Source organism: Juglans regia, chromosome 14 (genome assembly GCF_001411555.2).
Source record: "Juglans regia cultivar Chandler chromosome 14, Walnut 2.0, whole genome shotgun sequence".
In the NCBI taxonomy this organism is placed as follows: domain Eukaryota; kingdom Viridiplantae; phylum Streptophyta; class Magnoliopsida; order Fagales; family Juglandaceae; genus Juglans; species Juglans regia.
Window position 1 is genome coordinate 3809876 of NC_049914.1, and position 123581 is coordinate 3933456.

At 34.4% G+C, this 123581-nt stretch overlaps 15 protein-coding genes across 22 annotated transcripts; 9 read left to right on the plus strand and 6 right to left on the minus strand.

Moving 5' to 3' along the window:
* Window positions 1-3011: 3011 nt before the first annotated feature.
* Window positions 3012-6278, plus strand: LOC109002164 (protein SMAX1-LIKE 3-like). Its single transcript, XM_018979801.2, has 3 exons — window positions 3012-4384; window positions 4489-4738; window positions 4830-6278. The coding sequence occupies exons 1-3, from the start codon at window positions 3180-3182 to the stop codon at window positions 5970-5972; spliced, it is 2598 nt and encodes an 865-aa protein (XP_018835346.2). The 5' UTR covers window positions 3012-3179; the 3' UTR covers window positions 5973-6278.
* Window positions 6279-13354: 7076 nt separating this feature from the next.
* LOC109002166 lies at window positions 13355-17655 on the minus strand. Its single transcript, XM_018979803.2, has 7 exons — window positions 17417-17655; window positions 17149-17248; window positions 16824-16907; window positions 16563-16602; window positions 15741-15809; window positions 15527-15636; window positions 13355-13902 (listed from the first exon to the last, which is right to left on the minus strand). The coding sequence occupies exons 1-7, from the start codon at window positions 17433-17435 to the stop codon at window positions 13767-13769; spliced, it is 558 nt and encodes a 185-aa protein (XP_018835348.2). The 5' UTR covers window positions 17436-17655; the 3' UTR covers window positions 13355-13766.
* Window positions 17656-19649: 1994 nt separating this feature from the next.
* On the plus strand, window positions 19650-33330 carry LOC109002167 (exocyst complex component EXO70A1-like). The gene is made up of 12 exons (XM_018979804.2): window positions 19650-20056; window positions 20374-20469; window positions 22237-22442; window positions 23419-23676; window positions 24021-24159; window positions 24232-24444; window positions 29361-29566; window positions 30165-30365; window positions 30449-30548; window positions 32095-32204; window positions 32297-32443; window positions 32851-33330. The coding sequence occupies exons 1-12, from the start codon at window positions 19898-19900 to the stop codon at window positions 32966-32968; spliced, it is 1953 nt and encodes a 650-aa protein (XP_018835349.1). The 5' UTR covers window positions 19650-19897; the 3' UTR covers window positions 32969-33330.
* A 3015-nt stretch (window positions 33331-36345) lies between these two features.
* LOC109002168 (nudix hydrolase 26, chloroplastic-like) lies at window positions 36346-40065 on the plus strand. Its single transcript, XM_018979805.2, has 6 exons — window positions 36346-36595; window positions 36697-36747; window positions 38164-38256; window positions 38649-38743; window positions 39477-39591; window positions 39702-40065. Exons 1-6 carry the CDS (start codon window positions 36392-36394, stop codon window positions 39765-39767), a joined length of 624 nt encoding a protein of 207 aa, XP_018835350.1. The 5' UTR covers window positions 36346-36391; the 3' UTR covers window positions 39768-40065.
* A 331-nt stretch (window positions 40066-40396) lies between these two features.
* On the minus strand, window positions 40397-42967 carry LOC109002169. The gene has a single exon (XM_018979806.2). The coding sequence runs from the start codon at window positions 42314-42316 to the stop codon at window positions 40814-40816; it is 1503 nt and encodes a 500-aa protein (XP_018835351.1). The 5' UTR covers window positions 42317-42967; the 3' UTR covers window positions 40397-40813.
* Window positions 42968-43340: 373 nt separating this feature from the next.
* Window positions 43341-49861, minus strand: LOC109002171 (uricase-2 isozyme 2). Its single transcript, XM_018979809.2, has 8 exons — window positions 49279-49861; window positions 48145-48237; window positions 47051-47126; window positions 45864-45973; window positions 45367-45458; window positions 44893-45066; window positions 44497-44590; window positions 43341-43767 (listed from the first exon to the last, which is right to left on the minus strand). The coding sequence occupies exons 1-8, from the start codon at window positions 49480-49482 to the stop codon at window positions 43684-43686; spliced, it is 927 nt and encodes a 308-aa protein (XP_018835354.1). The 5' UTR covers window positions 49483-49861; the 3' UTR covers window positions 43341-43683.
* A 1250-nt stretch (window positions 49862-51111) lies between these two features.
* Window positions 51112-55524, plus strand: LOC109002170 (ferroptosis suppressor protein 1-like). 2 transcript variants are annotated; one of them, XM_018979807.2, is made up of 5 exons: window positions 51112-51514; window positions 51966-52090; window positions 52670-52926; window positions 53302-53747; window positions 55055-55524. In XM_018979807.2, the coding sequence occupies exons 1-5, from the start codon at window positions 51455-51457 to the stop codon at window positions 55310-55312; spliced, it is 1146 nt and encodes a 381-aa protein (XP_018835352.1). In that variant the 5' UTR covers window positions 51112-51454; the 3' UTR covers window positions 55313-55524. The 2 variants fall into 2 exon arrangements, with proteins under 2 accessions (XP_018835352.1, XP_035541322.1); XM_035685429.1 differs by lacking the exon at window positions 51112-51514 and adding an exon at window positions 51565-51688.
* Window positions 55525-66189: 10665 nt separating this feature from the next.
* On the plus strand, window positions 66190-70448 carry LOC109005600 (vacuolar protein sorting-associated protein 60.2-like). 2 transcript variants are annotated; one of them, XM_018984609.2, is made up of 7 exons: window positions 66190-66482; window positions 67564-67715; window positions 68189-68282; window positions 69139-69210; window positions 69307-69418; window positions 69596-69698; window positions 69842-69929. In XM_018984609.2, exons 1-6 carry the CDS (start codon window positions 66414-66416, stop codon window positions 69688-69690), a joined length of 594 nt encoding a protein of 197 aa, XP_018840154.1. In that variant the 5' UTR covers window positions 66190-66413; the 3' UTR covers window positions 69691-69698; window positions 69842-69929. The 2 variants fall into 2 exon arrangements, with proteins under 2 accessions (XP_018840154.1, XP_018840153.1); XM_018984608.2 differs by lacking the exon at window positions 69596-69698 and adding an exon at window positions 70248-70448 and having other exon boundaries at window positions 66197-66482; window positions 69842-69999.
* A 906-nt stretch (window positions 70449-71354) lies between these two features.
* LOC109005599 (cinnamoyl-CoA reductase 1-like) lies at window positions 71355-75290 on the minus strand. Of its 2 annotated transcripts, none has more exons than XM_018984607.2 (6): window positions 75101-75290; window positions 74052-74221; window positions 73420-73611; window positions 72936-73098; window positions 71857-72043; window positions 71355-71594 (listed from the first exon to the last, which is right to left on the minus strand). In XM_018984607.2, exons 1-6 carry the CDS (start codon window positions 75219-75221, stop codon window positions 71453-71455), a joined length of 975 nt encoding a protein of 324 aa, XP_018840152.1. In that variant the 5' UTR covers window positions 75222-75290; the 3' UTR covers window positions 71355-71452. The 2 variants fall into 2 exon arrangements, with proteins under 2 accessions (XP_018840152.1, XP_035541105.1); XM_035685212.1 differs by having other exon boundaries at window positions 74052-74274; window positions 75101-75190.
* Window positions 75291-84410: 9120 nt separating this feature from the next.
* Window positions 84411-90046, minus strand: LOC108982964 (basic leucine zipper 61). 2 transcript variants are annotated; one of them, XM_035685416.1, is made up of 5 exons: window positions 89815-90046; window positions 88202-88891; window positions 86768-86843; window positions 86101-86227; window positions 84411-84814 (listed from the first exon to the last, which is right to left on the minus strand). In XM_035685416.1, the coding sequence occupies exons 2-5, from the start codon at window positions 88753-88755 to the stop codon at window positions 84648-84650; spliced, it is 924 nt and encodes a 307-aa protein (XP_035541309.1). In that variant the 5' UTR covers window positions 88756-88891; window positions 89815-90046; the 3' UTR covers window positions 84411-84647. The 2 variants fall into 2 exon arrangements, with proteins under 2 accessions (XP_035541309.1, XP_018810004.2); XM_018954459.2 differs by having other exon boundaries at window positions 88202-88909.
* A 5344-nt stretch (window positions 90047-95390) lies between these two features.
* Window positions 95391-96661, plus strand: LOC109018350 (cytosolic sulfotransferase 5-like). The gene has a single exon (XM_019000501.2). It carries the CDS (start codon window positions 95437-95439, stop codon window positions 96427-96429), a length of 993 nt encoding a protein of 330 aa, XP_018856046.2. The 5' UTR covers window positions 95391-95436; the 3' UTR covers window positions 96430-96661.
* A 1390-nt stretch (window positions 96662-98051) lies between these two features.
* Window positions 98052-102076, minus strand: LOC108982963 (glycosyltransferase BC10-like). The gene is made up of 2 exons (XM_018954458.2): window positions 100621-102076; window positions 98052-98390 (listed from the first exon to the last, which is right to left on the minus strand). The coding sequence occupies exon 1, from the start codon at window positions 101714-101716 to the stop codon at window positions 100631-100633; it is 1086 nt and encodes a 361-aa protein (XP_018810003.1). The 5' UTR covers window positions 101717-102076; the 3' UTR covers window positions 98052-98390; window positions 100621-100630.
* Window positions 102077-107746: 5670 nt separating this feature from the next.
* On the plus strand, window positions 107747-111313 carry LOC108982261 (dnaJ protein homolog). 3 transcript variants are annotated; one of them, XM_035685418.1, is made up of 7 exons: window positions 107747-107883; window positions 108006-108167; window positions 108906-109071; window positions 109156-109297; window positions 109384-109660; window positions 109822-110020; window positions 110690-111313. In XM_035685418.1, the coding sequence occupies exons 2-7, from the start codon at window positions 108018-108020 to the stop codon at window positions 111007-111009; spliced, it is 1254 nt and encodes a 417-aa protein (XP_035541311.1). In that variant the 5' UTR covers window positions 107747-107883; window positions 108006-108017; the 3' UTR covers window positions 111010-111313. The 3 variants fall into 3 exon arrangements, with proteins under 3 accessions (XP_035541311.1, XP_018809125.1, XP_035541310.1); XM_018953580.2 differs by having other exon boundaries at window positions 107776-107908; XM_035685417.1 differs by having other exon boundaries at window positions 107830-107883; window positions 107973-108167.
* LOC108979498 (dnaJ protein homolog) lies at window positions 107830-117678 on the plus strand. 2 transcript variants are annotated; one of them, XM_018950187.2, is made up of 7 exons: window positions 107830-107908; window positions 114293-114454; window positions 115220-115385; window positions 115471-115612; window positions 115700-115976; window positions 116132-116330; window positions 117042-117665. In XM_018950187.2, exons 2-7 carry the CDS (start codon window positions 114305-114307, stop codon window positions 117362-117364), a joined length of 1257 nt encoding a protein of 418 aa, XP_018805732.1. In that variant the 5' UTR covers window positions 107830-107908; window positions 114293-114304; the 3' UTR covers window positions 117365-117665. The 2 variants fall into 2 exon arrangements, with proteins under 2 accessions (XP_018805732.1, XP_018805731.1); XM_018950186.2 differs by lacking the exon at window positions 107830-107908 and adding an exon at window positions 113985-114195 and having other exon boundaries at window positions 117042-117678.
* Window positions 117679-120044: 2366 nt separating this feature from the next.
* On the plus strand, window positions 120045-120590 carry LOC109016064 (RING-H2 finger protein ATL70-like). Its single transcript, XM_018950185.1, has one exon. The coding sequence runs from the start codon at window positions 120045-120047 to the stop codon at window positions 120588-120590; it is 546 nt and encodes a 181-aa protein (XP_018805730.1).
* The last annotated feature ends 2991 nt before the right edge of the window (window positions 120591-123581 follow it).

Here is a 123581-nt window from a genome sequence, read left to right on the forward strand (position 1 = left end):
ACTTGTTTAGTTGAAATTTTATCCAGTATTATTTGGGTACATTTGGGTAGTGAAAAATATTGAGAATATTTGTGAATAATAGTAAAAATGTAATGAAAAAGTAATAATAAAATATTAAATAGTAATAAAAAGTAAGTGAAAAATAATGAATAGCAAAAAAGTAGGTAAAAAGTAATAATAAAGTAAATAATAGTAGTGAGAGTACCTCAAGTACTCTCCCTTGCCAAACATAGCTTAGAGTTGGGCAATTCTACCGCTAGAGTAACCCGCTCAAGTTCACCGCTTGTTATTTTTTTAATTTTTTTTTAATTTTTTTTCACATTTTTTAATATATTTAAATATTTAAAAAAATTAAAAAAAAATATTAATACACTTAAAATCACTTTCTTAATTACTAAATAAAATAAAAATTATCAAATGATTAAATTGAGCAGTACAATTGAGAGTCAAAGTAATTTTTTTCTTACTCTTAGAGCACTCTCATTGGATTAGCCAAAGTTAAATGACTGTTTTGATGAATGTAAGAGAAATTTGATTTTTAACTATTCCATTCACATAAATCTTCACATTGGAATAACTATTTTTTAATTATATAATAATAAAATAATATAAGATGAATTTGATTTTAGTTATTCACATCAAATCTCTACATTAGATTATATATTTATTCATTATATGGTAATGAATAACTAATAATTTTAAAAATATTTAATTTATTTAATTATTAATTTATTTAATTTTATCATATTTTACCATTCTACTTATTATATGTTAATTACTAATCATGTTATTATTAAATTAATATATCACTAAGTTAAATTAATATATTAATTGTGATAAAATATGTGATAGAAAGAAAGGGAGAGATAAATAATTAATAAAATATATATTTGATGTATGTACAATAACCTTCAAATTTAGAAAAACTTTTGAAAGTCACTGTAGTCAAATTCTAAATATTTAGAATTTGACTAATCTAATGTGAGCATATTTTATTCTTTAATAATTAAATACTCATTAAATTTAACTTTTAGTTAATCCAATAAGAATGTTCTTAAGATATCATCAACAGTACTATGCACATGATGGGAGGTTCTGAAATAATGTCAAAGGGGGAAAACTATGCAGGGGAGGTTCTGAAATAATGTCAAACACTATGCAAATTGGATATTATCTCATGCATGCAAGTACTGGATGTGGATGTCATCATGTGATGATACAGAGCATCAAAGCTGGTCAAATCTCAAAAATGAGCAGTCAGAATGTTGAAAGAAAATCAAAATCTTCAAAAACATGGCAGAAAATTCAACCCAAAAGTGAAGGAAGAACAGAGAATATGGAGGAAATATAGTGCAGATCATGAATCAAGAAGACCCGGTCATATTGTCACAACAGCCTGCGGCAACATCCTAATTTCATTTCTGGTTAAAGTATAAAGTTAATATTCGAACACAAAATTTCTGTTCTGATATCATGTAAAATTACATTTGTTTTAAAATTTTAAAAAGATTAATTATTTGTATTATATTTTTAACAAGTTTACATTGTAACAAATTTAAAAAGATTATATGAACGAAAGTAAATCATAACAATGGGATCCCATTTTTTAGATCCCAAACGGTCAGTCTGCCACGGTCCCGTTAAAATGCTAAGAAAAATAACACCGAATCACATTTTGTGAGAGTTGATGCTTTTTCTGATTTCTCCAACAGTCCTACTTGTTCATGAGTTTTCCTTTTCATTTTTCGACCTGAGCCTCAAGCCCACAGAATGTCATTCTCGGCCCACGGTGAAGCCCAACAATGACCAAAGATGAGACCCCAATACCATTGTCAGTTTGTCACGGTCCGGGCTGCGTCGAACTGCTAAAAAAAAATAACACCGTGTGTGAGTTCTCGTTTGGTTCGACAGTTTGATATGAGATGAGATGTTTTATTAAAAATTAAATAAAATATTATTTTTATTTTAAAATTTAAAAAAATTAAATTATTTATTATATTTTATGTGAGAGTTTAAAAAAATTATAATGATAAGATGAGATGAGATGAGATTTTTTATAAAAAAGTAGACTATTAAAAAAATATATTTTTTTACATTTTTTATGGTGTGGGATTTTTTTTACAAAGAATCTGCGCAAGACTTGTATTCTTGAGATTTGTACAAATAATTACTCTAATTCATATACTTAATTTTTTCATAGAACAATCACTAGATCACTAATTATCTCTTCCTTCATCTCCACATTCATTTTTTCGAATTAAGAAGATTTTAAAGTAGAAAACAAAAATATTTATGATCATGCAAATACTTATAAAAACTATATATATTGAGATAAAAATTGAATTTGCAAATTGTTCATGCAAGATTGTGGCAAACAGAACCCAGGATTTAAAAGGGTACCTCAAAGCCATCTTTAGTTTAGTTTTTTTTTGTTTTTTGGATTGAAGAGAGGGAAGATGTTTTATTTCTCATTTAATTATCATCAAAGGCATTATTCCTCTCAGGCCTCTTGAAGAGCAGAGGTTTGAAAAAGAAGAAAGAAGAAGAAATGGGAAGCACAGTTTCCTGTTCCTCCAAACAGACAGACAGCCAGTCCTCCCTCCTATCTTTTTCTCAGGTCTGGTTAATGGTGGACGACCCAGCTCCCTTTTTTTGCTTTCTCTTTTTCCACCTTTTCTCTTTCTCTTTTTCATCATCTAGTTTTGAGCTTATTCTTAACAAAAGTGATTATTTCATTCCTAGTGTTTAAAGTTGAGTGCTTTAAGATATATTTTATAGTCTGCACAATATTGTGAGACCAGCTTTTAATCATCTACATTCCTTTATGTCTAGAGAGAGAGAGAGAGAGAGAGAGAGAGAGGCAAAGTTGCATCACATGCAGTCCACTTTCACATGCAAAGCACACAAGGACAAAATTTCCCTCACTAACAAGAAAAGCATAAACCCACATCCCATAATATCTGACACAGAGCCTGATCTTCAGTCTCCTCAACCGAAATATAAACCAGATAACAAGTTCTTCATTAGTCGCCTAGCTCCCTCAACAATGGTTTAAAGCATTTTTTTCTCTCTATCCAAATTAAACCCATTAAGCCAAAACCCTTTATAAGAGTCTCTAGTGTCCTTTCTTTATATAGAGAGAGGATTGTAGCTGTGAATATTCAGTAAAAATTAAGAAGATGAGATCCAGCCTTTGCAGTATACAGCACGGTCTAACTGCTGAGGCAACAAACATAGTGAAACAAGCGGTTAGCCTTGCTAAACGCCGAGGTCATGCTCAAGTGACTCCTCTCCATGTTGCTAATGCCATGCTTTCATCCTCCACTGGTCTTCTGAAAAGGGCCTGCCTTCAATCCCATTCTCACCCCCTCCAATGCAAGGCTCTAGAGCTTTGCTTCAATGTTGCGCTCAACCGCCTCCCTGCCTCCTCTGCAAGCCCTCTACTAGGCCCTCGCTACTTGACCCCTTCCCTCTCCAATGCCTTGGTTGCAGCCTTCAAAAGGGCGCAGGCTCACCAACGCCGTGGCTCTATTGAAAACCAGCAACAGCCTATATTAGCTCTAAAAATAGAGTTAGAACAGCTCATAATATCTATTTTAGATGACCCAAGTGTTAGTCGAGTCATGAGAGAGGCTGGTTTTTCGAGCACCCAAGTGAAAAATAGGGTAGAACAAGCTGTTTCCTTGGAGATTTGTTCTCAAAATAGAAGTCCTTCTATGAGTAGCCAGTCCAAGCTGGAAAGCACCAAGGCTCTGGTTCTAGGTACTAATATGCATCTTTCTCCACATTTTAGTCAGTTCAAAGTGTCACAAGGTAAATCCTTGGATCAATTCAGGAGTGAAGATGTAATGAGTGTGTTGAATGAACTCTCGAACAAAAGAAAAAGAAACACTGTTATTGTGGGAGAGTGTCTGGCAAGCGCTGAGGGCGTGTTTAGGGGAGTGATGGAAAAATTTGAAAGAGGAGATGTTCCCGGGGAGTTGAGGTATATGAAATTTATTAGTCTTCCTCTCTTCTCTCTGAGGAACTCCTCCAAGGAGGATGTTGAGCAGAAGCTGACGGAACTTGGGTGCCTAGTGAAATCTTATATTACAGGAGGGGTTGTCTTGTATCTTGGTGATCTCAAATGTACTTCTGAGTTTTGGTCAGCTTATGGCGAAGAAAGGAGAAAGTACTACTGTCCCGTGGAGCACATAATCATGGGGCTTAAAGGATTGATGTGTGGAATTGGTGAAGCTGGATCAAGATTTTGGCTCTTTGGGATTGCCACTTTTCAGACTTACATGAAATGCAAAACAGGCTACCCTTCTCTTGAGACTATTTGGGATCTTCACCCTCTTACTATACCGGTTGGCAGCTTGAGCCTAACTCTCAATCTTGAAAGGTAAATTTCGTGTAGTAAATTTGACACTCATGATCCGCTTCTGTTTCTTTTTTTTTTTTTTTTTTATTTGGGTTTTTTAAATTAACTCTTTGTTGATTTCCCAGTAATTTGCAAGCTCAAGTCAGAAGCAAGGTATCCGACACAGTGCCTGCTTTGCAACTACTTGAAACTGGATTTGATGAGCGCCTAACTTGCTGCAACGATTGCATGGCCAAGTTCAACAGAGAAGTTCAAAACATTGCTAGTGACAGCTTTTGTAACAAAGAGACAGCCGCCATTTCCACTACCTCAAGCTTGCCTTCATGGCTCCGACAGTCGAAGGAAGACAGCAGAAAAGAGTCTTTGAGTGATCAGGTTTCAGTCTTATTCATTCATTTTCACCATCAAAACTATTTTCTCGATAAAATTTCTACTCTAACTTGCTTTCGTATCTGTATTAACGCAGGAATTTACTACTGTCAGGGATCTCCGCAAGAAATGGAACTCATTCTGCAGTTCAGGCCATAAGCACCCTAATATCCCTCACAAAACCTTCATTTTCACTTCGCCCTCTCCTTCCTCCACATCAGTCTCTTCATACGAGCGCAACTCCGACTTGCGTCAGACCCACTTCAGTTGGCCTATCACCTTCGAACCCAAACAGACTCCAAGTGAACCGCAGTTTTGGATGTCTGAAACTAATGATGAAGGCTATGAAAGCAATTTGAGAGAGTTCATTCCAGAGAGAAATGGCCCTAAACCAGACCTTTTGTCGAATCCAAATTCTAGCCCTAACTCGGCTTCTTCAAGTGAGGTAATGGAGGATATGGTTGGCCTTCAGATGTTTAGAGAGCTTAATGCTGAGAACTTGAAGATACTATGTGATGCATTAGAGAAAAAGGTTTCCTGGCAGAAAGAGATTATTCCTGAGATTGCGACAGCTATCCTTCAGTGCAGGTCTGGGAAAAGCATAAGGAAATGCAATTTGAAAGACAGAGAAAGCAAAGAAGAAACTTGGATGTTCTTCTTAGGTGTTGATAATGATGGCAAGGAAAAGATTGCAAGGGAGCTTGGTAAACTTGTTTTTGGCTCTCAAAGCAACTTTGTTTCGGTTTGTTTGAGCAGTTTCTCAGATTCAACTGCGGAATCCAAAAACAAAAGAACGAGATCAGGTGAACTCGGTTCCAGCTATCTTGATAAATTTGGCGAAGCAGTGAATGAGAATCCTCATCGTGTGTTCTTCATGGAAGACGTAGATCAACTTGATTACTGTTCTCAAAAGGCTATCAAGCAAGCAATTAAAAGTGGAAGAGTAATTCTTCCCGGAGGTGATACTGTCTCTCTTATGGATGCCATTATCATTTTCAGTTGCGAAAGTTCCAGCTCAGTGTCCAGAGCCTGCTCTTCCCCAAAAAAGCAAAAACATGCAGCTGAGAATGATCAAAAAACCAATATTGAGGATGACTTGGTTGAGAAAAGCCCATCCCTCTCACTAGATTTGAATATTTCGATCGTAGAAGACAATGGAGATAAAAAATATTCAGTTGGTGTCATTGGGATTCTGGAATCTGTGGATATGCAAGTTGCCTTCAAAGTTCAAGAGTTGTGATTTTGTAACAGGAGGAATATGGATTGATCTTCTAACAGGGCAGATACTTTTTGTTGTTGTTGTTTTTTTTTTAATCTTTTTAATACAGGCTTTTGGTGAGGGATAAACGAAAAAGACGGGAAAATACAGGCCGTTCACGAGGATTTTCCTGTGTTAGTAGTGGTAGGATTTGGCCATGCAGAGCTATGTATATTGGTTTATCTTTGACGTTCTTATTGCTGCATGTAACAGGTTGCACGCTGCACTGCGAAATATTTTTTTCCTTTTCTTTGGGATTTATGATTTCAGATTGCAGCCGTTTATTAAGTTATCAGCTTTCTTCCTCTTTTTTTTTTTTGTTCTCAATTTTCAATCTTCAAAGTATGATTTCTGGTTCGAAACTCCTGCATAACAGCATATTGATCAAGCGGCCAGGCCTAGCTCCTGTTTTCTGAAATCTATTATTTTCGTGGCTGCTTCGTTAGTCCTGTTTGTAAACTGAAAGGCAATCATGATTCAATGGATGCAAAACAAATAAATTATATGGGAAGTGATATTGCAGAAAGCATTTGATCAGCACATCCCATGCTGCAATATTAGTTTATTATTGGATTTGAAAAGCATTGGACAATGATTGCACAATGTTCTAAAGGAGACTGGATAATTCTTATTCTCTCATTTCCAACCTGTGTTTTGAGAGAAACTGAGACAAAGTGATCATTCCATATTTTGAACATAAAAAGTCATAAACCCAACTTCAAATTCTGCATCACATGTTGATCTTATTCATACATGCAGCAGAAACTCCTTACGTAGTAAAGCATCTCTCTCTCTCTCTCTCTCTCTCTCTCTTTGAGGAGCAGCTAGCAAAGCAAAATAAAGAAGAAACTCAAACACCCTTAATTGTTATCATCATGTAAAGGTAAGGCTACTTTATAAAGAGAATAGAAAAATCTTCCACAAGCCTAATTAAAAGCATATATCACTTTTCCTAGATGTAGAGATGAATTTCATTTTTTATTTTTTTTTTAAAAAAAAGATATGCGGTTGGTATTAAGACCTAACATTCTCGATCATCTTGGAAAAGTCATGTCTGCGCTGAAGAAGATCAATATAAAGACAAAGAGAAGCATCTAATCTGCAGACCATATTGCTTTAGAATCACTAAAGGAACATCATCATCATCATCATCACAAATTTGAAATCAGCCATATATAGAATCAAAAGTATAAATATGTATTCAAGGAACTTACAAGTACAACAATCACTCGAGTATTGATGTCTTTTTTTTTTTTTTTTTTCTTTTTGAAATATTACAGAGTGGGACCTTATGAGTTGCTCACCTGATCACTTATGCATACTTTCTTTACTTTTATTTTGTTCTCTTCTTTACTTTGTTGAGAATGTCTATTTTTTTATGTCATTGTTAAATCTTATGATGTTTTGACAGATAGATGAGTACTGTCGATCTTTCAACATCTTCTTTAGTGGTTTCAAGTACGCTTAATTATTTGATGATTGCACATTTGTTTTGGATGCAGATCTAGTTAATCTTCTCCAATAAACATGTTAATTTGTGCTTCTCTCAAGTTCAAGATTCTTTTAAGTACCATACTTTTCAGTAATATACAGGGCATTGGACCCTCCAATATAAAACATGACAAATGGCCATCGGACAGAGCTCCTACTTTATGGTCACGCTATATTTTGAACTTGGTAGTGTGTATATATATACAACTTGACACCTGAGGATTATACATATTCAAAACTAACTAGCTAGAAAACCAAACCCAGGCATCCAAACTACCTAAACACTATACCGTACATTAGAACAAAATCAGCAAACTAATCAAAGCCTCCAAAACAGCAAATGATAAAGATAAACCAAAATAAAATAAAAGGCCAGTAAGAGAACGTGTAGACTAGTTTTATCCATACGAACAATTCACAGAATGTCTTTCGGTAGGCTGCGAGTAGACTCAAAAAAAGCAACCTTCCCACTAGATGAACTTGGTAGTATATACGTTGGAACAAAACTACTCATTGTTTTGTTGGTTGTTTGACACGAACTTGACATGAAATAAGTAGATTAATATCGAGAGGGTTGATTAATTTGTTTAATCAGATGATTAAGATTAAGATAGACTTGATACATGAATTCGAACTTAACACGATGATACGAATTATCAATCCTAATTCTGAATGTTAATCCTGCAAATTGACACGATAAGCCTAATAAGATATGAGAAGATATTGTGTATATATATGATGCCAAATCCGGCCTAACATGAAAATTATATAAGAAAACAAAGACTAATCTTGATATGGGTATTGATTGTTCTTGCTCAAAGCAAAGGAAAAACCGAAAAAAATAGTGGTTTTAGGGGGAACATATCATCTTAAAAGTATAAAAGAAAAAAAGGGAAAATCAGCAAAAAAAAAAAAGGGAAAAAAATCGATATTAGCTTTGAGAAATTTGGTCGGATTAAAGTTGTATACCTTCCCCTGCGTACAAGAAATCATGAGTGGCCTCGCATAGCAAGCAAAGTTGAAACCTTAATCGAGGTTTTTCTCTTTAAGTAGTCATGGTGATCACCTCTGACTCTTATTGAGATAATTGCCCAAAAAGAATATAAAATCAATTGTTTTTACATGAAATTCTCAGAAATGATAATCACAAGATGTACCCAAAAAGGAAATGCCATTTCATTAATTTAGTGGTGAAAAAGTAACAGTGTGGAAGGTCAAAAGATTTATATACAAATGTCGCGTCCATAAGATAAAAGTGAAATGATAGTATGATATTTACAATTTTCGGGAGTTATATCCTCCTAGATTATCACTTGTTCAGGATGGCCAGCGACAATCGCCTATACTGTTGCTGTGTGAGAGCCTATTATTGTTCATTTACTTAGTTAATTTTCTTGCATTTTTTGTTTATGTTAATTCGCTGTTTTTCTTATATGAAATCCTTGATGACTTTATTAGGAAACTTGATAAAAAAAAAAGGGGGCATCTTCTTGGAAATGTACCTCCAAATGCATGATATTCTACTGACTATAAAATTACTCATATCTATCGTGAATGTAATGTTGAGGCTGATTTTCTTGCTAAGCAGGGTGCTGTGGGTTTAAATACAGACTGGATTGATTATAGAAATACTTTATCTAGTCAGTTAAGAGGTTTTCTTCGCATGGACAAAATTGGTTTTCCTTATTTGAGGTTATCAAAGTAAGGTACTTGAATTTTACTTCTCGTCTCTTTTTTATTTTCTTATATGTGTGATTTCTTGCAGGTTGGTTTCTTAATGTTGTTCTTTTTATTTAGTTTGTAATTTTTTGGTTTTCTTAGTTTATGGTTGGGTATTTTGGTTTTTGATACCTGTGTTTAGATCTTTATGCTTATTTGTAATCTCCATATATCTGGTTGTAATCACGGGTTTCTTCTACTAAAAGTGAGAGCTATCAATAAAATTAAGATACCGTTATCTTCTTTAAAAGAAAAAAATGCATCATATTCCATATTTTTCTTAACTGAGCAGCACTGTATAAAACAACAGAAGGTGCGTGGCGACAGAAAACATTTTTTTTTTCCTTTCTTCGTTCTCTCTCTCAGGAGAAGAATATATAAGGCATGAAGGGTTGAAATTAAGGTGCTTGATCAATATAGTTGTAGTGAGTGGGGGAAACTGAATTAAACTAGGTGGATTGGAAGGCAAAATTAAGGCTGAAATCACTGGTTTTGCAAGCTTGCTTGAGCCGCTACTCTATATATCATTATGACTTGATCCGATGATAAAGTCTTTACAAGAAGGTGGATCTGAAATGTAGAGAAAATTCTAAACTAAAACTTTGGCTCCATCTTTCTCCATTAGAAGTGTCATTGCATGCATGAGGGGAACATGCAAACACCTTCTTGAAGAGTTAGCTGTTTGGCCCGTTTCCTACTCTGCAATGTCCAAGATGGGGGATTATTCAAAGTTCAAACTGTAAACTAGGACCCAGAAAAAAGGACAGTTGATTTGTTTGTTGCACGGAAACATAAATTGGTTCAGAATATATCATTAGAACTACTGTAGTTATCGTTCTTATGGAAATCTATCATCGAGCTACTTACTCATCCCAATGGCATAAAGCCATAAAGGTTCTTTAATTATAAAGAAGATCATCCCAATGGCATAAAGCCATAAAGGCTCTTTAATTATAAAGAAGATCTTGCTCAAGACCCGATTTCGACATATGCTCTCAGAACGTAATCTAGAAATCACTGCAGTTTAAAAAAAAAAAAAAAAAAATTACAGAGGGAAAGGAAAAGAGAATTTGAAGATCATGAAGCCACTGATCTTATTCTTTTAAGAACTTATACTTTAAAGTAGTCAAAATGTATGTACTTTTGAGGCAACATGTCTACTTTTGAATTGAAACAAACACTACCACCCAAGACAAGCTTCCACACCATTAAACTTCAGAGAGAGAGAGAGAGAGAGAGTGAGAGAGGTGGCCATGTCCACTGCACAAAAGGATTGGTGTAGAGACAAAGTTTCATTAGCTTGAGCTTTGGGCAGTCTTTAGGGAAAGAAAGCAGGCGACGGCTGTTTTCCATAAGACCTCCAACTTTTTAAAGCTCCTCTTTCTATCGTAAGTGAATTTTACATGAAAGTAAGGGACGCCTTGGATCTCCAACTCCCAATAATAGTCAAAGACTCAAAGTGGAACGGAATCATCTTCTCTCTCTGGAGCCTCACATGAATATCAGACTGCTTTTGGGTCTTCTGTGATCAACAAGTTCATATCATATCTGATAAACATGATTAGTTAGATGCATAAAGCACTTAGTGTATGTGGGAGAGAGAGACAAAGAGCTGGCTAAGCTTCGTGTGGGGCAGTGTCACATACAAGGATGCGGGCAGGAGATTGATGAGTAAAAAAGGGTGGCAAGGCATGAAAAAGAAGTTAACTTGGAGTATGTTACAAGATATTATTTTCTTGTTGAAGAGAGATTACAATCCTTATATTGTAAAAAGAAGTAGACCTACTACAACTTTTTTCCTTTATCAATGCGTATGGGAATTTGAAAAAATTCACAACGTGGTAACTTCCTTTTGGCTGGACATCTCACTTTCCACATTTGCCAACATTTTGTAAATATTTCATCATTGAGAAATCCATGTATCAATATGATGAACGTGATAATTGAATGCCTAAAATTCTTGTAACCCAGATGATCATTTACAATGTAAAACTAGCATGCCTGCTTTATCTATTCTAAGTAAGTAGGAAAAATTTAATTGTAAACGATTATGTGTACTAATACGCGCACTCATTCAATATGATTGGTCAGAAAGTAGATTTTATTGAAAATAGTGCTAATTTAAATTTAGAACATGAAGGCAACAACATTAGTACGCAGATTGATATGCAAATTTGTTTGTACATACCAAAACTCTTCTAAGTATGCCTTTAATCTCTTTAAGGATGCTCTGATCCTCCAAGAATTCCTTCGTATTGTCGTATATATGCTCCTTGTTTTGCCAACCAGTCTGCCGCTTGGTTATCTCCCTATGTACATGCTATATATACAGTATACTGATCAAAAGAAGGCTTCTGCCAATGGATTTATCTGGTGCCAAATCTCCCTGGCCTACTGCCCAATGGACCTCCCCGGCCGGAACTATGCCAACAGTTGACACTCACTTCTGCAGATAAACCATTACCAACACCATTCATAAGAGTGTAAAAGGAGGGTATGATTAGGGTGCTCAGTCTTTGTATTTCTTGCTTTTCACTCTGCAGTGTTACTAAAGGGACCTGGATTATTGCAGTACACGATCAAATCCTCGCTGGTCGAGAAGATTTGTTTCAGCAGGTATTGTTATTAGTTAATATATATATATATTAGAAATGATAGTTGCAATAGTGAGTACGCAAGTGCAGTACAATTATTTTAAAAAAAGTGAATAAATACGAGACCCACATAAAAAAAAATAATTTTTTAATAGTGGATCTCATTCTTTTTCAAAGCTACTGCACGACGCTTGCCCACTCCACAACTGCATATGGCATTATATTATATATATATGTTTGTATAGATGCTAGCAATTGGAACATAATCTAGAGATCATTACAAATGGAAAAAGGCAAAGGAAAAAAGAGAATTGGAAAAGCATATGATCCCACTAATTGTATTCTTTTTAGGGGTCATTAATGCTTTAAAGTATTCAAAATGTACATACTTTTAAAGGCAACGTAACTTTCCCTCTTCACTTGTGAAAGGATCGTTAATGGAGACAAAGTTTCCACAGCTTGAGCTTTTGCAGCCTTTAGGAAAAGAAACAAGGCAATGGCCGTTCTCTATAAAGGCACCAACTTTTTTAAAGCCCTTCTGTTACAAGTGAGTTTTACAGGAAAGTAAAGGAACTTCTTGGATCTCCAACTCGCAATAATCAGTGAATAATTGAAGAAAACTGGTATGGGATCCCGTACTGAGCACCACTTCCACATGTAATTTGATAAACACAAGTAGATTGATTGATAAAAGTAAAGAGAACATGGTCTAACACCCTAGGTGCTTTGGGATTTTATGATCTTAATTGGTTTTCAATGTTTGAGATCAACATCCAAATTTCCAACTTGTTTAAACCAAATACTTCCGGATCTATTTTCTATCATCAAATAAATCACCAAAATCATATAAGATTAACTATGATCATGGAACTGGCCATGGAGCCATGGACCACCAAACTCTGTGGAGGTGGCCATGGAAGTTGACCTGACGTTTATGTCCTGTGAGAATCAGAATATAAAATGTAGATTTACTTGAAGTATTTGCTTCCAAATAAAAGAATGTCGAATATCTCATTGAAATTCCCAGGATTCAGATCAGAATCCTTGCTGCATTGTAAATGCCACCTTTGTTGCTATGAGTTATCAATATGCATCAAATTGTATATTTTTTATGAAGATCCAAAAAATGAAGAGGAAATCATTTGCATATTATCACCACCTTCGATCCATAAAAAGGCTACCATTTACAAATTATTCTAACAATCCCTCATAATGACACAAAATCATTATTAGTTTTTTTATGCATACGTGCATTCAATTTTGTTCCCTGCACCAGTTTTATGCACAAGTGCGTTCCATGTAGATCGATTAACAAAAACTGCTTTCAAAATGCAATGAAACAGGATTTCATAGTTTTCATAGTTCCCACTTTGACAAAGTTGTATGATATGCAGCTGGTCTCATGATATATAAGAAATGCTTCAATGATTTTTAAAACTGCTTAATTCAAGAATAGAGGTGGGTTTAATTCAGGATGTGACTGTTTTTAAAGGGGAAAGAAATTTTAGGGAGAGTAGCCACCTATTCTTCTGAATCAATGCATCGCAACCACTCTGTAAGTTAGACTACGTTATTGAATACTTGCTAATAATATAAGCAGGTGCAGATCATTCCCAACGATTCTGCCAAAATGGACACCACGACAAAGCTACCCTCATGGTGGATAAATATAAATATGTTAAATGTATTTTCATTGTGTTTGTTGTGTGAAGACAAAGATAGTTGTCTGTTCTTTGGAAACAAGTTCCTACATGCAGCAAACTGCAGTAGAGTGAAAACCGTTGCAACATGTGATTGTTGGCTTGGCTGTTGAATTACTGAAGGAATCTGTCACCAAGCAGATAAAACTCAACTAAACTCGCCTAAAGCCTGATTAGTTACCTAGACAAAGCCCATACTGCGTGCACAATGAATGGCACAACAATTATGCACAAGCAGGAGCAGAACATAATCCATGGATGGTTTCAAGAGTTCACACAGTTGGATCCTTCCCAAACCTCATCATTGCATGAGTTGCCAGCATTGAACCCCTGCGAGTCATTTCAACAAGTCGACCAAAGAGTGGCAGCTTTACTGTCTCCTTGCTCAAAAGAGGCTTCTTGTTCCACCTATACACATATTATGCAGAATCTCACATCACTATCTGGCTAATATGAACACAAAAACATATCTGAAAACGTTGGATAGTTTGAGATGTGATGAGAATAGATACCAAACACACTACTTACCAGACTCTACAACCCAGGCACAAGTAAGTTTAGAAGTACAAGCCTTCTTGCGCACTTAAACTTGTATTCTAGAAATTAGACTAAAAAAATATAGGTAAAAATATCTCTCTTCTAGGTAAATTATATTTTGAACAATTGAATATGTGAAAAGTTAAGTGCTAACAATTGAATATACGGTTTCTGATTCTTATGTCCTTATCAGATCAAACCAAAAATTAATTAATTTTTCTGGTAGACAACCGGGTTTGGAATATCATAATAATGGTAGAAATTGAGTTACTACTGTTTTGGTATTCTTTTCTTCTATACAAAACTCCATAATTTACAAGTGTAATTTATTAATTCCTTTCCATTTGTATCTGTTCTGCTTGTTGCAAATTACCGTTTGAGTATACAACTCTCTCTTGATTCCTCTGTTCATACGGATTTCATACATTACATATATGGTTTATGGTCAGGTTAAGCATTCCTAAATCTATCTGTGCTCCCCATATAATTAGGCTCAACTAAAAGGTTAATATTTATCGGCCTATTGTTAACTATAGTCCATCTCTGAACCTTCGAATCTCTTTGCCCCACTAAGCATCTTTTCAGTCATCTCCCAGTCTGGCATCAGGCTCAACACAATACTGTATAAACTAGACCTACAGCTCATTTCTAGTTTTATATATATGTTCTGACAGGTACATTTCAAGTAGGAATTTATGCTTTTGTTTAAGCTAAGTTAATTTGTACAACTTTGAATCATAAAGCCAAACTGCCTAATTTCAAAAACATGTCAACAACATTGGGTTTTCAAAATTTCTTAGAAAAAGCCAGTCAGGGTAGTATGTAGTACTCGGTTTAAGAATTCAGAAAAGCATTAACACAATTTTAAGAGACATTGAGATGGCAGAAAATAGTTCCATACACCAAACAGAGAAATAGTAAGTGGACTAACTCTCAGACAACCCAACTTCATGGGTGGGAAAACTGCTCTGAAAATTGAATAGTTTGGTAGGAAATTATATAACCACTGTCTTCCATACCACAGCAAAAAAAAAAAGGAAAAAAAAAAGAAGAGGAAAAAGTGGCTCCAATACAATTCCCCACATGCTGAGTTTTGATTTGCATTGAATTACATAGCAAGTACCCTCCAATTAAGTCTAATAAAGATAACACTAAATACCCTAATTGATGGGTTCCTTAACGGTACCAAATTCTGAGAGTTCCACAAACATTATTCAAAACATATAGTATGTCCTTTATTTGCTGTAAAGTGATTATAACTTCAAAACTTACTAAGCACATTTTAAGTTCATGAATAACATGAAAAATTCATTAGAAGAGGATATATTTTACAACACAACTGGAAAAAATTATAACAGGGAAAAGTACTGGTTGTAAAAGACAGTGCTTTCAAAATACAGCAAATGTCTCCATGTATCATGGTGTTCTTCTCCGAAGCCAAGATATACTAATGATCGGATGGAACACAGTAAAAAGAAAGAGCTTTAGAGCATACCAATCTTCATGACGAACAACTTTGCCATCCACAATATACAACTTGATGAGTGATATCACATCTATGTCTTTCCCCAAGAACTTGTAGTGCTGCTTGTTGTCAATCAATATCTGTATTTGAATGCAGAGATTAAAAAAGAATCAACCCAAGCTAATTATTTAAAATAAGGAAAAAAACTTAAACTTGATGACAGTAGCAAATTATAGTTTTAAACCTCTTGCTTTCCTGGTGAAATTACATTTTCTTCAATGCTATATTCGACAATTCTTGATTCACTAAAGACCTGGAGATCATGGGGGAGAGTAGCCAAGTCTGTCAGACAATACTGAAGAATAAATGGACTACCTAGAACTCAATAAGACTCAGTTCAAAGCAACTATTTAAGGAACATCTCACTTCTATTGCATCCAAGCAACCAGTTTAAACTTCAACTAAAATGAGATTTGATATCAGTTTCCTTTGTATATGTAACATTTAGCTTTTGCAAATTCTGTTGCATGATGATATTCTCCATATGAGTCAGATAAACTCCACACTCAATTTTCATAAAAAATTACTACAATAGTTGTGGCCCTGTATACGTGCAAGCACTGGGGTATCCACTGAGCATCATCCCAAATTCTACTCTGCTTGGATACCAAACAGTTTCATGAAGCCGTATTGTCATAGTATCGAACTAACAGCTTCAGTAAACTTTCAATGCATTTCAAGTATGATTGTATATAATGTCAGCCATTAGCATTCCTGCATTTTGCATGAATATGTTAGACATGGCCGCGGGGCAAAGGGCTAATTCCAATTTTGACCAAAGGATGGAAGTCCAGAGCAAAACCAACAGTACGTTTCAACCAAAATGTGTATTGGTACAGTACACTTTACAATCTCATAATTCCTCGTTAGTTTCCCCATAAAAATCGCTACAATTATCAGAAAACTTCCACAAATAGAACGTGCAGATTAAGTTTAAGACATAGGCCTCCAAAAAATGATGTTTGACAAGAAGCAAAGTGATAACCAACAAAGAAATAAGACAAACCTTGGAAAGTGAATAGAATGCAGACTTTATCTGCTTCACCCTGAACATTCAACCATATAAATCATGTAAAACAGTGTTTCATAATAAGTAAATACCAAATTAATCAATGATACCAAGAAATAACTTGTGGCTATTTTGATAAGGTTAAAAAGAATTTTGATGAATCCATTGCAAGAGACTATCCATTCAATTGTAAAGTTTTGTATGTATCATCGAGCTCGTATTTCTTCTCAATACAGACTAAATAAAACCAACACCCACCCTTTAGCACACATGAGCGGATCCTCAAAAGAAGCATCTGGAGCATAAATTTCAAAGTCGCGAGCTGTTGCACAAGATCCATATCTGAAACAATCAGTGACATTAACTCTTATGAGAACTGTGCAAAAATTAGTGTGGATTTTTTTTTTAATTAGACGGAGGACCACACATAAAAAGAAAGAGATAGAGAGATCTAAAACAAATAGATAGATGTCCCGGTTGAGAATGATTTAGAAAACTAAAGGAAACCTTATATATGCCGTGCCAAGAACAAGGGCTATAAGAGTTTGCATGGAAGGAAGGGGGGAGAGAGAGAGAGACTCACAGGTGCAGAATATGAGGAATGATATCATTGAAATTGAATTTTCTGGGACTATATTCGCACGCTTCTTTGCAACACAATTCCCGCAACTGATCACGTTTGGCTTCAAGACCCCACAGAGCATACCAACAGTCAGAACCATATTTACAAGCATAAAACCGGCTAGTCTCATATTTACAATCTTGATCGTTACACCTACCCCCCAAACAATATCTCGATCGTAATCAATACCAACAGTTAATTTAAGAAGAGAATAACAGTTACGACGTACCTTGTGAGACTTTGGCCATGGCGGATTCTGGGACTTCTTTGGCTTCCAGATAGGTCGTGATCTGATTGAGAAAGCAACGAGAGAATGAGGCGCTCAGAACGAGAGAAGGAAGCAGAAGAAGAAGCAACGGCCAACGGTAAAGAAGGTCTCATGGCTTCATGGCACGCAACGTGGCGACATTTCTACCATTTGTCGTTCTTGGTCCGGCGTTTCACTTCGCCACTTGGACTTTTCTTTTTTCTATTTCTGGCCTTTATTTTATTTATATAATTTGTTGATAATTACAGCACCAGTAATTTCTAAAGAGTATTGCTTCCTCGATAAATAAATAAATGAATAATGAGTATTGATTTTTTTTTTTATGAGTAACTTCTTTTTTATTTTATTTTATTATATAAGATATATCATATTTATTATCATTGAATGATCAAGATGATCATTGATAAAAGTAGTGCTACTCTGCCGCCTGCAAGTATCCACTCAATGTGCCGTCCAGTACAAATTATATTTTTCTTTTTACGTTTTATTTCAAAATTTTTTTAAACGTGTTTAAAAATTTTTAAAAAATAAAAAAATATAAATACACTAATAGTCAATTTCTTAACCATTAAGAATAAAAATTAAATACATGAGCAGTCAAAATGATGGGATAAATTGAGGAGACTTAATAGCATGATTCATAATGATAAATATGTAACATCTTACATAATATGACGGGAGTGAGAGATGATAGTGTGATGTGTAATTTTTTTTATTTATTTATTGTATTATGAAATGTTAAGAAAATATATATAATTGAGTAATGCTACATACAGTCGTGGAATGCGCAAACACCGTGCAGTCGCTTTGAAAAAGAGTGGGGTCCACTATTAAAAAATTAATTTCTTTTTAGGTGGGTCCCTTATTTATTCACTTTTTTCAAAGCGACTGCACGACGACTGCACGCTCACGACTGCAAGTATCATTTCTCTATATAATTTATGCAAGAGAATGCCTATGGTCCGACTCGTTAGATGGTAGCAATAAAATATTCTCTTTGCAAATGATATAATAGTGCAAAAATTCTACGTGAAAGTCTTATATTATATATTTTTACTTAATTAATATGTAATTTATCATTTTTACCTGATGTATAAGACCTATTTATAGCATTCTTATTATAGTAATGTTAGTAAGAGCTCATCATTATTAATGCTCATTGGCTTATTTATTTATTTCCTTAATTTCACTCACTCTAATTATAGACATTAGTAAGGTTAAATAAATATTTTTCTCAAGAATAAATATACCAAGTCTAATTCTCTACTCAACGCATCTCTCTTGATTTCATCTAAGTAATTAAGTACATCTGTCAATTTTTTGTTAAAAAGGTAATGTTTTTTCTCTAGGTAATTAAAAAAGTAATAGAAGAGCAAGTTTGTTTGGAAATATATCTCATTCCAATATTTTTATTTCATCTTATTCTATTTCATTTTTAAATATAATTAAATTAATCATTACAACTTTTTTAAACTTTCAAATAAATTTTTTAATAAAAAAATCAACTTTTTCAAATACTAACAAAAAGATAATATTATAAAACTATATTTTAATAATATTTTAACTTTATAATTTTTTTTATTTAACTTGTTTTCTCATTTCTCAAAATCTAAAAAATACTCAACTCAAATTATTCACAAATTATCTTACTATTATTTATTAAATTTTAAACTCATCTCACTCTCCAAACGAAATTTATTGGAAATCAATCTTTAATTGATTGATATCAAGTATAAGCCATTAGTCAATTAAATATTAATATATTATATTCCGTTAATTTTCTAACAAAAATTTGATAGAATTATTTAATTATGTATTGTTTTAAAAGTTTTGATATTAATTTTATGAAAATTTAAAAACGAGACTTTCAAAATGATATCAACGTGAATGGTAAAGACTAAGAAGAGGTTTGGATTCAAAATCCACTTTAATTCATTTCAATTAATTTCATCATTATAATTTTTTTAAATTTTCATGTAAAATATAATAAATAATTTAATTTTTATTCTATTATTTATAAATTATCTCAATTTATTTTAATTTATCTCTAAATTCAAACATTTTCTAAAGAGTATTGGTTTTAGATAGGCCAATGGAGTACAGCATTTAAAGTTAAGAAACTCCAGAGAGGGCTTAGGGGCAGGAGATGTCGGACCATATAAAATAACAGTCCAATTATATGGCTGATTTCTGTAGGCCCAAAACCTCCAGGCCGTGACTCCGTCGTGCAGAAGTAAGACTAGAGCAGACGACAGGGGGACCAAGTCACCAAACTCAAAACTCAAAAGCAAGCAAGCAAACGCCGGAGAAATCTCAAATTCTTTACAGTGATCTGCTCCATGTCCACCCTCTCCTTCTTTTGACTTTTTACAAAGAATCTCTCTTCTCGATCTTTCAAACAAAGGAACAGAACAGGATTAAGGACACGAGGAGAAGAAGGGGATGGGGGTAGCAGTGGGCATGGATTCACTGACCGAGAGAGCCGCTATGATGAGAGAGTCGCTGCAAAAGAGCCAGACCATCACCGACAAAGTCGTCTCCATCCTCGGCTCCTTTGACCACCGCCTCTCTGCCCTCGAGACTGCCATGCGTCCTACTCAGGTCCCACCGCTTCTTTCTCCCCTTACCCCATCTTTACTTTACGTTTGGATTCCCCGGAAATATACTCGAGGAAAATACCCACAAAATATCTGTATAAAAGAACTGCCCTTGTTTGCGGTTGGATCCGAACCAATTTGACTTCCATTTTACTTTGGAAGTCCAAGAGAAAGAAAGAGCAAGACCCGTGATTTTGTTTTTGTTTTTTTTTTGTCCCCTTTTATCGGGTATCAAACAGCGATCGGGGGTTTTTCCTTTAGAGCCATTTTGTGATTTTCTTTTCTGACTGCTTGATAGTGGGAATAATTTTGTATTTACAGATTAGAACACATTCTATTAGGAAAGCTCACGAGAATATCGACAAGACTTTGAAGGTTGCTGAGGTTTTACTGGCGCAATTCGATGTTTCTCGTCAGGTTGGTTTCAAAGATTTTCTACTCTTCCTGTTATTTGTTAGATCGCCCAGAATAGTTTCTTGTTCTTTTTTCTTCACTCTAAATTTAATGGTAGGAATTTCCCGGACACTTGGTGGCAATAAAAAAAAATGTGATGGTAGGGATTGGTAACTTGAATTACAATCTTAGTTAGGCCGCACTCACCTATCTAGGACCAAATTCATTGATTTTTATTTTTTTTCCTTTCAATTAAATTTTTTGCCCCTCTGATGTTGAGCTACTGATTATTTCACTCAAGGGAATAAGATACAGATCTGTAATGATAAACTTCTATTTGTATTCTTAAGATTCAAAACACCATGAGAGCTATTCGAGGTAGCCTCTGCCTCCAATACATTCCAGACTTAAGAAATTTCCAGATGAAAAACTCTCTGACTTTCCTCCCCCTATATAACAGAAAGATTTTTTTTTTTTAAGTAAAAATATTGTATATATCAAAAGGAGAAACCAATTATACTGAATGTATACAAGAAAACACCTTGCCCAAAATGACCCAAAAAGCCCATAAAAAACCAACCCAAAGTATATAACAGAAAGATGCTCACCACCCCATAACAGAAGGCGTGTAAATCTAACTTAACAGCTACAAATGAAAATGAGGCTCACAGCCATCAAAACTAACCATTTAACACTACTGACTTACTAACTCAAAACGCACGTTCAGGACAGGACCAAACGCAGCGTTCCATTTATTCCAACAACAAGGATTAACGGACATCGCTTTGGCTTCCAGCTTGCACTTCTCCTCTTCAACTCGCAATGGCTCCGTTTCAGAGCCCCTTTACTTCATGAACTCCCCCTCACTTCACTTCAGTTCTCTTCATGCCTTCAAGCCCTTCATCCTCTTCATGTCCTCGAACCCTAGGGCCCCTAACATCTGATGAGCTTTCTCTTAAGTCCTGCTTGAGGGCTGTTCAGGGTGCAATTCAAATGTCCATCGAACTGACATCATCAGTGAGGTTAGATGGCTTGTTGGCTTACAAAGCGAGAGTTAATGAGTTACCTGTTTTGTTGAGGAGATCGAGAGAGGGATTGATCGAGAAATGCCCACCTCCAAAGCAGGTCTCTTGTCATTAAAAAATACTGGGCTTCTTGTGGAGAGAGTGAACAAATATTGGGGGAGGATGAGGTTGGCAACTAGGGTTGGGTATAGTCACATATCTTTAATTCCACCACCCGAGTTGATGAAGTTTGCAGACTCTATTGCCATGTATGCTTGACACTTGGCATTGTTCATGTACTTGATTGCCAATTTGCCATGTACACTTGCTTCTTGGCATTGTTTCTTCCTCTCTAGAAATTCTATTTAGATAATCTGGGGCTGGTAATTCTGACGACGGGACCAAAGAACCGCCCGTACATCAGATGTATGTAGCCTATGAATGCATTTATATATTTTCCGAGACAGTGCAACTGCAACATGTCTTTTATTGGTTAAACTCCGAACCCATATAACGTGTCCCCATTGCACCGATTAGGTAAATCATCAGTTTTTGACCGATGAGATGTTGCCTCTAGAAATTGTTTACACTAAGGGTACAAGAATTCAATTTTCTATTATTTAGTGGTGTTGGTTGGAAAATGGGTGGACAGTAGTATGATTTTAGTTTCTGACCTTGTAGTGTTTGAGGTATATGTGTAGTTTACTTTCTGTCCATGATTGTTCCCTTATGATGTTCTACTCTTTTACTTGTATGACTGTTGATATATTTTCATGTAAATAAATAGGCAGAGACAAAAATACATAGAGGGCCACATGAGGACTTGGAGAGTTATCTAGAAGCAATCGGTCAACTAAGAGGCAACATTCAGTTTTTTAGAAGCAAAAAAGGCTTTAAAAGTAATGATGGGGTCCTCAACAATGCAAACAATCTACTTGCAAAGGCTATTTCAAACCTAGAAGACGAGTTCAAGAAGCTCTTATTGTCTTACAGGTTTGTATTTTCATGTTCATTGATTCTTTGGCATTGCATAGCTGGTTCTTATGCACGGGTACTGTTAATTCTTTTGCTCCTATAATCACCAAATACCCATATGTCACTATTAGATAATTTGACAGTGCCAGTTCTGCGCCCTGACAGTGACATTTATGCTCATGGAATTAATAATTCTTATGTTTGAAAGGAAGCTAAGCCCTGTGGGCCTGTGGAACAGTCAATTGCTCCAGCTTCATCTCACAGCTAACATAAATCATCTCTAGGGCAAGATAAAAAAAAAAAGTTTATTTGAAGTTTATTAAGCAACAATTGAGTTGGAGTCCATAGTGGCTAGTTTTTTTTTTTTTTATCGGTAATCAAGAAATTTTATTCATAATAATAGGCAAAGCCCAAGTACACAGGTAGTATACATGAGAAGTACCTAACTAGAGTTTACAACTGAAAGTAGAAAGTCATGGACATTTAGTCCATTACAAACAATGGTCCCCGCCCAAGAAAATAATGTTTTAAAGAAAAAAGCTTTCAGCTCCTCCATTGTTCTCTCGTGGTTTTCGAAGCTTCTATCATTTCGCTCCTGCCAAATACATCAACACATACATATGGAGACCATTTTCCAGATTGCTGCAACTTGTGAATTTCCTCGGAGACCTCTCCAGCATGCTAGAAAATCCACCAATCTACGGGGCATGACCCATGATAATCCAAGTCCTATAAAAAAATCAGCCCACATGGTCCTGGCCACCTCACAATGTAGAAACAAATGGTCAACTGATTCACCATCTCCATACTGGCTAGTTACCAAGATGATTTGCCTTTATGAGAATCATATGCACTCTTTATATGCATAATGCATTTTTTATTGCTGCCGATGACATCGGCATAAGAAACATGGTCATGTCATGAATCACTCTTTATAAGCTCCAGGTATGTTGTTTAATTCTGAATTTTTTGGGGTGGGATTTGGAAATTTCAGTAAACCTGTGGAGCCTGATCGTCTTTTCGATGGCCTTCCAAACTCATTGAGACCATCTTCAGAATCTCCTGGGCACCAGGGCGACTCTAATGGCAAGAATCCTTCCAATAACCACTCTGAGCACCAGAAAAGCAACTTAGAAAATGCTGTTTACACTCCTCCAACTCTTATACCACCACGGATCCTACCACTGCTCCATGATTTGGCTCAGCAAATGGTTCAAGCTGGTCACCAACAGCAGTTACTCTTAATTTACAGGTAAGAAGCTCAAACTCTGGTAGGTAAGATGCATTACTTGTCTTTCTTTGTATTGTCATCTCATCAAACTGTCCTCATGAGAAGAGATTTACTATTTTGAATCTTGTTTGTGCAAATCTCATTGCAGTTTAGTGTGCTCATGCAAATTTTGTTGCAGTTTTGTTTTGATGTAGAATATTCTTTCATGGTAAAGGTTCCACATACATAACTACTATGCAGACATATTTATATGTACATGTATATAAACAACATACATATATACACATCTGTGTGCTTGTGTATAACTTTTTTGAAGTTTACATATTAAGATGTTTAACAATATACCACTATTTTATTTGGTTTAGGGATACCCGCTCTTCTGTTTTGGAAGAAAGCCTTCAAAAATTGGGAGTTGAAAAGCTTAGCAAAGAAGATGTTCAGAAGATGCAATGGGAGGTCTTAGAGGCCAAAATTGGGAATTGGATTCACTTCATGCGTATTGCTGTAAGTATCTGTCTGGAATCTGAGCAAATTCTGCACATCTATTGTTCTGAATATATGGTAATGGTTGAACAGGTCAAACTGCTTTTTGCTGGAGAGCGTATAGTTTGTGATCAAATATTCGAAGGCTTCGATTCTCTCACGGATCAGTGTTTTTCTGAGGTTACTTCAAGTAGTGTTTCAGTGCTACTTAGCTTTGGGGATGCGATTGCCAAAAGCAAGAGATCCCCTGAGAAGTTATTTGTACTTTTGGACATGTATGAGATAATGCGGGAGCTTCATTCAGAGGTATAGTTAATTTCTCATCTACAAAGGCATGCACTAAGTATTCATTTTAATTTGATTTGTGGGCTGAAACTTTGAGGGATCTTTTTGGGGGCTGAGAGAGAGAGGAGAGAGAAACACTCGTGAGAAAACACCCGTGTGAGAGATACTATCTCGTCGCTGCCTTGGCCGGCGAGTGGTTGCTCACCACCGGCTCAGACATCATCGCCAAGCCCTGGCGATCTCACGGAGGGTTTTTCGGAGCTGGTCATCCCGCCGGCGAGAGATACACTTGTGCGTAAGGTGTATTACTTGTAAGAGAGAAATCCATTTCGCCGTAAGCTAGGCTGGCGAGTGGCTCCCTGCGGCACAGAATAGACCGACGGACCCTCGACGTCTACGCCAAGGATCGTCCGGCATTGGTCACCCCTCCGGTGACCTAGTTTTCTTCTAGATCCATTTCTGGGATCTATTTCTGGCGGCCGTTCTGCCGCCACCCACCCTTACCAGAGAGAGACACAGCACGGTCGTCACAGATAAAGCCGACGGACCCAGGCGACCTCGCTGAGGGCTGTCCAGCGTCGGTCCACCCTCCGACTACCTAGATCTCGTTGTGTCGTCTTTCAGAGCACTTCGGTGAACCTCCTGACGACTCTATTGGTCTTGCTGTCGACACAGACCGAGTCGACGCTCTCTGGCGAGTCTTCAGGGAGTACTCCGGCGTCAAGCTTTGAGTTTGAAGCCGTTGGTCTTCAGCAGTGGTCCTTAGTCGTGTATTTGTGTAGCAGATTTCTGATCTGGTCTCCATGTGATGATGAATGACTGTTGAAGGAGGAATGTTGGTCAGTACGGGTTCTTCTATGGTGTTAGTCATAGAATCCAAATCCTTCACTTTGGTGAAGGAGGGGCATATGTTGGCCATTACTGAAAGGGGTCGAAGGGTGATTTCTAAGTTGGTTTTGGGTTCAACAATAGTGCAGTGGCTAGCTAAGGCCATGGAAGTGTGCACAAAGGATGAAAAACAAGATTTTTTCTCCACTACCCTAGAAGGTAGACGCAGTTTCACGGCACACCGTTGCTCAAATGCTCGAGGACGTTATATGGCAGTAAAAGAGTATGGTGGTGGTGGGAGAAGGAATTTTATTTTCATTCCTAAGGAGGGGGGCAATGGTTGGAGAAGGATGGGGGAGGCGTTGCGTGGTTTGGAAGGACAAGGTGCTGCAGGACGTGGCACTGCTAGGGAGTCGCGTAGCAGACATGTTGGTGGCGTGTTAGCGAAGGAAAACTTTGAGGTGCACAAAGATCCTAGTACATCCTCAGTGGTGAGGCGATCGTATGCGGTAGCTCTAAAGACGGGTCATGCTTCGGGAGTTCAGAGTGAAAGGGATCCGCAAATCACGTCTCAAGACCAGCTTGTTGAGATGCACAATTCCTTAAAGGAGATGGAAACCCAACTTGTCGAGCTGAAGGCAACAGTAGCTTTCTTGTCTTCGAAAATAGACCGGCTTTCAGTTGGAGGCAACAGGTTGTAAGAAACAAGATAGGCCCGAATCATTTAAACCGAGTTAAAAGGAAAAAGGAAGATCGGATTCGGCTTTGTCCCTATTTCTAGATCCAGGAGAGTATGGCGGGTCAAAAAGAAATCCGGGTTGTTTGAAGCAGGGTCTACATCGGGTATCGGCATAGAGACATCAGTAATGGAATGTCATTCGCCTCATGTAACACAGGATAGACCGATAGTCGGCACTACACCCTTGGTCCCCGAAGCTCCCTCGTCAGAGTTGAAGGAAAATAGTGTACCAAGGTCTGAAGGAGATGTAGGAATCCCAGATGTGAAGGGACTTGTCGTCACCTCAGAATCTCCAATGGGGGACCATGATACCATTGGAGCGAACCAATGGAGTTGCTGGAGAACCAAAGGGTTTGACATTGGTGCCTCATGTAGATGAATGTCTAGAGTCCAGAGTGCAATTGGATATTGTGTCTGGGGATAATGATGCTCCCCTGGTGTCTCTTCCACCAATAGTGGACTGGATTTTGCCTAAAGTTAACAAGATTCAGCAGTTTGTGGGAATTTCACATGGAGGATATGAAGACCAATTCAATGAACTAATCACTGCGATTGAGGCAAACCACACGCTTGAAACCAAAAGTTTCAAGAAAAGCAGGGAGTTACAGTGTCTTTCTTGGGTAATCAACTACGACGCTAAGGGCGGTAGCTCAACTAGAGTGAAGTCTAAAGGGAGGACATCGTGAAGACGGGGGAATCAAGGGTTTGGGGTTGGGTGTTCGGGTAGAGTTTTAGTTCTACGAGAAACAAGGGTTGGGGACCGGTTTGGTGTATTTTGGATTGTTCTTTTCACGGGCTTTCTGGGTCATTTTGGGCAATGTGTTTTCTTGTATACATTCAGTGTACTTAGTTTCTCCTTTGATATATAATATTTTTTACTTATAAAAAAAAAAAAAGTAGTCACCATGGATAACTAGGTTACCAAGTATACATGGTCCAATCGAAATTGTCTGCTACTTTTGTCGAGGAACTCATCTGGATAGTTTTCGGTATAAATTAATTTGATTATTTAGGCAGTGTCAGGTTTAAGTATGATTTTTTAAATCACCCGCACCCCTTTCCTTCCAACTTGTTGATGTTCCATATGTCGAACATATACAAATGGATTTGCTTGTAAGAGCATTAGCATTGGATTATGCAAATGCAAATGTAAAATTTGCATAATATTTGCATAATATGACATGATTTTGCATTTGGCTATTTCACTCAAAATTAATTCTCACATTAGATTATCCATCTATTAGCCAAAATAATAATAAAATCTTATTAGTTTAATATTTTTGTTATTTTTTTACCTAATTTATTTTAATCATATTTTGCAATTCTACAGTCCATATCTTAATTAATAATCAAATTATTATTAAATTATTTAATCTAATTGCACCAATTCAAGCAAAACATATGACCTCTATTTTAAGAATCCGAAACAGAGCACCCTAACCGTTCTCTCCCACACCGTGAAGCTCCACCCTGCACAGCCATGCACCACTAGTAAAACCACCGTATGTCAACTCTACAGTAAGGACTTCATAGCTACTTGACTTTAAAGGAAACTGGTGAGCTAACCTTTCATCACTAGGAACACTAATCACCTCTTTTTTATCTCATCACTTCAACTTATGCAGAAATCAAAATCCAAGAACCAACCTTTAGACGGTGACACCCATTGTTGATGTTGCATTGTGCGAAGACTTGCTGCATTCCTAGGATTCTAACCATAATTTGCACCAAATGATACCCAAAAACTACCAACTACATCTTAATGTTCACACGTGAAATTTTCAAAACACCCAACATCAATAGTACTTGTTTTCACATGAACCGACTCTTAGCATGAATGAATATTTGTTTTAAAGAGAGAATCCATCAATACGTTACCCTTATGTAACCAATAACCTATAACAAGCTAACTCAAAGTGATTGATGAAGTAAATTAAAATGCGCTAGTAACTTTCAATTAGTAAAACCCATAAGTTATTTTTTCAACCAAAACCATATACTAGAAAAGAAAATGCAGATCTACATCAAGTTTCAATATAAAAATGGTCAAACAACGAGTTTCAACCTAACATAACAGATCCAACAGCAATTTTCATGTCAGAAATGAAATTCCTTCAAAACCCAGAATTCATATTTGCCTAAAAACCACAAATAGGCTGAAGAACTAATGAGATTACGATAGCAGAAAAAAAAAAGACCATGAATACCGAAAGCATATAGAAGGTTAAACAAAAGTAGTGATTGCATGCACTAACTCTTGATAAGCAGAGAGTATGAAAACAGAGGCGAAGAGAACTCTCTCAAGAAACGAAGCGAAAGCCATCGGAGAAAGAGAGAGAGGAAATCTAGGTAAAGGCCTGAAGTCTTCTCTGTCTCTCATGTGGCCACCGCATCCTGTCTGAAGAGGGACGGATGGGCAGAAATTGGAGAGAAGTGGGAAAGATATGGGGGACTATGTGCAGAAATTGGAGGGAAACGGAGAGAAGAGGGAGAGAAAGAGGGGGCTTGGGAATACGAGGGAAAGGGGAGAGAGGGGAGTTAGAGTTTGGACCATATTTTTTTAATAAAATATTCATTTGATCTATCTACAGTGCTGATCCAAATATGACCGGTGGGAGGAGATTACTGTAGCTCAAAGTCATAATATTATGCATTTGGCTAATCCAATGCTGACATTTTAAAGATAAATTATGCAAATATTTGCAAACACTAGCATTTGGATAATCCAATGCCAGTGCTCCAATGAAGTGCGCCTATATGTTTTCTTTGAGCTGCTGCTTTTTGTTGATACTAGTGATTGTATAAAACTATTGCTCGTTTCTAAATTGAAGAAAGAAATTGAATGGATTTTGAGGGGCAGGAGAAGAATAGAAATTTGAATCTGTTTCTGTTTTAGTTTTCCTGTTTTCTAGAGTGTAGTAGGTATTTCCTTTGTATACTTCCTGTATGCTTGGGTTATGCCTATTCATGATAATAAAATTCTTATTAATTATAAAAAATAATAGAAATTCTGTGGGTAGCTACGTTCTCAGCTTGATTTATTCTTTGATGCTTTATATAAATCCTTAGAGATCTAAATTTTAATGTTCTTTGATTTTGAAATCCCGTACACAAGTTTCTCTTTTGTTTTCCTCCAATTTAGAGGAGGTTTGGTTTTTATTTTTTACTATTTTTTGTGCATGTGATGATATTTAATGGAGATATTTCAATAATTTTGATTCTCATTTTTTTCTTACATCTGTAATGCCTCACTTCTTTTAAAGATTTCAAGGTTTTCGTAGGTTCTTGTGCTTATTAGCAATTATCCTTTCAGCTGAGTAATATTTCAATGATGCTACAATATCAATTTAAGAACTGAATTTATTTGCAGATTGAATTGAAATTCAAAGGTAAAGCTTGCACTGAAATAAGAGAAGCAGCCTTTGGTTTGACAAAACGGCTTGCACAGACAGCTCAGGAGACTTTTGGGGATTTTGAAGAAGCTGTTGAAAAAGATGCAACTAAAACTGCTGTATTGGATGGAACTGTCCATCCTTTGACAAGTTATGTCATTAACTATGTGAAGTTTTTGTTTGAGTAAGTTCAGCTAACCTTGGATCAGGATAAAATATAGTTTCATACATGATAGTATATTCTAGTTGCTGATGATTGAGATATTAAAGCCAGAGATTTAAAATCTTCAATGGTCACTTTGTTTATTTTCTTTTATTATTTCATTATATGTTTTTCCCTTTTTCTTATAGTTTCAGCTTAACGATTCTGTTATATCTATTTTAACTAAACTTGTTAGGGCACTGAGTTTCCATGGCATCACTAAATCATTGGTTTTCATGACATGTTTAAAACATGAAGCTCCGTTTCTGATTTATAAAAAAAATGTTTAAAACATGAAGCTCTGTTTCTCTTCTCTTGTATTTATCTGTTTACGTTACTGAATTAGCAATTGAGGAATTAATCAATGAACTGTAAAATATTTCTCATTAAATTGGCACATATTTTATGATGTTCATCTTAATTCTAGTATGTCAAGATATATAAATGTGTGTTACTTTCTGAGATTCATTTATTTTTTCAGTAGTCTTTACTCGCGGTCTTTTACTCGCAGTAAACTTTTGCTGATTTAATACTGCAGTTTTCTAAGATTAACTTGAAGATGTTGACCAAACTTTTACAGCTACCAGTCAACCTTGAAGCAACTTTTCCAAGAATTTGATAACAAAGATGGAACAGGTTCACAGTTGGCCTCTGTAACAATGAGAATAATGCAGGCCCTTCAAACCAATTTGGATGGAAAATCCAAGCAGTATAGAGATCTTGCTTTGACCCATTTATTTCTCATGAATAATATTCACTATATGGTCAGATCTGTACGCAGGTATGTCATGTATATGTATTTTTTTGAGTTTTTACAAGCTTTTCTTGCCTGTGAATACGATGCTTGTTTACATTTGTTTTCAGATCAGAGGCCAAGGATTTGTTAGGGGATGATTGGGTGCAAAGACACAGGAGGATAGTGCAGCAGCATGCAAATCAATACAAAAGGAATGGTTGGGCAAAGGTAGTGTTCTACTGACCCTATTGAACTGAACCACAATATCTGAACCATTTATTGATCTGGAGCTTTGGCTGATATTGCTTGGATCTGTTTTGGGTAACAACATTCTATCATTTTATCTACTAAAACGTATCAAATTGTTTAAAAACCTGTCAAAAAATTTTATGTACTAAAACACAGTTCTGTAACTCTGTTAACGATTCAGCTGTAGAGCCTCTTTTTCCTCTTTTATTGAATAGACACAAGCATATCTGTACACATACACTCAAGCTAGTGCCACTTAATAATGTATTGATTCTTATTGATGCCATCTTGCTTAATATGTGTGTGTGTGTGTGTGTGTGTGTGTATTTATGAGCATAGGACCACGGCTTTTATCGTTGTTGCCTTGGTCTCTGGACATGGAAAGCTTGAATGTTTGTAGGTAGCTCACAGATCTTACGGACTCAAAGGAAATGCCTTCTTTACCAAAGTTTTCCGTCAATAGATAATTACTAATTCTATTATCATATAACCAGGGTTTACAATGTGAATACTACAGTGCACATGCAGGGATTGATGACTAAAATTCTTTTTGACAAGTAATGATGACTAAAGTTCTAAAAAAGAAAAGGTGATATTGGGATTAATGTATGCGTCATAATAACTTCATGCCAATGTGCCTTCTTGACCCAAGTTTTACAAATCAAATGATGCTATTTTCTGATGCAGCAATATAATTCAGTTATGCTTGGATGGCGTAAGTGTTTGAATCCACTGATTTATTTTATTTTATTTCTTCAACAAAATAAATGGTGTCTACACTTTTTTTTTTTTTTAAATTTTGGGGAACCTCTCCGAGGCAAGGCCTTTCGGACCCACCCCTGGAGAGTAAATCCCGGTCCCGTGCACCGCACCCTCGGAAGTTTCCCTACATGGAACTGGTATAGTGTATACACATATTACTTGTAAAAAACATACTTTTACCGTTTTGAAGCAACATTACTGTGAGAGGAGTATCCGTGTTGCTTCTTACCTGGATGGAGCTTTCACCTGACGTACCCATGTCAACGTTACTTGACATGAGTATATGGCTATCAGACAATCAGAAGTGGAAATTCTTTAAAAATAAGCAAACCTGGCATTTAGCATACCCCAGCCACATGCTGGTAAACTGGAAATCCTGTAAAGAATGATTGTTAAAAGTGATGGGAAATAAGTATTGCATATGTTGACGTGCAGATATGCTTTGATGCTATAGAAAAAGAGTGCTGGGTATGCACTTTGATTTTCTATAATTATATGCACAAAATATATTTAAAATTCCTCCTTTTGTTGTACCGATAAAATAATCCTTGTTTTGCTGTATTTTTATCACAGTTAATTTCAGTTCTTTACTCTGGAGTTTGTTTTGTCATGCTGTACTATGGCTGAAAATCAGAACACCCTTGTGAAAATAACCTGTCTTAACTTTATTTAATGCCTCTCAAGTGCTTATGTCATTTAAGATATTTATCTGGAAAGGAACTGGGTTTTTCCTTGCTAAATGCCAGGTCCTTTTCCTTTGCAGATTCTTCAGTGCCTCTCCATCCAAGGCCTAGCCTCGTCTGGGGGTGGGAGTTCGGTGGGTGTCGATGGAGGAAATAGTAGTGGAGCTTCAAGAGCGTTGGTCAAAGAGAGGTTGATGAGAAGTTACATCTTATGGACATTCCATTGTGGTATTTTTGTCCTCAACGTTTTGACCTAATGAGAGAACTGTGTTCTGTTATCAGGTTCAAGACATTCAATATGCAATTTGAGGAACTTCATCAAAAGCAATCTCAGTGGGCAGTTCCTGACACCGAGTTACGAGAGTCTCTCAGGCTTGCCGTTGCAGAAGTCTTGTTGCCGGCTTACAGATCTTTTGTAAAACGTTTTGGGTATGTTTTCTCATTTTTAAAGCAACTTACAAACATGTGTCCATACATGCAAGCATATGTGGTTGTGTGCGCATGTACTAAAGAAGACATATTTCATGATGTGTTATATTGCGAAATCAACAAGATATATTCTGAAGACTTTGTTCATCAGTAATTGATAACGATACACCTGAATATTGTGATTCTGTAAATGATTAAAAGAATCATATTTAACATGCTAGAAAAGCCTTTATAGAAAAAAAAAAAAAATGCTAGAAAAGCTCTTTGTAAGAGCTACAAATGACTCGGCACTGTTGCAAAACTATGTAAAATGAATATGATGCATTTTGTTTCCATTAAATGTCTAATGTAAAGGTTAATATAGTGTCATACTTTTTTGTTTACATGTGGTTTTTCATGTGTTACAGGCCTCTCGTTGAGAATGGAAAGAACCCTCAAAAGTACATCAAGTACTCGGCAGAGGATCTTGAACGAATGCTGGGTGAATTTTTTGAGGGAAAGAACTTGAACGAACCCAGGCGGTAGATTTGAACCATTTCTCATCGTGTTTCTGATAAGGCTGACCATTGAGCTTTGGTATGGTGGTACATATGTCACTCTCCTTTACTGGAGAGTCGTGGTTCAGTTATGGTGGTCACATGTATGTGCCTCTGAGTGCTGGTGAAAAAAAAAATAAAGAAATCAGATTATAATGTTTGCATTTGCTTTGTAAAATTCTGAATAATGGGGTGTCTCAGTGTCTGTTTCCATTCTCTCCTACGAGCAGCTTGTGTAGTTTGGTGTGGCATTGTTCGAGGCGTGTACGTGCAAACAGATATTTCGGTTCCAAAGTATACATATTTCCTTCCAACTTCTGTTTTTCAAATGTTATTACCATTGTTGTGGAATTTCATTTCTTAAGCAACAAATGAATTTGGATTCTTGTGCTGAAGGAAAACTAGCAATGGTTATTTTAAGATTACAACCTTAAATTATAAGAAAAATTCTACTCACACCACACATAATTTTTTTTTTCTCTTACTAAATATGTAATCTATACATGATGAGTAGATGAAATCAATTAGTTTATGAAGAATACAACCAAAAATAATTTTAAGAAAATTAAAAAATAAATAAATAAAAAGTGTGGTGTGTAGTGTGGGAGGATGATGAGTAGCAAAACTCAAATTATAAATAGGCACTAAATGATTTTTTCCAGATTATTAGATTGTAATTAGGTGTATCACTTTGCCTAGTTTCAATCTATTTAATAAAGTTTCTTACATATAAAAAAAAATGATTACTTCCAATTGTAATGTGAGGGATTCGTTTTGTCTTCTTACTTTGTTATTGATGCATGCACGATTTTTTTAATTATATTTTTTACAATCATGTTTAAAATTAAGATATTTATGTAAAATGATGTTATTTTTATGAGTTATTTTACAAATATACTCATTTAAAACATAATTTATAAAATATTATAAAAATGATTGAATGTCTATCATTTTATTTTTGTGTTATTTTTTTTGTTAAATTGCAACACATTTCATAACTTCAAAATAGTCATATACAAAGCATTTCAGAAACAACCAAGTCCTCTATCACAAAGGACCCTCTTCTACCCAAATTTTACAACCAACCATAAATAAAGCTTGCTTAGCTAACAAATGTAACATCCTCTAGCACTTGCCCATACCTACGAATAAAAGAGGCTTTCCAATATAACATAAGTTTGAAAAACTGCTTAACATCCTCTAGCACTTGTCCATACCAGGTCTAAAGTTCTTCATCTTTGTTTACTGCATTCACAATCACTAAAGCATCTCCTTCAAATTGCACCTTATTAAGGCATAAATCATAACATAATTGCACAGCTTTCCTCAAAGCTAAGCTCTTAGTCATTGCAGAATCTGATACTAATTGCACTTGATCACTACAAGCTGCCACAATCTAGCCTTTCCAGTCTCTGATGATTATTCCCAGTCCAACAAGCTTCTTTTGAGCATCAATAGCAGCATAAAAATTTGCTATGAAAATCCCTTCTGCTGGCTTCCTCTGCTTCTGTAGGTCTATTCTTTCTCCTCCTTCAGCAACTAATCTCCCACCATTCTTTTCTTGAGCTTTTTTATATTCATTTAGCTATAATAAAGTACCTTTGAATACCTATGAAGGATTAAGAATCAGGTTATAAAAAAGATACTTATTCATTCGATGCCAAATACCCCTCAAAATTGAAGAAGTTTCCTCCAACTTTTCTTTGTCTAGATGGAAGCACAACTTGTCCTATAGAATCAGAAAATTATTTCCAATGACTGTCCATTTCTGTAGAACACTACCAGATTCAGTCCAAATATCATTAGTTGCAGGACATTGCCATAACACATGCATAATAGTCTCTTCAGCATTACCGCATATTGAACACTTAAGAGTCTTCACAAATTTGCCTCCTACATAATGATGCTTTAGTAGGCAAAGCATTAGTGTTTGCTTTCCACAAAAACTGCTTTAGTACATTTGGGACATGCAAATTTCATATTTTTCTCCCATTTTCATCAAAATTTTTCCTATTTGAACACTCTCTCTTGTTTCTCATTTTTCTCTCTTGCAACATATAATAAGCACTTCTAACAGAAAATTTCTCCTCCTTACTCCAATTCTAGATCTGTTTGTCTTCCTCCCCTCTGATACTAATACAGATCATTGCAGCCTCTTCTTCATGAAAATGAGCTCGAATAATCTCTTCCTTCCATTGATGAACCTCTTCATCAATAAGATTAAAAACCTTTGCCTCAGTTCCAAGAGATGAAGTTGGAGATTGAACACTGAAACTTGAGGGCTTTGGTAACCACTTGTGTCCCTATATGCTAATCTGTTTACCATTACCAACACGCCAAATTAATCCTTATTGCAACACATCTCTAGCCATCTGAATACTTCTCCAAATGTATGATGAGGAGTTACCTAACTTTGCATAAGTTATTCTCTTTTCTAAAATATTTATTTTTAAAGACCTTGGCAACTAAAGAATCTAGATTCTGCAAAAACCTTCAACTATTTTTAGCAAGTTGTGCTAAATTGAAATCTTTTAAATCTCTAAATCCCATCCCACCCCAATTTTTAGCGTGCCCATAAAACTCCAACTTTTCCAATGCACCAATCTCCTACCTTTTTTCCCCCGCCAAAAATTAGCCAATAGGACAGAAATTTTGTGACAAAGCCTCTTAGAGCATTAGCGTTAGATTCATCATTTTCATCTTTAAAATTTGATTAAAAATACATATTTTTCATAAATTTAAAAGCTCCATATCCATAATTTCACATTGGATTAACCATTAAATTTATCAAAATAATAATATAATATTATCTTTTTCATATTTTACAATTACACTAACTATATGTTAATTAATAATTTAATTTGATACTTAAATTATTGTTTCCTAACTTAAATATATTGTTGCTCAAAATTGAGAAATAATAATTTAAGTAAATAAAATAATGGTTATAGAGTATCAATAGTGAGTCTTCAAATTTGAAGCTGAATTGGAATGCACTGTAGCTCAAAGTTTCAGATTTTAGTATTTGGTGAATCTAATGTAATGATTTTAAACATAAATTCATTAAATTTTAAGGATTGAACTCATTTTATAAATCTAATGCCAATGCTCTTAGAAAGTTTAAAAACATTCATTGTATAAGTTGGTATAAGTTGAAATACTTAACAAACACAAAACATTAATGAATCGATTCATGGGACCTCCCTCATGAGATGTACAAATAATATTAAACTTGCAAAATCATCAACAATTTTGACATTTTCATTTTTTAGGAATTGTAACGTCGGTTTTCTGACATTTCCAACGCAACTACCTAATGGTCGTTAATCACGTAAAGTAGTCTATAACGGCGAATAGTTTTGTCGTAAGATCAGTACCATTAGAGGCTTCGAGAGGACGCAAGTGTAGTGAAATGGGTTTGTGCCGACTCGCCGCCATCTTTCATTCTCCACCTCTTCCTCCTCTGCTGAAGCTCTCTTCCAAGTTTCCTGCTCTATTCTTCCCAAGTTCGTCTCCTATATCCGCTAAATTCTCATCTTTATCTTCATCCATGGAATCTCCTCCCGAAGGTTATAGGAGAAACGTTGGCGTCTGTCTCATCAATCCTGATAAAAAGGTATACATGTATGATGTATATATGGATATTTGTGTGTGCGCTTTTGTATGTGTATTTATATGTTTGTATGTATGTAAAATTATTTTTCTTTTTTTTGGCAGATATTTTCTGCTTCCAGGCTTGATATACCCAGTGCTTGGCAAATGCCGCAGGTAAAATTTTGAACGGGGGTAAACAAATTTGATTGCTTTTGATCAAGGGCTGCGTTTGGCTGCTGCAAAAAGCTAGGAAAGTAGCATAATATAAGAAATTGACCGGCACCCTTTTGTATTTGAACTGCTACAGCCACAAATGGATTACTTTGAGTAATCCCACGAACTGACGACGTGGTTTCATATGATCTATTAAATTTACTTTACAATAAAAATAACTTTATAATATGATGAATCACATAAGTAAGATTATTTTTGTGTAATCTATTTATGGTAAAGTATTTCTCTTCTTTTTAAGTAATTGCTTGTTCCAAATGTTTTCATTGAAACGAAAGCCTCTATTTGAAACCTTCATTGTGGCTTCAAATCACAAATCTTCCCCCTGAATGTGAGGAATTGACGATTTGAGCGAGACAATAATGATCTGCAAGGAGAGGTTCTAAGGACAATGCAAGCGTTATCTTTTGAGGATGGGTATCCTATTAGGCTTACAGTTGAAATAGCATGCCATGTGTCTCAGTTGATTTCAAAGTACAATTTTAGGTGCCAACGACAGTGTTTGGAACTGGAAGCTGAGGCTATGATGGTTGTTGTCTGTAGAAAGTTAATGTTTGGTCGTTGAATGTAACTTCTTAAGGGGAAAAAAAAAGAAAAGAGGAAAAGTTTGATCTTAAGATGTCAGTGCAGCATTTTCAATTTGAATGCAAATTAAATGTGTAGTGTGGATTCCTATATTACTGGTACCGACTGTACCTTTATGTGTGTCCATGGTAATTTCTTTGTCCTTCACATACCGGTACCGACTGTTGTACCTTATTTGACTTACCAAAGTAAAAAATCTGGGAATTGAAAATGAAGGGTGTTCTGATGACAGAAAATGCAAAGTCGTAAAAGGGATATGAAATTTTGAATGAGTTTGCCTAAACATTCAATGTACATGTCCAAGAATATTCAGGGGTCCCCAGTCTTGGCATGTTGCTTGATCCTGTGGTCTTATTCGAAGACAAAAAAGTACTTAGTATCCCTCTAGCATACTAACTAGAGAACGACATCGGTTTTACTCTAAAGGGGTACCAATAGTGTGGAGTACTCATCGACTATTGTATAGCACTTGATTGAGGTCTCATTCAATACCAAAATGCAATTTAAGAAGACATGTTCATCAAGTCTAACATAAAATCATCATGGCAGTCTGTTTAAAAAAGTTAAAAAGCATCTGCAATTTGTATGCTAATTGAGATCTTTGCGAAAGTTGATGTGTTCATCTTTGGTAAATGCTTGATTTGAAGGACTTATAAAAAAAAAAAATGCTTGATTTGAAGGTATAATCCGGTTTGCTAAATTTAGTGTAGTGAAATTATGTGGAGGCCATTCCTATTGTGTTATTTTATTTTAATTGGCATTTTACTTCAATAGGGTGGTATCGATGAGGGCGAAGATCCTAGAACTGCAGTCATCAGGGAATTAAGAGAGGAAACAGGAGTTAATTCGGCAGAAATTATTGCAGAGGTATGAATTTTGGACCTTTTCTTCTGTCAAATTACAATCTGTTGTGGGCCCTCTCCTTTCCTCCCTTCACTTTTTCGAAGCTCAGTACCCTCCAATCTGCCAATCAGTACCCATTCAATCTTGTTCGTGAATGGTTTTATTCAATGTCTACATGGCATTCGAGCGTTTGGGTTGCATGTAGACCAATTCAAACGAGAGAGAGGTTTATTTGGTTTTAGTCATTTACCTTGAAAAAAAGAAGTTTTAATTTTTTTTATTTGGTTTTGACATGGCATGCCATGTCATGCTGTCCATTTGATGCATCAGTTATTCAAGTCATGCAATCTCTAATTTGATGTCATGTGCTCTCTCCTTAGCGATATGTTCACACCTGTGTTGGATTTCTCATGCAGGCACCTTATTGGTTGACATATGACTTCCCACCTGAAGTCAGAGAAAAGCTTAAACAGCAGTGGGGATCAGACTGGAAGGGCCAAGCACAGAAGTGGTGAGCACCTGAACTTGGACATACATTGCTAGATGCAGTATGTACTGTGTGGAGCTACTTAGTCTAGATTAGGTCAGATTCAGTTGAAGTAAGGAATCTAAACTGAGGATCAGTGCATGACCTGTCTGTCTTGTAAACGTTGGATACAGTTGAACTAAAATAAGCTGACCCAGGGCACAAAATTTCAGATGGTTTTGGGTTGGGGCATGCAGAGTTAAACTTGGATAGACAAGTAATTTACAAATACCAACATGCCCATGTGCATGGATTGGTACTCCAGGTTGTAGTATTCGAAAAGTACATCCAAATAGGGGGGATGTACTTTTGAGATGAGAGAGGGTAAGTTCCCTTCTCTCATCTCACTCCATCCAAATGTATCCACATGTATCTCACTCCAAAAGTATCTCACTCCATCCAAATGTATCCAAAAGTATATATGTATGTATATGACAAACCCACCCTAGAATGGCAATGTTGAATTTCTTCATCCTTGTTTTCCTCAAATTGGAGGAATTTGAAGGGAGAGAGGATTTCAACTTCTGTGCAGTTTTCTATTTATTGCTAATAATTTTTTACAAATTCAACATTGCCTAAACAAACTCTTGCCCTGTTCTCTTTTTAACATAATGCACTGCCTTTTTCTCCCCTTCCCACCCTACATCTATGCAAAAGGAGGCATACCTATTCTCTTATTTTCCCCTATTATTTCTTAACAAACTTGCTACACTTTCAGGTTTCTTCTTAAATTCAATGGGAAGGATGAAGAAATCAATCTTTTGGGTGATGGGACAGAGAAAGCTGAATTTGGCGAGTGGTCATGGACGTCTCCAGAACAAATAGTTGAGCTTGTGGGTAGACCTTAAACTCGTACTATTCTTTACTGGTTCAAGAACAGCTGGAATTGGCATTTTGGTCCGGTTGGTTTATTTACATGGTCTTTTTTCACCATTCTGTGCAGGCAGTGGATTTTAAGAAGCCTGTTTACAAGGAAGTTATGACTGCTTTTGCTCCATATCTTCAGTAATATTACTCTGGAATGAATGATCATTTTGTTGCTTCCAAACAAGAAAACTAATGAGCTACTTCAACAAGAAAATAAGTTCAATGACAGATGCCCATGTTGATTCTCAGGTTATCAGCTTGTAGCACTAAATAATTGTAAGAATGAAATTCATCTTTCTTTGATCAGAGTGCAATATTTCTTGTAATGACATGTAATGTTCCTATGATTATCGAGAAATATGAACTAATACTCGCTGGACCTATATTTGGCAATATAGTCAATCCTATTCGTGAGAATGTCTCTTCGGTCTTGACAGGCATGGACACGATTTTGTGCTGGAATAACAATCAAACGACTGTATATTTTACTACCCCAAAGACTTTTGGAATAAGTTTCATTTTATCAGTATGAATAAATATAATCATAAGCCCATTAATATGATTTTATCTGTGTCATTGCAGTCAATGCCAAGGTAGTAATTTACTTTTGGAATCTCATATGGGATTTTGATTGTTAAAATCAATAATACGCAAGATCTGCCAGATCAGTTCTTATGAAAACCACTGACCAATTCTTGGGCAAATCGATCGTCTTTTCCTACATGCAATTTTATTATGCCTGTGGCTCAGTGATTTTCCTTCAGTTTGCGATGGAATTGAGGTCCTGTGCATCTCTTGCAAATCTGTTTTCATAGTGCCATACGAAATAGTGCATTAACACAACAAATGATAAACTGCTGCTTAGTCCATATTCCTCAGACGCACTGACGGAGAACAAGAAGATGGGTGTTTATTTTGAGATATAATATAGCCAGATTATTTGTATCAAGAACCTCAAGCTTCATAGAAGATGAGATTCGTCAATCACTACTGAAGTACATACTCTTCATATTGCTAAGCTAAGCTGCATATTGAAAATTGGGCTTGCTATATTGTCGACCAACTCCTTCAGCAGCCCGACAAAGTCATCTTGATTTCAAAATTCTAGCTCAATTGACAAACAAACCATGGTCAAGCAAGAAAGTGAAATATACCATGGCATCTCCAACCTAAAGAAATGCACCTCTTTTAACTCATCTTCTGAAGTATATTTTGTATATGATCAGTAACAATCTCTGCCACTATTTCAGGAGAGAACCTTCTTATCATGTCCTTCCTTGCCTGCCTGCCTTTGTCCTTGGCATCCTCAACATTATTCATCACATGTCTCATAAGAACTTGAAGCTTATCAACAGAAGGTTCCGCCCACAGATGCCCTTTGAATGGCCCTTCCATAACCTGACTCATTCTATCCACTGACAATGGATAGCTATTCTCCTCTGACAAATACTCTGTTGGCCCAGACCAATTTGTCCCAATCACCGGCAATGACATAGCCATGGCTTCCACAAGAGGCCTCCCCCACCCTTCCCCTCTTGATGGAAGGACAAATGCGTCAGCTGCCTTGTATAGTCGCGGCAAATCAATTTGAGCAATGTGGGTATCTATCACATAAACTGGAGCCCAACCTGCTACTGGTTTTTCTATATCAGTGTCCTCCACAAACTCTATGATCTTGTTCCCAAAATCTCTATCAGAATGGTATGGATTCGTTAGCAAGTACAAAGCAACCCCATCAACCCTAGAGAATTCCTTCAAGTATGATTTCAACAATACATCCCAACCTTTCCTGTACTCCCACTTGAAAATACTCAAAAATATGAACTCCTTTTTTGAATTCAAATTCTGGGTTGTTGAACCCAAGACCAATGTCCCTAGGGAGGAAAGGTCTAATGGCTTATACATGAGGGGATCAAAGAACTTCACATCAATAGGCTGAATGATTTTCACCACCTTAGAAGGATCAACCCCGCTTTCGATAAATGTAGACACATGAAATTCAGTGGGAACCCAAACATAGTCCATTTGATTACAGCGCTTCACGTGGTCGGCATTCACCCTATCAGTCTCAAACATGGTCCGTCCAATCACAGACTTGAAATTTTGATAAGCACCTGGTGGGCATGGGAAGGTTTCAAACAATGGAGGGTACCAAGCCCCAGGCTCACTGTGACAAATCACAATGGTCTCATTCATCCTACATTCTGTTTGATGGAGCTCCAAGGCCAAGTTCTTGGTATATTTCGGCAAGCCCTCCCAGAATTCAATGGATTCTTCATCACCATGATGCTCAATAGCCACCTTGAATATTGGGTTTTTCATGTGTTCATGGAGAGCCAAGATATATGACCAACTTTCGGAACTGTACCCACCACCTGAAAGAAAAGGAGCCATCCAAAGCACACAGCTGGGTGAAAGGGAAATGGGATTCATTGCATTGGTTATTTGGGGTTTTGGGTTTGGGTGAAGGAAGCCTACAAGGGTTTGAAGAAAAGTGGGGTGTGATGAGAAAGAGTATTTCAGGTGTTGTGTTTTGTAAAAGCTTGTTTTGGAGAAACCCAGTATGATTGCTAGTAAAAGAACCACAACGGATGATAAGTAGAATACAAGTGGTTTCTTGGCTACAGTCGGGGGAAAAGTGTGATTAGGTTGTAATTGGTTAATAGGCTCTTGGCTCCCATGAGATTCCATGGCAAAGGATTGAGAGAAGTGACTTCAAAATGTAAGCAGCATCCGAAAAATAAAAATCACTCGCAAGCTTGGAAATTGAAATCAGTGAGATCAAAACTGAAGCATAAGAGGGACAACCTGAATGCCCACTGTCACTGACTGCACCGCGAAGCGCAAGAGAATGTCTGCACGGCTGCTGCACGACTTAGTTCAGTGGCCGCATCAAACCTTCCGGGCGAAAGCATTCTACTTCCTCTCTCGTCTCTCCCTCGGAGGAGGATTCTGTAATGTTGTTTCTATAAAACCACAGAGAACGTGGATCATAACATCTCCCTTTGAACTGATTATTGACTTTCCTCCTGGTGTTGCCCTCTACCTCGCGTGCGCGTCGACACCAGGCAGTTGTTTTTTTATCCTGATCGGCCGTTCCAAAAATAATCAGTGAGATTCTCTTACGAAGAGAAACGCTTCTGACCGGCATTCAGGTTTTCTTTACCTCGCATGCATCTGTCTTGTACGAATGTATTTTAATAGTAAATGGGTTTGGGCGAGGGAAAAGAGACGTGGTAGAGAACCGAATTGCAGAAGAATGAGCACGTTGTGCATGTTGTTGCCTCAACTTTGTAATTTGAGTTGGGAAATGAATGTGAGGAACGATAAGAGAAGAAAAAGTAAAGCAAAATTATAATTAATCACGACACAAGGTTTATGTGATTCAACAACGTGTCTACATCCACGAATTTGTAGAAGATTTTATTCACATGACAATCAAACCGGACCGCCACAAACACAACCACTCCACACATAGAAGCCCTACAATGAAGAGGGACCCAAAAAACATTCAAAGATTGGTGGAGAAAAAGGAAAATATACATATAACTCCCACGTATTAGTCAGTACATTGCAGCCCATATTTCTGAAAATTTCATTTCTAAACCATACATTTACTGAAATTAGAGCATGAAACCATCAAACTAAGAACCTACTATATCGCACATCAGAAAAACTTATCCAAGAATGGGCTTGTGCAACTGGAACGCCCTCAAAACTGCAAAGTATCTTGTATGCCTTTCTGGGCAAATTGAAAAAAAAAACAAAAAAAAAAGTGAAAAATTCAGTCTAGTATTACCTAAATCATAAGTAACATGGTTGCAGGAATCTTCTCTCGATCCTTCTCTCAATTTATTATGACAATGATCCTGTCAAACTTGTTTGGTTATAATAATGACCCACTGGGCTTGCACTCCAAAGAAAAGGCAAAATGTTGAGGAAGATTTTATTTAGTGCATTGGTAAGCAAAAGAGATTTATTACAAGGGAGATAACGGGCAACAGTACAACAAACATCTGAGCCTTTATTTATGCAAGAGCTCAAACAACATGCAACTTCTACATCTTTGACCAGAAGCGGCTCAAGCTAGCTTCAATTGATCCATGTGGTTCGTCCGTTGGTAAATACACATCATCATTAAACTGCAGAAGAACCCCATTAGTCAGTTTCATTTTATGGCTAAGAGATCAATCTCAGCTTAAAGTTCAATCAGGGATAAGAGGGGACGCTAACAATAATAAAAGAGAGGTATATATGCCCTGCAGAAAGTGAAATGCCTAGAAATTACTCTATTTAAGGCTTTAAATTGGTAACTGGCCAGCTGTGGCTCTGAAGATACTAAGACGGGTAACAAAAGCAAGTAAACATGTATGTTTTTAACACCAATAAAATTTTGAATGATCCCCACCCATGAGTGGTCTCAATCGTTCAATCCCCAAATACCACCTTCCCTCCTTCCTCTTTTCAAGGAGATAGGACATGGGAGGCTAATTTAATACCATGCAGTTCCCGGTTCATCCGGATATAAGTACTTAAACGACTAGAATTTGAACTTCAGTTTTTATCTGTTTACTAAACTCATTGATAGGTTTCAACTTTATGAATATGTGGATCAGAAATGTTTAGGTATAATATGCCATTTCATATACACAAGACCAGTGTTTTTGTTGGAGAAAAATCTTGAAGGCTGAATTCCATCTTGCATTGCTAAAATTCCTATCAAGCGATTGTTCTTCGAACACAATGACTTCAAATCCTCAAATCTAAATATATCCTAAGCGATTGTTAATGTGCTATTATATTAAACGATTAGCTACTTCAGTATTTTCCCAATACTTCTGGCAGACATCACTGGTAAAGAGAATTCCTACCTTTACAATAGTTTCATCATCCTTGTTTTTCAGATTAACAGGTAGGAAATGGATATTTGGCATCTTCAATTGGACAGATGAGATGTCAAGAAACCTGGAAGCATGACAAAAAGAAAGAAGAAAGAATTGATCTCAACAAAATCAAACCATTCTGTGCCAACAAGTGGACGAGTGCAAGGAAGTTGGTTCATCCATGCACCTGCGCTTGCATACAAGTATGAGCATACACATGAATGCATGTCTCTGTTTATGCCTGAATGTGTGTGTGGCCATGCAGTGTATGCCTGCTAGTGGGTGTGGAAGTGGGAGGTGGACATGTGTGCGTGCGTGCGTGTTTGTGCATGTGCGTGCGTGTGTGTGTGTGTGTGTGAGAGAGAGAGAGAGAGAGAGAGAGACCTGTTCAGTACACTTTTTGCCATGTGATGGAGCGTATTCTGAACAGATGGACTGTATACTCCCTGTTTTGGAGGACCATAGAAAGTTTCAACCAGAACTTTTTTCACATCCAGGTATCTGTCTGTGAAGTAATATGGCTTTTGAGGGATGCTAGAGAGAGATTCATATGAATACCTGCATCCAAGTTTACCCCAGAAACATGACTGCATTTTAAAGACTCAGAAAATCAAAATGGAATCAACATAACCATCACTCAATATAGAATCAAGACGGCAAGACAAAATGTTTAATTCCTTATTTCACTGGATACCCCTTGTATAAGTTTGATTATGGAAGGAACATAAATATTGGGAACTCAATTCATAAGAACGAAGTGGGCAGCCCAAATATATTATTATTGTTATTATTATTTTTATTATTTTCGCTTGATTCCCCTTGCATATAATTGATTAAATTGAAAGATCATATCCATACCTCCATGATGCTGTGACCTCTGTCGCCAGAATTCTCTCTCGTGTTTCAGGAAGAACCGTGTATTTATCCCTAATAAATCCCTCAAAACCTGACTGCTCAAAACATAAAATCCAACGAAATCAATCATCAGAGAAACCAGGATGTGCCACATTACAGTACATTGAAATTAGCAGAGGAATTTTTTGAAACAATTATTGTTTTGCAACATTTATCAAGCACTCTGAAGTGTGCTAGTAATTCTCAATTCAAGATCCACTGCTGTGGCACAGCAAAGATGTTAAATCATGTTTGCAAATCTGAAGCCAACATACTTCTCCCTCAAAACATAGAACACATACCAGTAACAGACAATAAACACAGCATCAATCAGTTTCATGTTAGCATATTTAGTGCATATAAAAGCATAAACATACAAGCATCACAGGCTTTCTTGCCTTGTCAAGCAAAGAAGATCTTGAAGTACATCTGGAGTTAAGGTAAAAGAGAAATGAGGTTACCATGGTTGTCTTCAGTAAAGCCAACCCTTCAATACCAGAAGTCACCTGTAATGCACCAGACTTCTTTACAAATACTTCTGTTGTATGCTTCTCAGATCCAAGTTTAAAACCTACAATAAAGACGTTAGTGACAGCACCCAAATCTAAAAGCTGAAAATAATAAAAAATGGAGATCGTTTATTTGGCAGTTCAAGCCAATGAAAATGCGTTTATTTGGTCAAAACTCCAAGCCAAGAAACGATCTCCAGTAGTTTTGGTGAAGTTCATTTCTACTAACTATTAGAAGCTTGCAATTTAAATTTATAAGGAAATAATTGTACTATTGGTACATATCCCACCCTTCCCCACTTTATACAAGAGGCCAAAATAAAGAACTTATCCCAAATAAAAAAAGGGGCTAGAGCTCTATGCCAGAACAATGTCAGATACGGTACTAAAGGTTCATGGATTGTTTGTTGCAATTGAAATTTTATTCAATCTCTGATCAATAAATTTTTATTTTACTAGTAAAAGAAAAAAAAAATCAATCTCTAAAAGTGGTGAAATTCACGTACACACAAAGTATACAAGAACAAGAAATTCACCTAAACGTTAAAGGAAAGAGAAGAAGAAAATCCTGAAAACTATAAAAATTATCACTAGATAAAGGTAAAAACTACAACCAAAAGATAAGGTTTTGAGGGAAGTAAGCTCTCCCACTGGTTTCTCATGATCTTCAGAACTTTGATGGTTTCTTTCTTTACATAGACACCACATTAAGCAAACCCGAATCAATTTCAACATAACTTATCAATGATGGCAACAACACTGTCCCTTCCATGGATTTGTTACTCAACAATGGTTAATTCCTTTTGCCAGTGTAATTACTCACCAAGAGAGTTATAATAGTATTTTGGCCATATACCCATTCTTATTTATTGATTAATATTATTCTTTTTGCTTTACAACGATTCCAACAAATGTTTCAGTGGTGGTGCCAATTGAACCTCGTTTACTTCCAACACATTTTTGGAGTTAAACAACATCAAAGAAAACCAAAAGAAAAAAAGAAAGGGCACAATTCATACCATGAAACAACCTGGGAATTCATCCCAATAAACAATTCGGTAGATGTTTATTTTTTTGGTTACAGAAATCAGTATAAATCATATGTGCACTCTCTCCTTCAAAAGATTGAAAATACTAACCGTGTTCATGCTCTTGACCATCTATATATACACGCTCCCATGGCTTTTCCACTATCTTTATTATGGCACCAGTAACCTAAGCAAGTGAAGAGCGTGGATTAGATTGACTACAAATGGTATGAGAAGAGTTAAACATATGATTTTTTAAAAGAAATTAGTACTGATAAACAAAAATAAAGGAATTACTGATAGATGAAACATGGATATCTTTTGAGTTCAATACACACACAACAAAAGAAGAAAAAAGAAAGAAAGAAAAGGAAAGCACTCTTTTGACTGCATACTAACATATAATTCTAATTGGATAGGTGATATACTAACATATAAATAAACTTACAAGAACAAACTTTGATAAAATTAAACTATTGTTTTTTTTTTTTTTTTTTTTTTAAGTAGATGAATTGAAGTATTCTTACTTAAATCTATATGCAGTTACAAGTTCAATCAATTAGGTATTGTTTGGATGATAAACTAGAATCTAAATGTGCAAAAACTATACTGCATAGAACTGCACAGATTGCTAACGTACTGACATGTACCAAACCTTGCTTTGGAATCTCAATGGAGCTTCAGATTTTACATAATTATGGAAAAATAAAATCCTCACCACCTTCAGTTCTCACCCCCAACTTTTCCATGTAATGTAATGAAAATTCCATTACATCTATATGCCTTCCCCACCTGACTTTCATTACTTGTTCCATTATATCAAATTCATAATGTTACAACCTTTACACACGCCTTCTTATTCTTCCTTATGGCAACATTACAGGAAGTATCACTAGCTCTTTTCAAAAGGGCATGCCTGACCTTGAAATTCCAAAACACCAATCAGGCATTCAATAAGGATGACTCACAACTGCATCTATTAAGGAAAGACTAAACTTGCTTGCTATCTATACAGACAGATTGCTGGTATATGCCAAAAGCAACTGCCTTTGCCTTCTACTTTTTCCTTCATACAAATTTTTGTTATAGGTGTAATCGATTTTATTTCCTTCATACAAAGTTAAAGGAACCAAAAATAGAAATATGATCAAATCTCATCCATATTATGAATTTAAAGTACACAACTAAATCTACATAGTATTTACCTGGCGGTAAAATGATGTAAAGTGCTTAGCAAGTAGAATTGCAAAGTCCTCCATTGAAATTTGTTCTGAGCATTCCTTTGCTTTCACATATACCTGTATTGCAACTAAGCTAAATTTTAACATGAATGCATGGCAGTAAAATTTCTGGAAATTATAACAGAGAGCATAATGTGATAGCTAATGGAAATATATTTTTCTTTCCTTACCATCTCATTAGCTAATGACAATATTACTCATAAAAAATATGTGATGAGAATGATAAATCATCAAGCTAAATAGATTTCACTTCAAATCGCTTTTACCATTTTCCCATTTTCCAGGGTGCATATCTTGTGCTCCAAACTTTAATACCTAGCCCTGAGTACCACTTTATATTTAAGAACCACATTCATTGATGGACCTGAATTAATTGTTAGTGTTTCGGCTGCATGCATGTGACTGCTTCAGAGTCTATACCATCAAGTATGTGTATCAATTACCATTACCTGACTGTTCTTCCATCCTTCAAATACAAATATATGCCCCATACATAGGATTTGAAGAGACTAAATAGGTTTATTAAACAGCGACGGCACTTCTAACCAGATTTTGTGCAGAGTACTAAGTTCATTTGTGTGAGGTGTTTTGATTTTGAACTCGGAGAGCATTAACATCACATTACTTCACAGTTCACACACTCATAAGCAAGTAAACTAAAGTAAGCGTACCAGCCTCTAGAGGTGCTAAAAAGCAACCAAATTTAAGATCAAAATTACTGGATTATAATCATTTCTCACCAGAAAAAGAAAAATACAAACATATTCAGTGAACTGAGCCTAACACAACTACTTCACCCAGTTTCTCCGTGATCAAACAGGGCTAGAACATCAAAGACCTTTTTTTTTTACTTCGGGAACAAACGAACGTCACGTCAGCACAAAGTGAGTAGAAACTAAATATAATATCTTCGCATATTTGAGGAAAAATATGATTTTCAAACTTTCTTTTCAGATAACAAGTAGAACAAGAAAAACAAAATGAAATTAAAATTCCTATTTTCTCTTCCTTCTCCTCAGTTCTCTCGACAACTACACAGAACCTGACAGTAAAAAATCCAATGCGTAAGAAAGTGATTGAAGAAGAAAAAAAAGTTACGGTGTTCTTCATGGTGTCAGTGGCGACGATGTCGGAGTTGTCGTCTAGGAGATAGGCGGGGAGGCAATCGGAGAGGAGGCTGATGCTGACATTCCACTCCACGAAGAAATAGCGGCCGTCTTTGTTTCTCCAAACCCTACCCACCCTCACCCGATCCTTCCCGTGCCTGTGTTCGAACTTGAAATTCTCTATTTCCCTCGTCATGCTTGGCTTTGGGTTGGATTCACCGAGAGCTAAAAGGCGTCCAAGGAATGAAAACTGTGGTTTTCAGTAAAGCAGAAAGACTGTTTGTCTGTGTGCGGGTGGGTTTTATGGGCAATGCTACTCGTCACCTTAATTTTCGGGTTTTATATGGGGTTGGCGTCGTCGGAGTATAAAATCTTTTTTGAGTATTTTGACGGAAAAAGTCGCTTTCTTAGGTGTCCCACTTGCAGCGCATACCTCTCTTTCGTGCATTATTCAAAACAAGACGAACACGGAACAGCGCACACTGACGACTGAGCTTCCAGAAACCATATCCACGATAAACTTCTCGTCTGGGTTTTCCTTTCCCACCTCATTAACCAAAGAAAAATGTATCGGTGGTGACAGCCTTTTTAAAATAATTAATAAATATAAAATTAACGTAAAAAAAATTAATTTTTACGTAACTCTTGAGATGCACGGCTTTACCATCTATATGCATCTGGCAAGCAATTAGAGTAATCTCTTTAGATTAATTAAAGTTAAAAGGATAATTTTGATAAATATAAAAAAATTTTGATTTTTAAATATTTCATTCACATAAATCTCTACATTAGAATATTTATTTTTTTATTATATAATAATAAAATAATATAAAATAAATTTAATTTTAATTATTCATATCAAATCTCTACATTAGATTATATATTTATTCATTATATGGTAATGAATAACTAATAATCTCAAAAATATTTAATTTTTTTAATTATTAATTTATTTAATTTTATCATATTTTATTATTATATTTATTATGTGTTAATTAATAATTATGTTCTTATTAAATGAATATATCACTAAGTCAAATTAATATATTAATTGTGATAAAATATGTGACAGAAAGAAAAGGAGAGAGAAATAATTAATAAAATATGTATTTGATGTATGTACAATAACCTTCAAATTTGAAAAAATTTTTGAAAGTTACTGTAAATAAATTTCAAATATTTAGAATTTGACTAATCCAATGTGAGCATATTTTACTCTTTAATAGTTAAATACTCATTAGATTAGAAAAAAATTTATATAAAAAAAAACTTAAAAAAAAACACATACAAATATTTTTAAAAAATAAAATAAATTTAGAACATTATTAAAAATACTTTCTTAATCAAGAAGTAAAAAAAAATTATTAAAAAATACTTCCTTAACTACGAAATAAAATAAAAAATTATAAAAAAATATTTTATATTTTACTTCATGATTAAAAAAATATTATTTAATAATATTATGAATTTTTTTTATTTTTTAAAAATATTTAAAATTATTAAAAATATCTATATAAAAAATATACATAATAAAATACACTAAAATTCCAGCGGAGCCCCAACAGGAGCTCCAGTATTTTCTATTGAAAAGTGAAAACCCAGCAAAAAATCTCTCTTTTTTATTTATTTTTAATGACAAATTGCCTTACGCGTCCCTAATTATTATAGATAAATGATAATTGTAATTATGAATATATAAATATCGTATAATTATTTTTAAAAAATAAATAAATAAATATAAAATTTATATATAAAATATTTTAAATAATAAATCTCATTCTTTTTTAATATAATTATATAATATTTATCCACTTCACCGCTGAATACAGATTACTCTATCTCTGATTACGACGTTTCTTCCTCATAACTCCTCTCGGTCAATGTGCGAATCATCTTCCATATCTACCCACGTTAGACTCCTCTAGGTCAATGGGCTTCCGTTTCCCACCTCTCTATTCAAAACTCGCAAGAATCTCTCTTTTTCTCTCTTTCTTTATTGGCAAATTGCGTTTCTCTTCTCTAATTATGACCGTTTCCTCCGGCTGCGGATTAAATTATTGAACTTTCAGATCCAGATTCGAATCAACTTAAAATATGACGATTGACACAAAAATGTCAGGTCTTAACCGAGATAATAAATCATTGAAATTCGATCATTTATGGTGTAAATGAACAGTTTTGACAATCTCGAGGACAAATCGGAAAACAGTTACAATTCTGCGGGCGAGGTATAATTTCCTTCTTTTTGTTTTTCTCCTTTGCTCAAACAAAAAGGGTTACTGGGGTTTGTGAAAGAAAGGTACCAGATGAATGGTGTGGAAACTGTATGAATGAATGATCACAAGTCACAGTATTATTGGCAATTCGAGGAGCCAATATTCATCTAAGAATGTAGAATTAAGGTTAAATATAGTGATTGCTTCGCTTGTTCATTCATCTAAAACTACGTTAAATATTCTTCCAAAAAAAACAAAAACCAAGTCAAATGCAAAAAAAATAGCTGCTTTACAACTTACACCAGCACACATAATAAACGTATCACACGTTGACAACACATGACCATGCAGGGAAAACGCGTACTTGGAGATGATTCCTGAAACTGGACCTCTGGCCACTCTTTAAAAAAGACTTCTGACATAACGGGATTCTTTGCATTTTAATTTTGGGATTTTCTTGCAGAGTCCGATGGCACGAGCAGAAAAGGAGGGGGCGAAGAAGAGGGTGGTGGTCGTTGGTGGGGGTGTTGGTGGCTCTGTTCTTGCCCACTCTCTCCAGTCTGTTGTAGATGTTGTCCTCATCGATCAGTAAGTCTACCTTTTTTAGCTTCCCTGATTTCTTTTTCTACTTGAGATTATGAAAGTTTATGAAATGGTGGATTTGGGATTTTCGGGAAGTTTTTCCGTTGAACGGATCATTAATGAAAAGTTTGGAACTTTGCTTTGTTTTGATTAACATCACAAGATGCGAAGATGTAAGAATGTTTTAATAGGAGAAAAATTCCAAATTTTCGATTAGATTTGTAGTCACGATATGAAACTTGAAGTTGATTAACCTTAGATTAGTTTTTTTATTTCTTTCAAAAATTATTTCTTAGTAATTGTCAAACAAAACTATGTACGGAGCCTGGGAGATCGAAGTTACTAAAGTGATAATTACATGTTTACGCAATCAGCATCAGATTACAACCAACATAGATCACAACTTGAACGTTTTTCTTTGTGGGATTAACAAGGAAGCCCGCTTGTTGGATACCTGCTGAGACCCCAATATATTTTTAACATAGATATTGGCAAAGATCCCAAAAAAAAAAAAAATTCCATGTAATTGTGTTGAGTGAGAAAGTAATATTCGAAAAAATTGATACGCGGGGTAAATGACATCAGGAAGGAATACTACGAAATCCCATGGGCAAGCTTGAGGTCAATGGTGGAACCATCATTTGCTGAAAGATCAGTGATTAATCACTCCGATTACCTTCCCAGTGTTCAGATTATTACATCTGCAGCAACTAACATCACAGACGAGGAAGTCATAACAGCAGGAGGGAATACGGTTGCGTATGATTATCTTGTTATTGCAACAGGACACTCAGAACCTCTTCCCAGATCTAGAGAAGAGAGATTGAATGAGTACCGGGCAGGTAAGTACAAACAGATCCGTAAGTAGGAAAATTTTGTTCCCATTTGTTTGCGTGGAGTCATGGACTGCTTGCTTAATATCCTTCTCAAGCATGCTGGAATCTAAATACAAAATATCACCCTCCCCTCCACACACACACACACACACACACACGAAAAAAAACACCAGAAAAGAAGTTGAAAGAAAGAGGTTAATTCTGACTGTCTACTCTCATCAACAAAATTTGCGCCTTGAAGCTATACATTCCACTTCTGTTGACCTGCCCACAAACGTTCTGAATGCTTTACTTGTGCAATGCATTCTTTTTTAATTTGAACAAAATGTCATCTATGCTTTACCATGCATCAAATCTCACTCCATTCTCTCTGTGTTACAGATTTTGAAAAGATAAAGTCTGCTAATTCAGTTTTGATTGTTGGAGGGGGGCCCACTGGTGTTGAACTTGCTGGTGAAATTGCTGTTGACTTTCCTGGTAAGAAGGTGATTCTGGTGCATCGGGGGACAAGATTGCTGGAATTTATTGGCCCCAAGGCTTCCCGGAGGGCACTGGATTGGTTGGTTGCAAAGAAAGTTGAAGTGATCTTGAATCAATCTGTCAACTTGAACTTTTCATCAGATGGCATTTTCCAAACATCTGCTGGAGAAACTATCACAGCTGATTGCCATTTCGTCTGTACGGGTAAACCAGTGGGTTCATCTTGGATTAAAGAGACTATTTTAAGAGACAGCCTAGATATACATGAAAGGTTGATGGTTGATAAGCACTTAAGGGTCAGAGGTCGTAACAATATCTTTGCAATAGGAGATATCACTGATGTTAAAGTAAGCCCATCCAATCTTTTCTCTATGGTCTTGTTTGGTTGCAATTACTAAATTTTTTGTTAGTAAACCTGACACGAATTAAGCAACTCAGTCATGAAAGAGTGGAGGGTGTAAGTTTTACATCTTTTGCATGGCAATATTAATTATTGATCCTAACCCGTAAAATTTCCCAAAGTGATGACGATTGTAATAAGAAGCTGTCAATTCTTCTCACCTCCAATGAGAATGAATCGTATAATGCATGTTCTTGCCGACTAGCAGGCTGCAAGAGTTTGTATTTGTTCCTTTTTTTAGCGTGCGTGTTTGCTTTTAATCTCACGTCCATCAGGCGATTCCATGAGCATGGAAATGTAATGGTGCCTTTAAAGGTTTGAAATAGACTTGCATTTAAATCCATTACTCTTTTATAATTGATTTGACAAGACAAGAAAAGTACTTATAAAAAAAAAAAACAAGACAAGAAAAGTGACATTTTTTTTCTCTTCAACTAATTTATAACTGCATATTAGAGACGTCTTTCAATGTGAGCTGCCCTTCTTTTTCTTTCACATAGGACTTTATTTAAGATAACTTTGTTCTATACTCTATACTCTGCTTGAGTTAATTTATTCAGAAGTCACTGCCTTTATTTGTTGTGTCATTGGATCATGGTGAGCTGAGACTCTGACTGAGAGACTCTTTCAATTCAGTTGAGAGAGCTACCAAAAGAGTAAGGAAAAATAATATGAAAAAAATAAAAGGAAAACAATAGTGGGATTGATACAGATGTAATTTCGGTCTCTTTAGAGCTATGGGAAGGAGCATGAATCTCTCAAGGGTAGATTGGTTCAGCTGAGAAATACACCTCTTGTGTTTGTTTTGGTTGGAGGAGAATTCAATTATGTGAAGGAGTTGAAAGCAAACCATCAATCTTCTTTACTCCTTTCAATAGCTTGAGCTACTGGCAAACTTTGTAATTCCTTCTGAACCCTTTGCCGTGCATCAGTAAGAAACTCTTGCCTACTTGGAGATGCTTGTTATTCTCCTGGCTACCTGGAACCAGCCTTCCTTACATGATAGGGTAGCACTGAACTAGGTTTGATTGCAGTTCAATTATCAGTACCCTGCCCTGTTGTAGGTAACAATCAAGGTCATTTTCACTAGAACAAACAGCCTTCCATGATTTTGTGTTTAAAAGGTTGGGTAGGAAGCGCCACCGTGCTTGCTGGTGTATTACTTTATTTTATATAATATCCATGAATTTTCATATTTTATAAAATAGAAATATCTGTTCTGAACTGTCTGATGCATTATGATTTATTATTCAGGAAATCAAACAAGGATATCTGGTACAGAGCCATGCTCAAGTGACTGCCAAGAATATAAAGAAGTTGATTATGGGAGCAAGCGAGAGCAAACTGGCTGCTTATAAGACTGGTTCTGACATGGCACTTGTTTCACTTGGAAGGAAACAGGGAGTGGCACAATTTCCAATAATGACAATTAGTGGATGCATTCCCGGCTTGATAAAATCTGGGGACTTGTTTGTGGGGAAGACAAGGAAACAACTTGGGCTAAAACCTTGATTTGACTAAAACATGAGCTGAACTTGTTATTTCTTTATGTTAATCAATTTATATTATTTTCGTTTGGAAATATTTGCTTTTCATTGAACAAAACAAACGCAAGCTTGTGGTTATAAGTCGTGGTATAGACATGTTGTATTTGATTAAATTCTCAATAACAGCAAGCAACTTTGATTGGAGTTGGGTTTCCACCATCTCCTTTTGGCTTCAAATTTGTGTGTATGATAGTACTTTTCTGCAGGCAGCAGCATATTTAGGTACTGTGTATGTGGTCATCAGATTCTCATAACCATGGCAAGAAGATAGAGGTGCTCTGGATTTCGACTTTAAGAATGATCCTCACAAAGATGAGCCGTTTAGTCACAAAGATGATCCTCATAAAAGCTGCTAAATTCATATCTTCCAAATGCAGCAAGGAAGATGCTATTGCAATATGATGTTATGGAAACCCTGCATAAAAAAAATATATAGGTCTCTCTACACAAGCTTTCATCAATGGATTCGTAATCTCATTATTCTTTGTTCGCTATATAAGATGACTTAGAAAACAAGTTGAAAACAGAAAACAAAATAACACAGTGAAGGATACAAGGAAGTTTGGATAAGGATTTTTACTTGGGTATGAATCACATGCCCATGAAAAGTTGATTAGCAAAGCACTTAAAACCACAAGGCCTGACAAGAGGCAACCAAATTTTCTCACCTCAAAACATTACCTAAAAGAATTAACGATTGGTTCTAAATCAATGTCAGATACAAATATGATTGTAAATTAACCATTTAATCAAAAATAGTAATTAATTCATACCAAAAATTAGCTCTGCAATATCTAGAAGATCGAAAATTAACAAAACTGGCAGAGAGTAGAAAATTACAAGACAATGAAGCCAAGATCATAGCTCTAACTACAAATTTTAAAAAAATGATCATAAATGAACCATCTAATAAAAAATATCATAATTTTCTCACCTTGAAAATGATATATTGATAATTTCTTAATTTCAAATGAAGGTAATTATGCAAAATCAAAATTATTTTTAATAAAATAAATAATTATTTGATTATAAAATAAGTTGGCAATTTGTTGCAAGCACTTTCCACTCGGCTAGGAATTTCAAAACTTAAAAAGCCCGTTGAGAAATATATTAACGGCTACAATATTCAAAATGAAGGATGTATAGGGGTTGGAATTCTCATTTCCGCCTCGTTTTGTTTTTTGTTTTACAATATTCCTCTATATTTGCAAACCCAGTGTCTGTAGAGAGAAAGAAACACAACAACTCAGAGAGAGAGATTGTGGTATTTAGGTTGGACGAGCTGGTGACGACTCACCGCAGGCGCGCAACAGTTGTCTCCAAATGTTCCTGTCGTCGACTCGTCGCTGCCGTTGAGCTATGGAGGCGTTGCTTGCTAGAACTCTCAATGAAAACAATAAGAGATGGCCACAGGAGATGTTGTCCCCCAGCAATAGCAAGAGGTAATTCATATTCCTTTTTTGAGATCTCAATTCATCTATGTTTGTTTACTTTTTGATCTGTTAGTTTTATGTGAAATATGTATTGATTTTGATGTCTTTCCCATCAATGGATTGAATATGCAATCAGATTTTATTTTATGATATGATTTAGTTTGTTTAAGCTATTAGCTAGAGAATTCCTGAGAAATTCTATCTCGCGGGTGAGATAGAGAAAAGGTGTCCATTTCTTATACACATGTAATTACGTTATATACGAAGCCTATTTTAAAGCTCTGTATGTTAGCTCTTTGGTCGTGGTCGTTTCTCACTGAGCCCGTCTCAAGCTCTCCTTTTTCTTGGGAGCTTTTGAAGTGGTCTACAACTTCTCTCCGAGTCTCCACCACGTTTATAGAGTAGTTGGAACATTCTCCATGATCAACTGAAGCTGTGGAACACTTGGCACATAGCCACCGAAAGCTTGATGGAAGTTTGCTATAAATACTTTGGTTTGGTCTCCAAACTCAATCATTCAATCCCCTTCAGTCTTACACAATTTAAATAGAGTGAGTAGACTTTTGGAAGTGCCAAAACGAGAGAGAAACAGTGAGAGAGTCTGAGTGAGCATCAATGGCCGGAGGTACGATTTCTTGGATATTTTAGTTTTTGATTCTTTATAAGTGTTTAATTCCTCATTTTTAGAATGGTTATTAATCTATCATTTGGTATGAAAGTGCATGTTTTATCTCTGTCTTGATATTTATACAAATGTTCTGTGTTTGTCTCTGATTTGGCCGAAAATTCTTGGACAATTAGGTTTTGACTTTTGGTCGATTTTGACTCAAAACAAGATTAGAAATCATGTGGAAACTGTTTTTCTAAGTTTTCTGTGATTAAAAACATAGTTTTTGGCATAAAAAACATCGTTTTTTAGTCGGGTTTGAAATGGGTCGAACTGACCCTACTAGAGATTGAAGATGAGCAAAAGTTGAAAAATATCATTTTTCTACAGTTTTTTAGAAAAATGCCATTTTTTTAAGAATTTTCTGAATTTAGGCATTTATTTGGAAATATGTCTAATTTTTGCTCAATTTTTTATGCATATAATATTTATTTGGTTTAATTATATGCAATTTGAATAATTAAATTGTGCAAACTTATTAACTATGCAAATATTTAGTTTGCATGAATTGATTATTTCTGCTCTAAATTAATACATGCAATTTTTGGATGAGTAAATAGTTAAAAGCATGAAATTAAATATTATGCATAATATTATAATTTTAATTATGCAATATTTATGCTTAAATTATGAGAACATTTTGTGCATAATAATAACATGTTAGTTTTAGTTAAAATTATGCAATTTATAATTATTCTCATATTAAGTTAATCTTTATGCATGAAAATAATTGTATTGCATAATATTATAATTAAATTATGCAATTTCTTAGTTTAATTATGAGAATTATTAACTGTATAAATATAACATAATATACATTCTAATTGTGATTAAATTATGCAATATTAGAATATTTTCATAAAACTTAAATTTTATGCATAAAATAAATAATGTCTAGTGATCCATATAATTGTTAATTAATTAGAAAATAGCCACAACATCTTTAATTAAATAAAATTATATATTAGAATTTATTAGGATCACGTAAAGAATATTTAGACATTAATTGTAATTAATTATACTTAATATAATAAATTTTATATCACAAGAATTTTTATTATATTTATATAATTAATTAGGATAAAATATCAAATTATTCATAACTTACCCACATGAACTATGAATTAATTAAATAATTTGATAGTTTTATCATAAAGTTTAATCTAAGATAGAATTTATATCAAATTATAATCATAATATATCCTTTAGAATTATGAATTAAGTAAATAATTTGATAAATTTTATCATAAAGAATAATTGAATTTGCTTGAATTAAAAACTTAGTCCACATACAATTTTTATGTTATTAGATTTAATTTTAAGTATGATTTACATTGGTAAAGCATTAAATTTTATTTAGGCCTCTATTTTAACATAAGCATGTAATATTTAATTTTATGCAATTGTACAACTTATAAATTTCTTTGATATTCGTTGTGATATCACTAAACTTAAGGAATATAGCTATAAGGTCTAGAAGGAGATAGTTCTCCTTCATTTATGATAGATGAACATAGACTATGTTATTAGGAAAGACGAACCGCCAACACTCACTGATACCAACACTGTAACAGACATCATGCTTTATGAACGATGGGAGATATCTAATCGCTTCAGTGTGATGTTCATTAAGACTAAAACTTCAGTTAGTATTCGTGGTTCTGTTGACCAGCATGGAAAGGTCTGAGAGTTGCTGAAATTCATTGATGATCAGTTCGTCACTTTAGACAAGGCACTAGCAAGCACCTTAATCATGAAGTTCTCATCTCTAAGGCTCACTAGTGTGAAATGTGTGCGCGAGCACATCATGCAAATGAGGGACAATGTGGCTCAATTGAAGAAACTCGATATTAAAATGTCGGAGTCATTCCTAATGCACTACATCCTGAACATCATTCTGCACCAATACGGACCCTTAAAAATCTTATACAACACACATAAGGATAAATTATCAATTAATGAAGTCATGACCACGTGTGTTCACGAGAAAATGAGACTGGTGATGGAATTGGGAGAAAATGCAATGCTAGCAACGCGTGAAAATGGCAAATGTCAAGCCAACTAGAAAGGGAAGGTAAAATACCTCCACAAGCTGATATTAAGAAAGATTTTAAGTGTTTCTTCTGTAAAAAGAATTGACACATGAAAAAGAAATGAGCCAAATTTCAAAAATAGCTTGTGGACAAAGGTAATCCAACTTCCTTTATTTGTTATGAATCTAATATGGTTAATGTTAATATTAACACATAGTGAATTGATTATGGATCAACAATCCACATTTCGAATTCCTTACAGGGTTTGCAAAACCTAAGGAAGCCAGTGGAAAGTGAACAAAACATTTTATCAGGAAATAAGATAGGCTCGCATGTGAAAGTCATAGGAATATGTTATTTAACTTTAAGTAGTGGTTTTGTTTTAGAGTTAGAAAAGACCTTTTATGTTCCGAATTTTTCTAAAAACTTTATTTCAATTTCAAGGCTTATACCTTTTGGATATTCTTTTAATTTTTCATAAACATCTTTCAGTTTATTTTTATAAATCTGATTGTGTTGGGAACAGTACTTTGTTTGATAGTTACTGCATTAATTTACAAAACAATGTCACTTATGATTCAATGCATATTCACACTGCACTAAAGGATGTGTTATTAATGAGGATTCCTCTAAATTATGGCACCAAAGATTAGGTCATATCTCCATAGAAAAAATTAAAAGATTAGTAAATGAATGTGTATTAAGGGATACTTAATACTCTAAATTTTATTGATTTTGAGACTAGTGTGGACTGCATAAAAGGAAAGCAAACCAACAAGTCAAAGAAAGATGCTAATAGGAGTTCAGACATATTAGAGATCACGATATATGTATCTCTACATATTTCATAACAAAAACGAAGCATTAGATGCCTTTAAGATATTTAAGGCTGAAATAGAGAAACAAGGCGGCAAACAAATTAAGATCGTGAGATCATATAGAATTAATCTTTTAATAACTAATCTTTTAATCCATAATTTAGAAAAATTCTCATTAATAACATATATTTTAGTGCCAGTGTGAATATGCATTGAATCATAAATGATATTGTTTTGTAAATTAATACAGTAAAGATCATCGGACAAAGTATCATTCCCAATACAATCATATTTATAAAATAAACTAAAAAACGTTTTTGAAAAATTAAATGAATATCCAAAAGGTACAAGTCTTGAAACCGAAATCAAGTTTCTAGAAAAACTCAGAACATAAAGAACATAAAATGTATTTTCTAACTCTAAAACAAAACCACTACTTAAAGTTAAATATCATGTTCCTATAACTTCCACATGCGAGCCCATTTTGTTTCCTGATAAAATGTTTTGCTCACTTCCTACTGGCTTCCTTAGGTTTTGCAAACCCTGTAAGGAATTCGAAATGTGGATTGTTAATCCAGAATCAATCCACCATGTGTTAATATTGACACTAACTAAATTAATTCATAACATACAAATGAGATTGAATTACCTTTGTCCAAGCCATTTTTTAAATTTGGTGCATTCATTCTTCATGTGTCCATTCTTTTTACAAGAGAAACACTTAAAATCTTTATTGATATTAGCTTGGGGAGATATTTTACCTTTCCCATTCTAATTGGCTTGAGATTTGCATTTTTCGCGCATTGTCAACATTGCACTTTCTCCTAATTTCATCACCAGTCTCTCTTCCTCTTAAACATATATGATCATGAGTTTATTAATTGATCATTTATCCTTATATGTATTGTATGAAAATTTTAAGGATCCGTATTAGTGCAGAAGGGTGTTTAGGATGTAATGCACCAAGAATGACTCTAACATTTCCCTCATTTGCATGATGTGCGCGAACCTTTCAGACTAGTGTGCTTTAGGGATGAGAACTTCATGACTAGGGTGCTTGCTAGTGCCTTATCTGAAGTGACGAATTGATCATCAATGGCTTTCAGCAAGTCTCATACCTTTTCATACTGGTCAACAGAACCACGTATACTAGCAAAAATTTTAATCTTAATGAACATAGATCGCTCTCATCATTCATAAAAGCGTAATGTCCGTTGCAGTGTTGGTATCAGCAAGTACTGACGGTTCGTCTTTCCTAATAGACTATCCTAATAGCATAGTCTATGTCCATCCACCCTAAATGAAGGAGAGAGTTCTCCTTCCAAACCTTATAGTTATCTCCTTTAAGTTCAGAAATATCACAACGAATATTGGAGAAATTTGCAAGTTGTACAATTGCATAAAATTAAAGATTACATGTTTATGTTAAAATTAAGACCTAAATAAAATTACATGTTTTACCAATGTAAATCATGCTTAAAATTGAATCTAATGACATAAAATTTGTTTGTGGGCTAAATTTTTAATTCAAACAAATTCAATTCTTCTTTATGATAGAATTTATCAAATTATTTACTTAATTCATAATTCTAAAGGGTATATTATGATTAAATAATTTCTAATTCATAATTCTTAGATTAAACTTTATGATAAAACTATTAAATTATTTAATTAATTCATAATTCCTTTGGGTAAGTTATGAGTAATTTGATATTTTATCCTAATTAATTATACAAATATAATAAAATTTATTATATTATTATATTGTGGGATAAAATTTATTATATTATGTATAATTAATTACAATTAATGTCTAAATATTCTTTATGTGATCCTAATCAATCATAATATCTAATTTTATCTAATTAAAGATGTTGTAGTTATTCTCTAATTAATTAAAAATTATATGAATCAATAGATATTATTTTTTTATGCATAAAATTTAAGTTTTATGAGAATATTCCAATATTGCATAATTTAATCACAATTAGAATGTATATTGCGTTATATTTATGCACTTAGTAATTCTCATAATTAAACTAAGAAATTGCATAATTTAATCATAATATTATGCAAAACAATTATTTTCATGCATAAAGATTAACTTAATATGAGAATAATTATAAATTGCATAATTTTAACTAAAACTAACATGTTAATATTATGCACAAAATATCATAATTTAAGCATAAATATTACATAATTAAAGCTATAATATTATATGCATAACATTTAATTTCATGCTTTTAACTATATATACTCATCCAAAAATTGCATGTATTAATTTATAGCAGAAATAATCAATTCATGCAAACTAAATATAAGCATAGTTAATAAATTTGCACAATTTAATTATCCAAATTGCCTATAATTAGACCAAAATAAATATTATAGGCATAAAAAAATTTAGCAAAAATTGGACATAAATTCATAAATTTCTAAAAAAAAATGGCATTTTCAAAAAAACTGTAGAAAAGTGATATTTTTCAAGTTTTGCTCGTCTTCAACCTCCAGGCGGGTCAAACACTCCCGTTTCAGACTCGCCAAAAACATTTTCCACATGATTTCTAATCTTGTTTTGAGTCAAAATCAACCAAAAATCAAAACTTAATTGTCCAAAAATTTTCGGCCACATCAGAGACAAATAGAACATATGTATATAAATACCAAAGCAGAGATAAAACGGGCGCTCTAATACCTAATGATAGTGACCCAACCATTGATCCAAAAGTCATAACATTGTTGGATACGGAAACTAACACTATACAACAAGTTAAATTTACGTATAAAACAAAGTCTACAAGTTTTATTTGCTCATTCCATTGTCTATGTGAGAGATTTTTTAAAATTGTTTTGTTTTGGCTGTCAGAGTCCCGACTCTATAACGAGGAGAGAGAGCACTTAGACCTCATTTGGTTACACATATGAGATGTGATCAAATGAGATAAAAGTTAAAAATTTGAATAAAATATTGTTAGAATAGATTTTTTAATATTATTTTTATTTTGAGATTTGAAAAAGTTAAATTATTTATTATATTTTGTGTGAGAGTTTAAGAAAATTGTAATAATTATATGAGATGAGATAATTTGATTTGTTCTTCATTCTTCTCAACTCTTTTATTTCATCCCAATAACTTCTATAAAAGTTCTCGTAATTAATTATTATTCTGCCACCTTCCCTCCCTTTGTGATAATGCTTTTCTAGTTTATGATCAAAATTATCAAATTTCCCTTCAATTTTGTACATATTTTTTTTGCTAATTCAATAGGATTGTTCTCATTAATGTAGTGGCATTTTATCATTGTTTTTATTTGTTTGTTTGGATTTTTTCTTTTTGCACAAAAAAAAGGATACACGCACGTGATTTGTATTTGTTTCGATGCTTTTCTAAATAGTTGTTTTTTCTATTTTGAATCAATGGGAAGCATGACGCTAAAATAGATATACGAGTAAAAGTCGAAAATGGTCGATGCTATGTAGTAAATTTAACTTTCATTTTCATTTCTTTCAAATGTTCCACAACTCCTGAGGATTTTTTTTTATAGGGAAATCAATTAATTTTTTAGAGTGTTTGAGGTTTTCATTTGCTATAGTCATGAATGTTGAACAAAATCCTTCTATAATACAGGGAAATCGAGTAATATTTATTAATTGTTTGTTTTTGTTATAATCCTTCTATTGGTAAATATTTATATTACAAACATACAAGTCTAAAATTTTTCTTTAATTTTTCTCATCTTCTCTGATTCTAAAAAATTCTTCTAAATTAAAAAAACTATACATTGGCAAAAAATTTCTTAACTCAAGCAAATTCACTTATGCCACACTTACTTCACATTTCTCTTATAATACTCTCACATGACATCTATTCTAATTGTCACAACCATCAAATATCTGAAAACAAAAATGCTGGTGAGTCCATCTACTCAATAAACAACGAATTTATACTAATGTGTAAATATGAACCAGTTACATAATACAAAAACAAGCAGTTATAAACAATATAAGTAATACTTTCAAAAGCATTTTATTAATAATAATATATACAAAATACCTTATGCACAAGTATAATTGAAACAACATAACAAAGACCATGTTTATCCTCGTGACATGATTGTGCATATATGTATATAGCCAAGTAGAAACATAGATCAATTTGCCAACAAAATGAGTGCATGAAAAACAAAAGTCATGTTTATCCCTGTGGCAAACAAAACATAAACCACTACGTCACTAAAATGTGATTGCACTCAGAATAGATGCCACGATCTTACCCCTATGGCAGAGCTGCGCATTCTGCAAATAGCCAAGGAGAATTGCACTCAAAACAGAGGCCGCCATTTTACACCAGTGGCAAGGTAAAAAATCAGAGGTCACAATTTTACACTCGTAACAAAGTCAGAAATCATATGTAATAGTTTTACACTTGTAGTATGGTTAGAAATTGGAGGCCACAATTAAAACTCGTAGCAAGGCCCATATTCAAAGAATATCAGAGTCTTTTGCCTCATGGTCTTCAGATACAATACAATAACAAAATAGTGTACTAATCAGATATATCATATAATCGGATAAAATACTTCTGACTGCATGTTTACAATTTATACAATAGATAAATAGAGTACATAAATCTGTTCACATCTACACCATTTATGATAAAATATCATATTTCAAAATTCGGATATAGAAACTAGTGTAGAAAATGACCGAAACTATTTTCATCACGAAATATGTAAGTTGTTCACAAAATCACCTCAGTCAGTTTTAGGCAAAGTCCATCATAAGAGCACCACTTACATGAGCTTTTTAACATCTCTAGATTTCCTCGCAACAGTACCAAACAAATATCAATTGTCATCTAAACATAATTACCATGATCTTGAGTAAATAGAGTTTAACGTTGTTTTTAAGAAATAAATAAGATCATACACAAACTCCAATCAAATCTCAGTGACCCATAATACATTAAATACACTTAAAAAGGCCAAAATTCATCTATGACACAAATTTAGTAAAAACCATTTATCCACTTCTATTTCATCCGTGTCTTCACTTAACCCAAACGTAACGTACTAACCATTGTAAAAACAAAACCTCTCCTTATATTACACCTAAGTGAGTTCTTTAATCTAAATCATGTAACCAATTCATTAAAAAAGTAATTAATTATAACTATATTTGTGATGTTATTAGTTACTAACCGTGGGATATTAGAGTATGCATCTTTGTATATAATATATTAATTAATTGATAATTTGATAGCATGTTAGTAATTGTATATTTAATATTTTATATTATCAATGATTTTAAATTGATAAAAATGACATAATTAACTTATACAATTATTATATAAAATAATATATATTAATATTTAAAAATATATAATTATATTCGGTCTGTCTGATCCAAGGTGAAAAAATCTAATTTCAAGATATACTGACCAATTTCTCTACCGATTTGGTCCAGACCGACTGAAATTGTTCAGTCTGGTTGAATTTTTCCAAAAATCTTACAATTATACTCATCATTCTCACATTACATATAAATTTTTATTTTTTTATTTTATTAAATGTGTGGTATATAGATGATAAGTAAAATAGTTCAATTAATTTAAGTAGAATAAAACTAAAAAAATTTAAAAAAATTAAAAAATAAATATGATATATATGAATGATAAATAACAAAATTGATCTAACAAAATTGATTTGACAATAATTATTTTTTTTAAAATAATCATTTAAAAAATATATAATTTTATTTTTTTATTTTTATATTTTATATTTTATGAAATACAAAGATAAAAGAATAAATTTATATATTTTTAAATATTGTATAAGATTGTGAGGTTTATATATTAATTTTTCTCTCTTTATTGCCCAGCAGCACTGTCTTTTAAAAGAGGCGAGAGCAGAAAGTCCAAGCTGTCAACCACTAGCAGCACTCTCTCTCTCTCCAGTCTCCAACCAATCAAGTTCCAAAACCACCTTTCAACGTTGCCTACACGAAGAAGAACCCACAAACTTCTCCCAATCGCTTCCTTCGTTTTTGTCAACAAAAATCCTCCATCCCTCCCTCTGGTTTTTCCATAGTAGTAGAAGAAGATTTGACGAAGATGAAGAAGATCTTCGGCGTCAAGAAAGATAAAGAGCCCCCTCCTTCCATTAATGACGCCACCGATAGGGTTCCTACTCTCTCTCTCACACACACACTATGTTTTCTTTGTTGTTGTTTATTATTATTATTATTATCATGGTTAACTGGACAAGCTTTGTGCTTTTATTTGTTCAATTATCGATCTCATTCCCGTTTGGTTACGGAGTAATGGTCGGAAATTAGGGTAAAGAAACTCCGGGTTCTGATTTGTTATTTCTTTTCCAGGATTTTTCTAGTTGAGTTTTTCCTTTTCGTCTATTTTTTCCCCGGGGAGGGGGAGACTTAAAACTGGGGAGCATGATAAGACTTGATTTTTATGCTGCATTGGCTTTTCCTTGTGATTTCAGCTACCGAATATACGACTTTTTGTACTTTTTTTAATCCTCGAGTGCTGGATCGGTGTAAGGACTAGTCTTGGAACTTGTTTCTGATTTCAAAACACTTTATTACTCAAGCTTGCCGATGCATTACTAATATATTGTTGCGGGGTGATAATGTTCCTACTTCTGAGTTTACGCAAAGGGCGTTTTTGGCGAATGTGGTATGAAACTGCTAATGATTGGGTAATTGCACAAGTTTTGTATTAACGGAATTGGTAGTCAGGTTGTTTTGTCGTCTTTAGTGGATCTGGTTTCTTCCTGCAGTAGGATGCATGCTCAAATTGAGTTAAACTTATGGGTGCTAACAAATCACGACTGTGTAGTGGAAATTTATGGGAAGGTTAAATAGTTTAAGTATCAAAGATGGCTAATTCTAAAGCCAGTTTCCCTTCTCCTGCTATTTATGTCTTCAAGATTGATAATAATAATATGGTGGTCACCTTACAGTATGGCAAGTTGGTGTGACAGTTTCAACGCACTTCGAGAAAAAATAGTACATGTTTTAGATATTCTGTAAGAAATTCATATTATGGTGGTAATACTTTTATTTTCCGAACACCTGTTTGGCTGCTGGGAGGTTTATTTATATGCTTAACTTTATCGCTTGCTTTGGATTATGTTTGCTGGAAATTTCTTGCCTGGTAATTTCCTTCTTAGATATTCAATCTTTCTGGTCTTTCTAAGTGGGTGTTTCACTTGGACTAATGCCTAAATCTCATTCTTTCACAGATCAGTAAAAGGGGTGAAACGGTGGATGAAAAGATAAAAAAGCTTGATGCTGAACTTAGTAGATACAAAGAACAGATTAAAAAAACAAGACCTGGTCCTGCTCAAGAAGCTATTAAAGCTCGAGCCATGAGGGTTCTCAAGCAAAAGCGAATGTTGGTGCCTCTTCTGATGTTTTTACCTCTTTATTGCAGTTTTATTGGTAGAGATAGCATTATGTGTGCTATTATTTATATGCAGCAGTTCCTCAAGAAAGATATATGTAATAGAGTGGCAGAATACTAACCAATTTCTTTTTTCATCCTCTCTTTTTGTGTCTTTTACTGATATTAATTGCAGTGTGCGGTACCCTCTTCAATTCTAAAGCTTCCCACTTCTTGCAGAGTTCGTATTAGAATATCTTATTGGTTAAAGACATTATTGCATAAAAAGTCAGTCCTTATGGTTTTGATTAATTTATGAATGGGTAAAGTCGGTATTGATATAGTTAGGGTGAAGACAGATCGTTTTGGTATAAAAGTAATTTACTTGATTGAGTATGAATACTATGTGGATACTACACACTTGGCTACTACCCTACCCTGTATTTACCTCCATAGTTTATCCAATCGACTAAGTTTGTGGACAGGTATGAAGGACAACGGGATATGCTGTACAATCAGACATTCAATCTTGATCAAGTTGCCTTTGCTGCCGAGGGAATTAAAGATGCTCAGCAAACTGTATGTTCTAAGGAGCTTTCATTCTTTTCTTTTTATTATACAAATTGACCTTAACGAACCCTTTTACAATACCCATCTGTTGGGCTTGACTGAACCACTGGTTATGGGTGATTGTTCAGTAGAAAGTATCTTATGCATTTGAATGGCTTTTTGAGAATGTACTTAAAACTTTAGAATTTCGTAGGGCTGACTTGAGCTTAAGATTTGTGAATGGTAAAATTGCACATCATCATTTGCCTAAAAAAAGGCAACTGGATGTTAGGATCGTTATCTGTTAATTTGCAACTATGTTTGATCCATTGCCCATACTAGTGCAACACATTGTGCCATGGAACGGGATACATTGGATATTGAATGTGTTCTATATATGCTGTGGTGCAATTTGTACTGTTAGATGCATGTAAAATGTTTCTTAGCTTCTCTGTTTATGACATGGGTTTAGAGAATAATCAACTTAAACTAGCTTTCTAGTATCAGTTTGCTACGTTTGTTGAAGTAGAAGATTCAATGTATATGCTGCGTCCAGTTTGGTTGTGCTGGGGTTGTGTTATATTCACCTTCAAACATTTGTTTTCTTGGTAGCGCCCCAAGGGGCAAGGTTCAAGTCAGTTCAGGCGGAGCTTAATCTGTAACCTGATTGGAACCTGCTGCCTACCTCATGAGAGGTAGGGGAAGAACCATTTATCATTAGGGAGGGATTCTTCAAAAATATATGAGTTATCTAAGCTCTTGACTTTGACACTCTTTCCTTATCCATTCAGATTATAAGAAATGCCCCAGGGCATGTTTGGAAACCAGATTGCAATGTTAATTATGTATTTTGTTACAATTTGTTCCTTTTTTCCTTTCTCTCCAGATGTCAGCTTTGAAATCTGCAAACCAGGAGTTGAAAGGAATGATGAAAACAGTGAAGATCCAAGAAATTGATGTATGAAATCTTATGATATCTTCTTTCCCTATTCAGTTTCTATTTACTGCCTTTGTGAATTTCTGGTGCTGAACATATCCTTTTTATAATCTACAGAATTTGCAAGATGAGATGATGGACCTAATGGATGTGAGTAATGAAATTCAAGAGACCCTGGGTAGAAGCTATAATGTGCCGGATGACATTGATGAGGAAGACCTTATGGGTGGTAAGCTTTTATGCTATTTAATGGCTCAAACATCGAGGGCAATATTCTTTAGGATTGTTTTTGGATGTTATAGACTTTCTGATATCAATTTGCACATTGACTATATTATTAGTTGTTGGAACTTGGAAGTACTAAATTCTGGTAGTGTCGAAAGCTTTCTGAATAATGTGTCCACAGGACGGAGTGTAGGTATTCTGATCATTCATTGGCAGCCTTATGTGGTATGTCTGACCAATACTGCAGTGGAAACAATATGCAGTCTCATTCAATAAATAGATTGGTACATTGCTATTCCTCACCATGTTTTCTATGGAAAACCTCCCTATATATAAGAGAAAAGGAGAGGAGGGTGAGGATCAGCAGGCGTAATACTTCCCTGCATTTTGTGTATCTATTCAATTCTAACTAATTTTGTTGGTGCAGAGCTTGATGCTTTGGAAGCGGACATGGGAATGGAAACCGAAGCTGATGGGGTGCCCTCTTATCTTCAACCCGATAAAGAACCTGATTTGGATGCAGAGCTCAACTTGCCTTCAGCACCCTCTGGACAAGCTGTGCCAGCTGGCAGATCCAATGTCCAGGTAAAATCCACTGAAAATGAAAAAAAAAATAATAATAATCTTCACATTTTTCGATGGCACTTGGACACTTGATTACTGCATCTACATATGTCAGAAAAGCTAGACTCTTATATGTTTTCAAATTTCCATTTTCTTCCCATCAAGAAAACTCACGGTGGCAACAAGAACTTTGCACAGTTGATTGTATTTGTTGCATGTTAAACGGATTCTGTCGCATTAATTCTTCTTTCAAACCTTGGTTCTGACAGGCGCATGACGAACTGGGTTTACCTGCTGTCCCTCGTGCCTCCATTCGTGGTTAGGAATTATTTCTGTCTATCCGAGACTCTCTCTCTGTTGGGTGTAGATTTATTTTTTTGATAGAAGCTGGATAGAACAAGCTCTCCTCCGTTAACATTGTGCAGAACTGAAACTTTTCATTGATATAGTGCTTTATCTTTTGTGGCCTTTTCCCGCGGATTGGATGGATTTTCATTATAAACACGAAGTAATTTATCTTGTAAAGAGGAGGGAGAAGAAGAAGAGGGAAGGAAACGAGGTGTTCAATACATATATAAGCGATATTGCTGAAGTCACAAAGTAATTCTTTTTTTCAACTTATGTATATTTTGATGCTGCAATTAAAGATTCATAAATGCCACTGAATTTTAAAAGAAGATAAAAGAGAAAAATGAGTATGAGAGAGTGAAGAGATAAGATTAACCTCTTTACTTGATGACGTTGCAGAGAAAAAATGTGTTTACAAACATTGGTATCTCATTTTTTTTTTTTTTTTTTTGGGGTTTGGAAGATGGAATTAAATGAATATAGAACTTTTTATACATCTAAAGCAATTTGAAGATTTTAAATAAAACATTTCAAAATCAAAAAATTTGTATACTATATATATAATTCCTATACAAAATTTCATACCACCAACTCAAGACAACTGAGAAGATTAAGGTCTAATTTGAGTATTGAGAATAATTCATTATTATTTATTTTATTATTATTTTTCACATTCTATTTAATATTTTTTCATTACTATTTACAGAATATTTAAAAATATCTCACTATCTAAATACAACCCAACTTAGAAGATTAAAGCCCGTTTGGATACAGAGGTAAGATGATAACCTCACCTCATCTAATCTAATCTAATTTTAATTAATAATCTTACTATTATTCACAAACCATCTCAATTCATCTCATCTCAATATCCATATTTTATTTAAGTTTCTTTTTACTGTATGGTAGGCTAATTTTGTTATATAGGGTATTTTAATTTAAAAACCCATATATATATATATATATATATTATATAGAAGGCTAATGTTCATACGTGGCACTACTTGGACAAGTTTGTGAAGCACCACTTAAGTGAATCAACACAATAGCATCAATAATTAAAATTGAAGGCCAGGCAAAGTTTATTTATAATTATTTGGTTGAGGCTGAGGCTGAGTTGCCGCTATCAGGTACTCAAGTTCTTCCCCCTCAAGCTTTCAACGGTGTCCCTAAACGTCTCCTCCACAGGAGTAAAGTTAAGGCCTAAACTTTTTGCTCTCTCCTTGGACACCATGTAGATCGGCTCAAAAGGCTTCTCATCTTCACATCTGCAATGTATGAAGCAAAAATCAGATGTGTTTTAACTCGGCTACAAAAGAAAAGAGACCATCCAATTTACAGTTCCGGATTCAAACCGAGCATCTTTTCATCGAGGTGATCAATATACTTAGAAAATTATAATTCACCTGTTTGTTTCTTAAGCATGAATGTATACAGTAGTAGATCTTCAAAGGCAAAACCAGTGTGAATGAAAATTTGACAAGTTGATGCTGCTAGTAAAGGTAATGCTTGTATGGACATCTAGCTTACTTTTCAGGAAGGTTCATATCCGGGAATAGTTCACGCAAGATCTTAACAGACTCTGAACAGTGGATAACCGTTCCAACTAAACAATATCTTCCACTGGCTGATGGATTCTCAAAGGCTAGTATATGTGCAGTAGCAACATCTCTAACATCAACCCATCTGTGGGTCACATTTGGAAATCTGTCCTGCCCTGCAAAAGATAAAATTGTCAACTGCTTGCATCATCACAATTGCATCTTTTAGAAGAGGGAATTAGGAAACACCACTTGAAGTTTAGCTCCCATATTTTCTGGCCAGGCTGTGGGGTGAGCGCAAGGTTTTTGTGGTGTCTTTACCTTGAAGTTTCATCTGAAGCACCACAAGATTTTGCTAGTGATCCTATTTCAATATAATCTAATACAGAGCCTTAAACAGCACAATACACTAATTCTAATGAAAAATGGAAATAACGTTTTATGGCCGACATATGGAAATCATTTAAAAGAGAAAATTGATGGATAAATGAATGATAACATGATAAGGATTATACACTGGACTACTGAGAATTCAGGAAATAACATGGATTGGAGCACTAGCACACTCCTTTATTCAAAATTATAGTTCTTCTGACAGATCAAAACCTGTTTTCATTTGGTAAACAGTTCCTGAGAGTTGCAGACTTGGAAGTGACTTGAGTAAGAAATATAATTGGAGTATTCATACAACTAATGTGGCCAAAAATGTTTTGCACATAACATTCACTCATCCTGCTATTTAAAAGATTCATTTTACTGCTCCCACTCAATTGCCTAGGATATTTTTCACGTGCTATATTTTTTATAAACAAACAAAGTGAAAGCAAAACAATATGCAAGGGTTCGATCATTTTTCTTTCTGAGGTTTCCGCAGCAAGAGGTCCCAACTTCAATAGGTTGAGCCGGTTGAACCGACACCTTCCACTTGTTGTTTATATGGGGAGGACATGTCATCTGGTACAAGGACCCTCAGCAGGTCCTTCAACAGAGTTTATTTCTTTAATAAATGCAAATATTTGTCAATATTCAAATTAAAAGTAAACAATAATCACACTGGCTGAAGAGTACCATTTACAAGTTTGAAAACCAGCTCCACACTCGTATTAAGAGTTGGCTGTAAGAGAGGGCCAATCACCCACCCTGGATTCATTGCCACCATATCAATACCATTTTCTTTCGCAAATTTCCAAGCAGCCTCCTCCGCTAGGGTCTTTGAAAGCATGTACCAAAGCTGATGAAAACAAATATTTTTAACAGACGTAGTGTAAAAGTAATGGGGGCAGAATATCTTGAGTATATACCACTATGATACTGTTATCCTTGTTTCCCTCAATCAACTTGTCAGGAAGCCAGGCCAGGATCTTAATTCGATATTTGAATTAAGATCCTGGCCTGGCCAACACCAAATGCTTATATCCAGGTGAGGGAGAAACTTATTTAAAATGCATGGTAGCAACAAAGAAAAATAAATCTTAAAATACATTTATAATGGTGTATAAAAAGAGGTTTATGAAAGGTATGTAGAATGTAATATGAAAGCAGAATATTGCACCTTTGATTTCTCACAAAAAGCAGGATCTGAAAACCATGTCTCATCAATTACTACATCAGGACCAAGAGGCTTTCCATTGAATGCTACTGCTGCCATTGAGGATGTTAGGACAACTCTTTTCACAGATGAAACTTTAGCACATGATCTAAGAACATTAAGTGTTCCCTTCAATGCTGGGTCAATTAGTTCTGCCTGAAAGAAATATAAACAAATATATGCACTAGTGAATTTAAATATAGACTCTAGCATAGTATCTGGACAGATTATGGTATTTTGTTCCCTTTTAGTTTTGGATCAGTTCAAAGTGATGCTAACAAAGACTTGCATGTAAACAGTGAAGAAAATCCATAGATAATATCAATGGGAGATACGAACAGCAGCCAATGAACATCAACAAAAGTTTAAACAAGAGAAATAAGAAGAGGGTAATCTCATCTAACTAAACCCATAAAAGAATAAACTTAGAAAAGTAAATCATGGAAATTTGATATGAATAGCATATGTACTTTAAACCACAAGGGGACAAGAGAAATTCATTCACTTTTGTTAAACACCCGAGCATTACACAAAATTGGTCATTCTTTGGCATACATGACTTTGCATTGATCCAATTAATACGAAACAAAATGTACCTGTGGATCCGTGGGATCCATATAAACAGGACAAGCTGTATGAAAAACGCCCTCACATCCATCAACCAAAGAATCAAAAGATCCTTCTTCCAGTAAGTCTGCTTTGAACAGATGAAGTCTTTCCTTAGCTCCATCTAGCGTAAGTAAGTGCTCTGTCTTCTTTGGGTCATCTGCGGCACCCATTTAAAGCAGAACCCATAAATCCCTAAATCAGATCATTTTCCTGCTAAATTGGCTCAAAATGTCATATAATCAATTTAAGGAAAATAAATTTCAGATATTCACATCATTGTTCCGGAATTTCTGATGACTAAGCAGAACACAAAGTAGCCTTTTATCACAAATTAAATCCATTGCAGATGTTTTAGGTCCTATCTGTACTCAAAATTGCTTTTTTTTTTTTTTAATTTTCAAGAATTGCAGCAGAGCACCTTCAATTCCTCTTCAGTTAGAGAGAGAGAGAGAGTTTTGACAGTGAGAGAGGTAAAGAGAGAGAGAGAGAGCAAGGGGAACAGAAAAAGGTGGACTGTCGATTTTATTCACGGTAATTTGATGTTTGGAAGTTAATGGGTGCTACAATTTTTCTTTGAGATACCATTCCCCTGAAGTTTATGAGATCCTAGAGAAGTATTCAAGAATCTGATTTCTCTGTGAACATTCAAGTTTCCGATCTCAAAAAAAAAAAAAAATACACTCCGTCTAGTGATTACTAGGAAGTTCGGAGCAATGTAAAATAGTAGATGATCGAACCCAGTTAACTAGGTGGGATCATCCTAAACGCAAACAATCAGCATGATCGTTAAATTGGATCCAGAAAGGACTAGGGTTTCAACACAATTCTTAAAGTTCATGGCTTTGGACAAATTCAAACATAATAATTTTATTTAAATAACTCAAACAAGATTATCACAACCAGTTAAAGGGGGATGAAAAATTAGTAAGCTTACTACATGAGTTTAGCAATGAATCATCGTATTACTACATGAGCTTAAAAAGTGTAATTTGCGAATAAAATCAAAAGCTGTGAAAGGACACTTGGGAGTACTGACTTGGATCACGAACTGAGGCTTTGACAGTGTAGCCGCGTTGGAGCAAGAGCTTCACCAGCCATGACGCTATGTAACCGGACCCTCCAGTTACACACACCACCTTCTCTGTTCCACAACTCATTGTCTCTTTACCTTCTGTGCTCTGCTGCTGAATTGTCTGTTAAAACCGACCTTAGTATTGTAGGAAAGAGTAAAGCAACACAGCTGCCTCTCCATTTTATCTACCACCCCCACGAATTTTGACATCTTTTTTTCTTTTTTTTTTGAAAAAATATTTGTATCAACCTACTATTTATCACACACTCAACACACTTAATGTATTGAATTAAAAAAAAAAAATTAAATACATGATGTGTGGAGAATATAAACTAATGCATAGAATTACTTTTTTTTTTCCCCTGACATTTTCCCCGGCCCCCCGTGTTGGCACCTACCATCCCAGTCACAATAATGTCCCGAGGCCACAATTAAAATAAATTATAAGGCGAAAATATATATAAAATTGATGAAGGGGGCATGGATTTTGACTACAATTCAGATTGCTCGCAATCATTATATTGTCGGTCCACATAAATCCCAATTTTTTAGATCCCAAGAGTGTTTTGATAATCTTGAATTTCAAGAGAAATATGTTCAGAATTTTATTAATAAAATCAGACACTTAATGTTAGGTAAAAGAGGTGGTGAAGCACTTAGTGACAACTTTGAGAGAATAAGTACGATTAATGATGATTTTGTTTCAGTCATGGACGTGAATGACGAGTGCAGAGTCAGAAATATGTTCTGGACTGATGCACGAAATCGAGCGGCATATGAATAGTTCGGAAATGTTGTCACATTCGATACTATGTATTTAACAAATAGGTACGACATGTCTTTTGCTCTTTTGTTGGTGTAAACCGTCATGAACAGTCCATATTACTAGAGGTGACTTGATTTCAAGCGAATATGCAAATACTTTTGTCTAGTTATTTCGAGCATAGCTGAAGTGCACGAATGGATAGGCTCCCAAAGCCATCCAAATACTTTTGTATTCCCAGACAGTCGCCATAAATATTGTCTCTGGCATATCATGCGGAAACTGCCAAAAAAATTGGGATCTCACTCCAAATTCAATGTAGGGTTGAAGACTGTCATTCAGAGTGCTTTATATGATTCACAAAGTTGCATGGAATTTGAGGACAAGTGGGAGAAACTACTTCAGAAGTATGACCTTGATGAGAATGTATGATTGAAGGGTTGTACAACGAGAGAGAGTTTTGGGTACCAATATATTTTAATGGTTTATTTTATGAAAATATGAGAACTACACAGCAATTTGAAAGCATGAATGCTTTTTTCGACAGGTTTGTGCATTCTGGTACGATATTGAATGAATTTGTCGATCAATTTGACAATGCTCTGAGGAAGAAGGTGGAGGTTGAAGCAATTGCTGATTTCAATTCCTGCAACCAAACAATCCCATGTGTATCACTATTCCACATTGAAAAGCAGTTTCAAGCGTTGTATACAAATGCTTAATTTAAGGAGATCCAAAGAGAGGTGTCGTGGATGATTTTGTGTAATTGCATATTGGTCCACATGCAGGGTTGCATTTCCACCTTCGATGTTTTAGATAAAATTTCCATGGATGACTATGTAAAAAATGTGTAGTACTCAGTTTATTATAATGAAGACAAATGCGACGTGAAATGCACATGTGCCTTATTTGAGATGAGAGAGATTATTTGTAGGCATGCATTTAAAGTCTGTAAAACAAAAAACATTAATGTATTGTCAGACAAGTATGTCTTGGATCGATGGCGAAAAGACTTAAAGAGAAGATATACACTAGTCAAAAATAGTTATGATGACCTGAAGAACAATGCCGGCGCACGGAGGTATGAGTTTGTGGTTAAGAGATGTTTGAAATTTTTTACGCGTGTATCCCTCAGTGATGAGCATGTAAATGTGTTTCTGCGGTTGTTAGATGAGTTTGAGTTGCAATGTATAGGCTTAACAATCGATGATGGTTTAATCAAGTTGAGAAAGAACATGGTCCCATAAAAGGGTAAGAAAGTATTAAGGCCCCACGTTGTTAGGGGGAAAGGGAGACCCCAACGAAAAGAAAGGTAGGCGTTGTGGAGAACGTTGTCACAAAGAAAAAGAAGAAACATGTAGTACGTTTTTTTCATTAATAGTTTTTTGTATTAATATTATGTTTATTGGACTGTTATGAGATGCCACCTTTGTAATTATTGTTTATGTTTTTGTTCTGTAATTTAGACATGCAGGAAAATATTCAATGACGAAGAATAATTGCATGCAGGCTCGGAATCTGCAAGGGTTGCTACTGTGAACAATTTTGTTGTTGGAACCCAATGTAGTTTTGTCACACAGCCAATACTATCGAGCAATGAGGAGGTATGAGATTGTCAAAATTCTAATTACAAAATATGATTTTAATTATAATACAAATATCCTATTCTTATGTTTAATCCATACGCATTTATATATGGTAACCGCAGTCGTTGAAGTACTAGAGCTTTTAAATATGCAAGCATAAGTATACTTGCGAATTTGTACAATTATGGAGAATATTCACAAAGGAAGAAGTATAATTACTTAATTTGGACATGATTAGATTGGAATTCTAGTCATTTTTTTTAAAAAAAAATCTAAAATAAAAGAGCATTTTTAAATATCCTTAAATTACTACTCTTTAAAGATAAAAATTAGAATAACATGACAAATTGAAAAATTAGATAAATCTAAAAAATCTGTTATAATATTAATCCACTTGGATTTCTTCTCTTACCATTTAACATGAATCATAACAAAAGCCAACTATTTGTTCTTTATTTAGATCTAAAAAATCTAGTTATAATATTAATCCCCTTGGTGTGCTATTATATTGTGTTATTAATTGATGATTATATTGTGTTGTTTACAGCGATGTGCTGGTACTGATCATATATAATTGAAGACATGAATTCAAGCTTATGGTGTCATTACATGGAGGATGTGTAGCAGTACTGGTTTTGGAGTATTTTTTTTTTGTTGGGGAGTTTGTACCAATATTTTGGTTGTGTAGTTCCGGAAGAGTTGGTACCATTATTAAATTTTTTGGTTGTTGGAGATTTTGTACCCCTATGTTTGGCTGTGAATATTTGGTGTGTTGTGGGAAAAAAAAGTCTCGAAGATTGATTTGTGTAGATGATTATTTATTGTGAATGGAAGGGGATGAACTTTGTATAATCTGTTAGTGTATAGTTTATGTATTGGGTCTTTACAATAGATAAAGATCCAATACAGACACAACAATATATGTGCACATATATTCTCTACGATTCATTTTTGAAGTTCGCCCTCTTGCTTGTGAAGCTCAATCTTTCTCTCTATTAGTTTATCTTTTTATTTTTGAGCTTCATACTTGCACAAGAATACATCATTCTCCCTCTTCCAAACTGCATTTTCTACCAATTGAAGTATGTATGCCCATATTAAAAATTGACATCTTGTTTCTCCCTGCATTGAGGTCAAAAATTTCATAGTTAAACATGACACATTTAAATACAATTCAAAAAGCACAAAAATATGAAAAATACAGCCTATGAAAATATATATTCAATTCTCAAGCAAGAATGATCCATGACACACCCAAAAGTGAAACTATTTTTTTATTTTTTATTTCTACTGTAAAGGTAGATCACATGTGCTATTGGGACCACTTTCTCAATTACATCCATTGCAATGTGTTTCTTATGAAAAGTGAGCAATTATTCTTAGTCCCAATGTTCTGTACCTCTTCTACACTCACATATTGACTATAAACTACAAAATTTTTAACATATGCCATTCAACAAAGGATGAGTAGTTGAGTTATACGGAAGGATCATGGATGCACAGAAAATCCATCCCCAAGTAATTCCAAAACGCATAGGCCATGAGATTATAAATGGGCAAACTTAAAAAACTGATGAAAAAGAAGGAAGAGCACAAACACTGCAAAAAAGCACAATAAAATAAAGTAGTCTCAGAATTTAGACATATGTTATAACATTTTGTGTTAGAATGAGTACCAATTCATCCATCATCTGAGATTACTTGAATAGTTTTTTTGAAAGAAACTAGTTGAATGGTTTACTGTTTACTGCCCTGAACCCAAAGAACGGTAGGTAGAAAATTATTTAAAAAAAAAAAATCATAGTTATTTAATTGTCCAAACACTTAACCCCAATAAATCACAAACCACATAAATTTTATTGATCATAATATTAAAAAAAACACCCAAAAAATAATGCACTACCATACATTGATTTCTATATCAATTCAGAAAATTAGTGTTCAAATAACACAAAAAAATTAGGATTAACCCTAGACAAATCGTGGTACCATTGCCTAAAAATATAGTAAAATAAAAATAAGTCATTATAGGGTACCGAATGGAAGCATGCTTACCAACTTTGAAGGAAGACGCACAGGCAGGGAGAGGGGCTAGATGAGCGGCCCACAGGGGAGAGGAGATCCAAAAGTTCATGAGGGCGTACGTAAGACAATCACATGAACCTACGTCTATTTCTGTAATTATTTTTATCTAATCTCTTTACGTGTTAACAATTAAAGTTTTACAAACTAAATTGAGAAATGATAGTTGCAATCATGGGTACGCAAGTGTCGTGTAATTATTTTCAAAAAATTGAATAAATACGGAATCCACATGAAATGAAATTAATTTTTTAATAATATACTCTATTTTTTTTTAAAGCGACTACACATTACTTGCACATTCCATGACTATATGTAATATTACTCAACTAAATTACAGCTGCATGTCTTTCTCCTATACATGGGAACCAATGACTACACAATATTCTGTAATTATGTACGATTGAGAGGATCATGACATTTCATTTGCATATGGGTAATGATAAAGTTACTACTATTTTACCGGTAGTGATAGAGTTACTACCTTTTTACCACTCATTTATTACTTATAGTGTATTTATTTTTTTATCATTTTATTTTAAGTATTTTTTTAACATCTTTAATTATTAAGAAAAATTAAATATATATATATAATTTTACTAATAGTCACTTTCTTAACCATTAAGTGAAATAAAAAATTAAATATAAAAAAATAGTAAATGCGTAGTAAGAGGGTAGTAATCCTCTCATTTTCCATTGCGGATAGGAAAAGTCTTCTTGCAAGCGATTTCAAGCACCAATGTTAAATGTAAGACATTCGTGAGTGGTGCTACTAGGGCTTGTTTGGATTCACAAGTCATTTCAGCTCATCTCAACTAGGGCTGAGCAAAAATCCGACAATCCGACTCCGAATCCGACTCTGCTCCGGCTCCGCTCCGACTTCGCTCCGACTCTGACAAGTCGGAGTAGGAGTTGAAGTTTTTTTCCTCTTGAAAGTCGGAGTCGGAGTCGGAGTCGGAGTCATTGATGAACCGACTCCGGCTCCGCTCCGATCCGACTCCGACTCCGACCCTCCGCCTCCGCCTCCGACGTGACCCTCCGACTCCGCCTCCGCCTCCGATTTTATACATATTTTATAAAAATATGTGTTTTTCTATATATTAATTATTTAAATTTTATACAACTATATCTTATATAGTTAGTTAAACTCAATAATATACTAGTTAAATAATATATTTATACTATAATATATAGACTAAATTTACTAATAATAGTTTAGTATATGACTATATGTAAATATCATACTATTAAAAATTTACAATATTACTACCATGTTGTTCTAAATTACTAATGTATAAATATAATAGCATGTAATACTAATGTATATATAATATACTATAAACACTAAGATGCATAATAACATCAACATGTAATATTGTAATACATATACTAATGGATAAACACTAATCTATAAATTTATAATAACATATAATACTAATGTATAATAACTAAAGTATTATTCATATCAATTTTATATAACAATATCTTGTATTAATTATATTTTTTGACCTAATAAATTCTCAACATATTCATTTTGATAAATATATTAGTAATTCTAATATACATTAGTATAATAATTAGATTTATGGCCTAATACTAATACTATGAGTAAACCACTTTAAGCCTATATATAAATTACTATATAAAGCACTATAGTATTAATTACTAATACTATATTACTATGTGATACTATTAACTATAGTGATATATTAGTATTAGACATTAGTATACTAATACTATCAGTGATATAGTTAGTGTAATATAATAATATTTATACTAATACTATTATATAGTTATACTAAATTAAAATCACTATAGCAAATATTAATATATAGTTATGCTAATCACTATAACTAATACTAATACTAATATAGACTATAGTTATAACTTATAGTATTATAACTTATACTAATATATTATATAGTTATACTAAATCACTATAACTAATACTAATATAGTTATATTAATCACTATAATAGTGATATAGTATTAATATCACTATTAGTATAATACTATAATATATAGTATTAATATCACTATTAGTATAATACTATAATATATAGTATTAATAATAACTAATACTATTATATAGTTATACTAAATTAAAATCACTATAGCAAATATTAATATATAGTTATGCTAATCACTATAACTAATATTAATACTAATATAGACTATAGTTATAACTTATAGTATTATAACTTATACTAATATATTATATAGTTATACTAAATCACTATAACTAATACTAATATAGTTATACTAATCACTATAATTATATATAGTATTAATATATAATACTATAATATATAGTGTTAATAATAACTAATACTAATATAAGTATTAGTATAACTAATATTTATATATATTAATATATATATCAAGTATAAGAGATTAGAGATTTAATAAATATATATCAAGTATATTAGTTTATTATTAATATTTCGTATACGGTACCTTTTTTTTAATATTCATATATAATAATATATATCATATATATTTTTTTTATAAATTTTCATATATATATATATAATATAAAATAGATTTATATTAGTTAGTATACTACTATACAATACGGCGCCGTTTCTATTGCAATAGGACTTTCTTTTTTATTTTTGAATGCATGTTAGTATGTTACTTGTTTTATTTAGTTGTATTTTTTGTTATAATCAAAAGTTTAATTAATTTAGATTGTAATGTTGAGAAAATTGAAATTTGAAAGCTCACAATTTTTTTTTTTTTAAAAAAAGTGGGTCAAATATTAAATTAAAAAAGATAAAAAAAATAATAAAAAAATCCGACTCCGCTCCGACAAGTCGGAGTCGGAGTCGGAGCGGATTTTGTAGGTCTCGGAGTCGGAGTTGGAGGTCGGATTCGACCTCCGACAAAGTCGGAGTCGGAGTCGGAGGTTGGGCCCTCCGACTCCGAAAGTGTCGGTGCTCAGCCCTAATCTCAACTCATCTCACTACTATTCAGTAACTTTAACTCACAAATTTCACTACTATTCACAACTCATCTCATTACTATTCACAATCCATCTCAACTCATCTCAGCTCATCTCAAGTCATCTTCGAATCCAAACATCTCCGGCGGCAGAGTAGCACCGCTCTTCATGGAAAGTAGATGACACAATTTAAATAATATGATGAAAAGATACAAGCAGCCATTACAAATATCCCCGCGCTCTAAAAAAACGCTCTTCCTTTTCTCTAAATCTTCGCTATAGATCCGGCTAGAGAGGGTGGGAGCTTCGGCTCCCTTCCCCCCTCCCTCCCTCTCTCTCTCTCTCCCCCTCTGTGCATTGTTCCATTTAGTGTTGTGTTTTTTTGTATTTTTTCAGGTCAAATAAGGGATAATCGTAGATCTAGAACCTTCGGCGTCTATAGACCCACACGCGCCCTTCCACGATATTGCCCAGCAGCCGATCTTCAAGTCCATCAAATGTGGCGCCAAATGGAGCTGCGAGTGGCCCGCACACGCATGACGAAAATCTCGGAGACGTTCAGCGCATGTCTCTCACGCACCACCGAAAAGCCCTCTGTCAACGACACGCGCTGCGCTTCTGGGGCCTTTGAGTCCGGGACTTCCAAGATTGACCGTCGATTTTCCTCACAAAGTGGAGCGTGTATTGCACGCGCCACAACAACTTCTTGGAGCATTGTTTTTCCATTTTCACAGTGTTATTGTATTTTATTTCATGTCTTGTATTTACTTTTTAGAAAAATAAAAATCTAAAAAATAGTGTCTTCGGAAATTAGTCCGAATGGAGTGGTCCTCCACTCCACTTAGGCGATGCTTATGGTGGGGTTGGTGCACCCTACTCCGCTTAATTGGGATATGAGATTTTGTCACCTGGTTACCGTTAACTCTGTCATGAACAAAGTTATGCGATCTCTTAGACTTAAGTCTTTAGAAATCTGCCGTCTAAACTAGACCATGTCAATCACAGAAGTGTATTGATAAACTATTAACGTTTGTAACTGTCTTGTTTTTAAGTCAATTTTATATGTTCTCTTTAATGAATGGAATTTGATTCGTTATTATAAAAAAAAAAATGACATTATGTGATAAAATAAAAAGTTTTGATGTTGGATTCGAAACTCACATCAACTCATCTCATCTCATCATTACAATTTTCTTAAATTCTCACACAAAATATAATAAATAATTCAACTTTTTCAAATTTCAAAACAATAATAATATTAAAAAATAATATTTTAATAATATTTTATTTAACTCTAAAATCATCACAACTCATCTCTGAATCCAAATGTAGTCAGTATCCATATTTTTAAAGGCATTATCTACCAATTACTCATCTTTTCTTTTCAACCACCTTGCAAAACATTGTTTGCTTTAAACTAAATGGATAGACTTTGAAGTGAAGAAAGATCTTTGTCCCAACTATCTGGCTCTTCTTTTCTGCTGGGGAAGCAACTGTACATGCAAGTGGAAGTTTTCTGGTGAAACCAGAGTTCACAAAACCTGGGTTTTGTATCAGTAAGTAAAAGAATATCCACGTAGTTAATCAATGAGCGAAATGGGTACAGGTTCCAGTGATGCTGGCTGGCTTAATCAGAAAGCACTAATCAATGCATTCAACAATTAGGAATAATAAAATTCTTGTTTGCCTAACAAGAAAATAATTATTGGGAACAGATTATGGTACAAGACTTTCAAACCCTGTTCTTGATAGCACAATGATGCCCTGAGCACTCAAGGAAGACGCCTCTCAGAAGAGGATGATTTTAGTCATGAAGATCGAGAAAATGTAAAACATCACGGCATTACGAGATTCCTTGAACGCTCCAATGTATTCTCTAGCTTTGTACGAGTCCAAAGATAAATCTATAAAAGATCGTCTTACTTTCAATTTACATGATAAAGATTAGTTGCCAGAACATCAAGTACCACATGTCATCTGAAGACTACAGTTTAGGAGTGAGACTGAAAGAAATGGCTCTAAAAAGAACATGTTGTAGCTTTGGATGGATCCGCTTCGAACATGTTGGGGATGAAGCAAAGGGCAATATCTTACAGAGTGCACAAATATAAAAGTCATGATTCAGTATTTTTAGATTCAACTAATGTTAAGTTTTCCCATATCTAACATCTCCCACGCAGCCTCTGATCTAGATCCCTCAGCAGCAGGACTGGACCCAAAATATGAGCTGACCTTGCTATTTGGAGATTTTGCAAAACCAATTTTAACTCTCTCCAGTTCTTTCTTCAGAGACTGATATTGACCTGTAACAATAAAGATAGGCATACCATTCAAAAAAAAAAGAAACACAGACAATATCATTACAAAGATGCATCCCATAATTTTGGTCAACTAAGAAATATATTAGATGCTCAATAACAAAGTGACATCAACTTGGCCAAAGGCCTGTAACCTGATTGGCATAAACCCCCAGCCTCCAGAATGGAGGTCTGGGGTTCGAAACCCCCCCTCCCCAAATGTATAAAAAAAAAACTTGACCATTATCAGCATCTTTTGGAAGGTGTTGAGATGAAATCCAAGCTTATAAATACCAAATGAAATCCAAAATCCTGGAGGTGGTAAATCTGATAGTTTCTCATGCTGTTTAAGTGATATCATCTTCCAAGCCATATTACCCCAATGCCTAACAAAACCCTATTCCAACAAGCCATGTGACCCATTTAAACCCATCATCCAAAAACCATGCCTTGGGAACAAAATTAGAGCAAATGAAATTTCAGAGTAAAAGTGATCCAAAAACTAATGACTTTCCATCTAACTCCAGTATATTTTTCTGAATAATTTGAATTCAAGCAACAATTTTGTCCAATACAATTCTCTCGTTGCATAAAAATAATTGCTTCTTGCTAGATTATGTACTGTTAAAGATCAAAGCTAATGAAGTTCTTAACGTTGTTCTATAGAAACACTTTTTTTCCACAAGAGTTGATTGGAACTAATGATGACCGCACCTAAAAAACATTTTGAAACCCTTTCAAAAGAGAAATAACACCAGATATATGTCTATTTACATATATATTTACAAAAATAAGAAGCTAAAAAGATTCTAATACAATATCATTCTACCAAACTTCGAACCAGGAAGTCCAAAAGCACTACCACGAACCAATTCATACTTCTTAGACAGCAGACTCTGTCAAACCCACTTTCAACTTAATGACAGTGTTCATTTAGTCAACTTTCTTTTTCAAGAAAACATTCATCAGTCATGAACTAGTTCATGCGTCTTACAACCTATCATCCTCACTTGAGATCAGATTTTTTGAGATGTTTTGGAAACCTTTGCTAATTCTGTAAAGTAAATTCTAAGAGTATTGTGAATGACTAATTTAGTTATTCCTCTATCACATAAATGATGCAGCTATGAGCCTATGATATTGGTTTTGTAGGACTAAAGCTTAAGCTGAAAGGTCGGATACACTCTTATTATCATTTAAAATAATAAAGGTTCACATTATATTGGGTTTTTTTTAGGCCATCCTTTAGTTTCCGACTTGCCCTTAGGAATGAGTGAAAAGATATAACTTACGTTCCATGATTAATTTGTCTTGCCGCAATCTGGCCACCTGCTGCTTTAATTTGTAGTTTTCCATGGACAGAGCAGCACGCTGCTGAAGAAGAGCAGCAACTCTGACTCCCAAATCTAATTCCAAAGTCTGGACAATGAGGCAAAACATATTAACTTCCAATAGCTTCCATGAAGACAGAATTCATCAAAAAGGATACAAAAAAGGAAAATAAATTCTAAGCATGATGTACATGATGCATGGGAAGCATAATTAATAACAGAAAAAAATGGATCAATCCCATGTAGTCAATTGGTTGAAATGTCACATAGCAATATGCCACAAGATTCACAATGAAAATTTGTGGACATGTGCAAAGCTTTAGAATGCAGAATAATCAAATATTGATGAGCGAGGGCAACATAATAACAACTGTGAAAGAGGTGAGGAGAATACGTATAGAGATATATACTTTTTGCGACTTTTGGCTAAAAGACACCAACATATATATTATCCAGTGTGGCATAATTTACCAGAGAGGTTCAGGTAAGCTTGGTTACATATATCATTGATTTTTTTAATAATGAGAGAACCTTTTCCATGCTACCCCCAACAAAGAAAGATCCGATCATATCTTGATGAAGCAGCAGATAGTTCAATATCATCTCATATTTATGTCCCAATGATTACCTGCAAAACATCTACAGTTCTTTCCAGTTCAGCAATATACTGGAGTTTACGAACCCTTGAACGCTGCCCAGAGTGCCTGTAAGATGTCATCCAACGAAATTTAAAAAGGAGCACTAATACATTAGCAAATGAATGGCCATAGGCTCATATATAAAGATATCTTAGTTTGAATGTCAAGATTCTTGGATTTTGTAATCCAACTATATGGGAACTGTTGGGGAAATTTAACTGTAAATTGACAGGCACATAATATAATGTGACAGTAGCACATGTTTACACTGGCAGTATAGAAACTCCCTAAATATACACATTTAGTAGGAATGATTTCGTCCCTAAATCAACATTCCAAAATCCCGGATATTTCATAAAGAAAAAATCTACACAACCTCCCATCCTCCACACACCACACATTTTTTAAATTTTATTATTTTTTTCTTTCATCAAATTTTTAATATATGAATAATGAATAGATAAATAAAATTATTTTAAAAAGAATAAACTCAAAAAAAAATTTTAAAAAAATATTAAAAAATATAAAGATTTAAAAAAAAAGGTGGTGTGTGGAGGTTGGGGAGGTTGTGTAGCATTGCTCTTTCATAAATACATCCGTAGAAACTTTCTCCAAGGAAAAGAACAAAGTTCATTCTGGCAGGGCATTTTGATGCTGCCATGCTAGTAATTGAAGATCAAAACCATTATAGGGATATAGTAAATAAAATTACAAAGTGTCATATGCACATATAAATATGAACAGTAAAACCACAGCAAGGCATCACCCCTGCGAATACACAAAAAATAAACATGTACAAACTTGCCTAATTAACATTGTTTAAGAAAACATAGGTATGTCTCTATATCATCGTATAGTTGATTTTTTTTTTTTTATAAAAAAAAAAAAAATTATCGCCTATTTGAGCCATTTTTCCCCTACTTCAGATAACTTTGTCAAATAGAGTGCAACTTTTGTTCTTTTTTCCTTAGAAACTCTATTCCCAATTTAGAGCACTGGCACCTGAGTTATTACAAGAAAGGACATATTTGATCATGGAGACACGTGAAGGCCTTAGAATCTTTCATAGCATTGTTCTCTTAGCATTTGGACCATTTAACTTGTTTTTTGTTTCTTTGGTTTATACTTGGAAAGACAAAAAAGGTGCAGGAAGGTTATCCGTTGGCTGCACACCATGCATTTCAACAGAATTTAAGCAAGTTAATATAAGCAAGATGTTGAAAATAACTACAACTACCAGAAGTGTCCAGATCATCACAACGACGCGCACATACACAACAAACAATTCTATTAACACAAATTTGCCCATGACAATAACATACTAATTAAACCAAATATAGTAAACCACTTCCTTGTGAATTTTGAAGAATATATGCTTAAGACATGCCTATGATGGAATTCAACAAGCGGGTTCGAGTTCTAACCGTTTTGAATCCTTTTTCTCTGTGTTCAGCCCGACGATTGAATGATAATCATCTCCTTTCAAATCAGAGTGAGCACTTGCAGAATTGTGAAGATTCCCATCTACATAATGCATAGAATCCTGGGAATCATATTCTGACAATGCTGAAACTAAGGCATTCTCTACAGAGGTTAAATTGCTTTTACGACGAGGGGAATTAGGACCATAGGTACAAGCTGACTCCAAAACATTACAAGTCTCATTAACAACCGAGTTCTCAGCATCTTTACTAGGGGTCAGACTTGGAAATGCGTCTGCAAGAGCATCCAAAAGTGCAATAGAGTCGCTAACTGATCGGCGATGTGACATTCCTTTGGAGTTTGAGTCTGCCTCACTTAACAAGTCATCAAGCCATGCTGGCTGCTCTTCTAGGATGGAGCTTTGGGAGGAAGACTTATGGTGCAGCGAGTATGATTCAGTGATGTGCAAGGGTTGAAAGACAGAGTCATGAAGTGGGCCAGCAATGGGTTTCTTTTGAATTGGGCAGCGTGGAGGGAGGTGAGCTTGCCTTGACATAGTGAAGACTCACAGGGTGCACGTCGGCTACTAATTATTTACCATGATTAAGCTTCTTTCTGTCTCTTTTATGACCAAAACAGGAGACAACATTTTCCTCCCCCTATGAGCTTAATCCCATGTTTCTGCCACCAATCTAACCTTAACTTGAAAACTTTACAAGAGGAAAAAAGATCATAAACTTGGAGAAAAAAAAACAAAACAAAAGGGACAGAACCAATAAACTGAAGGGAAAAAATGTTTATAGAATAACCTTAAAAAAACAATAAATTTTTCCTCAAGATTAAACGTACAGAAAATGTTCTCCAGAACTTTCAATCAGAGTACCCACTTGAAGTTTCTTATCCCCCTTTCCTTTTTTCTTTTTTTTCCCCCTCTTTTCCTGTTGTTGGCAATTAAAAACATGTTCAAAAGTTTTCTCTTTTCATTCTTTGATTCTTTGGCCATTGGTTTTCCTTTGTTCCCACAATCAAACCTCTCATGAACACTCAAAACTCTCGATTCTTTTCCTTTGATTCACTTTATTAGCAATCAAACATAAGTTTAAGATATACTTCATAAATTCTGCTAAGAAAAAAGAGTATCGTGATACCATAGTACAGGGGAGAGAATCCACATTGAACATATAATAGAAAAATTAAGGATAAATAATTTAACTTTAAAATCAATGCAACAGTTACACTATTCAATGGGAATCAAATCCACCAGAGACTAAACGGAAGGGAAAAAAAAAAAAACACGCACACGCACAAAAGATCCAAATTTTAGAGGGAAAAGGAAAACTTTAAGAAGAACTCTGCAGTATGAAATCCAGACCAAGAAGCTCCACCAGAGACTAAACGGAAGGGGAAAAAAAAAACACGCACACGCACAAAAATCCAAATTTTAGAGGGAAGAGGAAAACTTTAAGAAGAACTCTGCAGTATGAAATCCAGACCAAGAAGCTCCAAACCAAAAACCCACAACCAAATCAACTCTTTAAACCAAGAAAAGGAAGCAACAAATTCTCAAATCCACTGTTTCGGAGTCTTTATGTTCTTCCGAGGAACTTTGGCTTACCTTTCCTTTCCTCTTTATTTCTTCAGTTTTACAAAGAGGGAGAGATATGACAACGAAGGAGTAGGTGGAGGACAATAACTGATCCTTGGGAAAATGAATCCTGGGTCTGCGTCTCTCTCTCCCTCTCTCCGAGAGTATCATGTACAGAGACGCTCCCACTTGCTGGGTTACAGAAGGATGTAAGTGTACGGATAGTGGTGGGTTGGCATTGGGTTTGGTTCAAGTTTTTAGCACTTGTCAGCCTTCACATTCTGTCGTAAAAGTACTGACAATAATTAAAGTAAAGTAATGTACATTATGCAGTTCATAATCTTTTCTCCTAATATTCTAATTCATTTAATCTCTTTTTTTCCAAATTTGTGTGTATATATATAAGTAAAGATATGGACGATTGAGGTACCAAATCTAATTTGTTTGGTGTAATAAACATTAAACAACTCTGTGCTTATGATATCTCTGATTTTCTGTCTTCCCTTTTCTTTTTTCTGAGCTGTCTTTCTTCAAAAGAAAAGTTCTGTGAACAGAGAACCAAACAAAGGAGTATAGAAAGCCACTTAACTTTGCTAGAATTCTCTTTTGATTTTTTAAAATTTTAAAATAATAATATTAAAAAATAATATTTTATTTAATTTTAAACTTTCATCACATCTCGTCTTATTAAACGGGATCTCATTATTTTCCAGCATAACAAAGATTTTAGGAAAAAAAAAATGGTCAAAATAATCTAACTTTCAATTCAATTATCAAAACATTTTACATCAACTTTTGTAACAAATAAAAAAAAATCACGAAATTAAAAAAGATTTAACAAAAATTCCTTCCCAAACATATTTTAACGGAGATCTCACCACTTTTTCAAGAGTAATAAAACCAATTCGTAAAAAAATTTCAATTTTTTTAAGTCTTACTTTAATAATTTCGTAAAATGCCCCGATACCACCATGGATAAATGATCCCATTTCTGAAAGTAAATGGGATCATAGTTATGCCAAAAACAAAACTATCAACTTGCATAAAAAGAAGGCAACTTTCATGCTGTAAAGAGCGTAAAGATCATTAATGTTCTTGATTCCAAAATTATAATTTCTGAAAAATTAAAGTTTTCGTGTTCTTACTTTCAAAATGTCATGTTAGAACTATTGTTCAAGATACGGTATTTAGAATATCTCAAATTATTTATAAATAATATAATATATAAATATTAATAAATCATTTATAAATAATAATAAATTATGCCAAACACTGTTTAAACTTTAAATCTCAGATGATCATCATTTTTAAAGGATTATTGTCCAGGTGTCCCTCGCCATTTCTTAAACTTATGATTGGCAACGACATCTAAAAGTCCACATATCTTATTATATAAGATTTCATTATCAAACTTTTGGGGGGGGGTTTGGTGTGTGCTACAAGTTGCCAAGTGGTACTACCTTTTTACAAGTTGGTTAAAAGTTGAAACACCTTCTTATTAATTATTTTAAATTTATTTATTTTATTTTAAAAATTTCTATACATCATATTATCATTAGTTTTATTTTATTAAATATAATGTGACATATTTATTATTATTAAATAATTATTTATTATATATTTTTTTATTATCTAATAATAATAAATATATCACATATTATTTAATATAATTAAAATAAAATAAGAGTGTAATGTATAATATTATAATTTATTTTAGTTTATGTCATCTTCTGCGCAGGAAATCAATACCCAATTGGTCCCGGGGACTTTATCATCACCTCGATTGAAAGCTCAATTGACTCTTCGCCCAATTAAATTAACAAACGTCTTAAATATGCTAAGAGTAATGTTAGAGAATAGTTATTATAATAGTATATATTTTATATTTACTGTATGGTTGCTTCTAGTTAATTATTCTTAATATTTATTTAAAGATATGTGTGATCTGGATGATATCATATCATATGTATAAAATAGATACTCTCAATAATAATTTCTATTTATATTTTTTCATATTTTAATGCATATTCAAAAGAAAATATTGAAAATACAAAAGTTATGGACGACGAGTTTGAGTCAGAGGTACAAAGAAATTTGATAAAAACAAATTTATTTATAAATTGACATTATATTCGTTAGATACATTTGATAATAAAAATAATTTTATAATTTAATATAACACAAAGGACTGATGTTGGAATCATGATGTCTCTAAATTTTTAATAGAAATGACAAAATCCTCGTATTATTATCTCATGATATGTACCGTTCATTTATTTACATCCCTTCTATTTATATATTTTAATTATATAAAAATTTTATAAAAATAAATTTATAAATTAACATACGTTAAAGCTGTAGTACTCCTCGTGAAGCAGCTAAACAATAAATTAAAAAGTTGGGGAAAGTAAATAGCGTGTACTGTCGTGGACTGATTTGGACGAGAAACACGGGATGCTCATTAAATCTCAAAGTTAAAAGATATTTTTATGAATATAAAAAAAATTTAATTTTTAACTATTTTATTCACATAAATTTTTATATTAAAATATTTATTTTTTTATTATATAACAATAAAATAATATAAGATAATTTTAATTTTAATTATTTACATCAAATCTTCATATTAGATTATATATTTATTCATTATCTAGTAATGAATAATTAATAATTTTAAAAATATTTAATTTTTTAATTATTAATTTATTTAATTTTATTATATTTTACTATTCTACCTATTATATATTAATTAATAATCATATTCTTATTAAATTAATATATCACTAACTCAAATTAATATACCAATTGTGATAAAATATATTATAGAAAGAAAATGATAGATAAATAATTAATAAAGTATGTATTTGATGTATGTACAGTAACTTTCAAATTTGAAAAAAACTTTAAAAGTCACTGTAACTAAATTCCAAATATTTAGAATTTAGCTAATCCATTGTGAGTATATTTTACTCACTAATAACTAAATACTCAATAGATTTAACTTTTAACTAATTCATTGAAGATACTCTTAGGGGGTTTAGGAGACCGCTAAAATATATATATATATATATATATATATATATATATATATATACACGCATTAACGATAGGCACGTTTGTCTAGTTAAGAGAAATTATTTTTAAAAATTAGTAATGTCTATAAAAGATAAAAATAATATAATTTTTTATTTAAAACCAATTAGTTGGTAGTTTAATATATCGAAGAAGACAAACAATCAGACAATGATCGTGAATGCTAAAGATAACTTAAATAAGCATGGCATTCAGGATTAATTCATTTTTCACTGAAAATAACAACATATACTTACTTTGAAGCAAATACATCAATATTATATCTAGAGCCATAATATAATATTGTTGGTGAAGATATATATATATATATATATATATATGAAATTTCAGGACTGCCATCTTTTTAAGTAATATATATGTGCTTAAAATGTTTTGGTCACGCCTGACCCATTTACACCAAAAGACAAATAAGCTTTCACTTAAACGGATACAAAATACATATAACAATGGTAAAAAAGACATAACACACAAAACATGAACTACTCACACGGATGAACAAAAACAACACAGGTGACCCATTGCCTCGTTTGTTTTTACAGATGAGTTGAGATAAAAATTAAAAGTTGAATAAAATATTGTTAGAATATATTTTTTTAATATTATTTTTGTTTTGAGATTTGAAAAAGTTAAATTATTTATTTTATTTTATGTAAGAATTTAAAAAAATTGTAATGATTAAATGAGAATAGTTGTGAAAACAAACAAAGCACTAACACAATATGATTGACTCATTGACACAAATCAGCAAAACAAAATAAATGGAAAAAAAAAAACCAGATTTTTCAAAAGGGACAAAAACATAATAAGACCAAGCAAGACAGGGCATCAATAAAAAAAAATAGAGAAAAAAAAGTGTCAAACACTAATTACACATTAATTACCATTCATTCCTGTATAGTTACTTTTAAGATATAAGGGATATATATGTATTGTTGTATTTTGTAAATGAATAAGATAAATAAATACTATAACTACAAAGTTATTATATAAAAATAATCTTATAAATTAATGTTATTTGATATAATTTGTCAAATTATAAAATTATTTTTATTATAAAACAAATCTGATAAATCACATGAAACCACGTAATTTTATGAAATTATTTTTATATAATCTCTATTTGTAACTGTAGGGTAAGGGGATTTTTCCCCCTTAGGCCCTAAAAACAAACTTACGAAGAACCATTAGCGAGGCTAGTTTGAGGGCCCAACCGAGTCCTACGACCCTCAGCTAAAGGGAGTCAATGGGCCCTTAGCAAGGTATTCGGTCCATGGGTATAACTCGCCCATGAATAAACTCTCTAGAAGAGAAAGTGGACAATTGGGGCAGAGGAGACTCATTGTCTTGACACCACCCTGATGACAAACTACCATTGGGAATCTATCCAGGCAGGTGGGCGAGAAATATAGAGAATTCGTAACTTTTTTACGGCAGGCATGAAGAGGCTTAACAGGAAATAATGAATATCTGCAGGATAAAGTGAATCAGGAAGTCACTTCACATTAATGACATCACTATCCAAACTCCATGCCGCATTAATGATATCGCCCCAGAAGACACGCCACATTAAATGATTATGACAAATGAACAGTATAAAATATACAAGTCTCTCAAAGTCATGGACGAGCTGTCCTCACCCGAAACTTAGTATAAAAGTCGATCTTCAAGTATGAAGAAGTTTTTCTAATTCTTCTAAATTTATACACAAATTACTAAGGAGATATATTAATTTTAGTATTGGAGACTCTTCAACTACCACCAAAGCTCTCATTCTCCGTGTTTGCTTAAAGTGTGTAGATGATCATCACCTCATCTCTGTCTAACAAATCAAATCAGGCCCACCAGCAGAAGTACTTCAACTTGGTAGAAGAATACATTCTATTTCTGGGTGGTGCTGCGAGCATCGGAATTTATTTATAGTCTCGTGATCGAGAGGCTGGCTAGATAATTATTGCCATCGGAATACATTCAGCGGGATTGACACTCAGATTGATTTCACCTTCCCTTTCATATATTCCCCCACCAAAATCTGTAATATTAGATATAAATTTTAAATAAATAAATTTTATATAAATATTTTATAGAAAAGTAGATCTTATTAATAAAACACAGCTTAAAGCATTTCATCTTTGAATAATGCTATATATTGAGTCAAGTGTAAACTTTCTTCGCATGGCACCATCGTGGTTTGTTAAAAGAAAGCACACAAAGATAAAAGAGATTAAGGGCTTCGTTTGGAACCATAATTCATCTCAACTCATTCCAACTCATCTCAACAATTTTTTCAAATTTCAACACAAAATATAATAAACAATTCAACTTTTTCAAATCTCAAAATAATAATAATAATAATAAATAATATTCTAACAATATTTTATTATCTCAACTCAACTCAACTCAACTCAATTCACTTCAACATCCAAACGCAACCTAAGGAATCTACCATTTTAGTCTTCATTTTTTTATATTTTAAACTGAAACCTTTTCAAGCCATAAGTTGTCGGGGAAGCTGATCTACTCTCTCGCCGACGAGTCCAGGACAGTACCACTTCACTTGTCATGGATCCAAATAGTTCAACAAAACTTCTCCTTGACCAACTTCCTAAAGCAACCTTTTTTGAGAACTTTGATCTCTATCAAAAGGATGGCTTCTGGTACAGACCCCGTTACCTTGAAGCTGCAGTCGCCTGCTACTCGCGGTTTGAAGCTCGTGACGACGATGTCATCTTGGCGTCTGCCATGAAAACGGGAAGCACGTGGCTCAAAGCCCTCTGCTTTTGCATTATGCAGAGGCAATGTTGTGAAGGTAATAATGGTAAGAAGGTTCCCGAGGACCTTTTGGCCGTACGCCACCCTGCATTCTATGTGCAGACCTTAGAAATCCAGGTTTACACTGCAAACCCACCTCCCGATCTCTCGGCCGGTATGGAGTCCACGAGACTCTTTCACACTCATATGCCTTATAGTGCTCTGCCTGAATCCATTAAGAAGTCCAAGTGCAAAATTGTTTACATCACTCGGAACCCAAAAGACACATTGGTTTCAATGTGGCACTTCTTCAACAAGCTTAGGACGCCTGAACAAGGTCCATATCCTTTAGAGCACGTGTTCGAGAGCTTCTGCAATGGTGTTTTCCATTTTGGGCCACTTTTTGACCATGTTCTACAGTATTGGAACGAGAGCTTGAAGTTGCCTCACAAAATACTTTTTCTGAAGTACGAGGAGCTGCAGAGGAACCCAAAAGAACAAGTGAAAAGGCTTGCTTCGTTTCTGGGAAAGCCATTTGCCGAGGAGAAAGAGGTTGAAGAGGTGATACGTGGGTGTAGCTTGGAGAGGCTAAAAGCCTTGGAAGTAAACAAGGATGAAGTGGATCCCTGGGTTGGGATGCCGAACAGTGCATTTTTCAGGACTGGAGTTGTTGGGGACTGGAAAAACATCTTGACAAAGGAAATGAGCGAGCGCCTTGACCAAATTACCAGCATGAAACTGAAGGGGTCTGGCTTAGATCTTGATGATGCTCTAGAGCCTTCATGTGTAGCTGTAACACAGTAAACTTCAGTCCCGTCATCCAATAGAATATATCAGTAGGCTTGATTCCTTGAATAAGAGATGCTGCTGCTTTCGTTATTCCAGCGTGATCACCTCGTTATGTTTGTGTTTTGCAGCATGCATACGCTGCTTGTCATCAATGTGGTACTAGGTTTCACAGTTCATGAGATGCATGGGCTTATAAATCAATTACTTGATCGAGCAATTAGTACTGTTTCCACATTTCTGGATCAGTTTTAATGAAATAGAACAAAGTTGATCCAAACATGGCTTTAAGCTTCATGCGATTCCATTTTTCTGGTTCCTCATATGAATTATTGTATTGAATTGCCTACGTACATGGCCGATTCATGTCCCTGAAACCTTGTTTCAGACCACCAAGAAAGTTGTCTGGCATTTCACCGTGATTCTTTAATTTGTACTTACAATATTATTGCTACGAAATCACGACCACTTGTACCAAAAGTTGAAGGAAAAAACTACTTTATCCTCTCAAATTTACCGCTCAATTTGACCGCTTGCCAATTTTTTTTTATTTAGTAATTAAAGAAGTGATTTTAAGTGTATTAGAATATTTTTTTTACTTTTTTAAAATATTTAAATATATTAAAAAAATGAAAAAAAAAAACAAAAAAGTGAAGAGCAGTAAGATTGAGCGAGCTACTCTGGATGGCAGAATAGCCCGACTCAAAGTTTAAACTGATGAAAATAAGTGGATTTAATTATTTCTATCATATTTGTAACACTCCTCTTGTATATGGGTTAAACTTCCCCTCAATTAGTGAGTTTAACGCATGAAATATTTAATTATATGGAGTAAAGTGTAGAGTCGGTATTCAAACTCAAGATCTAACATCAATATTATATGAAATCACTACTTATTTTAAAAGCTTAAATTGATAAGAAACGACGAATTTAATTCTTTCTGTCACATTTATAACAATTGCATTGATTAATTTCCTGGACCCTAAACTTAATGGATTCTTGTGACGTTCACACAAGCTTTTTCAAGAATTTCCTGCAGTGGCTCAAGATACCTTAAATATTAATATTCTTGATATATTAATTAATAATTTACTTTTTACTTAAAATAAAATAGAAAATAGAATTATATATTAATTAATAATTTAATTTTAATTTTATAAATTTAATTATTATTAATGAAATAGAATAAGGTAAAAAATAATAGACTATTTATCAAAATTGAAATGGATAATACAGACTTTAATTAAGATAATTAGATAAGATAGTGGTTGTTGAAAATGATTAAAATATTACTTTGATGAGTGAATAGTGTCTAGTCAAAGATGACTAGGGAAATTCTGTAGCTCATATGTTGAGCTTTCCAATATGAAGATTCATTGGCATCTCTAAAGAGCCATTTGCATTCACCAACTTAAAAAAATGGAAAATTGAGAATATAATTGAGGGAGCTGAGAGATCATAATAGAACGTAAGAATTATTAGATACAATCATCTCTCTCTCATATCTTCCAAAGAAACAAAAAACTATCCATCTTTTCTCTAGAAAATTGATTCCTCCCAGGAGGAGACCCTCTAGTCGTCCTTCACTCCTACGTACTCTACTGATCGTATATATACTAATTATAGGAGCAAAGGGGAGATTTTCGTTTTCAATATAATAGGAAAAAGCAATGTGCTTGGTACAGCTTTTTCCTACTCCACGCTAAGCCCAATCAACCAATACCGTTTACACATACATCACAGGCAAGTTTAAAACAGGGGTTAAAAAACAGAGAAAGATAGGCTAAAAAAAAGTGAGAAAGAGAGAGAAAAGAAGGAAGGAAAAGGAATCACACTTAGCGTGATCCAGTCCACACCACCTTCTTCTATACAAACAAGCAGGCTTTCCTGATTTCACGTTGAATGTCTGGGGCGTTTTCCCACACTCCAAACACAATTCTTTACCACCCCCAAAGCACCAAAAGATTCCATTCAATGTCCTGAAACATTAAAAAAAGAAGGAAAGAAAGAAAGAAAAGAAAAGAAAGAGTCACGTGAGTGCTGCTTCACTTGAGACTTGAGAGTTGGATCAGATCGAGGGAAAGCATCTTCAAAGGGGATGTTTTCACACCAGCTTGACTTTAAAACATGGAGAACAGTCGAGCAAACAAAACGACAATTTTAGATTTGGATCTTCCTATGTTTATGTGTCATGTTCAGTATGACTTAAAAAATTAATCGAATCTTAGTATATATAATATAACCTTGTAAAACAATACTAAAACACCATCTATACTCACAGCAAAGGCTCGGTCGTGGTTGCATCCAAGTTGACTAATCTAGATATGATATTTTTTCCTAAAAAAAACAAATGACAAGAAGGATTATAGTTTTTTTTTTTCAACAAAGGAACAAATCTGTAAGTGACACGGTGGCACAGAGTCGAGCTTCACCGATAATCTCAGGGCTAGTTAACTACTCTCCAATGTGACTGAACCACACTTTTTCAACTCTAAAACTTCGACAAAACATTTAGCAAACCCCATCGTCAATGGATTTGAAATCATATTCCATTTAGCAGACATGTTGTCCCAACTTTACAACAACTGGCCTAATGGAAATGAAGTCATATTCCAAATTCTAAGATTTATTCGGATCGATCATTTCAAAGCCTGCCACTAAAAGCAATGCTAAATAAGTACAAATTCGGAGCCCCCAAGTCCTCCCAAATATTCCCATCACAAACCTAAAAGTTTCCCATCAACAAACCACCACATGTTGATGGTAGAACTTTAATTTTTTTGTGCAAAAAAGGGTGGGGCCCCCACCAAACAATTTAGTTCAATGAAACAAGCTAAAGATAACCAAGTATGCTACCCATATGCCATGTTATGGAAAGAGATTTTGCAAATTGAGAAATGTTTTAGCCAAAATCTGATGTATCTTTATATGATATTTCAGATTGTAAAATTATTTTTATTGTATTGTAAATCTAACGTATTACATAAAGCTAGGGGTGTCAAATAGTGATAACAGATCGTGTTCATGTCGTGTCAAGACATGTATATTAGACTATATGGGTCAACCCGAATACTACAAGTTAAGTTCACTGTGTTAAAATCTCAAATCCCAACACAACCCATTAACATAACGGGTTGACACGACACGATATGACCTGTTAGTGAATACTACGAAATAGGTTAACACGACCCAACCTAACCCGTTTCAACCCGTTTATGTAAATGGATTGAACAGACCCAAAATTAACCCGTTTGACCTGATTAAATTTAGCGCATAATTTTATATAAATGTTAAAATCACAATATCTATAAAAAATTATAAAACTAACTGCAAATCCAAAATTACAATCCAAACAAAAAAAATATTGAAATTGAAATCCCAACAATTTTACTTTTAGGTATAAGGATATAATTGTAACTTTAACTTTCTTAACGGGTTGACCCGTTACCAACCCGTTAAGCAATCATGTCTTAACGGGTCAACCTATTTACGACTCGAACCCGTTAAGACTAAACTCAAATCTGAAATTATCGTAGTCGTATTGAGTTAACGGGTCGTGTAACATATTGCAACCCTTACATAAAGCTATTTTAGTTCGTGAGTTTACTTTTACGACATTTCTTTATGACTGTAACACTTTTCAAACAAATTTGGGTAGCCCATCCAAAGTCTTAATTTCCAAATTAAAAGCCTCCACCAACCATGCATATATATAATGATGGGTAATAAAAAACTATATGTGTTGTATCATTTGGATGATATATAGTGATATTTATCTGTTTTCTTAGGATTTATGAAATTTTATAATATCCCTCTTTATTATTTCTATCAATCTGAGTTTTAATATTAAGGAAATCACTAAACTGGATCCTTAGCAAGATTGAGTTCCAACCTTATGAATGAATGGCAATTAGCTGCACAGGCAACTGCAAATTCAAAGTAATGGGTCCCTTAGAAGATATTGAGTTACGTGTCAAGAACCAATTGGCTAGCTATATTAACTGACATTTCAGTTAATCCAATCAAGCACGGCCACGTACCACATTCCCAAGAAACTCTCTCCATTCCTCTTTAATAACTCCAGAAACTGACCGCAGCAGTTTCTTACAGTAAAGAAGAGAGTACACAGGCTCGGTCTTTTAACTCGGCTTGAACCGGGTCAACTCAGCCTAGTGCAAGAAAGCGAGTAATAAAGTGCAAGAAGCGTACCGAGTTCAGTTCATTCCCGGAAAACAACGTCATCGGCGATCTCCATCAACGGCTTCAAGCAATCCGGCGAGAACTTCCGGGCGAACAAAAACGAATAGCTCGAGTTCGATTCCCTCAACTTGTACACAAGTTCTGCCGAAACTTCCTCCGGCGCGTACAGATGGGGGTGTCCGTCAAAACTGTCCGTCCAGTTCACCCGCGTAAGCGTGTAGTGGGTACAACCTTTCGGGTCCTCCATGGACAAAAGCGTCGGAAAGTAGTGCTCCTCGGGGTAACAGGAGTCGATGTTCAAGCATGGCAGCCTGAACTTCCTCCACAACCTGATGTCTCTTAGAACCAGCAAGGCGTGTTTACGGGTCAGCGTGAAAAACTGAGATCCGACCCTGAATTGCTCGAATGGCACTTCGGGAAGCATGGCGTTATCACCACGAGCGATGTAGCGATCGGGTAAGTTGGGATCGTCTGAGAGTATCTCGATGAAGCTTTGGTCCTTTAGGAAAGGCGACGAGAACACATCTTTTAAGGAGGACAGGGTGTTGCGGAAAAGGAAGTTGTGGACGAAGCGGAAGGAGTGCAGCGGGATGCAGTGCTGAGACACGAGGGCGAAGTACGAATTCAATGGGTCATCGAGGATGGCCACGGCGAGGAGTCTACGAGCGGCGGAGATGAGGGTTGGTGACGCTCGCTCCGTCTTCCTTGCTTCCTTGATGAATCGGCCTTGGAAAACGCCGCCGGGAGGGGTGATTTTGACGGAGGGATCGGCGTGGACGTAGATGTTATAGAGGTGACGGTTGCCATGGAAGAACTTCTCCCACAAGGGGGCGAAAGAGAGATCAGAGTTGGTGAGGAAGAGGAAAGCAATCTTGGGCTTGGGGTTGGTGTTCGTGCCTAAGTGAGAGTGCGTGGAGCGTGTTCGTGACGAGGAAGAAGAGGAGGAAGCGAGGGTGGCCTTGCGGAAGAGCGCGAGGTCATCGAGCTCGTCCGGGTGCGGGAGTGGGACGTCTTTGGGAGGGAGGATTTGAGGGGCGAGTACAAAGAGAAGAGGCAGAGAGAGCAAGAGAAGGAAGGAGAGAACAAATGGGGTTGATGAGAACATGGTGTTTGGATAATGGAGAAAAGAAAAAGGAAAAAACTTGGGAATGAAGGGGAAAACAGAAACTGAATGCTTTAGGGATTGAATCTGATAGCAGGAAAGGGGGGACAAAATCAAGGGTAGAAGTGAACACTGAACTGGAAGTGATGACTGATGAGGAAAGAAGATAGATGTGAAGAAATATAGAAAAGTGAAAGGGATAAACAAAAGATTGACTTGCAGGTTGTGATGAAGTATCAAGGGCCTCGCTCGTTTCAGAGATGAGATGCCACGTTTGTTTGCAGATATAAAGATAGAGTTTTTGAGATGAGTTGTGCTTTACAGGAGCACACATCTAAAATATGAAGATAAAATGGTAAGATAGACATATTTTTAATTAGTGTACGAGAATATGAGATTTATATTTAGAATTTTTTTTTTTTTTTGAGATATATGTGTAAATAATATTAAAGAAAAATTTTAGATATAAGTTTAATATTTTTATATTTTATTTAAAAATATGTAATTTTATTTATTTATTCTTATATTTTATTAAATATAAAATATAAAATGTGAAAATAAAAAAATAAAAATAAATATTTTTTAAATGATATGTAGAGCGTGACATTTTTATGTAGTATATCTTATTAAAATATGTTAAATATAGATTATATAATATAAAATTGTGTTTATTTATAAAAATAAGATGAAATTAGTTTGTTTTTTTTTTGAAGTATTTATAATAGTGGGATTCACAATTAATAATATTATTTTATTATATAATCTGCTTGCTGAAATGAATTCAAGCCCGCGCATGAACAGTATTATCTGGTTTGAGCTTGCTTTCCGGCGTTTTCCTGGGTAGTTATCCAACGTTTGTCTCTAATTTTTTTTTCTTTCCTTTTTTTTTTGTTTCTTGCTTCCTCTATTAAAAAATTATGTGTAATCATTTTTTCTTTTTATCAAATATTTTGCTGAGTCATTAGAAATATTTGTAAGAAAAGAAACACAACCTCATTTAAAAAATATTATGCTAAAATATTTCTATTTATAATCTTTTTATCAAATATTTTAAAGAGTCATTCCTAATATTTTGTAATGATTTTTACTACTTATTAATATTACACCATACACTTGTTAAGAAAAAAAAATATTAAAATAAATATGTGATGTAAAAATAATGAATAATTTTTTTTTAATATTTAAAGTTATTCTTGTGAGATTTGTTATACATAAATTAATGTGTTAATACATCCATTACTGTCAAATCTATTTTAATTTTAAAAAAATTAAAAATACCAATCAATAGGTTGAAGCTGTTTTCTTTATTGTTTATTGTTTTCCTCCCTTCATTTATCAAAAACAAATTATTATACCCTACTTTTTATCAAAAAAAAGTTGCAACCCATTAGGAATCCTCATAAAAAAATATTAAACACAATCTGATTTAAGAAATAGATTTCTAAAACCCAATAAGTAAAAATAAATAAATAAATAACAAATTCAATAACGTAATTCATCTACCATTTCTCATTAAATAAATAATTTGTCTAGCATGATGAAATATTGAGCAATCCACATCAACATTCGTAACATGTTTAAATTCATAGCTCGCATAAAATATATCAATTATCCAAAATAAGGATAATTTCAATGCCAACAATAAAATATCAGTATTAAATACATGCGTAATCCTTAAATAACACCATTAATGGCCACTCATTGCTTCCCACATAAATGACAATCTTATCTCTAATCATAGCCATATTGTTTTGGGTTTCAGTCGACAAGTTACATTACCATATGAGGATGTCCCGTCACCAACCGCATGCTCAATAATTGGTAGAGCCATCGTAATCCACATCTGAAATATTCAGTCATCGGGAGTGACTGTTCTAATAAAGTTGTGCAGCACACAACACGCTGTAATAATGAATCTTTGCCGCCTAATGAAATATTCAGTCATCGAGCCTCGACGCTGCATCTCAGTGTCAAGATACTCCTCCTCATCCGAAAATGGTGATGGTTGGGTGGACGCATGGTAGAGTGTGTCTATGGAAATAACGGCGCCAAAAATAGCACAAAAGTCTGCATATCGTGGACAATTCGAGGTAGGGAACTTATTTACTTGTAACTTGACCTGGGTAAGAAATTTTAAATTCAATATATTAAGGAAGGATTAAGGCGGGAAAAAGTGATAATCAATAAAGAGATTATTGTATAATATGAAAAAATGGCGTGGTTAGAGATTCATTACCTTAATGGCATTTGTCTAGTGTTTGTCACTCCCTAGAACCATTTTGGTATCAGGATCCCATCACATACCAGTTTGGTGCATGAGGTACGTGAAAAGTCGTTTCATCATCTTAAGCCAATGTATTTCCCCTTGATTTGGCTCGCATCGTACGTTCTTACGCCCACAGCAGTAAGACGTGCAGCATAGGAAGTATGGTCCCTAGAAGTGATCTTCCCAGCCCTCAATGTACCATTAAGGGCCTCAACTAACATCATGTCAATGAAGACATCTTCCATTCTATTTGCCCATATTTTCCGATTAATGTGTGAAATGTCGGGATCGAGGTCTATATGAAAATGCTAATAATATGATATGAAATCCAAATACGTTTATATCATACGTGGCTAAATAAATGATAAATGAAATCTAAACTGTTTTTTTTAGAAGTGGGTCATACCTGTCGAGGGTGAGATAGTCGAGAGGAGCGTAGGTAGTAACACTAACAAATGAAAAATATTGTTAAAAACAGTTTGTTGACAAAAGGGAATCCAAATAAATGTGTGCAGTCATGAAGCTCACGTGATGATATACTAGCGTGAGATTAATTACTCACATAATCAATGAAGATGTTGTATACAACATTTTTCTAGGATACGACTTACTAATTATTATCAAGCATGGATGGCACAAGCTGCATATATGCAGGACATGCAATTGTTTTGTAGAACTGCATGTCGGCAGCTGAAATTGCAATGAAGTGAATGACTGAATTTGAAAATTAACTAAGCAATCGCTGTCCACTGCTTCATAATTCATACTAATTTTTGTGACCGACAATAACTTGGGCCATCACCACTAACATGTAATATATTTCTCTCTGACCATGGCCACCACAGATCATAAATGTTTGAAAAAAAAAAACCAACCATTTCTCTTGGTGAGATATATATATATATATATATATATATATATATAAGCTTATGCTTCATAATTTGTATACATAATTATTTTTTCTAGAAAGAAATGCATGCACATAAACTAATTTTTTTCTCTTAAGATATTAATGTAAATGGTTTGTTATAAAATATGATATTGATTTTTAATTTATTTTCCTATCCTTTGAGCCTAAAGGCCTAGAACTTTCATTTTATTACAAGTTAAGATCAAGACAAGTATATATGCACTCAGGATGAAGCAATGAAAACAACAAATTTGTGTGCATTGATATTATACTTTTCTAATAATAGCCATTTGGACAACTTTTAAACCAATAATACAATCTAATCTAATCATCATTAAGCAGCAATAGCAACAATTTAGCTAAAATCTTCCCACAATTCTACAAGTTTAAAAGTTCATGATTTATAAATCTGAGGTAGGATAGGCAAGAAATAGAACTGATATATATATATATATATATAAAATATAATTTCCAAAAGAATGTCATGGGAATATGGAGTGACTTATGTGTAAAAGATTAATTGTTTGCTGTATAGATTTTAAAACTCTCTTTCCTTGTCCAACACTATATTGGCAGATGGTGATCCTTCCTAACTTTTCTATCTATTTTGTTATTTGGTGGTCATCTAAGTATTTTATGGAAATATGTGAAAACTCGATTGGTAATAGGATTTTTATCTGTCAATAACTTTCACTTTGCTATCTATTTTGCTATTTGGCGGTTATTCAAGTATTTTAATGCAAATATTAAACACAACCCGATTGGTAATAGGGTTTTTATCTGCCCATCAAGATTTGCTTAGTTTTATGTTCTACCATTTTAACTTCAAACACACAAGAGAGTTTATTTAAACCCAAAACAGTCAACAACCACTAATCGATCCATAACCACAAACAAATCAGTCCCAATGCATTAATCACCAACAATAAACAAGATATTTACACAAATTATTGATATAAAAAAATAAATATTAGAGGGTACCATGGACTACCAGGTATGACCTCGTTCTCAGACCTGTGGTGCCTGTTGAATCGGTGAGGGAGCGTTTATGGCAGTCATTTTTTAGAGATAAACGACGGTTGCAGCACCTAACCGTGGTGGACGAGCGTGGGGTTTTCACAGCTTTCAGCATCTCCTATATGTAGGGTGTTTGGAGCAATGAAATGGGAGAAGAGAACTTGGCAGTAATCGGTTGAGTGATGGGTAGAGGAACATGAGAGATTCGCAAGGCAAAAACTACAGAGGTTCCAAACAGAGTTTGATTTTTCTTGGAGATGAGATTTTTCTCGAGATGTCGTTTGGAAGGCAATCTCAATGGCGAGGATTATGGACTGCAGTCGAAGGATGCACGCGAAAGATTCTGAAAGAGAGAGATGGGATCGAAATCTTGTGAGATGGGATGGCTTGGTGGAAGAAGATTTGCACGGATTGAAGTTCGAAATGGGGCTTACGGGAGAGAGGAGACAGACATTGCGAGATTCGCATGGTGCACTGATGGAAAGCAGTCAACAATATTGAATAAAGGGAGAGACCGACTGAGATGGAAATCTCAAAATAAAATTGTGTTTGTTTTGGGGAAACTATCTTACCGTACAAAAACTATCTTAAGGTTTTGAAAGTTTTAGGTTTATCTTCGAAAATAAACGAGCCCTTAGATTCTTATGGTTCTTTTTATCTTTCGCTGTTGGTGGAGATGTAGAAAGGAAAACAAGGAGAAGGTCAGGCTTTTGTGGAGAGCGAATGAAAGAGTTTGGACCTTTTTAACTCTTATTACCATGAGACTCTATAGGCTTTACTTTTAACAAAGAAGAGAAGAAGAAGGCCCATTCTTGTGGGCTGATCTCATTGCACGGTGGAATTGGGACTATCAGATTTTTTATCTTCTACAAATTGATCTATTTTTTTGGGTTTTTTCTTGAATGATAAATTTGATACCATCAGTAAAAATAAAACAGTTTTTTTAATCATTTAGGTCTCATTTGAATTTAAAAAATATTTTATCTAATCTCATTATTATAATTTTTTTAAATTTTTACATAAAAATTAATAAATAATTCAACTTTTTTAAATATCAAAACAATAATAATATTAAAAATTAATATTCTAACAATATTTTTTTTAACATTCATCTTTAATTTAAAATCATCTAATCTCATGTCTAAATCCAAACACTTAAAACATTTTTCATCAAACTTTTTTTTTTTTTTTTTGTATAATTTTCCATGATCACATCGACCTTTTTCTAGCCAATATTCAAAGAAATTGCAATTGGATTTCTGTGTTTAGTTTTGATATATGACCTTAAGCTGTTCCTTTGTCATATTTGAGGCCACTTTTTTCAATTCTTCTCTACCAAGTTCGGGGGTATGAGTTTTTCTAACGAGGCCTTCTATCCGTTTGATGAAGTTTTCTCAATGATATATGTATGTATATAAAATAAAAAATAATGTAACAAGAGCGCCATACAATCTATGCAAGAGATTTAAAACATTCAAGCAACATTATTAAAATATTATATCTAAACAATATTTTAATTTTTTTTCTCTCATTTTTTTAAATTTAATTAAATACCTTAATTTAAATAATTTCACTAATTTTCATAAACTATTTTATTACTATTAAAATTATGGTAATTACTAATTAGCCCCTATTTTACAAGATTTTAGTAACATAAACATTGTATTAACCAAAGACATTTATTTGCGGTGGATGACAACCAATGGACTAGATCAACGGTGCAGATCCCTTCATAAACCTCAGAATTTTGCAAAAAAAAAAAAAAAACAAAAAAACATTCTAGATCCTTCCTTCTGGGCTAAACTTCTCTCATCCGAGGAAGTCAATTTAATACTACCCCTTAGTTTACCACACTTAAGACCAATCTCCACCGTCCATTCTCACCCTTTTTATACCCCGATCCGATCAGTTTATACTCCTCTTTCTGTCTCTCGCCGTCTTGCTTGCTTCTGTGGTTCTTCTCTTCGACCCCTTAAGGTACAAATCGTGCAGCTCTCGATCGGTTAGTTTCCCTTCTCTCCTTTCCTATCTGATTTCAGATTTGGGTTTTTGTTGGATGCGTTTAGAAATTGAAAGCGGTGGGTTTGATTGTCTTTTAGAAAGAAGAGAAGATGTTTGGGAGAGCACCGAAGAAGAGCGACAACACGAAGTACTACGAGATCCTGGGAGTGTCAAACAGCGCTTCGCAGGATGATCTAAAGAAGGCTTATAGGAAAGCGGCCATTAAGAACCATCCGGACAAGGGTGGTGACCCAGAAAAGGTCTTTTTAATTTCGCTTCCCTTTCCTTTTTATTTTTAATTTTTCGTTAATATTTCGTGTTTAGATGTTGATTTCTGACGGATCAGCTTGTGAAATTGTTATTAAAGTTTTGGTGAAACTTGGTTTCTTGATTGTGTTCTGAGCTTGGATTTCCTGGGTCAAAATGTACACATCAATTCTTGTATTGTTTTTTGTGAATGTTTATATTTTTTTGTTGTGTTGGTTTTTTGTTCTCGAACCGTTGTAGCAGTGATGTTAATCTCTGTAATATAACCTCCTCAGGGAGATAATGGATAAGAGGATTGAATTGTGGTAAATTATTGGTTTTGTATATGCATGCTTTTTTATTGGTTTTGTGGAGTTGTGATGTTTGTGGAGGGTATGGTGCCTTTGATTCCAGCTCACCGCTTTGGCAACGAAGATAGTTTAGAGCGATAACATAATTTCTCACCTTCTTTTTAGCAGACAGGTGGGTCTCAATTTGGTATTTGGGTCTTGGAAACGTACTAAATTATCCTGAGAGTTATTTCTTACATTCAACATTTAAATAACTTGAGGGGTTGCGTTCTGCATTTATGCGGAATAAGAGTATTATCCTAGAGCCAATATAAGTCCACTATCCGAATTTTGGCACTGTCGTCTCCAAGTTGTTGTATTCAATTTCCTTTGGGCTTTCTGTTGATGGTTTTCATGTGGACGTTGATGTACTGAATGTCCTCAAATTTGGTTGCCTTTCAGTTTAAAGAGTTGGCCCAAGCTTATGAAGTTCTGAGTGACCCAGAGAAGCGTGAGATCTATGATCAGTATGGAGAGGATGCCCTCAAGGAAGGAATGGGTGGTGGTGGTGGTGGCCACGATCCGTTTGACATATTCCAGTCCTTCTTTGGTGGCAACCCTTTTGGTGGTATGAATCTTTGGCCATGGGATATATGCTGCCATTTATGAAACATAATATATGGATATTTGTGCTGACTTTTCCTGTGCCCAGGTGGTGGAAGCAGCAGAGGCCGAAGGCAGAGGAGGGGCGAGGATGTGGTCCATCCCCTCAAGGTTTCTTTGGAGGACCTATACAATGGGACATCCAAGAAGCTGTCCCTCTCTCGTAATGCAATCTGCTCCAAGTGCAAGGGGTTAGTACTGTATTTTTACATGTTTTTGCATGCTAAGTATTTTCTCTTCATTCTTCTAATATGAGATTCCGTGTGACATCTTGCAGTAAAGGTTCCAAGTCGGGTGCTTCAATGAAATGTTCTGGTTGTCAAGGTTCTGGAATCAAAGTCTCCATCAGGCACCTTGGCCCCTCTATGATCCAGCAAATGCAGCATGCTTGCAATGAGTGTAAGGGTACGGGTGAAACCATCAATGACAAGGACCGCTGCCCACAGTGCAAGGGAGAGAAGGTTGTCCAGGAGAAGAAAGTTTTGGAGGTTATTGTGGAGAAGGGTATGCAGAATGGGCAGAAGATTACATTCCCTGGAGAAGCTGATGAAGCAGTAAGGCTGACATTTATTTTTCTTCGTTTGAAATTTTTTTTTGTGGTCTTTGTAATACTAAGGTGGTTAGTTTGCTAGAAGCATGTGTTTTATTTTTTCTCTTTCAATGCGAGACTGCTATTAGGTTATTAATCTGTGCATTTTTTTGTTTTTATTTGCAGCCCGATACTGTTACAGGGGACATTGTTTTCGTTCTACAACAGAAAGAACACCCCAAATTTAAGCGGAAGGGTGATGACTTATTTGTTGAACACACCTTGTCCCTTACAGAGGCACTTTGTGGCTTCCAATTTATATTGATGCATTTGGATGGTAGACAGCTCCTTATTAAATCTGAACCTGGAGAAGTAGTTAAGCCTGGTACGTTGGATTATTACTATATTTTTAACTATCTATTTTTTATCTGCTAATGCTGTTGTGAGTATATCTAAGTTTTGTCCATCTATTAGAGTTTATCTATGCAATTATGCACGCAAAGGTGGAGATGTGCCCTGTGGAACTTTTTTGTACAAGAAGTTTGTGACGATAACAGTCTCTAAATTTTAATCTATAACCTAAGAGTGCATCTTTGATCTGGAGCTGGTGGTGCTTTACACCAACCAATGGGGGAACCTCAGCTTCCCATTGGTTTTCAATAAAGTCATTGTGAAGCAGCTTGAGGCTTGAGCTGTAGGAGCTTCCCATTGATGCACTTTAATTGGAATCTGATGTGGCAACTTCCTGTTGCGGTTTTTTACACCGTACCAATTTACTTGAAAAAGTCATTATTTCTGTCATTTTGGTGGGGGTGGGGTGGTTGTTTAGCCTTGTTCTTTAGTATCTTGTTACCCATGATTCTGTTGATCCACAATGGTCACTCATGAGAAAAAATTTATTTGCTATACTCAAATGGCTCCTATCTGGAGAACAGGGTGCAAAGTGAATTTCGCGAGTATGCTTATAAATGACTTCTAAGAAACTATAAAGTTATTTGCGGTGCTCAATATATCTATCATCATTGTACTGATCGTTTTGTTTTGTGTGCTACAGACCAATACAAGGGTATAAATGATGAGGGAATGCCGATGTACCAGAGGTCGTTCATGAAAGGTAAATTGTACATTCACTTTGCAGTCGAATTCCCAGACACCCTTAGCCCAGAGCAGTGCAAGACACTAGAGGCGGTGCTGCCTCCAAGGAGTTCGGTGCAGCTGACGGATATGGAGCTGGATGAATGCGAAGAGACTACACTGCATGATGTGAACTTAGAGGAAGAAATGCGTCGCAAGCAAGCACAGGCCCAAGAGGCATATGATGAGGATGAGGACATGCCTGGTGGTGCTCAGAGGGTCCAATGTGCTCAACAATGATGAATGAATGAGCTGACCCAAAAAACAGGAATGATTTGGATGGAGAACCTGGAATTACTTAAAATAAGTATTAACATCATTGCCTTCTGTTACAGGGAGTATTTAGTTAGATTTTGGATTGTTTTTGGATTGTTGCCATGTTATCAAACATGTACTGTGTGGGAGATCTAATGTTTGAATTCTAGTTTACGTTAAAAACCATGCTTGTTTGTTGGAGGTGTATATCTGTGTCATCTGGATGGTTATTTTGCCATCCGGATGATGTATTTCAGGGAGGAGGCTATAAGAACCCATTTTAAGCTCGTTAGTATGCATGCATGCATGCCACTGCTGCCTATTGGTTTGAGGAACGAAAATAGGTCAAAAATAACGTTAGCAAACGATAATTAGTTTGCCAAAAACAAGTTCCTGCTGAGAAATGATGATATCTGTAATCGTAGAATGAAATTTTTTGAATAAATAAAAGATATTTATATAAAAAAATTAATTTTACAATATATATTTTGTACGGACCAAATTCGGCTGGTTTCAATAGTGCGGAAGGAACTATGAATGCCATACTACAGTGGTCGTGTCGTGTGGGTCGTTGAGAAGTTTTTACAAAGACGCGATCGTTAAAATGGTCCGAGTTTTATGGTGATGTGACATTTTTATTCATATGTTGTTAAAAATTAATGTTTCTCTGCAAATAATTATAATATCAAAAGATTTTGTGATATGATGAGAGCAACATATTATCTATATTTTAGTATGATTTCTTTGTATTACTGAGACAACTGAGTATTAGTCTCGTACTGCTGCATCAAACGAGAAGCTTAGATAATTTGGAGGAGGAGACTTCCATTCTTCTTCTTTGCTTTGTTGATTATGTTTTTCTTTCCATGCATCTTTATATTCTTTATAGATGTGTTTCAACTGGATATTTGCTTCTTCCAGTGACAAAGATGTGTGATTGTGGACTATGTCATTTCTTTTCCTCCAAATAAAATCTAGCATTATAACTGCAAATAACTGAAAATGATGCTTTTCTGCTATTCGGAGTCCCAACTCTTTTTCTGGATAGATGATCATTCTGATCCAGTTTGCAATAGAGTTAATAGGCAAGCTTGCAAGATTTAGAGGCCAACTGCTCTGTTGCCACAAAATTCTGATGACGGGACAATCTATGAAAATATGCTTTAGTGTCTCTTTGTCTTGATTGCAGAGTGGACATTCTTCTGATTCTTGATGAGGAACGAAATCACCTATTCGTGATTTAGTAGGAAGAATATTCCAAAGTAATTTCCAGATCAGTAATTTATGTCGATCATGAATTTTTAAACTCCACATTGGCTTAAAGAGTGATATTAAGTTATCATGTTGATCCGAAACATGACTACTTAATGTTGCCTGATAAGCTGTCTTAACATAGTATTTTCCATTGTGGTTTAGTATCCAAACAATTTTGTCTTGTTCCATTGATCTAGCTGAGAGGGGTATTTTTTGTATTTCTGAGATGCTTTCTTGATCAAAGAGAGTTTGCATTTTTGGAACATCCCAACTCCTAGAATTATTGATAATAAGATCTGAAATAGTAATATTTGGGGATAATAACAGATAAGGTACAAACAAATATCCCTCTAGTGGCAGAAGCATTGGCAGCACTGCTCGCATCCAAAATGGCTTCTACCCAGAATCTAGCAATTATAGAAGGGGATGCTCAATCGGTATTCACATCTATAGAGAATCCAGATTCCACTCCTTTTTGGAACATCTCAACCATCATTGGGGACATACTGCAAAACTCTCGACATCATCAAGACTGGAGATTTACTAAAATTCATTGATCTCAAAATCGATGTGCGCACTCAGTAGCGCAATGGGCAGCTACCAATCATGTTTTTGGAAGCCTACCTATAGATAATATTCCTAGTTGCTTTTTGTATATTGATAGTGGAAAGGATCCACCTTGAACTTTTGTATTTCTTTATATATCTATAAAATGCTTGATTAGAAAAAAAAAAAAATATTATCTATATTTTAAAATAATTATTATTATTTTTTTATTTTTTTGAATGAAAGAGATATAAACACTCGTGCAACACCCTTTATGACACGTATGAATTTAACCATTGATATTACATATACTCGTTAGCGACGATAAATTCAAAACTCGACAATCAAATTCTAATAGTCGATATGCAACCGCCACATCAATGATTAATCTTATGCATGTATTATGCTAGTGGTGTTACAAGTAACATTATTTTAAGAGTTTTTTTTGTTAATTTTACTTATAAAATTTATTTTGTTAATTTTTTTTTGAAATTCCAAATTTTATAATTTTTAGCATATTAATAATTGACACGTGAAGAAGTAAGTTTTTTGTAACTTTTTCTTAAGTAATTTAGTATTTTCTTTATTTTAAAGAAAATCTCCAACTAAATGAATTAAGGTACGGTATGGATAGTAAGATGATTTTAGATAAAAGTTGAAAGTTGAATAAAATATTATTATAATATTATTATTATTTTGAGATTTGAAAAAATTATTTATTTATTATATTTTGTATGAAAATTTAAAAAAATTATAATAATAAGATGAGATAAAATATTTTTACTATTCAAACAAAGCTTAAGTTGCAATTATGAGACTTTATTCCCGAGTTTAAATTAAATTAAAACCAAATTTATGGTAATTTAACATTCAAAGTAAAATTAATATTAACTGAAGTTTAAAATGAACTCATATAAATAGAGTTTAGAGTTGTATTTAGTAAATGAAGTAATCTAAGATCATTTTATTATTATTTATAAACAATTTATAACTATTTATAATTATTCAATAATATTAACAAATCATTTAAAATCATGTCAACCTAAATAGTTCGAATTAGATTCTATTGATTTATATCTCTAATTATAGAATGAGGTCCAACAATTTTTCGTATTTTATTAATTTATTATTTTATCACCAACATAATCATAGTATTGACCGAAGACATTTCTTTGAGGTGGACGACGACCAATGGGTAAATCAACGGTGAAGATCCCCTCTCAGACTTTAGAACTTGCTAATACATTCTAGATCCTTCTGGGCTCAACTCCTCTCTTCTTTTCTATAAAATCATTGTCTCTCGCCTTCTCGCTTGCTTCTGTGGTTCTTCTTTTCGCTCCTTTACGTAACAATTCGTACAATTCGCGATCGGTTAGTTTCCCTTCTCTCCTTTCCTATCTGATTGCAGATTTAGGCTTTTGCTGGATTTGTTTCGAAATTGAAGGCGGTGGGTTTGATTATCTTTTAGCAAGAAGAGAAAATGTTTGGGAGGGCACCGAAGAAGAGCGACAACACCAAGTACTATGAGATTCTGGGAGTGTCAAAGAGCGCCTCGCAGGATGATTTAAAGAAGGCTTATCGGAAAGCTGCCATCAAGAACCATCCGGACAAGGGCGGCGACCCGGAAAAGGTCTTTTTGACTTCGTTTTCCTTTCCTTTTTCCTTTTTAATTTTTCATTAATATTTCGTGTTTTGATGCTGATTTTTGACGGATCAGCTTGTGAAATGGTTATAATGGTTTGGTGAAATTTGGTTTCTTGATTATGTTCTGAGCTTGGATTCCCTGGGTCAAATGTACAGATAAATTATGATATTGTTTTTCGTGAATGTTTATATTTTTTTGTTGTGTTGGCTTTTTGGTCTCGAAACGTTTTAGTACTGATATTAAAATCTGTAATATAATCTCCTTAGGAATTATCAAAAAAGTAATATAATCTGGAGACCAAGGATACGAGGATTGAATCGCGGTTAATTACTGGTTTTGTATATGTGTGCTTTTTTATTGGTTTTGTGGAAGGTATGGTGCCTTTGATTCCAGTTCACCGCGTTGACAACAAAGATATTCTAGAGCGATGACATAAATTTTCCCCCTTTTTAACCAAACAGGTGGGCTCTCAGTTTGGCATTTGGGTCTTGGAAACGCACTGATTTTTCCAGAGAGTTGTTTTCCTTTTTTTCAACAATCATCTAACTTTAGTGGTGGCATTCTGCATTTGTGTGGAATGAAAGTATTAACCTAGTGCCTAAATAAGTCCGCCATCCGAATTTTGGCACCTCCGTTGCCATGTTGTTTGTTACTTTTATTGTTGTATTTAATTTAATTTGGGCTTTCTTTTAATGGTTTTTGTGAAGTAGTTGATGTACTGAATCTCCTCAAATTTGGGTTGCCTTTCAGTTTAAAGAGTTGGCCCAAGCTTATGAAGTTCTAAGCGACCCAGACAAGCGTGAGATCTATGATCAGTATGGCGAGGATGCTCTCAAGGAAGGAATGGGTGGTGGAGGTGGTGGGCATGATCCGTTCGACATATTCCAGTCCTTCTTTGGTGGCAACCCTTTTGGTGGTATGAATCTTTGGCCATGGGATATATGCCCGCCATCTATGAAACATAAGCTATGGACATTTGTGCTAAGTTTTACCTTGCTCAGGTGCTGGAAGCAGCAGAGGCCGGAGGCAGAGGAGGGGAGAGGATGTGGTCCATCCCCTCAAGGTTTCTTTGGAGGACCTCTACAACGGGACATCCAAGAAGCTGTCCCTCTCTCGCAATGCAATCTGCTCCAAGTGCAAGGGGTTAGTACCGTATTTTTTACATGTTTTGGCATGTTAGGTATTTTCTATTCATTCTTCCGATATGGGATTGCGTGTGGTCTTTTGCAGTAAAGGCTCCAAGTCAGGTGCTTCAATTAAATGTTCTGGTTGTCAAGGTTCTGGAATCAAAGTCTCCATTAGGCACCTTGGTCCTTCTATGATCCAGCAAATGCAGCATGCTTGCAATGAGTGTAAGGGTACAGGTGAAACCATCAATGACAAGGACCGCTGCCAGCAGTGCAAGGGAGAGAAGGTTGTCCAGGAGAAGAAAGTTTTGGAAGTTATTGTAGAGAAGGGTATGCAAAATGGGCAGAAGATTACATTCCCTGGAGAAGCTGATGAAGCGGTGAGGCTCATGTTTATTTTTCTTCCTCTCAAAAATATTTTAATGGTCTTTGTAACCTTAAGGTTGTTAGTTTGCTGGAAGTGGGAAAAGCTTCTTTTTTCTTTCCTTTTGAGACTGGTATTTTGTTATTAATCTGTGCATTTTGTCTTTTTCAGCCCGATACTGTTACTGGGGACATTGTATTTGTTCTGCAACAGAAAGAACACCCCAAGTTTAAGCGGAAGGGCGATGACTTGTTTGTTGAGCACACCTTGTACCTTACAGAAGCACTCTGTGGCTTCCAATTCATATTGACCCATCTGGATGGTAGGCAGCTCCTCATAAAATCTGAACCTGGAGAAGTAATCAAGCCTGGTACGTCGCATTATTTCTATTTTTTTTTCCTTACAATCTCTCTCTCTCTCTGATAATGCTGTTGCGAGCTATATCTAGGTTTTGTCCATTTATGAGCGTTTATCTATTGAATTTTGCATCAGAATAACATTGACATCAAAGGTGAAAATGTGCTTTGATGAACTTTTGTGTACGGGAAGTTTGTCAAGATGGCATTACCTGCTCACTTCAATCATCTCTAAATCCTAATAACCTAAGAGTGGATCTTTGATCCAGAACTGATGGTGCTATAAGCCACCCGATGGGGAAGCTGAACTACCTCTTGGTTTTCACAAAAACGTCATTGTGAAGCATATTGAGCTGTCGGAGCTTCCCAATTGATACGCTTTAATTGGAATCTGATGTGGGAACTTCCTGTTGCGGTTTTTTTACGCCTTACCAATATATGCTTAAAAAGTCGTCATTTCTATTATTTTGGTGGGGGTGGGGTGGTTGTTTTGGCCTTGCTCTTTAATATCTTGTTACCCATGATTCTGTTGATCCCCCCAATAGTCACTCAAAATAAAAAAAAGTTTATCCTCAGTGCATAAATGGCTCCTCCTATCCAAAGAACATTGGTGCAAAGTGAATTTCTTCGAGTATGCTTATAATGATAAGAAACAAAAAAGTTATTTGTGGCGCTCAATATTATCTATCATCATTTTGCCGATGTTTTTGTTTTGTGTGCTACAGACCAATACAAGGGTATAAATGATGAGGGAATGCCGATGTACCAGAGGTCGTTCATGAAAGGGAAATTGTACATTCACTTTGCAGTGGAATTCCCAGACAGCCTCAGCCCAGAGCAGTGCAAGGCACTGGAGGCCGTGCTGCCTCCAAGGAGTTCGGTGCAGCTGACAGACATGGAGCTGGATGAATGCGAAGAGACTACATTGCATGATGTGAACATAGAGGAAGAAATGCGACGCAAGCAAGCACAGGCCCAAGAGGCATACGACGAGGATGAGGACATGCCTGGTGGTGGTGCTCAGAGGGTCCAGTGTGCTCAGCAATGAGGAATGAATTATGCTGACCCAAAAAAAAAATAGGAAGGAATGATCTGGAGAAACAGAATTGTACTGAAAAAAGAAATCATCATTGGATTCTGTTACAGGGAGTGGTAGTAGTAGTAGGTTAGATTTTGGATTGTTTTGGGTTGCTCTGCTATTTTTGCAAACATATATACCGTGTGGGAGATCTAGTATTTGAATTCTAGTGTAAGTGGAAAACCATGCTTGTTGGTTGGGGGTTGGTGTATATCTATGTCATCTGGATGGCAATTTATGGGAGGATCTATAAGAAATCATTTTAGACTCTTTTAAGCTCTAAATTCACGCTGAATATAATTATATTTGCCTGTAAGGAAGATATATCCTTGCAAAGAAATCGGGAAATTAAGGAGCTCTGGTCTGGGAAACTATGAGTTGCGTAAGTATTTACTATCCACTCAGATTTTTATGCAGCTTTGTATTCAGTACGTATGACAGAGGGTACAATAGATAGGATATTTTGGAACCCTTTCAAAAAAGGTAGATTCATGATCCATTCATTTCACAGAATTTTATCAAATATGGGCATGCTTTCATTCTCAAAGAAGTGCATATGGCAGACCAAAGCTCATTCAAAAGTATTTTTTTTTTTGTTTGGACAATAGCTTTGGACAAAATTCTCACCACGAATAATCTAAGAAAATGTCGATTAATGGTATTAGACTAGTGTTATATGTGCAAGAAAGTGGCGAATCTGTTGATCATTTGTTTCTACATTGCGAGGTGACTAAGACCTTGTGGGTTGATTTTGTTACAAGACTTAGTTTATCATGGGTTATGGCCGGTAGATTGGTGGATTTTCTAGCATGCTAGAGAGGTCTTTATGGAAACACACAACTTGCAGTAATATGAAAAATGGTCTCTATATGTATGTGTTGGTGTATTTGACGGAAACAAAATGATAGAAGTTTTGAAAACTAAGAGAGAACAATGGAGGAGCTTAAACGTTTTTTCCTTAAAACTTTGTTTTCTTGGGTGGGGGCTATTTTTTGTAATGGACTTAATGTTCATGACTTTCTTCTTTTTGTTGTACATTATAGATAGGTATTTCACATGTATATTATCGGTGTACTTGGGCTTTGGCTATTACTATAAATAAAATTTCTTGATTACTTCTCAAATAAAGTATTTATTATAGAAAACTTTTTATATAGATTTTATATTTATTTAATATTTTCAAATTACAAAATCTCTTAGAAATATCATTTTTCCGCTTAAAAGTCTTTGCACAATTTTGTTAAAAGAAAATAAATAAAATTATCGTTGCTGCTGTTGCCTCACTGGAACCAACAACTGAACAACATTTTATTATAAACAAAGGTTTGGGAATTGGTCCCGAAAATAAATAAATAAAATTAGGTTACGAGTGCACGTCACGTCCATTGGGTCAATGTATGACGTATAATTTATTTTAATCTTGGCATTGCAACTTTTAATTAAAATTAGGCCTTTATATGGCAAACATTACAAAAATAAGTCGTAAAATCACTTAAGGAAGAATAAAAAATATAATTTTATAAAACCCAACCATAGCTCTAAATATCCAGTACGAGGATGAATACACCAACTATATTAATATTAAATTGCACTTTTTTTTTTTAATCTTTTCCTAATAATTCTTTTTTCATTTTGTGGTTCTTTCTTCCCTACATGTTACACAAAAGAATACTTGTTTAGGAGCTCGGGTTTGACTTTAATTGGTATCAAAATCAATGAAAAATAATATCAGATAATATGAGATGAATTGAGATAAAAGTTGAATACAATATTATTAGGATATATATTTTTTTAATATTTTTTATTTTAAATTTTAAAAAAATTGAATTGTTTAGTTTATTTTATATAAAAATTTTAAAAAATTATAATAATTAAATAAGAATTATTGTGAAAACAAACAAGGTCTTAACTCATCTCAGCTCATTTTAACTCATCTCACTACTATTCATTACTATTCAGCAACTTTAATTCACAAATCTCACTACTATTCACAACTCATCTCACTACTATTCACAATCCATCTCAACTCATCTCAACTCATCTTCAAATCCAAACATCTCCTTAAATCTTAAATGCTCTTCAACAAGAAAAATGGGAAAAGAAGAAACTTCCAAGTTTTGGGCTGTCCAAGGTGTCTATATACGGGCGAGTCTCCCATGTAACGAGTCCAATTCAATTCTAACTAGAATCGAAATCAACCCGATCGAGTTCCATTTCTCTTCCTCGATCTTCCTGATCTCTAGCAGAAAGATAAATTAATATTAGATAATGATCCTTAATTTCAAACTTAAAAGGATTAGTGACAAATTAAGATGATCAGGTAGCCTTTTTCTTAATTAATGATAACGATCGATGTGTTATACGATCGAATCCCATTAATTCTGTATTCAGTTTTTCTTTTTAATATTTTTTTTCTAAGGGATAATTAATAATACCGTTGACAATCCTGATCAGATAGAAACTAGAGATGTTAAGCAGTTAAGGTTGAAGATAATCACCAGATATCAACTCCCCAAGGAGCTGCAACAAAGAGATAAATATATATATATATATATATATAAATAAATTCTTGCTAGCTTCATCATCAAGAGCTCCGCAGCCTTAAACATCGGTACGTATCTTTCTAGCAATATTCAAGCTAGCAAAAAGGATGGACCCGCCCAGCTCCATGGATTCTTATTATGATCCTACAGATCAAAACACGGATGACGCTTTTGCTTATAGCTTCGGATTCTCCCTTGTCATCGTCGCTGTTATCATAACAATGGCCATGGCTTCTTACTACTGCAGCCGCAGGTATTCAGGCTCTGAAACTTACAACAGAAACGTCTCACTTTCCACCAGTACTACCGGAGATATTGGCAGCTCCCGCTCCGTGGTGATCGAAGTTATAGGCCTCGACGAAGCCGCTCTTCATAGGTTCCCGAAGTTGCTTTACTCCCAGGTCAAACTCAACAAGGCTGGTGAGTCCACTGCTTCTGCCTGCTGCTCCATATGTTTGGCGGATTATCGAGACACCGATTTGCTTAGGCTGTTGCCTGATTGTGGCCACCTTTTCCATCGGAAATGTGTGGATCCATGGTTGCGGCTGCATCCTACTTGTCCCATCTGTCGGAACTCTCCGGCGCCGACTCCTCTGTCGACTCCTCTTGCTGAGGTGGCTCCCTTGGCAGTGCGACAATATCGACAAATTTAAATTCAAAGTAAGAGTGAGATTGACAAATAATCACAATGGGTTTTACTGAAAATATTTATTGAACGCTTAATTATTGTTGTTATAAAAATTTAGTCATAAATATTGTAAGACTGATGATTACTTTATATGTCTATCTTTCTCCTTTCTAAGATCTTAAAAAATCATATCATCCAAATCCAAAATTTACTTTTAGATTAATTTTATATAAATTCATGTGGTTTTACGTTACAAGAAAAAGGAGCAATTTTAATAGATTATTTGTAGTGATAATGATTAGTTGCGATGAAAATAGACTTATTTTGATAAAAAATAATCATTTTTGTAAGAAATAATTAAAAAAAAATAAACAATTTTTTTGTAATATTATGAAGCTTTCATGCACTCATTATAGATGTAAATGATATTTTCCCGGCCCTTTGTTCTTCTTATGAGCTGCACGTACCAATAAAATCATGCCTAATGAATTTCTGTTTTGTTTACTCATAAATCATTAAAAAAAATAATAACCTTATTTTTAGCTGATTCTTTCTTTTTTATACATATATATGCATGAGAACTATAATTATCAAAATAATAATGCGTTTTCTTTCTTAAGCTAATTAATTATGACTAGTTATACTTTCGAGTCATGATCCCTTCAAATAATTTTTCTTGTCGATATATCATCTTCAAATTAGTAGACGTACAAGTTGTTCAAGTAAATGCTCTAAATATAATTATTTAGAAGAGTAATACTACATATAATATTTGTAAAGTGTACAAGTACCGTACAATCATTTTGAAAAAATGTGGATCCACTTTTAAAAATTAAATTTTTTATTTCATATAGTCATGTATTTATTCATTTTTTAAAGAAATTGTGCGGTACTTGTACACTTTACTACTGTAAATATCATTTCTTTAATTAAAAATGACATATATGCCGCTGCTTACGAAACCTAGCGCTACCACGTTAACAATATTGTTGATCAATGATCAGCTAATTTATTTATTTCGGAAATAAAGCTAAAAGTAAAAGGATTATCATCAAAATATGATTATCATCATGATATATATATATATATATATATATATATATGTGTGTGTGTGTGTGATGAGTGTATATGTTTGAAATGATCCCATATCTCAAAAATTTAAATCGATGGGAATTGATAAATTTTATTGTTTATTGTATATAATCTTAACATCTTTCTTATGTATGGGCTAGATTACTCCTTAATAAATAGGCCAAATACGTAAAATATGAAATTGATACAAACAGATTATAAATTTAATCATATATATATATATATATATATTTGATATATAGTCAACGTTTAGATGTTTAATAATCACGTACGGATATATTATATATGTAGAGGCCGCCACTTTGAGCTTATCGATCGATCCATATCTTATAGTACTATATATTAATGAATGTATTTTTACTCTTAATTATGATCTCTTATATATATATATGCATGTACTCGACGGTCCTTCCACTTTTTATTGGTTTCAATTAATAATGGAATAGAACTTAGAAGAAGGTGGAAAATATCCCAATCCAAATCAATGTAGCTATATCTATAGCTAATCACTGGCTAACAACAAAATTAAAATTTCTTTAAAATTTTTTTATTTTTCTTCCTCAAACTATATATATATGATAACTTTTCAATTAAATTAACGATGAGTACTTTAATCCCCTAATTAAGTATGCATATATCAGTCTATATATAGACATGATTAACCCTAAATCTTAATATATATATATATATATATATATATATATATATCGCCTGGGATAAGAATTGATCATGAGTTCAAGTCTATCATGCAGGGTCACGATATTAGGGGAGATATATAGTACTTTTAGTAATATTTCCGCTGATCTCGAGCTCTATATATGGTGATGATTTGGAGAAGGAAAATTCTACATATATATGCAATCTCATGATCTCAATTAATATATCTGATCATTACGATCGATGAGCTGAATTGCCTTTGATCAACCTTAGCATTTTTCTTTAAAAAGATTATAAACGATCATTTTGTTGAGGATACTTTTCCTTAATCTAAGGCTTAATTGCCATATATATATGTGTGTGTGTGACATAACTACCCCTAATTCTAGGAGATTATTTTGTATATACTTTCTATTTATTTGTCTCCCATACTACAAGAAATCATGCATGCATTTTTCAACGATTTTATAATCACCACAAAAAAATCTCTGCAAATAGTTATTATTTATGGTGATTTTTGTTTCGCTGTTGCAATCCAACCCAATATTATTTGCGGCCAATTGATATATAATTATAATTTCATGCTATTTTTAATTCAATATAATTAAATGGAAAACACTCACCACTTTATAAGTAGTGTGGTGGTTTTGATCATATATCAAACTCTCTCACATCAACTTAAGAGCTAGCATTAATAAATTAAATGTCGCGTGGACGAATAGAAGGTGTACGCGTAGCATATTTCTTTCGGCTTCAAATTACTGATCAATTCATTCGTAAAACACAAAATTAAAGATCATTGCTATATAGATTCGCGTGGCACTCATGTTCATTAATTTGTAACACTATTAATATTAAATATTTTTATCATAAACATATATATATAGCCAACCAATTACCCATCAATATATATACATCGATCGTTCTTAGAATATTCTATTATTATTATTTTCATAATAATTTCCTAATGAGTCAATATATATATAAATATATATATATATATATATCCAATTTGGCAGGGACTAATGAGAGTCATGCAGAAGATATATATTAATGATATGAGGATTCTCATGTAGTACTACGTACTGGTTCATCAGTAATATTATTCATATCGATTAATGTCAGTTCGATTATAACCATTGATATGGTCAAGAAGAATCCTAATGGAAAGAGCTAGCTAGCGTTAGGAAGAATAATTCTAAAATGGCATCCGCTTTTGAAAATGAAGATGACATTAGATACCAATAATAATTAACAAAGATGAAAG

Bases quoted from the DNA above. Each gene is read 5' to 3' on its own strand.
- LOC109002164 (XM_018979801.2), top strand. From the start codon at position 3,180: ATGAGATCCAGCCTTTGCAGTATACAGCACGGTCTAACTGCTGAGGCA. The intron at 4,385-4,488 runs GTAAATTTCGTG...TTGATTTCCCAG, and splicing joins CTAACTCTCAATCTTGAAAG to TAATTTGCAAGCTCAAGTCA. The intron at 4,739-4,829 runs GTTTCAGTCTTA...GTATTAACGCAG, and splicing joins AAGAGTCTTTGAGTGATCAG to GAATTTACTACTGTCAGGGA.
- LOC109002166 (XM_018979803.2), bottom strand. The intron at 16,908-17,148 runs GTGAGTCTCTCT...TGATTGTTTCAG, and splicing joins ATTCCTCATATTCTGCACCT to ATATGGATCTTGTGCAACAG. The intron at 15,810-16,562 runs GTTTGTCTTATT...CATGATCTCCAG, and splicing joins CATTCTATTCACTTTCCAAG to GTCTTTAGTGAATCAAGAAT.
- LOC109002167 (XM_018979804.2), top strand. From the start codon at position 19,898: ATGGGGGTAGCAGTGGGCATGGATTCACTGACCGAGAGAGCCGCTATG. The intron at 30,549-32,094 runs GTAGTGTTCTAC...TTTCCTTTGCAG, and splicing joins AAAGGAATGGTTGGGCAAAG to ATTCTTCAGTGCCTCTCCAT. The intron at 32,444-32,850 runs GTATGTTTTCTC...CATGTGTTACAG, and splicing joins TCTTTTGTAAAACGTTTTGG to GCCTCTCGTTGAGAATGGAA.
- LOC109002168 (XM_018979805.2), top strand. From the start codon at position 36,392: ATGGGTTTGTGCCGACTCGCCGCCATCTTTCATTCTCCACCTCTTCCT. The intron at 36,596-36,696 runs GTATACATGTAT...TTTTTTTGGCAG, and splicing joins TCATCAATCCTGATAAAAAG to ATATTTTCTGCTTCCAGGCT. The intron at 38,744-39,476 runs GTGAGCACCTGA...CTACACTTTCAG, and splicing joins AAGGGCCAAGCACAGAAGTG to GTTTCTTCTTAAATTCAATG.
- LOC109002169 (XM_018979806.2), bottom strand. From the start codon at position 42,316: ATGGAATCTCATGGGAGCCAAGAGCCTATTAACCAATTACAACCTAAT.
- LOC109002171 (XM_018979809.2), bottom strand. From the start codon at position 49,482: ATGACGAGGGAAATAGAGAATTTCAAGTTCGAACACAGGCACGGGAAG. The intron at 48,238-49,278 runs GTAACTTTTTTT...GTTGCAATACAG, and splicing joins CTGACACCATGAAGAACACC to GTATATGTGAAAGCAAAGGA. The intron at 45,459-45,863 runs GTAACCTCATTT...TGTTTTGAGCAG, and splicing joins CTTTACTGAAGACAACCATG to TCAGGTTTTGAGGGATTTAT.
- LOC109002170 (XM_018979807.2), top strand. From the start codon at position 51,455: ATGAACAGTTTTGACAATCTCGAGGACAAATCGGAAAACAGTTACAAT. The intron at 51,515-51,965 runs GTATAATTTCCT...ATTTTCTTGCAG, and splicing joins GTTACAATTCTGCGGGCGAG to AGTCCGATGGCACGAGCAGA. The intron at 52,091-52,669 runs GTAAGTCTACCT...AAATGACATCAG, and splicing joins GATGTTGTCCTCATCGATCA to GAAGGAATACTACGAAATCC.
- LOC109005600 (XM_018984608.2), top strand. From the start codon at position 66,414: ATGAAGAAGATCTTCGGCGTCAAGAAAGATAAAGAGCCCCCTCCTTCC. The intron at 66,483-67,563 runs GTTCCTACTCTC...ATTCTTTCACAG, and splicing joins TTAATGACGCCACCGATAGG to ATCAGTAAAAGGGGTGAAAC. The intron at 69,419-69,841 runs GTAAGCTTTTAT...TTGTTGGTGCAG, and splicing joins TGAGGAAGACCTTATGGGTG to AGCTTGATGCTTTGGAAGCG.
- LOC109005599 (XM_018984607.2), bottom strand. From the start codon at position 75,221: ATGAGTTGTGGAACAGAGAAGGTGGTGTGTGTAACTGGAGGGTCCGGT. The intron at 74,222-75,100 runs GTCAGTACTCCC...TGGGTGCCGCAG, and splicing joins AGCCTCAGTTCGTGATCCAA to ATGACCCAAAGAAGACAGAG. The intron at 73,612-74,051 runs GTACATTTTGTT...TATTTCTTTCAG, and splicing joins TGGATCCCACGGATCCACAG to GCAGAACTAATTGACCCAGC.
- LOC108982964 (XM_035685416.1), bottom strand. From the start codon at position 88,755: ATGTCAAGGCAAGCTCACCTCCCTCCACGCTGCCCAATTCAAAAGAAA. The intron at 86,844-88,201 runs GTTAGAACTCGA...GACATCTTACAG, and splicing joins GAGAAAAAGGATTCAAAACG to GCACTCTGGGCAGCGTTCAA. The intron at 84,815-86,100 runs GTAAGTTATATC...TTATTGTTACAG, and splicing joins AGACAAATTAATCATGGAAC to GTCAATATCAGTCTCTGAAG.
- LOC109018350 (XM_019000501.2), top strand. From the start codon at position 95,437: ATGGATCCAAATAGTTCAACAAAACTTCTCCTTGACCAACTTCCTAAA.
- LOC108982963 (XM_018954458.2), bottom strand. From the start codon at position 101,716: ATGTTCTCATCAACCCCATTTGTTCTCTCCTTCCTTCTCTTGCTCTCT.
- LOC108982261 (XM_035685418.1), top strand. From the start codon at position 108,018: ATGTTTGGGAGAGCACCGAAGAAGAGCGACAACACGAAGTACTACGAG. The intron at 109,072-109,155 runs GTATGAATCTTT...TCCTGTGCCCAG, and splicing joins TGGTGGCAACCCTTTTGGTG to GTGGTGGAAGCAGCAGAGGC. The intron at 109,661-109,821 runs GTAAGGCTGACA...TTTTATTTGCAG, and splicing joins CTGGAGAAGCTGATGAAGCA to CCCGATACTGTTACAGGGGA.
- LOC108979498 (XM_018950187.2), top strand. From the start codon at position 114,305: ATGTTTGGGAGGGCACCGAAGAAGAGCGACAACACCAAGTACTATGAG. The intron at 115,613-115,699 runs GTTAGTACCGTA...GGTCTTTTGCAG, and splicing joins ATCTGCTCCAAGTGCAAGGG to TAAAGGCTCCAAGTCAGGTG. The intron at 115,977-116,131 runs GTGAGGCTCATG...TGTCTTTTTCAG, and splicing joins CTGGAGAAGCTGATGAAGCG to CCCGATACTGTTACTGGGGA.
- LOC109016064 (XM_018950185.1), top strand. From the start codon at position 120,045: ATGGACCCGCCCAGCTCCATGGATTCTTATTATGATCCTACAGATCAA.